Source organism: Erpetoichthys calabaricus, chromosome 18 (genome assembly GCF_900747795.2).
Source record: "Erpetoichthys calabaricus chromosome 18, fErpCal1.3, whole genome shotgun sequence".
NCBI lineage: Eukaryota > Metazoa > Chordata > Cladistia > Polypteriformes > Polypteridae > Erpetoichthys > Erpetoichthys calabaricus.
The window spans coordinates 649,311-771,206 of record NC_041411.2 but is presented as its reverse complement, the minus strand read 5'-3'; the positions used below and the strand labels follow the sequence as shown (position 1 = coordinate 771,206).

Genomic DNA, 121,896 nt, shown 5'->3' with positions numbered 1-121,896 from the left:
GGCAGAGGCTGCTTGCAAAACTGATCAGGTATGTGGGAAAAATCCATCCACCCCACCTAGGAAATTTCCATGGTGTGGGGAATTCTGTAAAAGTGTTCGTAACCATTCCCTGAAGCAGTGATGGTTGGAGCTGTAATACTGGTGTCCGTCTTCTCCAGCTGTTGGACATTTCTTCTGCATATGGAGCACTATACAAAGCTACAATAGCTCACCAAATTAAACCTTAACTAGGAGATGAAAAGGTCAATTAACAGAAGGAAAAAAAAATTCTTAAACCAATATATAAGCAAAATGGTTGGGGCAGCAACTGCTTAGATTTCAGAGCAATCTATTACAAGACCTGGCAAGTTTACATTTTTTAAAATTGTCTTAATATGCAAAAGGGCTGGTACCAGAATACAGATGCACTCTACCCACCATTCGGGGCAGTGCACGATAAAGAGACACCAAGTACAGACAAGAGGTGCCATCTCGCTTCTGTGATGGTGGGCTGCTTTTCCACCTCATGCCAATAGCATGGGGTGGGCAAGGGGTCAAGTCAGTTGAAGAGATGGAAGCATTTAAGGCAGCTTAAACTAAAGCCGAGACCAGTTTGTAACAGCAGTAGACTGCTTGGACAGATACTTTATTAATCCCAAGGGGAAATTCACATACTGCAGCAGCATACTAAAGAAAATAAAGAGCGATAACAGTGCAGGTATACAGACGGACACTAACTCTGAATAATGGTAACAGGTGTGCTGACCTAGAAAGAGCTAGGAGTGCAGCTGGATGAGAAGCTTGACTGAACTGCCAATACTGATGCTCTGTGGAAGAGGACAGAGCCGACTATACTTCACGAGAAGGCTAGCCTCCTTCTACAAGATGCTGCAGATGTTCTATCACACAGTTGTGCTGATCATCCTTTGCTACACAGATGAAGAGGAGTTTGAGGAGAATGGTCTAGGCCTGAACAGCTGTTGAGAAACATGACCAATACAAACCAACAGTCACACTTCACATTGTACAAAACCCTGAAATAGCACAAGTTAATAAACCCTCAAGATAGCTTTGGAAAGAAGGTTAAGTGACACTGACAGGCTTGAGCCAGGCACATCAGCTCGAGAACTGAGCCTTCTGGCACCAGCAGCACAACATCATCAGTAGCACCAATGGAGAGCCATTTCAATCAGCGGGGCACCAGCACTAGTCAGGACAAAGGCTTGCATCTTCCCCATATTACAAAACTCCGACAGATTACTGTAACATGAGATAACACTTCAAGAGTGGTCACCATTATGAACAGCCAAAAAACATTCATAAATTACATAAAATAAAAATCATTTGCAGGAATCAACTCTCTGCACTAGATAGTCACAAGAATCTGAAGGGGGTCTGCCTGGTTAGTCAGTCTCCATAATCTGTGCACTTTCAACATGAATTACACGAAACCGACGACCTCACACAATTCAAACACTTGGGGTTACACAGAAGGTAACAAGACAGACCGTCTGGACAGTTTTAGTAAACCTCGAACGAGATATTAGATACAAAGACTGATACATACAGTTAGTAAAAAAAATAAAGTAGTGCAAGCGGCATAGCCAAGGCAACGAGGACTTGGCAGAAATCTCGAGTTCAACAGACCGCCACCAGTTTATAAAAAAATAAAGCATTTCTACTTGTTTAGCACCGAATAAAAAAAAAGTTACAGGATTTGTTTACAGATGACAATATACCGTCTGTCCATAAACTGTTAACTGGCCGTTGGCATTTTTGGAGGGGGTGGGAGCCACACGCCCCCAGTCGTGGAGACCTGCGCCCCCTTCGAGACTTTTCTAGTAAAAGAGACGCGCGCTCCCCGCGGTGCTCCTTTCCGTATTTGCGGCGGCCTCCTCATCGCCTTGTGCGTTGGCGCCTCCCGACAGGCGCTAAGAAGAATTCGACCGCACCAAGATGGCGAATCTTGAGACCAGTGCATTCTGGGCCGGTGGAGGACGGCATTTCTCCACATACGGAGAGAAATAAGGAATTTCACAGTAAGTCCTTTAAGGCACGAGAAAAAGGAATCCCAAGAAAAATCCAAAAAACTGCCTTAATTGGCATTTACAATTAATAGTCAGGTTTATCAACATCACAGTTCAATTATATAAAAACCAAGTCCGTAAAACTCCAAATCGCACTTCAGGCAAAGGAGGCTCACCAGCAATAAATGTGCACAGCCCAAAGTGTCGATTCACGGTGTCCGGCAGGCATCGTTAAAATCAGCCCAGCGTTCTTTTGAATCCATTCGTTTAAGGCGAAGGAGTACCGGGGGACTTTTCGTTACCGATACTCCACGTTTCATCATTGCGCTCCAAAATGCAAGGAGTGGACGGTTCAATTCATCCAGCGTTGTCTTTTTCGTCTGCCTCCGGAGTCCTCCTTAAGCAAAACTGCGAATTCAATTCAAACATTAATATATTTATAAATAAAAAAACAAAACCTTGAACCGAAGTTTAAAGAGCTCACCTCTACAAATAACACGTGGCGCAGGCAGGCGCCCAACCAGCGGGGTCTGCGGAGCGCTCGGTCTCTCTGATCCCATCGTCTCTTAACTCCTGCCGGCCTCCTCTTTTGTCCCATTCCTGAGCTCATCCATTAATCCCACCTGATTGCAGGTTGATCGGCATCGTCCATTACAACCTCATTACCTAGCGGTCTGAAGAAACAGAACGCACTATTAATTAGTAGGGAACAGAAAAAGTGAAAATGTAATTAGTAAATAATATTTGTAATTCAAAAAGTTAAACAAAATCATTACATTTCAATTTTACCTTGAAACCTAAGAGGTGATTAAGCTATTGTATAGAGTGCAGGGCAAAGCTATTTGTAAGTGGCCAGACCCCCCAACACTTATGAAATCATCAATTGTCCATCATTTGAATTGAACCCCCAAAACTTACATCGAACGTGAATGAATTGAGCCAAGCCCCCATCCTCACCTCTGGTCCACAAAAAATGACTTAATGCTTGTCTACCTTTTTATTTCCTTAATGACTTAATGCTTAGCCCCCCCCCCCCCACACACACACACACACACATTACCTGGCTTTGCCGCTGCCAGAGTGTATGTATGACAATAAAACTCTTGATTGATTGATAGATTGATATGCCGACACTTAGCAATCAGAGGATCTCTGAATACAGGAGTGGAGGGTCTAACATCCAACCACAGCCATCCCATATCCCACATTCCACAGCAACGACAGTTAGAAATAACCACTTTATTCACTTGTCCGGACAGCATTGGGGCAGCACAAGACAAGAAGCAGAGCCAGACCCCTCCGACACACACATGTGCTTACCAAAGACCCTAACCAGCATAATTAGGGGCTTAACTGGAAACAAAAACTGAATTGGCCGTACTCCCTTTATCCTCCTACATACTGTTACGGATGGACTGGCATCCTGGGTTTGACAGACCCTGTTCTCTTGTCTGGATTGAGAGGCCAAGATAATGACTGGTCTGGGAGAGAGGCAGGGTATTCCCTATCTCAGCCAGTAGACATCATGGAAGAAACAGATGGACTGGCATCTCAGCAGTTGTGGACTGATATCCCTTACCTAGCCGGGATAATAGAAGAGCTGTATAATGGGTGGAATTTACTTTCCCAGTCATGAGGCCACAAAAAGAGAAGAGCAATGACAGACAGCCTGCCATCTGCATGTCATTCCCCTGTACACTGGGTGGCAGCATCACTCTTGGTGAATACCATTTGGATGCCTACAGGTCAGCATAGGGGTTCTGCTGCCATGCCATGGCTGCCAGCAAGGGGAGCTTCTGGAAGGAGCATCCCCTACCCCAAGGTGACTGTACCCAACCAGGAGGTGCTTCCTGGAGACTGTGGTTCAGCACTCCTGAGCTGGGTTTAAAAGAGAACCCTCCATATCACCCGAGGAGTCAGAATCGGGTGTGGAGTAGAGATAAAGCTCACCAGGTAGAAATGGAGAAGATGAAGGAAAAGAAAGAAGTACATAATATTGTGGAAGAAATGTGTGACAAAGGAGCCTTTGTTTCATTAAAGGAGTGATTTGAACCCAGGATTGCTGCCTTTGTAGTTGTGTGTAGTTGTGGGAAGTGTTGCAGTTGTACCCTCTAGTGGCCACAGTATGTAATGTGTGAGACACATCGCCAGTCTTTCTTCACTCAATTAGTGTTCCCCCTTGCAAGTTGGAAGAGGCACAGATATACAGAAGCACTTGTAGAGAACAGAAGGTGATCTCATTAGAAGTGCAGAAGCTCAAGAAGAAAACAGCAACAGGAGGTGGGATTTAAACCAGCAACACATCATCCTTGAAGTGGCAGCAGTGATGAAAATGCCCTGACCTCAGAGTCCTTTAATGGTGCTCCCTTCAGCGGTGTAAATACTAGAAGTGCTGTAGCTGCTGCATTTCTTCAATGTTTCCAAAGTGCCAAGAGATAGCAAGCATTAAGAATAGCACAGGTCCGTCAGGTCCCATCACTTCATACATTTTATTAAGAAGACATCACAGAAGATGCCATCACACACACACTCCTTGTTGTTTCAGGCCCCTCTAATTTTGAGACATTTCTTTGTGTTAACGCATTCCTGCCTTGTGCCCTATGCTAGCTGGGATAGACTCTAGCACCATCCTTAGACAGAGCCACTTGCAAAGATCTCCATTCTGTGCCCTGTAAGCGTCTTATAGATGTTCATTCACAGCTCCCTGAACAGAGGGAGATGCATGTGTGGTTCATAACAGTATAGACGTCGCACTTTATTATTTCAAAAGCCATAATAAAAGCCTGCGTGATGTTCTATTGCGCACCTTCTGTCATCAGTCCTCCTTTCTTGTACTACATTGGCAAAGCAGAATTCCCGATGTATATTATCAGATAGCACCTTCATGCAGACCACATTGGGACCTTCAGTCAAGGGACTCCAAAACTAGTGGGTACCCCCCAACAAACCAGGTGGACCAACGTTTATCCTGTCATGAAAACTAAGGGGCTCTGCCACTAGACACACGGGCCAACATGGAGGAAGGTGGCTATCAGCCTCTGTCAACAGATGATCGTGAGCTGTCCTGCAGAGACACAAGGTCCTTATTGATTGAGGCAAGTAAAGCATGAAAATGTGCACTGCCACCTTTCAGACCCAGCACAAGGGTTCAAAACCCAAGCCTGGTCATCCGTGTGGACGTTGTATGTTCTTCTGTTGTCTACATAGGCTTTCCTTCCGCATCCTCAAACATACGCAGCTTAGCTTATTTGGCCCTTAAGTGATCTTGTGTGATAGTGGGTACATACATAGGTGGTCTCGGCAGGCAGTCAATCCGGGTCTTTATTCCTGCCTTGTGCCCAGTGCTGTGGCTTACCCTGGAATTGAATTAAGCAGGTTACAGAATGGGCACTGTGGTGGCACAGTGGAATCTCATCTCAGGTGCACTCTGCATGGAGTTTGCATGTTCTCTCCTTGCGTGTGTGGGTTTCCTCCAGGTTCTCCAATTCCATCCCATAGTCCAAAGACCTGAATTGGCCCTTAGTGTGTGCATGTGTGGGTGTGTGTTCACCCTGTGATGGACCCACGGACTCTCTGCAGATTTTTCCTACCCCACACCCAGTGCTTGCTGTGGTGGGCGCCACCCTTCCTGCAGTCCTATTCAGGATGAAGTGGTTTTGGACGATGGATGAAAGTTTAGAGAATGCTGTGTTACGGAAAACATTAAATATAACCTTCCATTGACTTAACATTGATCTTATTCAAGGTTGCTAGCACCAATCGCAAGGCAGGAACAAAACTTGGACAGGATACCAGTCTGTTACTGGGCACCCTTACAATGGGACACTTTTTAGAGACACAGGGACAAGTAGAGAGCTTCAAGTACATGAATGTTTCGCAAAATGAAACACCTTTAGGCAGATCTGTAAAACATTCAAATGAAACTTCACGATTAACCTGTACATTTAGGCTTTAAAATCCATCCATCCCTCCATGTTCCAGGGTCACACGAAGGAGGCTTTTATATGTTGACGTATTAAATTCGTTAATTGGACATTTTATCTGAATGTTACACTCTTAATTAAATGCTTCATAGTTTAAAAGCAATGTGCTCGCAGTCCGTCATCTTCTCACGGCTGTGTGTTTGAAGTCAATAGCGCGGACTCCTGAGGACACGCCCATCTCGCTAACCGCGTTTGGATGAATCAGAGCGTTTCTTAACAGGGGCGGTCTTATGTAAATAAAGATTTTTTTCCCGTCTTAAAACTCCGTCGGTAGGCGGGTACATTGACGTATCTGTCACGGAAAGCATTATTTACATAGAGCCAATCACAAACTGACGTGGGCGGGCCTTCCAACGCCGCTCCACGAATGCTCAATTCCGTCTGCTTCATAGGGCGGTGGCGCTGGTTCTGCGCTGTCGGGGATGTCACTTGAACTCGGCTTAGTTCAATTTAGGGTATCGGGGGGGTGGCCGCATAGGGCGCAAGGCAGAATGCAACCCTGGATGGAACGCGCTTATACACCCAGCCACACACGAGCCAATGAAATCTACCAACGAGAAACTTTTGAAATGCCCGTTTAAAGAAATGAATCGGTCTGACGTCTTCCCCAAAAACTGTTTAGTTCTGGAGTAAAGCACATCTAAGCTGTGCCTCCGAGGTGTGCCCATCCATCTTACTTTCTACAGTAATGAAAATGACAGTGCAATTTAAACATAAGCGCTAAAAAAGCGCGGGTCCAAATGGCGTGCCACACATCCTTTTACGTCACTCTCAGCGTGCGGCCGACGCCTCGATCGTCTGGCGAGGGGTGGGGCAAACACGCCGGTGACGATTCACGTCCGCACCCAATGGGAAGACGTCACTCGGGTGCTCTCATTGGCGCGCAACCTCCCGAATGTCCCGAAGCGGACCAATAGAACCGAAGGAAGGGCGGCTGGGCGAAGCTTGTTGGCACGGCTGGCTGACGTCAGCGCAAGCGCAGAGGCTGCTGACGGAGAGAAGATGGTGGTCATTAAGGAATAGTGAGTGAGCGTTCGCTTGTTTTTGCGTTCTTTCATCGCGTGTTTGTGTCTGGGACAGCTGGGACTGTCGTATGTTATGGACGCACGTGGTCGGTTTGCGGTGTCGTTCGTTTGTTTCACTGGTGGTTTCCTTCCAGACGAGACACGCTGTTGCTCACCGGCTTCGGGGCCTGCGCTTTGGTACCGGCTCCGCTGAGAGTAGCCGGAGCTCCCGCGCACCCCGGGGCCGCCAGTCGTGCAAACAGTTGAGGCAGACGGGCAAGGCCGTGGAAATGTCAGGAGTTGAGAGTCTCGTCAGGGATTAAGTTTTTCTTTTCGACATAGTGGGCGGAATTAATCTGCTCAAATTTTGGGAATGGCCGTGGGCTCGACTTCCCGTTCGAGGGACGGCAGGAGCTGGAGGACTGGGTTGGCGCTTCTGGCCACTCACCTGTACGACACCTGTGGCTTTGTGCACCCGGTTCGGCGTTGACCTGGTCGAGTCAGCCATTTCTGCCTTGTCGTAATTATGGAAATAAAGTTTGGGCCTCAACTTAAATAGTTTGGGGGAAAAACGTCGCCCTGGAATGGAGTCCCTCGGAAAGGCGTTTGGCTTCGAGCTGAGCTGACGCATTGCCATGGTGACCACGTGTATTGTCATTTCTAATTATAAGTCGGCCTTTTTGGGTCCACACATGGCCGAGAGTTTGAAAACCACCGTAGGCGTTGGGAGCGTTTGGTTTTGTGATGTACCTCCGTTGGAAGGTTCGACAGCGCTAATTAAAGGCGAAGGGTTTACTATGGAGGTCCTAATATTAGAAAACGTGAAATTTCTGGGGCATACTGTGTGCCAACTGTTTGTCTGACTTAAGTACCAGTTCGGCATTATCTTGGCCTCGGAAAGACTTGACATAAAATTAAAGTCTTGTAAAACTTTATTTCGCCAAATACTTTGTTCTAGTCTTTACCTGTTTATAAAATTGCTCAATATTCTCGGTAGGCAGCGCCAGAGTTAGTGGCGTCACACCCTTCCTCATTTTAGATATAATTCCTTTTCAGGTGGTATTATTCCTGCTTAGTTAATTAAAGTTTGTGATGTAGAGATGTCTATAGTGTTTGTAAATTGAGTGATAGTGAATTGCAGATTTGCCAGTGCTTCATTGTACAGAAATGTAACATGTTAGCTTTGGAGCCATTTATAACAACCCAACACAGCATCACATACAGAAAAGATCTACAATAGAAGCTGTTTCAGAATAGTGCAGTTATAAGGCAGATGTGTGAAAAATGGAAGTTTGTGTGTATGGTGTGTCCTGCCATGCAATATATGAAATAACGCTCAGGTAGGTGAGGTGGATAGGCTAAATCACAGGTTTTCCATGTGTAATACTCACGGAAATGAACTGTTTAGGTGTCTGTTAGTTTCAAATTGACATCAAGTGTTTACCAGAGGCAAGTTTTTGGAGCAAATGATGAGATGAGTACATGGTACTCCTTCTGTTGTGGTTTATAACACTTGAGGTCTGCAACATGGAAAAACACAACCACTTATTTTCTCAGCAGACCTCACAACAGCATGTCATTTATTTTTGGAGTGGACCTTTGCTGAACTAAACTAGGCAAGAATGGATTATGGGATCACACTTTTTATTATGGCTTTGTAGAACTATACTATGATGGACTGGGAGCTATTTAATTGGCATAAAAGTACTTTTGCCATATTTTAATGTCTCGGCTGAAAGCTTTTTTGTTTTTTGGAAAGGTGTGTCCAAAAATTTGAAGGGTTCCACCAAAATGATGCTAGAATTACTAATTTCTACAGGAACACAACTGCTGTTTGCAAAAGTCTATTACTATTTCCACTGTTTTGGTGGTATTGAGTACCATGATATTGGTAGCAGACCCAGACAGAAGACGAGTCGTCTCCATTCTGTATGCGGTTTCAGTTCAGTTAGTAGTTAGTCCAGTGATGATGGTGACATTGGCAATCTGAATGATTTTTACTGAAGTAACGGTAACATTATACAATGTTATTGACTGTTATACCTGCCTTGCACTGGTATACAGGGATGGAGGGGGGGGGTACACAATCTTCAGGGGCACCTGTGCTGTTGTAACCTCTCAGGTTATCTGTATATATTGTAATCCTGATATTAAAGGATACAATTTTCTTTAGTCTGTAGTGTTATTTTCCAGTAGTGGTTTTGAAGCATGCCACTCCACGTCACACATTATCTATGTGCTTGTTAGACATTTTGGTGGATTGTGAACTGTTTAATCATCATGATAGTTATGTGGAGTGTGTAACAGTCCAGCGTGCCACTTACTGTATCCCTGAGCAGACATCTAGCTAGATAGATGGATAGATACTTTATTACTTTATTAATCCCAATGGGAAATTCACATTCTCCAGCAGCAGCATACTGATACAATAAATAATATTAAATTAAAGAAAGATAATAATGCAGGTGAAAAACAGACAATAACTATGTATAATGTTAAATGTTAACGTTTACCCCCCCGGGTGGAATTAAAGAGTCTCGCATAGTTTGGGGGAGGAACGATCTCCTCAATCTGTGGTGGAGCAGGATGGTGACAGCAGTCTGTCGCTGAAGCTGCTCTTCTGCCTGGAGATGATCCTGTTCAGTGGATGCAGTGGATTCTCCATAATTGATAGGAGCCTGCTGAGCTCAGCTTACTTTCTGCTTGTTCTGTTGTGTCTTTGTGTCTTATTGTGTGTGCACACTGGTATAAGCTGTTCGTAAATTTGCACCTAATACAAAATAACTGCTCTTGAAGAGGATAAATAACATTAACAGTAAGACCAGAGCATTGCTTTGGAATGAAGCGTGTAGTTTAGGCCTTTTGAGATGGCAGTGCCAGCCTCTACATGCCCATGCTTAAGCTCTAAAGTGTTTAAAGGAATATTCTTATCTTATGCCGTAATAGAATCCAGTGGTTGAGGATTGCTGCACTGTGGCAAACAATATGAAAAACTTTTGTGGGGAAAAAAGAAAAAATGCATTTCTCTTTTTACATAGGGATTGTGTCGCTTATCCAGTTGTATGCTTAATGTCCAAACACATGACATTTTTTTTGCTCAAACATTGTTAAACACATACCCCTATAAAATCAGCGCATATCATAGACAGGAACGCATTCCCTGCACTTCTGAAGTGAAGACAGGACTCGTGACCAGTATATGAGGGGAGAGGCAGTTCTTCTTTATCCACATAACCTTTTTTTTTATTTCTGCATGAAATTAAATATTTCTCTATCCCATCACTACATGGGATAATGTAAATATTTTTGGGTGAAGTAGCCTTTTAAATACTGGGAACTCGCAATAGTATCAGAACTTCACAACTCAAAGGGCTGTAAAGGCCTGTCATATGTAGGAGACTTCGGGTTGTTACGTTCTTTCAACACCTTCCTTTATGTAGAAATGTGTGTGTATTCCAGATAAACCGAGTTGTGGCGTGACCTGGACAAGCAGCTCTTTCATCTGAGCGTACTCGCTTTGGCCACACCTTTCCTGAAGGGCACAAGTTGATTGTTTTTTTGTCAAGTAGTTGAAGCTCTGATAGAATGGCTCATTCTGACTCCTGTTCCCACTTTTCCATCATGTTGAGGCCTGTAAAGTAACTTGACTGGACATTCCAGCCCCTCTGCCTTTCCTTCTGGGTAACTGCTGAGTGGGCCATTCCACAGCTTTTTTAGACTGGGCAAGAGCAGCATAATATGATGTTTCAGGACCTGGAACCAGATCCTCTTGTGACCCCAAGTAACTTATTTAACCCACTCATGCTCCAGTGTCAAGACTACTGTCTGTTGGTTATATAACGTGTCTTCGGCTGAGCCTTCTCGTGTGCTGCACTATGCAAGTTATTCATTGATGGTCTGGCTTGTGCTTCGAAGGGCAGTGGCAGCTGCTGTCTTTTATTGCGTATCATTCAGAGGCTCATTAGCTTCTATGTCTGCCTGTGGACTCTTTGTGCTGCTGCAATAGGCATTTTGTTTAAGTGTCCAACTTGTGTGTCCCACCCTGTTACAGACCTGCACTCTGATGAGCTTCTAGTTCTCTTGAAGTGAGAAATAGTCCACCATCTGCAGATCAGCACTTTGTATTGTTACATTGATAATTTCCGCCATAGCCTTAAATTCATGTTGTCATCCATCTTTTAGTTTTTGAGCTCTCTTATTCAGGTTGAGGGTCATGGGGAACGGGAATCCTGGGAGCTGAATGAGAAAGTAGACCACCAATGGGCACACTCCCACTTTTGGGGTCTGCTTACTGTAACACGTATGAAAAACTGAGGTAACTAGAGATAAAGCATCATGGGGCCTTGCATCACTTTTAAGGACCTTGTGGGGTTTCAAACCCAGTGTTTTACGATGGTGAGGCCAAGATGCTCCTTTTAAATGGGCAAAGTGTCCAATTGTACTTATTTAAGTTCTGAAATGCAGTAGGAGAACTGTGTTAACTCAGCGAGAGTTACTAATGTTTAGGTTTAAATGAAAGCTTGTCCGCTGTAGTTTTTATTGGTTGCCAGTTACAGTTAAAGTGGCCTCAACAGTGACAAACTGTACATGAAAATGGGACACAGAAAGGAGTCCTGCCAGGTGGCACTCTCTGTTTCAAGTTACTGAATCCTTAAACTTCTCAAACCTTTTCTTTTTGAGGAGGAGTTTCCAACTTCAGTCTTGAGGCATCTCCATGTCTGTAGGTTTGTGTGCTGTTTTCCTTTCAAGTGTGCAGTTACCTGTGCTACCAATATTTCTAAGAAATACCTAATATTTGTTTTCTGTGCCATTGGTTTACATTTATACCTTTTATTTTGTTTGTAATTTAAATGTTGTTTTATAGTGCTTGCTCTCTTAATTTTATACAGAATAGGCAGTACAGACACGGTTACTAACAATGAATGCTAAAGCCGATGTCGCATTATGTGACTTCTGTTTGTGGGGTATGTCTTATTTGCCAACCACAGTCACTGATCTTGTCGACAGACTGGCAGTTTAAAGCACTGAACATTGCTGTCCATATCTGCTTTGACCAACTGAGTGCTGACTTTCCTGCACAGCTGTGCTTGCCCAGTTTGTAACGGCTCATAACATGGTGCCTGATGCAGTTGGCACTGCTGAAAGGACTAATGGGTATGGCGAGTTCCGCTCCAGTCTCAGCCTTTTTTTTCCATTAAGTTTTAAAATGTAAAACAAGACACCAGAAAGACTAACCCTTTCTTCTGTTTGCAAGGTTCAAGAGTTGTGTTTTTCTTGTTTGCTGCAATGTACTTTGGGGTGAACATTTATTAGTTGTCGGTACTCACACACTGAGCCCAACCTAATGGCTGAAGACCAAGTTGAACCTGTTTGTTCTCGGAGGAAGTCATAGACTAATTGGATTGAGTTACTGGGTATGTCAGACTAGACACGAGACCTTCACAGGAGCGCATCGATGACTGCCTTCGACTCACTAAAATTTATTAAATGAAGGCTATGATGGGAAATTGCTGGAAAAGCAGCGTAACATGACACAGCCTGAGAGGAGAGCGCAACTTCATGGTGATTTTGACTTGTCTGCTCATTTAAGGAATACTTCACCCAAAGAACGTTGTTTTTTAAATCTGTTACTTAAACCATGTTATTAATATAGTAAAGGTCACGAAAAGTTTTTAATGCAGTGTTTTTGTGGAGAGAACAAAGTTGCTGATATGGAGACAATGATGAAGAACAGCCAACGGGATCATAATGTCTGTGGAAAGGAAAAAAAAATCCTTTCACTTGTAAGGCAACTTCTCAGACACATGTATAGTATTTTGGTTGAAGTATTGTTAAATTAACCATTCCTGCAGAATCTTCTGAAGAACATCTGGGGAGCACGCTTACAGCAAGTGCGAAGCAGCCTTTGAGTTTAAGACCCATCTCCCCCTCATTCATCGGTCAGTTGTCCTGTTCAGCCACAGCTCATTCATTGGCCGACATGGCATTTGACATCGAAAGAGTGAGTAGCAAGTTGAAGAGTGTGCCTCGTTTTGTGCAAATCCGTGGTGCCTCAAGAAGCAGAAAGTTAGTTTCACGGTTTACCTTGAAAAATCCTAGAAATAAGATGATGTGGTGGCTTAATGACCAATGAATGAATGGAAGAGGAGGAGGCGGTGGGTGTTCGGTTCCAGACATCACTGTCGCTCTCGCGCACTCCCCAGCCATTTGTGGGAAGTGGTTCATTTATCAAGGTTTTAGCTAATGTACATGTGTTGGAGGCGATGTCTGACGTAAGGGTGTTATACCTCACGAGTAAATGCCGATTTGTTTTTCTTAGATGTTTTGGTATTGCTTGCTCTTTTATAAGAGCCTGTTTTATAAAGAACTTTATTACCTCCACTTCCCCAGAAAACACGATTAACAATTTTTCTAAGCTTTTGCTTCAGACAAGTTGAGGGTATGAAGCAGGTAAATAAAATGATTGTTTTGGTGTTCCTTTTAGAAACTCTTCCAAAAAGAGATGAGGCAGTGAAGATGGCTCTTTTGTCACCACTGTACTTTAGCTTTCATTGTGGTCAGCATTTGGATTTGTTTAAGGGAGCAAACTCGATGCAAGAGAATACATTTTAAAAGAAAACCATAGTAGGGTGTGGTAGTGTTAGTTAGTTATTATGGATGCAATGAGAAGTCAAGCAAGAGGACACCTTTTATTGGCAAACTGAACCGATTACAGTATGCATGCTTTGGAGTCAAGTGTGGCCCCTTCTTCAAATTACAACCGGTCTGATGGGGGTGTGTGTGTGCACGCTCCGTTACCTTTGACCTGAATGTTGTAATCCGTTCAGTTACCCAATTAAAGGTGTCATCTTGCTTGACTTCCCATTGCAAAAGAAAACGGCTAAGGCAACCTAAGCATTAAAAGTTTTCACAAAGAGATACCAGCATCTGAGAGTTTCTTTGAATAAGGGCTACAAAAGGTCAGTAAACTAATCGATTCGATCATTTAAATTATGTACTGATTGTGACATTGGGTGGAACAAAACCTGCATTCTCAGGGGCTGTCAAGCTCGGGAATCTTAACTTGCTCCCTGCTTACAGTCCTGAAGGTATAATGCCTGCTATTCAAGGCGTCTCCTGGCAATGACAGTAGTAAGACTCTGCTGCTTCAGGTGAATGAGTCCACCATTAAGGTTAGGGGTGTTTGTAAAATGGAGCAGTGCAGCGGTAAGTGGTGGTGGTGAACATGGAGTTAATTTCTTGAGCGGCACTCTCGATTTTCTAGTCTGTCTACATCTCCACCCTCGCCTGTGGTGGCTAGCAGGCTCACCCTTCGCAGCAGGGCGTGTTGCTAGACATTTAAGAAGGAGCGCGCCTGCTGCAGGTTCAGGTTGAGAGCAGTCGTCTGGCTTTCATTGTACTGGCAGAATCTGAATGGGCACAAAAAGCAGCCTTGTGGCGGGAAGACGTCTCACAGCCCACCTGAGAATTCCCCTGCAGGAGTTGGAGACTCCCTGCTAACAGGGTAGTCTAGCTCAGGGGTGGGCAGATTCAGTCCTGGAGGGCCGCAGTGGCTGCAGGTTTTTGCTCCAACCCAATTGCTTAATAAGAAGCTTTTATTGCTCAAGTAACACTTCAGCTTCACTTTAGTCGTCTTGCTCGTTAAGATTTTGAACCCTTATTGCTTATTTTAGTCTTAAACAGCTGTATTCATGGTTTTTAATTGCTCCTAATTAGCAATAACATGCAAATGACAAAAGAGACCAGCATTTCTCCATTTAGCTTGTTTTCATTTACACCTGTGTGTATTTATCACACACTATTTGGTTTAATTCAATACTTGGAAGGAAAGTGAAGAGAAAAATGTGAAGCACTGAGAATTACTCATCTGTTTTAGACTTCAAATCATTTGGATGATATCCTTAGAAAGGAAAATAATCTAGGATATGAGAATGACCTGACATGGCAGAGTTAAAGCACTAGCAAGCCGTGCAATTAAATAATTGACAAGGATTGTTTTTTAATTAAGCAACTGGGTTGGAACAAAAACCTGCAACCACTGCGGCCCTCCAGGACTGAATCTGCCCACCCATGGTCTAGCTCAGGGGTAGGCAATGTCGGTCCTGGAGTGCCACAGTATGTGCAGGTTTTTGTTCCAACCCAGTTCCTTAACGAGAACTCAATTATTGCTGATGAAGCACATATTGCTTAAGTGACATTTTTAATGCTTCATTTTAGTGGTCTCGCTTGTTAAGGTTCTCCAACCTTAATTGCTTATTTCAATCTTAAACTGCTGTATTCAGTGTTTTAATTGCTCCTTATTAGCAATAAGATGTAAAACAGGGGTAGGCAATGTCGGTCCTGGTGAGCTGCAGTGGCTACAGGTTTTCATTCCAACCCAATTGCTTAATTAGAAACCAATCATTGCCAATCTCAGACCTTATTTAATTTTATGGCTTGTTAGTCTGTGCAATGTAAGGCTTTTATATCGTAGATTTTTTTCCTTTCCAAGGATATCATCCAAATGATTTGAAGCCTAAAACAGATCATTTTCAGTCTGTCACATTTTTCTATTAAGTGTTTTATTAAATCAAACCGTGCATGATGAACACACACAGATGTAATTGGAAAAAAGCTAGCTGGAGAACTGCTGGCTGCTTTGTCTTTTACATCTTATTGCTAATAAGGCGCAATTAAAACACTGAATGCAGCAGTTTAAGATTGAAATAAGCAATTAAGGTTGGAGAACCTTAACAAGCGAGACCACTAAAATGAAGCATTAAAATGTCACTTAAGCAATATGTGCTTCATCAGCAATAATTGAGTTCTCGTTAAGGAACTGGGTTGGAACAAAAACCTGCACATACTGTGGCACTCCAGGACCGACATTGCCTACCCTTGGTCTAGCTGGCCAAGCTAATGCAGCCTAAAAATTGATAAATGTGCACTAGAAGCTAGTGGAGCTACATTCATGCTGTTTGGGAAGTAGAATTGGGAAGCTAGTTGTGCACTGTTGCCAAATGTAGATTTTGATTTTGTAATTTTTTGCATTTTTACAGTGTCTTGCAGGTTTCTTTTATGTTTCAAAGTGGTTGATGCGAGTGTTTCATCAGCTTGGCTTGTCTCTTGAGATACTAAGGTGCAAACCCCATCACTAGCTCAAGTCCACTGCCTTACCTTGATTCATACACTACCATTCAAAAGTTAGGGGTCACTCAGAAAGTTGGACATTTGTGGTAGAAACGATGCCTTTTATTATCAAGGTATCTTTTAAATTGATCTAAAAATGAGTGTTTTTTAAATTTATTATTCATATGGCTCCAAAGCCCCATTCTCAGCAGCAATTCCTTCAGTGTCCTAAAGGTCACCTCTCTTAAGTCATCCTTAACTATTTATGTGTTCATGCTAATTGGTTATTAGAGAAACGGCTTGAATTGCATCAGCACTGCTGGGAGTTGCTATTCTGTTCACTTTTGTTGCAAGGTACTGGTACTCTTAAAAAATCAGTTCAGGGTTCAGAAATAGCCAAATTGCAACTGCCTTCTCAAGAAACTTGCCAGTGTGTTTTTTTCTCTGCAGATTGAAGGAAATTCTATGTGAGACATTGCCAAGAAACTTGTTTGAGACCACCATAATAGGATTCAACAAGGCTGTTGCCCTGATTCATAAAACACTCTGCAGTTGCAGTGAAGAATATTTAGTTATCAAGATGTTGGGGTACACTATGCTAGTTGCCATGGCGCTGCCCCTATTAGCCCCATGCAATTGGGTAACCCACGTGTCTTTACTGATGGCGATGATGTATAGATGTGCACACAGGCATGAGACTTTTACAAACAATAGCGTTCGCTAAAAGATTGTACTATCTGGATGAGTTAAGAACTGATTATGCCATATGTTTCTTCTAATGTCCCCATATCCAAATTTCATGTATTTCCATGTGTATGTGTGAAATCAATTTTTATGTCAGTTCTATGGTTCTATTTGTGTTCTCTACATTGTGGAAATCTTTTTTTTTGTATATATATATATATATATATATCCATTAACTTATGTTTTAAACTTTTCCTATGCACTGCTGTCTTCTGTTCATGACATATATAACACACACGGACTTAGAAAGACAAACAGTATTAAGTATTGCAAGCGTCCTGCAGTGTCACTTACACCAGTAGATTCTGAGACAGTTGCTGTTGTGATCCTCTGGTCATACTGTGAACTTCATGAGGGTTTCCTGTGTGTTGCTCAATGATCCATTTTCCGTCTCCTGTTGGTGTTTGACTACTGTCACTTGTCCGGGTGATATTTGCATGTAAGAAGTAGACGTGACGTTAAATAGTACCTCATTTCAACCTCGGGTTTGAATCATTGACACAGCTCTCAAATGCATAATTCAAGCAATGTGTAGTTGCATAGAAATAGTGAATTAATCGGTATTTTTTGTTTTTGTTTTGTTTTTCAGCCGTGTGGTTCTGCCTTGCTCCGTAGAAGAGGTGAGTTGCTCTCTCTGGTCAATGTACTGTCCTGTTCTAAACTGACGTTTTTTTGTGCTCTTAGTTCTTTGGACTGATTCCTTTTTCCAGGCAAGTCGCATTTGTACTCCACTTTTTTTTTTTTTAAGCAGAAGTTTCTGAGGTTCACATCTCACCTTCATAAGCACTGTATCCACCACATGTACAGCAGTAAGGCAGATAGGAGAAGAATGATGTATTTACAGGTGCTCAATATATACTGTAACAAACAAATACACATCCGAATTTCATAAGAGAATTAACAACTTGCCTAACTGGTGACTGTGAGGCATTATAAAGGCCTATTGCCGTAAGTGATCAATACCAATAGTGTTTCTTGACTCACTTCTGCTGAATAATTAATTGTTCAAAGTCCTCAGTGCTATAGTCGAATGTGGAGTAAAAGAGGAAGTTTTCAAAGGGTTGACTGGGTAGGCTTGTTGTATTGCTTACCCCTGCACTTCATTTTGGGCTCTTTGAACGTTGTGTATATGCACAGAAGAAAAATAATTTACTGGTTGCTAGTTTTGGATAAACTCCATGGCAGGAAGTGTTACCATCCATCCATCCATTTTCCAACCCGCTGAATCCGAACACAGGGTCACGGGGGTCTGCTGGAGCCAATCCCAGCCAACGCAGGGCACAAAGCAGGAACCAATCCCGGGCAGGGTGCCAACCCACCGCAGGACAAACACACTCACACACCAAGCACACACTAGGGCCAATTTAGAATTGCCAATCCACCTAACCTGCATGTCTATGGACTGTAGGAGGAAACTGGAGCGCCCGGAGGAAACCCATGCAGACACGGGGAGAACATGCAAACTCTATGCTGGGAGGACCCGGGAAGCGAACCCAGGTCTCCTAACTGCGAGGCAGAAGCGCTATCACTGCGCCACCGTCCTGCCCGGAAGTGTTACCAGCTTTTCAAAAAATTTTCTGCTCATGCATGCATGTATAGTGGGGTGAATTTCTACATTTTAAGTGTTTTCATTTGTTATTAATGAACACAATAGTATGGACAGAGGTCATTCTTCTTTAACAGTGCAGTTTTGTAAATGAAAGTAACCTTCATTTCTAAGCTGTAGAAAGTGTTAGTATAACTAAATGTAAAGCTCAAATAACAGATTCAAATCAAATTCATGAATTAGCTGGGATGAAAGAATTTAACCTGTTTAAGATAGGGTCCTGGCTGTCCCAGAGACACGGTGTCCTTGTGTTATGTTTCTACAGATGTGTCCTTATCGTAGTACCACTGGTTGTGTTTTATTTGTTTTGATTAATCCATTGAAATGAATCATCAATAGAAATGGAGTTCCTCAGTGCGACAGTAATTACCAGTACATTAAAAAAATGCAACAAACCAATTCATTGAACCATTTAGACATGTTTTTAGAAAAGAAAGCTGAAATAGCAGGCATTTACTCTGCTTGGTCTTTTGTATTCCCTTCAGAGATAGTTTTTAATTGTTTTTTGGCTTATTTGTATTTTATTTTAACCAGTACCAAGTTGGCCAGTTATATTCAGTAGCTGAGGCAAGTAAAAATGAAACTGGTGGCGGAGAAGGCATTGAAGTTTTGAAGAATGAACCCTATGAGAAAGAAGGTGAAAAAGGACAATACACGCACAAGATTTACCATTTAAAAAGGTGAGTGCTGTTTGTGTGTATTATCTTATTTGGAACCCTGTTTTAATTAATTTTATATTTTTATCTGGTTCTTTTCCTGTTGGTTTGTCACAGGACACTGACTTGAAAGTCCGGGTGTGCAGTAATACAAAAAATTAAAGGTCATGGTCTGTAGACGAAAGGAAAATAAGCGTTGGCTGACATTGTAGAACATAAAGGTTGGAGGGGGGTGGAGTGGGAAACCTGCCGGACACTCTGATATAACACCAGGAGAGATGAAGTATCCAGTGAATTATGTAAGAGTCACATGAATTATTTATGCCATGTGCCCGGTGAAGCCGTTTGATTCCACACGGTCGGTAGTCCTAGGTGACTTATTTAAACTGATGGTGCAGCACCTTCCTCCAATTAGGTTGGTTCAAGTCCTCCGATGACATTGTAAGCAAATCTGAAAGTGATGATTCTGTCAGTTTCTCTGCTTCCTCATTACAGTCTAGTCATATTGAGTTTATTATGGGCCCAGTTACCATGCGTCTTTGTGCAGGCTGAACGTTGTCTCCATGGCTCCGACTAAACTGTATTCTCCTATTTGACTTTTGTGGCAACATTATGTGATGCTTCTGTCCAAGGCAGCACCTTGCATGCCTTGTCACAATGATCAATACTTATTGATATTATTTATTTACTTCACTGTTGAGTCATTTTACATAAGATCAATTAGGCATTCGTGCCAATGTTGACAAGACACACTTCAGCTTTGAGGGTCACCTATCATATTCATCTTCACTACGTAAAACAGACCTTTAGCTGTTATAAACTCTTGTTGTGTCTGTTAAAATGAAGATTGAAATTAAGATACATTAGCAGCTTTCAAGTAATATGATCTCTTAATATCTACTATTAAAATATTCATGAAATGTACATTCACTTTCTCAAAGACACTTTAATTAACTGAAGTTGTATTATTCTCCAAAGCAGTTTCATGGCTATCTCTCAGGTTTGTTTTCTTCATATTCTTGTTTTTATGATTCTTTGAAACAATAATGGGTGGATTACAATTGTCTATAATGACACCTTTTATTGGCGAACTAAAAAGATTACAATATGCAAGCTTTCGAGGCAACTCTGGCCCCTTCTTCAGCCAAGATGTTTCAAGTTGCATATTGAAATCTTTCTAGTTAACCCATAAAAGGTGTCATTTTGCTTAACTTCTCACCACATCCGTAATGGCTAACACAGTGCAACACCCTAGTACTACAGTTGTCTATAGTGAAATTTTGTGCAATAAATAGTATTTACATGTTGAAATATATTGCACAAAGCTTGCTATTTCTGCTAAATGGGCAGGTGAAGTAGATATTCTATTACACTTTAATTAACCAGCTTCTTTTGATGGTAGGCACCCTTTTTTGTGCCCATTAAGTATCTAAAATGAGGTTGTCATTTCATAAAATGTCTTTGCTATTATTGCATTTTTGAGGTTCTCACTAAGTTAGCAAGTACATAAAACACAAGTAAGACAGGCAGTGCTTGCCTAGCAGAAGCAAAACCTGAAGGTTTTAGGGGTTAAAAGTCCTGCATGTAGTGGACAAGAAATGTAGAACAGACAAGCAGAATGTTAGTTTAGGTGGTTATCCTGTGAAATGTGCTATGAAACTGCACTTGAGTGATGGGCTACAATCAAACAAAATTTCAACCTCTTGTTTTTGTAGAGAAATTACATATTGAAGATTTAAACTCCCCAGAACCCTGCAGTGACCAGTTCTGGACAGTGGCAAACAAGAAGGAAAATGTCCATAGCATGGGGGGGGTGGGGGTCACGTAACTCATGTCGCATAAATCCACATATCAGTTATTCATTCTTGTGATCACAATGTCCAAACTGTGCATTTTTTGCTAAAATCTTAAGTTACTTTCTGAAAACTCTGCATTGAATTACCACAGAAAAGCTGAATTCCCAAAGTACTGTGCGTTTTGAATTGAAGATCTTCCTCCGTCTCTCTCTCATTCACTGCTCAAGAATCCTGTCTTCAGCTCAAAGGTGCAACATCATGAGAAATTGCATTTTTTTTTCTGTTGACTTTCATTGCAGAGTTTTAAAACTATCCATTAATATTTTAGAAAAAGATGGGCACATTTTGTACATCAGAAGAGTGGCTAGCGGGCAAGAGTTTGGATTATGCAACATGAGTTGTGGTTTTACTGTTTTCAACTGACATTTTTCACATTGTTTGCTGCTATCCAGAGCAGGGTTGTGTGGAGTTAGAATCTTCAATATGCCATTTGTCCACAACACATGAGATTAAAAACTACATGGGCTAGGTAACATAGCCATTTTTTGTTTGGAGCATTCCATTAAGATGAACACATGGTCACTTTGTGGCTGTGGAAGTTCTCAAAAGCATCACTGAATGTCGTCCAGTAAAACCTTAAAACATGGGTGAAAGTGGGTGTATGTTGAAGACTGAAATTGAAGTGTTGCTTCATACAAAGGGCTGTGAGAATGTACAACAGACTCTGATGGCGTGTTTGTGATATGGCTGACCTTGTTGGAGTAATGCCTTAACCTTGAACTTATCACCAACAGTATATCATTGAAATTATATTCTCTAATGAGTTGAGCTCGTCAACTTCGGGAATCTGGATAAAGTGGCTTGACATGCTGAAGTGTTGTTTTCTGTTCTTGCAGTAAAGTCCCTGGCTTTATCAGGATGATTGCACCTGAGGGTTCCCTAGTGTTCCATGAAAAGGCCTGGAATGCGTATCCATATTGTAGAACAAGTATGTATTTTATTTATATAATTTATTTTTTTTAACTCCTAAAAGTTTTAAAGATTGTTGAAGCTTAGTTATAGGAAGGGAAATTTTAAATTGGGGAAATATCAGAAACATTATCTGAGTGCACTTGTATAACCAGCAGTTCAGTTACTGTGAAATTGTCCAAATAAGGTTAATGGTGTGCCAAATATTTCTGCGCTCTGTGGAGTTTTGTATTAAACTTTAAGCAAACAAGTATACTCCTGTCTGGAATTGGTTGGCAGATGTCCTGTCTGATAAATAATCTGTGGCACCCATTGTTTGTTAATTTTAATGATTTTAATTTTTAACAAGTAACTTTTGTTTTTTCTTGAGTTTGTCAGAGGTAAACTTCTGTTCACATATGCTTTAAAGTGCACTTCGCTATCTGCTCAATCTGTATCTAATTTTTTATTTTCCCCCCCCCTGTGTTCTTCCCCCAACTCTGTGTTATCCTTGCTGCCTTGACTGTAGTCGTAACGGTGAGTATCCTGAACTTCATTTGAAATTTTACTTTATTCTTACTTACATTGTTGTGACTGTCACTTTTTATATAACTTAAATATAATGTGAAATTCCGTATCTGGGATAGTATTCAGTGTCGGCACTGCTGTAATCAGAACAATTAACATTTTCTTATTTGGATGATGCCTTTGTCCTAGACAACCCACAACATTTATGATACAGTTGGTTACATTTCTGTTGGTTTTCTCAGGGTCACACTGCCAGTACTGAGATTTGAGCCCACATCCTCAGGGTTTGAAGTACAAAGTCTTAACCACAACATCACACTGCGTGCTTTGTATACTGCTTTGTTGGTGTACTTGAGCCATTTTTGGCCAAAATCTTGGGGTGGGGGGAAATGCACTTTGAGTGGGGGTTGATAGTTGGTGGCAAGCTGCAGTTACACCTTCTACAATAAGATTTTCAGTAGTGATTGTCATGGAAGGTGCTGTTTAAAATGAGATTCCCAGCAATCTAAAGGTACTTTGTGAAACTGATCAATTGGAATAATGTGCTGTCACCAAGACCATGGAAGATTCTTTTCACAATGAAATAGTCTTCCCCCATCTTTGTTTCATTGCCTCCTTATCCAGTGTGGGCTGGTGTACCAAAGTATTCCAGTAAAGGGTCTGTTTATATGCACATCTCAATTCAGCAAATTTTCCGTGGTTATCTCCCAAGCTTCTGGGGCTTCTTTATACAAGTCTTAATTCTGGTGGCTTATGTGAGACCAAACGTCATCACATAGAGTGATGCGTGTTGAAAGTTTTAATTCAGTAACTCAAATTTTTCTCCCATGTATTTACAAATGTATGTAGTTAACCATATATGTGATTTATGAAGGAGCACGTGCAGAGTCTGGTGTCACAATCTGAACATTGATTTACCCGTTAACAAAACATGAAAAACTGCCTGAAACTTGCTGAGTCAGCCTAAGTAGATTGCACACTTGTCAGTTAATTAAGAGAAACGCCAGCCTTGCACGTGTACAGTCGTCCTCCAATCCATCTTGCAAAATTGCAGAGATCAATTGAGCAGTTCTTCCAGGAAAGAAGCCACTAATAAGAGTGTGTTAACACACAGTGCCAACGGTACAGAAATTGTTTCTTGGTTAATTTTAGAGTCTTGGAAGACTTGTCTTTCTGTGAAAACACGCAGACAGGATGTGTTACTGAATTAAGGTCTGATGAGATGGGCCACAGTCATTTCGTACTTGGAAATTTTTAAATTTATAAAGCAGTTGCATAGGGTGTGTGTCCTTGCACACACAACTGCATTAAGGTGAGTAGCCAGTTAAAGCATAAACCTGGTGCCTTAAAAACCCCCATCTACATGCTCAAGCCGCCTTAGGCAAAATGCTCCAATGTCATAAAAATGCACTTCAAAGATAAAATATATCTGAAAACAAGCTTGTGGCCTGTGTCTCCTGAGACGGTGCTGCTGAGGTTAGCACTGTACAGTCAGCTCATCAACATACATTTACCGATTTATGAAATATTGACAGATTATTTCAAACAGTAGGAGGAGTAATGTGATCGCCTGAGCGGTTGCCTCAGGAAATTTATCTTTGTGGGCACTTGTATGATTTTCTACACGTGGCTGGTGAAAGCGTGTGCAAAGTAAATACATTTGTAGGCTAGTAGAGTGCATCAGACATGCACAGAATATGAAATTGTTAACTGCAGCATAGTTAAGGGTGTACGTGGCCAAATAACTGGGTTACTCGCAGAGAAATCTACATCCTTTAAAATGGTTTCTTTATCCAGAATAAGGGTGTATTTGAAACAAGGTTTCTGTCTATCTGGGATATGTAAATTATATTAAATATGTAAAGCACATATAAATGCTCTGATATTTAGGGATGAGAGAGAGATTTTTAAGTTCTCAGAAGTTAGATGATAATATGCAAAGTAAGGGTATTTTTGTTCATGTAATTTATCTGTTCAGTCTTTAAAATTTGTATCGGTTCATATTCATGGAAGCTATGCCTAACCTGGCAGATTAGGACCCAAGTTTGAAATTGGCCCCAATGGAGTGCAGGTCCATTGTAGGACACACTCTTGCTTGACCTAAACTTGCATGGTGCCACTTAATCCAACATTCCTAACCTTGTGGTGTGGAAGGAAAACCCAGAGACTTTACACAGCCTGTATGTGAACCCAGGGTTTAAAGGTAACATGTTAGGGTTAGTCTTGCCCTATCTCTATAATTCACTAAGCAGCCGACAGGGCACGCAAGACAACCATGGGATACGCACGACATAGCTACGCCCGCCAACTCACAGAGCCCCGTCCACCAACTCTAAGACCATGGAGTATGACGACAACTTGCAGAGCAACGCCCACCAACTCTAAGACCATGGGACGAGAACGCCTGCTGGCCCGCCTGACTGTTACCAGCATTCACCGCAATGTACTGGAGTGTAAAACTATCGCAGCTGCTAAGCTTTCAGCCACGTGAGATTGAGCAATAACAGGTCTGTGATGCCCTTCGATGTCCGGGGCTGCACGCACGCTACACTGAATGGATCAACATGTGTCTAATTGGCTCCGAGAGGCGTGGGTAAGCCGTTGAACCCCATTCATGATGGGGACCGGGGCTTGCAATTGTTCCCCATGAACGAGGAATTCCCAGTAAGTGCGGGTCATAAGATCGCACTGATTAAGTCCCTGCCCTTTGTACACACCACCCGTCGCTACTACTGATTGGATGGTTTAGTGAGGTCCTTGGATCGACCCTGCCGTGGTCGCTCGCGGCCTCTGGCGGAGCGCCGAGAAGACGATCGAACTTGACTATCTAGATGAAGTAAAAGTTGTAATTCCGTAGGTGAACTTCCGGAAGGATCATTACTGGTTGTGCTGACCTGTCATTGGACGGTTAGGACCCGAAACTTCTCGGGCCGCTTCCCCGCCCTCTCTCCGGAGGGGGCGGAAAGGGCGTCCTTCCCCTCTCCCTCCCTTTCCGCCGTCTGCGCCCGACTGACGTCCAGCCCCGTCCCTCGCTCTGGGAGGTGGGGGTGTGGCGGCAGTCCTCCAGTTTTCAGTCATGGACAATTGTATGTTGCTCTCTCCAGAGTTCCATCTTTTCATTCATTTACAGTCGTATCCTCCAACCCACCCCGTTTGGACAACTGTGTCTTTCAGGAAGTGTTCACCCATCAATACATAATTATGCGGCGTGTGCTACGCCGCGGGTTGGCTAGTGTTGTATATTACGTTAGTAATGAGTTGATTGATTCAGACTGTTTAGGGTAATTTTTAATGAAACTGTCATTATTCTTACTTTTGACCTGCTGTGTGTTATACTAGTGTTTCTTGTCCACTATAGTAAGCTACCTTAATTTCATATAGTTTCTATTTCTTTGTTTTTGTAATTCCTGGTTTTGCCTTAACAAGGCACTTGGAGGAGAATGTTTGGTTTATTTTATGATAACATTGGATTTCTATCAGTCAGCCTACTGAGATCTTATTCCGAATTGGTTGTTGGAGAGAACAACAAGGCATTAAATGTCTCCACTTGGTTTATTTCTTGCACATGTAAAATTTGTTTATTAAGGGAGAGAACTTTGTTTAATTTTATTTACATTTTTTTTCATTTTCCCATGCCTGCATAAAATGTACAGCACATCTTTGTCAGATTTCAAGTCAGTATTTTGCCACTTAGGGACATAATTACATTTAAACTCTCTTCTGTGTTGTTTTTTCCCCCAACAGAATGAATATATGAAAGATGACTTCTTCATAAAAATTGAAACATGGCACAAGCCAGATATGGGTACATTAGAGAATGTAAGTGTTTTTTCCTTCCTGGTTCAGTTGTTAATTTTGCTTTGGTTGAACAATACTGCCTTTTTACACCTGTGTCAAAGTACAGGACACATAAATTATAATCTGACATTAGGTGTCTTTCATAATACTGTCATCCTCTAAGTTATTTCTAAATAAAGCCTGCAAATTTTAAGGCATCAAGTTTTGTCCTCTCTTCCTGTCTGGCACAAAGTTCTAAGAGCTGGTGTGACAGGAGGAGTGGAGTAAATGAAGCACTTCCTGCTCAACAAATCAAATATTACCAAAAAAAAAATAATGGACGACAATGATCATGTGCAGCCTGACCCAATCTGCTGTTTGTAATCGGCATCTTCCTTCTCCTGGCCTTTAGCATCTGCCTCAGGGATTTCCATTGTGTGGTGCTGTTAACCTGAAATAAGCCTTCACTAAATAATTAAACATGGAGTTAGCTCATGTTGACACCACAAGGATTATTATATTGGATTATTGTGTGTGTGTTCCTTGCCTAGTCCTCATGCCTTTTGTTTTATGTCCACTCTCTCCTACTCTTTATACTTTTATAGGAAGTGAACCTCATGAATGGGTAAGATGAAGTGAAATGTTTTGGACACCTGGTTAGCCTGTTATGGGAAGTGAAACCAAAAACTTTTTGGTTACTTAGATGTTTCTAAAGCAAAATATAGACTTTAAAATCCAAATTAGTTTTGGTTTACTTTTAATTACAACTTTATTTTAGCACTTGGACCTATTTTTAGTTTGTTGACCACCATTTTTAACGATGTTGTAGTGTTAGAATTTGATTAAATGTTCTTGGTGTTGAACCGTCAGGTTAGTATTGGGTACAAAGGACAGACAGTGTCTGTTGGGATGCCAACTCAGCCGAGCAGTTTAACAACAAATTGACAAAAACAGACTCTTGATAGCAAAATAAACAGGCACTCCATTGGCGCAAACCTAAAATAAAGATTCACAAGTTGTACCCTCCTGACAGCTCTCTGCTATGGGTCTGTCTTTGGAACTTAGTCCTGCAGTATGATTTGTTTGACATTGAAACACCTTGTTCTGGTAACTGCTGCCTTTGTGTTTTGAACTGGAAGGGGCACAGTCACTTTCACTCAAGGGGGGAGAGATGAGGCTGTTAGAAACAGCGCCCCCTCTCATCCAGGAGTGTTACATACCTGCTCTGGGGAAAATAAGGTGATCCACAGACACGCATTTGTGACTCTAACCACGTGGGTTTGGTGGTTTTGTAACTTTTACTATTGAATGGACTCTGGATAAAATGAAGGTATTGTAGGAAATGTGTTGAAAGTCTCTAGAAGGAGGTGCACTAGATGATTTCAGTCATAATCCGTGTTACAAGCACTTCTGCTTCAATTCAATGTTAAAGCTATAAATGCAAATATGTGAAAAAATTAACAGTTGAACATCCTTTATGATCTTCTTTCAGACCCCTTTTTCTTTGTGTCTTCAGGTTCATGAATTGGATCCTGTTACATGGAAGTCCGTTGAGGTGGTACCCATTGACATTGCAGACAGGAGTCAAGTAGATCCAGGTGTAAGTACTTTAAAAGTGGTCATATTTGTGTACTGCAGCCAGGCCTGAAAGTTCCTCACATGTATGAGTAGTGTTTAAGATTAAAGATCTTCTTTGTGTCTTCATAATGATGGTAAAATAGTAAATGACCTACTCAATAATGATATGCTCATTTAATTAAACATTAGTATGAAATATTGGGTTCAGGCATTTCTTTAAAGTGATATTAATTTATTTATATGTTCACACCCATGAATCTTTCTTTGTTAATATTTCCCCTCGTTTTTGCTGCTGTATTGCTCTTTTTTTTTTAACTGAACATGCCTATGGCTGATGGTTACATTGGCTAAACAGTTAATATGTGCCTGAACCATAGTATACTTAGGCTAAATCCACACTATGGACACCTACCTTTTGAGCTTAAGAGTTTTTTTTCCAAGTTGGCACAGTGTCATGAGAAGGACATTGAAGGTTGTAAAGTTGCTACTTTCAATGCTTGAGCTGTGTGCCAACACAATTTCAGCAGTGTAATATCTTCCAGTACCTTTTTAATATGGCAACAAGAAGTCGGGGGCACTGTTGTCTTGAGTTGTTCATATGTTAGAGAGGTCTTGTGTTTGAATTCCCATTGACCAATCAGAAAATAAATCCCATGTTTAGGCTTTCACAAATATGGGTGCAGAATGTTTTTGAATTCATGGCAAGGAGAATAAAGCTGGCTGATTTGAGGTATGAAACTGTACATTAAATGGTATTCTGAGAAATGAACTGTCCAGAATATGATAAGTCTTCTGAGAAATGTCATGATTGGTTGTAAGATGAAGAAATACTGAAGCATAGTTGCTAGTAGCTACAAATTCCAGAGAGTGCTGCCTTTTTGTGCTTTTAACAGATTAGCATAAGTAACGTCGTCTACTGGTCATAAGAAAAAAAAACTAATCAAGTGAAGACTGACAACGAGTTTAGCTACTTTTATTGTACTGTTAAGTTGCCGTCAAGTCATGCGACAGACATGTACAAGAGTGTTCAAAAGACTTTAACCGTTGTGAGTAGAAATCGTAGTCGATGCTTGCTTCATGAGAGTTATATGTGAAGGGGCATCTGAACTCACAATGTGTATGCCTGCCCTTAGGGCACTGTAATTTTGCAGATTTCCTTTATTTGAATCTCTATAATAAATGAAATGGACGTACATAATCTGTTCCAGTAAATAGTGTTTTTTAAGAGAAGTACTCCTTCCTGTAAGTGGTACAAGTGATAGAAGTGTTTTATTTCAGCTTTGAATGCCAGCTGATGTAGAGGAGAGCATAAAGAAGGTCGTTTTGAACATTGCATCCTACCTGACTGAAACCCTGCTAGTAATAATAGCATAAGGGAAGCTTTGTTTTCTGTGATGTGCGCTACTCTGTTCCATTCAGATGGTCTTCACTGAACAATGACTCGGGATGCATGCACAACATTACAAATGCAAAAGGAGTATAAGCATGCATATCCATATAACATCATCTTCTGCAGGTACACACACATAAATCAGTAGCAATATTGGCATTCTAGACTTAGACTTAGATTGCTATAGGAAATTCTAGAAACTGAAGCTTCAGTTAGTATGAAAGTTAGTATGGATAATGCTGTGCTTTTTGCAGGGCTGCATTCATCTGCAACCATCTACAAGTGTCCTCTTAAATTGCTTTGATGACAATTTACACACTGAGTGACGTTCATAGTATTAATAGGTTTGTTTGAAGCTAGTATTTACTCCACATGCTCAAATTATTTTTGGAAAAACTTACAAGCTTTTATTCCTCATTTTAAAGAAATTGAAACTTAGCTTTGCCCTGACAATTCAGCGTTTAACCTTAAATAACTGCCTCATGGGCGGCACGGTGGCGCAGTGGGTAGCGCTGCTGCCTCGCAGTTGGGAGATCTGGGGACCTGGGTTCGCTTCCCGGGTCCTCCCTGTGTGGAGTTTGCATGTTCTCCCCGTGTCTGTGTGGGTTTCCTCCGGGCGCTCCGGTTTCCTCCCACAGTCCAAAGACATGCAGGTTAGGTGGATTGGCAATTCTAAATTGGCCCTAGTGTGTGCTTGTTGTGTGGGTGTGTTTGTGTGTGTCCTGCGGTGGGTTGGAAACCAGCCCAGGATTGGTTCCTGCCTTGTGCCCTGTGTTGGCTGGGATTGGCTCCAGCAGACCCCCCGTGACCCTGTGTTCAAATTCAGCGTGTTGGAAAATGGATGGATGGATAACTGCCTCATTTCTTCTTTTAGTGTGTTTTGTATTGCATTTTAACCGAGCGCTTTGAATTTTTTTCTATGCTTATGACATTGTGTGACTGTTTGGAAAGCTTGGCAGCTCTTTGGAGAGGTCCGTGCAATGCTGCTACTCAAAGGCCTCCATGCACCTTGCAAAACCAAGTGTTACCAGTTGGTTATCTTTTTGTGCAGTCTGTGTGTGTGCTTGTGTTTCTATCCCACTGGGATTACCCTACACCCCATAAAGGACATTTGTTTTAGCGTAATTGGTGATGTAATTTGGTGGATGTGCAATTGAGTTGACTATGCAGTGGACTTATGCCACATTGGGGGTTGGCTCCTGCATTCTGTCAGATACTTTTAGTATAGGGTGGTTTGGATTGTGTTTTACAGGTAGTAGCTATTTAAATAAATTCTGTGTCTGTATATAACAGTACTGCCCTTAATTACAAAGCCACCACACAGACCAAAGGAATTAAAATGTTGTTCCTGTTGCAGCACCCGAGTATTAACATGCACCTTGACAGCACAGACTAGACTTACAAGAGTGGATCTTCTCATCACATCTACAGGGAGCTCACATAGGCTTTTTGTGTCTCCTTTTTTGACCTGTAAATTGAGCACATTTGCATTTTTGTCAGCAATCCATCTAATTGGATCAATTTAACCTAGAGCTTGAACAGCATTTCATTTTTGAGCTTCCCGAGTTCTGCCGTGACTTAGTGCTCAGCTCTTTAACGTATTTAGAATAATAATGCTGCCAACACTCTCTTCTTTGAGAACTGATCAGGCTAGCTGTCTCAGATTTTTAAAACCTTTGTATCATATCTGTAGAGCCAAGCTACTCTTTTTGTTTTTAACTTTTCAGCATAGTATGTGTAAAGAAACAGGTTAACTGCAAAGCTGGTGGGTTTTTTTTTTTTTTTTTTTTATATTGGTCATTTTGCACCACCACCTGGTAACTTTAGTGTACTGCGGGTTTTGATGTATTTTGAAAATATAATTCTAATGCAGAGGTGGCAGTATTGCTCTTCTACTAAAGCCTTTGTGTTTCGGCTTACTACTCCATAGCCCAGATGCTGCTGCTTTAATTAAAGTATTTAAGTTCTGTGAATTTTTGCCTTTACCTACTATATTACCTCTAAGCTGTAAAAATGTGATTGTTTTAAGAGCCTGAAATTAAACAGCCATCAGTCTGTAGTTGTACATGGTTTAAATAAATGCCAGTTATTGTTGCTGACCTCATTTTGTGAAACAAGGTGGAAGTCATTTTTAGATGGATAACGTGGCCTACTAAGAATACTTTAATTTCGGTGCATTTTCAGTAAAGTAAAACTTCAGCTTTACTGAAGGATGTGAAATAATAAATTCCATTGTTAGAAAATGTTTGCTTAGGCACATTCTTTACTTTCCTATATGCAGTATACTGTGCATAAATTCAGCAGTCGTATGTGCCTTCCTGTTAATTGTCTTTTAGAAAAGTGTGACTTAAAACCGCTTACTGTATCATAGTTTAGCAGGCTGCTGCAGATCTGGTTAATCTTTACACTGTCATCTGTGTGAACTGCAGAAATGCAATACTTCAGCAGGAATACATTTCGGTATTAGGTATTGGTGTTCCTGTCACGTCCCAAAGATGGTAAGTACGTTAGGTTAATTGGCGGTTACAGGTTGGCAGCATACGTGTGTGTGTGCACGAGTGCTCCTTGGGGCGCACTGGCATCCTTGCCTTGCATCAAAAGGTGCTGGGACTTGTTATACATTGCAAGAAAATACGGAACAGGATTCAGTGGGCCTGAGAGTGTTGCACTGTGTTTGGTTAGGTTTTGCTGTATGTCTGTTTCAGGAATGATTTGTATTGCAGATTATTGGTTTGGCTTAAAATCTGCATTTTGATTTATTTTTGTTCTTTCAAATCCTTACTGCCTTAATGGAATTTTGAATTTGGTGGAAGAGGGTCTGTGTTCATTTTCGTGTATGATGGCATCCAGACTAGGTGAACATTGAAGTCCAAGTGATAATTATAGCCTTGCTTTACCCATCACAACTGGCTTATTGGCTTGTTCTGTTATCTTTACTAGTAATTTGTTTTGATGCAACATATTAAAGTGTTTTGCCTTTCTGCCCAACATGTTGCCAGTCCTCTCCAGTTAATTCCTCTAAAATAACATCAAGTTGAATTTTGAAGGTCCCTTGAGTCCTACTGTCTACTGCAGTACTGCATGTGACGCCTCACCAGTGTATTTTTAAGCTTAAGCATAATCTCCTTGGACTTGTACTCACCGGATCATGGCATTATATACCTTCACATCTTATTAGCTTTCTTAATGGCTTCTGTCCACTCTCTAGATATGTACACTCACCTGTCCACTATTCCTCCCAGGTCCTCCTCATGAGGTACACTTTCACTTTTCAGATATACCATTGTATATTCAGATCAAACATTACTTCCTACATGTAATTTTCATTAGCCACAAATCTGTCCAAGTTCCTCTGTAATGAACGTATTCTTCAGTCTTTTTAATTTGTGCCATTGTATTTTGTATTTCTATTAAAACAGTAAGGTGTGGAGGTCTGAAATTTGCCTGGAAAAGAAAACCAGATATTATCAAATATTTACATTGCACAGAAATATAAAGTGTAAAAACTAAACACCAAAGAATGTGATCTTTATTATTTGGAATGTTAAGGATCTGAACTGTTTTTTCATATTAATTGAAAATGGGTATAGGCTATATAGTGATGATTCCTATGTAATATTAAACCCCAAACTATTCTGGAATAAGTGATGGATCAAAAAAGAATTTCATTGTGATTCTTGCAGTAAAACCATGTGATTAGGAATATTGACTCGTAAAAATAATCCCCTTTCTTGCCTGTAAGGCATTTTCTGACTCCAAAGGGCATAGTATTACAGTAGTGTGAACACTGAGTGAAGCCTGGCCAGTTCTGACTTGAAATGTGCTTTACTGGGAAGATGTGGAATTTCTAGGTGATTGTTTCATTAGTCTGGAGTATGTGTTATCACAAGCTAATAATAATACCTAGCAATTTTAACTGTGTATTAAGCTCTGCTTTAAAGTGCTCATCATCCGTCACAAGCACACAGAACATTTCTTGGCAGATGTTAAACTGCCTGACCTGTGGAAAGGTTCTCCAACAAAGTTCCAGAATGTACTTGTTTGTTCTCTTCTGTGCTTTATAGTTGCTCATTAAATCGATTTACCTTTTCATTGAGAAAAATGTACTGTCCTCTGTCAGATGTTGCAGATATGACCCCATTGCTTTTTCTGACACTGCTTCAATTATCCAAGAACTTAGAATTTCAAGCCCTGCTAATTCCATTTCAGAAATGGTGATTTAATGCGTAATTGTCACCAGTGGAAGTTTATAATAAATTAATCTAAATGGATCAATCCCTTTGTTGAATTAGCACTCCTATAAAGGTATCAGCCAGAGCTCTCTAGGAGACTGTTAAAGCATATCTGATGGTGCAAATCATTTCTCGGGGGTTTCACATTGAAATAAATTATAAACCAGATGGGCAAACAGAATGAATCAATCATCTCCAAAACAGATGATGGATAGAAAAGATTCACTATCACTGAGCTAAAAAATAAAGACCAGCTTTGCAAACAGAATTGGGGGAGGCATTTATAATTTTGAGCTTGTCATTTTTATTTTAAATATTCAGAAAAGGCTAATAAGACCATAACCCACCAACATCACACCCTGTTACACTACACTGCCTGCCAAAGCTCTGCATAAGGCAATTGAATGCTAGGATATCAATGTCAGTTACACCCTTAAGTCCCCCCCACCCCACACCCCCAGCTCTCATTTGTACAATATTTAGTACAAGGAATACAGTTGTTGGGACTTTTAGAGATCTGCTTATTGGCATCAGATTTTCGTCTTCCAAATAACTGTCGAGTTTTAATTCCATTCAAGATCTCTCGAGTAATCTGGCCAGCTTTTCTTCAAATGTCTGCTGTAGACGTTACTTAAATCTGCCAACAGTCACAATCTACATACTGTAGTATCTTTTTGTTTTTAATAGTGAGAGGATCTCTAAATCGTTCAGATTTTCAGAGTGTGTGTGGCTTCAGCTCTGAGATTACACTTGACCAGTTGTATGTTGCACATGCTGCTCTTGTCTTAAAATGGAAGATCCCAATTATTGTTAAAGTGGATATGCACCTGTTTATGGACTTGGATGTTTGGGAATGAGCCCAGCTCAGAAGTATTTGGAAGTTCTCGGACAATCTTGGGTTTACAGTAATCCCCAAACCTCTGTGCTTGATTGCGTTGCCACTTGGGAAGTGAACAATCTCTGTGATTCACACCACTTTTTATCTTGCTCACCTGGAAGAATCCAAATGTACTTACTATAGCAAAATGAACACAATGGGAGGATGTGCTGGTTTCCTTCAAGCTAACATGAAATTCACTTCATGTGGAACTGTCCAAAATGTATTCAGAGGCTTGTCTCTTTGAGGTTGCTGAACTATTGCTAACCCTTTAGATATTTCAGTACCTGTGACTTCTTATGACGTTTGTTTGTTTGTTTTTGGTGAATGGAAAGGTGATGGGCATGTTATGATTTCATTTTAATAGTATATTACTACATGTTGTATAGGTTTGTAATTTATTCCATGTTAAAACCAAAGTAAATGTACATGACTTTCAGTAGCTGCATTTATTGATTTATTTGTTCTCGGGAGGTCTTGGCATAGCCCGGTGCTGCAACTGGTACAGTAGAAATGTGTTTTCTAGGCACACTTTTATTACTATATTTTTTTTCTGTTGCTTGTGCATGAAAGGATAGAATGTTGGTTTCTGATCTACATGATTGATATATCCCTTGTGGTGTTGCAGTTTACCACAGTGCAAGGCTTGGTGACTTCCACATTTATTGTGACACAAACATTGACAGATGCTGCATTGTGAGCAGTGCTAAGCAGGCTAATGTCTCTTTTGCTTTTCTTCTTGATTGCAGTTATTTTGCCTATTTGCCAAACACTCTATTGCAGCTTTCTGTGACTAAAGTCACCAAGCATATCACAGTGGCTCAGTTGTCCATTGTGGCATGCATCAGCTTCATTATCTGTGTCGACACATAATGACCAGTTCGCATTGTCATGACTGTCGCTTGATTCAAATAATGCTTCATTTTCAGCTTGTTCTAAAACTGGCTTTACAGCTTCTCATTTACATGACATTTTGTATTGGTTGAAGGCTCCAGCTAGCAAAATGCATAGAAATATTAGATTTTTCTGCAGCATGTTAGTTTATCCAGTAGATGGCAGCAAATTACTGTGTTGTGTTATTCGGGTTTAACACTGTAAAGTGGATCGTTACTTAGAGTGGGTCATTACTTGTCACTCTGAAGTCTGACTCGGGCTTAACCCTAATTTTATAGAATTCTGCCGAAGATGCAAATACATACTCCATTTCTGCTTACCTTTTGTCATATTTGTTGTATTCTGATACAGAGGCCTGCTGTAGTCACAAGTGCAGAAGAGAAAGGGTGTGCGTTGCATATAATTTGAATGTTGCCAATGGTAGGGCTTCATGGACAGGCACAGGGGTAATGTATTTATAAGAGTGTAATCCCTAAAGCAAAGTTAGTTGGCTTACACCTAAAACTTTGAAATTTATTTATTTACGTATTTACTGTATATAATTTCCAGATAAGCAGTTTTATTTGCTGGGAGGCAATGTTTACAGATGGGTATTCATTGCACTTTATGCATATAATGCATGGAAGCAAAATTCAAGATATTAGAATAATCTGCATGAGAACAGGCCATTCACTCCAACAAAGCCCACCAGTCCTATCCTACTTAACTCCATCAAAATAACATCGAGTTGAGTCTTGAAAGTCCCTGAAGTCCTGCTATCTAGCACTCTACGTGGTCATTTATTCCATGTTCCTGTGGTTCTCTGTGTGAAGAAAAACGTCCTCATATTTGTGTGAAATTAACCCTTAAGTTTCCAACTTGTCTCTGTGTTCTTGATGAACTCATTTTAAGGTCATAGTCTTGATCCACTGGACTAATTCCCTTCTTAATTTTAAAGACTTTAGTCATGTTCCCCTTCATCTCCCTCTGCTTAAACTGAAAAGGCTCAGTTCTTTTAATCTTTCCACATATTTCATCCTCTGCAGTCCTGAGATCAGTCTAGCTGCTCTCCTCTGGAGCTTTTCTAGAGCTGTAGCCTGGAGACCAACACTGCACACAGGACTCCAGCTGAGGCCTCACCAGTGTGTTATAAAGTTTGAGCAGAACCTCCTGTGACTTGTACTGCACACGTCAAGGTGCTATATAACCACACCTTCTGTTAGCCTTCTTAGTGGCTTTTGAACATTGTCAGGCAATAGTGTTGAGTCCTCTATGACTCCTAAATCCTTCTTATAAGGCATACTTTCGATTTCAGACCTTGCATTGTGTATTCAAAATCATTATGGAAGTAATAAATGTGCCCTTTGTCAAGGTTCAGTTTGAAGTGAATTCTCAATGGTGTCTTTGGAATTGAATCACCAAAGAAGCTTGCATGATATCAATTAGTGAAGGCCCAAAAACAGTGACGCCCCCAACATTTAGGTATGATTAGACAAGCGAGTGTAAAAGATGGCATGTCTTCTTTTTTTAATCAGATCAGTTTATAATATTTAATGACCTGCTTGTATAGTTATTTTCTCTGAAGTGGCTATATGATAGGAACATTAAGGAGAACTTTTTTTTCTTCTTCTTTGTAAGAAGACTAAGCTGCAACATTGCCATGCTCATTTCTCCTGATTGTGAGCTATGTATTTATCTTTATTTGACTGATTCACACACGTTTGAGTACTGTAGTTTACACAAGCAGATGCAAAACAGTGTAACACTTTTGTGCCACATTAAGAAATTTAGGAAGGGAATCTCTTATTTGTATGCAATTAACAGCTTAATAAGTTTTACATATTTCTATGTTTGACATTTTTTCATGAGTTAAGGAGTTTGACAAGTAAACCATCCATTTAAGACACTTGACTAAAAAAAATCTATTTAATTAACACTAACAGTTTAAGCTTGTCTAAAATGTGCTGTTGTATTTTACTAGCCCAGAGAAGTTGAAAACAGATATTGTTATCTGCAGCATATGGCTGTACTGCACAATTTGTAATTCCCACTAATTAAAGTTCTTGCAACACATTCACACATTAAAGTATATAATTGAGAAAATTGATTCACTTGCAGATTAAAGCAGATGGTAGTCAAAAGAAAGGAAAAAAGCCGTGTTAGCTATCTCCTTCACTAGCAGGCACTTCCACTCAGACAAGGTGCACAGAGCTGTACACACACACGAGATTATTTATGAACGTGTTAGGTTTGAAACCCGAATGAGGAGATGGCCCTCTGTTTAGGCTTATACTGTCTGCCGAGTGTTGGCAAGTCTGACAGCTCTGATAACTCCAGACATGTGGAATTCCTCTGTGCCGAGACTTGTCAGGTGAGGATGGAGAAATAAGGTATGAAAATGTTTTTAAAAAAGTCTGCTAGGAGCTGACCTTGCTGAATCTTTGAGTCTCGGAGGAAATTTTGTTTTGGGCAGAATGTTGAGGGCCGTGTTCACAGCACCATCTAGACTAAGGAGTGGTATTGCAAGTGGTTATCTTTTATTGGTCTTTGAGCATTCAGAGGAGCTGTTTTAATAATGTTCAGGCAGGTATATATATATATATATATATATATATATATATATATATATATATATGTGTATGTAATACACACACACACACAGAGACACACACATTTCCTGTTGGTGGAAGAATTGAATTATTTTATAGGCAAACTCTAACGTGGCCATTAATTTTGAGTGGAGCAGTACGTGGTGGTTGTTCATGTAGGCCATGAGTTTTCTCCTAGTCTCTTGATGATTTTCCAAAAGTGTACTCCAGTTTTACTCCTTCATCCCCAAGATGTGCCCATGTTTGGCAGCTCTCCATTGGCTCTTTGTAAGTCTAAATGTGGTATTCAGTGAGCAGTGCCATGGACTGCTGCCCCATTCAGGTCTATTACTAGTCTTGCAGCTATTGCTGCTAAGGTAGTTGCCAGCTGCCTGCCATCTTAATTTGATTAAGCAGCTTTTAAATGAATGAATGCATTTACATATTGTGTATTTTATGAATCTAGGGGTGCTCAAGTGCTGAGCCTGAACCGTGGCAAGATATAGGGACAAAAGTACGAACAAGAAGGGGGATAACAATAGAAGGAATCATTACACCAGGGAGAGGGTATGACAACACTACCCAATTTTCCTATCCCATTTCTCAAACAAATCACTATTGTTTACAAATCTGGGTCTCCTTCCTGCCACTCTTTGAGCTGGGGTTGAGGATTTCCCCTTTTTCCAAGCTCATTGATCCACTGTATTTAAAGGGCTTTTACTCCTGAGCCTACCATTGTTTGCAGTCAACCTGTGGTAAGTACTTTCTGGTTCTCTGGTGAACATCTACACTGTTGGTTGTTGTATGGTGATGACACCCCACAGTGGCAGCAGGTGCTTCTGCACGTCCCCCCTCCCCACACGCTGTCAGTCTTTACCAGACTCCTTGTTTGGTCACAGTATGTTGTCCTCCAGTGCTTTAGTGAGCAGTTAACAGTATTGATGGATTTATTTTAACTTGTGTCTGGGTCTTGGAAAACTCATGAGTAGATTTGTAGCGCCATCTGCTGGTGCTAACAGATGTTGCTATCCCCAGTTCCTTCACTCTTTATGCATTTGATTCTTGGATATCAAGTAGACTTTCAGCTATTGCTTCACATAAGCACAGTATTTGTGATGAGCTTGATAGTGCTGTTATATAAAATCATGTAGACCAGTGGTTTTCAAATTGGGGGCTGTAGCAGTCCTGTGAGGTTCATTTTCTTCAACAATGGCATCAGAATTTTTTTTTTTTTTTTTTTAAAATAAACCTAACAGAAAATATGCTACAACTGTTGCATGAAAGTAGTCATTTTTCTGTGTAGCTATAAACCAGTGGTGCAGTTTTTGACTGGTGTGGTACACAAGGAAACACAAAAGTAGAATGAGTGGACCTTAAAAATGAGCATTTCAATTTGCTGTGGCCGAACCTTTGTCTCGATGCTAGGCTATGTGTCATTTCCATCTTCCCGTCTCTCAGTGCTTCTGCAGCGACTCTCCACTCCCCATTGACCCGACTTCATTTTCCTATCGTTTCCACCATTTATGCCAGTGGTGTCTGAGGTAACTAGTCGCTCCCCACTTCTTTGAGCTCATCCATGCTAGGGAACGACCAGCCCAGACCAATGGATTTTTATTAAAGAAAGCATAACAACAGGTGAGTGCTACCTTTCTCACCCTGACACAAGCCATCTATCTGCAAATCTTTGTCAAGCATACAGTCTTAAGTTTTTGTAGATTTGTTTGCTGTATGATCAGTTATTTACAAGAGATTTAGAAATTGGCAGACTAGTGCAGAAGAATGTACATTGAGGAGGAAAAACTGTGATTAATAATAAAACATATTTCTAATGTTTCTTTTTAAGGTTATTACAATTGGACAGTCTTGTCCTTCCTTAAAGGAAAAAAAACAGGAATGTGGTGAAGGTGATAGCAGAAGTGTGAAGCTATGAAGAAGGGTTAGCCTTTACTTTGACCTGGATCCATTAGTGAGCTACTTTTCTTCAGCTTTTGATTTGGATCTAAACATAATTGTAAACATTTTGTAAATATAACATTTTGGGATTTTTTAAATTCCATATTAAATCAACTTTTTTATTTATTTTTTTACAGTAAAAGTAATTCTTTAAAAAAGCATTTAACATACTTGAACAATTAAAAATCCAGACTTACACAACAAACTATCAATTATCCTTTGTTGAAATTCCCAAAACCAAATATTAGGTAGGCGAGATTAAACAAATCACCTCTACTTGTGCATAGTAAGAATTCTACAGTTAACTCTAGGAGGTGGTAAACTGCGAAGAGTGGTTGAGAACCCTTGAGATATCACGTGGTGTTTGATAACAAATGTCAGTGGCCTGCAGTAGATTTATGAGGTCTGCTATTATCCAAAATCTTGCCATATGACTACTGTTAGTAGAAAGCAAAATCTAAGATCACACTCGGCTTTGCGACATTGATTATATATCAGTGGGGGCTAGGACCAGGTGGTACAGCAAACAAAATACCATTTGAAATTTTTTTTTAATAGCATGTTTTTTAGAGTTCTGTGAATTATCATATTTCAGGGTTTTTTTCTTTTGCCTGTGGCTACTTTTCTCAAGACTCATTTTGACACGATGAGTCGCTACTTGTTGCACGGTTAAAATCCTTCAGAGAGGCTTTGTGAGGAGGTTGCATGATTGACTTCAACTCTGTCTGGTTTCATTATATTGGTTTTTATAAACTTTAGAAAATCCTTTTCTTTGTAGTGATAGGTGAGTTTTAAAGAAGTGCAGCTGAAGTGCAAGTGTTTTTAGAAGTGTTCTCTTTGTCTTGGTGGTTTTGTATATATTATACAACTCTCTTCACTTTTTTATAAAGCGGTAAAGGAGCAGACATGAAGGCTTGGCGCGGAACTAAGCAGTAGTCTGCCATTTATTTAGGTGAGAAGAGTATGGGTCCTTCAAGTGAGGGCATTGTTATCCTTCTAGGCATGAGCATATTGAGTAAGTTCATGTGGTGGCCAAAGCTTTAATGCTTTGTTTGAAATGTGAGGTGGGCAGTTGATAACGATTTGCTTCATTTGTACTTTGTGATATTAGTGAGATATCTATGTGCAGTTTAACTACTGTAAAAAAAACCCATAATGGACACCAGCCAGATATATCCGTTTGTTTCTATACTAAAAATAGATTTATATTTAACACTCTGGTGTAAAGGGGTACAGCCTCAGTATTTTAAATTGTCTTGGTAGAGTGGTCAAAACATACCCACAAGCTGCCAAACACCCATCATATCTCGGAAACAACTTCTCTGTTAGGAAAGTTATTTTTTTTTGTTTTTTTTTAAAGTAATGAATCACTCGGGGTCCTGTTCCTGCTCACTTTTGATGCCATTCTGTTACAGCTTCATTTGGCTAGCAGGGCCTGTCTGATCCGTTCAGTGTCTTTCCATTAGACCGACTGCATTTTTGGCAACCATTTATATTAATTTCTCGGCAGCCCAGGGTCAAATGATGGAATGTCTTTGAAATATTTTGAGAAAATTAAGATATTATTTGTGCCATTTGATTTATCAAGGACATTCTCTTAAAGCCATTTTTAGCGGTAGGTGTAATCCTTTGTTTTGTATCACTGCCTTTCCACCATGACACTGTGAAGCCCAGGCGTGTACAGCTGCTCTAACCAGGGCACAGGTTTTAGTCCACACAGCACAGTTTATTTATAGTCCACCACACAGTCCCTTTTTGCCACCAGTCCTTCTACCTCCTCTTCTTCTCAGGTTTTGTCCTCGTCCTCCCGGCTCAGGCCTTTGAGTGATGGTAACTTTCTCCTTTTATAGGGCACCCAGCAGGAGTTCAGGAGCACTTCCGGATGTGGCGGAAGTGCTGCCAAATAGGGCCCTGCAAAAGTCCAGTCCCCCCTGGCAGTGGCCACAGGCCCCATGAGGACTGATTTAGATCATTTATATTAGGTAGAATGCCCAGTGGGGCTTGGGGGTCCTGTGGCCTTGGAACCCCTGCAGATTTAGTTTTTCTGCAGTCTTCTGGAGTGTTTGTTTTTTCTGTCCTCCCTGGCCATCTGACCTTCCTTTTATTCTTTAATTAGTATTTTCCCAATCTTATTTTTATATATTTTTTTCTTTTCATCTTGTAAAGCACTTTGAGCTACATCATTTGTATGAAACATGCTTTAGAAATTATTATATAATTACATTACACACACACAAAATCTATATGTATTTTTTTTTGCTTCCGAGCCCTGACTGATGCATGTATATACGTCTCTCTAAACTAATATTTTGTGCTCACACCGGTTTTTTCTTTATTTTTTTCAATTTTTGGTATGCCCACTACACTGTGTAGTCTTGTATTTTGCATCCCACAGTCGGCATAACACTAAATTAGGTAAGCAGGTAATCAAAATGGGTGTCTGATAAAGGCCCAACAATACAAGAAACCTTCACTTTTTTTTTTCCCCTGGCAACCTTTCTGCCTATGGCGCACTAGACGTACTTATACAGTAAATTATATGAGGCTGTCCATCAGTGTCTTGGGTAATCACCTGCATCATATATTGCATTTGGAAAGCTGTTTCATCCACTCTTTCAACTGCACAAATTCACTTGATTAGAATTGAGTGATTGATCAGCAAAGTAGACCGAATGATTGTCATTTGTTCCTGGATTACGCGAAAGTATCCAGATGGCAGTATTGTTTTGTTTAATTGTAACTTCATTCACACAATAGAAAATGGAGACACATTTCCCATGTCATCAAGCAGACCAGGTACGGTGTGATTGCCACATCTAATGAGATGGTGTGCTGTATACAAGCAGTTTGTCTTGACCCGTGTGAAATATTTGGGAGAACACACAGGACCTCATATGCAGTTTAGGTCTCCATTTTGTAGTACAGGACATGTCATCACATGGAGTCCCTGGAAAAATTTGTTTCTAGGACATGCTTGGTATGAGCAATGAGGAAAAATTCAAGGTTCTTTGTTTTCAGCTTTAACAAAGATGTGTCTTGGGGTTTAACGTTATGAATGGATCGGGCATGGTGGATCCCAAGTGTTAAAATTTAAACTGCATTTATCCATGAGAATGTTGGACCACAGAGAGAAGCTTGTTAAGTAGAAATGATGTCAAGATATGCTCAATATACGTAGCTTCTCTCAAACCACACACTGCAAATGGAACAAGGAGGATGTACCATCAAGTTTTGACTTGATATTTTGATCATGATGAGCTGTTTTAGAAATGAAAGGCTTTTCCTTGTCAGAGTAATTCCATATTTTGTTATATTAGTAATTTCTTTCATTTTAAAAGTTATCAGGTAACAATTACGTTTTGTCGAACCGTTAAGTAGTGGTGTGTGAGTCGATGATGAGTAAGTCATGTTTCCTTTTTAATAATAGTGCTTTCTAAGATGGTGAGTGAAAAGAACATTTTAAAAAAAAAAATATCTTTGAAAACTAACACTACCTACTGACATTCCTTTATTATCTTAATTTCCTCTTAGCTCGTGTGCTTTTTTTTTTTTTTTCCCTAATGGAAAATGCCTCAATTAGAATTCCACTGGCATTAATAGCTCAAAATCAATCTGTCCGCATTCATGCCAGCTTTAAGTAATACTTTACCCCAATTTTTTTTTTCTTTAATACTCGTGCTATGTTTGTAGTAATGGCTGGTAGAAATCTTTAATCATTTTTTCCTGATAACCTGGGCATCAATGGTGAAACCCAGCATGAACAGGCACAAACTAAGTTAAAACAGGTATCCGGTATTACGTTCACAATGTCCCACAAATGTGAATGTTGGCTAAAATTGTTAAACCATTTCTGTAAAATGTTGTCATACTCAGAACATGTGTTCAAGTGAGATGGAGCCCTTGAATTGAAGGCTTGTCGCTGCCTCATTGGCCAGTCCTACACAGTAACAGCTCATTTATTAGCTTCCATGTCTCCTCACATGATATTAAATTTACATAGTGTGGTCTTAGAGAGGAGTACCTTTTGAAGATTAAAGATCTTATCAGATAAGGAGTACCCCAAGTGTTTGTGCTATTCTGAGGCTCTTCAACAAGCAGAAGGTCTGTTCATCTTTGCCCATGTACAGAATTCCCTGTACTGTAATATTGTAGTGTTGGCTTGATGACCAGCGAATGAGGGGAGAGGTGGGGATTCAATTCAAAAGCCTGATGTCAATTGTGCACACTTCTCCATCATGCATATGAGCAATTTCTGGAGGTGGTTTATTTAACACTCTTGTAACCATATACAATATTGTGCATTCTCAGCCTGCAACTGGATAGCTGACATGCAGGCTGTGCAACACAAGTAATCTGAGGGTTTGTTTTTCTGGTGGATGTTTTTATATTGTTTGCTGTTTTTTAGACTGGCTCTTTTGAAGTCTGTTGTATAAAGCATTTGTGATCTGATCTTCATGATGAAAACATGCAATTAAAAACTTTTGTCAGCCATAACCATGAATAGTGCAGGGTAAGTAACCAATTCAAGGGAAAAAAATTTTTTTGGGCAGAGTATTTCTTCAGTAGTCTTATTCATGCTTGTGGGAGACGTCTGTCAGAGCCTGTCTCAGCAATGTGGGCTACAATGTAAGAACAAACCCAGAATGATTCTGAAGACATATGTGCTTACTCTGAGTCGCCCATTTTTATATCTATTATAAAAAAAAATCCTTGCCTTGAAAGCAAAAGCAAGGCTACGATACGAGATCTTCTCAGAAGACATTTAAAAGACCTGCGAGACCAAAGAGACTTGCCACGGTGTGTTTCGCGGGGACCGTAAACATGAGACATTGTGCCAAGAGATTGACCCAGGACCGTCTTGCGATGACGTAGAACATGAGATTCTTGCAAGACACGCACTACTTACAATCTTTCAAATAAGACAACGGGGCAGCAAAACATTGTCTTGTGATGGATTTGAGCGCATACAGATCCGGGGTCTTGGCGCATATAAAGCGTATATGGACAATACGTTATAAATGAAACGACGAATAAGCGAAGAAGAAAGCAGCGCGGAGAAAAGAGACTCAAGTGCTGGAAAGAAAAAAGAAAAAATAATCTAGGTGCAAATTCAGAAAATAAGGCAAGTAATTATCAGCCCATAACAAGTGGAATTGAAACAAAGCACGTCCAGCCGGGCACAGAATTAAAAGACAGAGTAAAAGACAAAGTAGAACTTCATAAAGACGTTCACAAACATTGGCGCTATACACATGCAGAGCAGATTATGAAAGCAGTGCAATTCAAAAGGCTCCCCAAAAAAAAAAAAACGTATGCGCGATTGAAATGAGGAGAAAGTTAAAGAATATGAAAGTAGGAAAATTAGATAGTATAAAAAAAAAAAGTAAAGATCGCAGTAGCTCAAACAAACAGAAATTAATACTCAAAAAAGGGAAAATAATCACCATGGACCAGGTGTCATTGGAAAAAAAAGCAGGACAAAGTGAGGTCAGAAATAAGACAGAGTAGAAAACAAAGTAAAACGTCATAAAGAGGTTACAAAACAAAGGGGCCAAACACATGCAGAGCAGGTTAGAGATAATTCAGGATAGGTTTCTCTGTTTGGAATTTCAGCACAGACAAAGCGATCTTCATTATCAGCAGTTCATTTTGTTTTGAAAAGTAACCAGTAAATGCATGTGAGGTAAACCCCGTTTTTGAAATTCTGACTTAAACTTCAAAGCCTTACAGTATTTACATACTTCTGACATATCACCTATGTCCATATATTTGATCTCTATTCGCCTTTTAGTTATTTCTCAGAGTAATTTCTTCTTTTGCGATAATGCGATTTTTTTTTTTTTTTTTTTTTTTTTTTTTTTTTTTTTTTTTTTTTTTGTGACAATGTCGTTTTTTTTTCTGCTTTCATATTCTGTATCTTACTCTGCATGTGTTTCACGCCTACGTTGTTTTGAGGTCTTTTGAATTCTAGTTTTCATTATCTCTGACCTGACAAAGTCATTAAACACATGTCTCACTGACCTCATTTAAAAGATTCAGCATATTTGGACTCAAAAGATTCCAAATATTGTTTTTACAGAAGTTCTGAAATAAAAGTGAAACTAATGAAATAGCAAAATCTTAAGTGTGTCCGGAAAACCAAACACGTGGGTTGGCAAGTGAAGCGAGCAGGGGGCAAAGCCCCCTAGTGTTCTTTAAAAAAAAAAAGATTCAGACTTTTTTTTTTTTTTTTTTTTACTTGTGTGAAATCTGTAGAGTAGTTGATGTAAAAAATAAACAAATTATTGCCAGCAAAGATGACCGTTGTTGCACGACCCTTTGCCTCGCTTAGAGTGATGGTACTCCTTGATGGAAGTGGTTGTACTTGAGCATGTGATTTATTATTTGGTTAAACTGACCAACAAACTAAGCAACTGTAGGTAGATGAAATGGTGCGACTATTGCAGATAAATGAGCTGCAGTGGTGTCATGTGCCCCATTGGACTCGTGACGGTGAGTGTTGAGTGTGCACTCGTTTCAGGTGCCTCCTTACAACTTGAAAGAGTTTATAGACTTAAAACGATCTGTTCTTGTGGTTGTCTCTCTGTTAAAAGGATTTGTAATGAAGTTCGTATGTGGAGATCCTTACTTCCTCTGTAAAGGGAATAAGTAATATATACAGAATGTTTAGTTCATATCCATTTTTTTTTTTTTATAAATTTCCAAATTGAAGTGGGTTTTTTTTTTGTGTGTGTGTTAAATGAGTTCCAGTGGTCAGATGTAATAGTTTAGCATGATTTTTGTACACGGAGATCTCCCCTTGGGACGGGCAGTATTTATTGTGCTTGAGTCGATGTTCACATAATTAACATCAGAGGCCTCTGTTTGTGCTGGGCTCATTTGCTTTCAAATTATTTCCAAACAGAGATTATTGAAATCAGGTTGAGCATGGCATGCAAGCTACTTTATACATTAACTCTCAAGTGCTTTATGAGTCGGGTGCCCAGCCAAAAGCCTTGCACTCCTCTTAAGTGTCACTCTCACAGGCGGGTGGCTGATATGCCAGTGTTTAACACTGGAAGTGATTTGCCTGCGGGAGGTAAACCACCTCTTGCGTATTTAGCCTCAGATCACCGAGAAAGCCAGTGTGCCAAAGGAAACTCCTGACTGGTTTCCCTACTCCAGTGCCTTTAAACTTTCATGTTTCTGAAGGTCAGTCTTTGCCTCTTATATTTCTTGTTTTTATGGCATGCTATAGCAAAACGGATTTCAAGCACATATTAAAATTTCCTGGATTTCGAAAGAGGAACTGAAGTTTGTCAAGTGTTGAACCTGGCTGATAGGCCTGACCTTTGGCTTTAGAAATGGTGCCATGTCTTTGAGTTTCCATATTGAAATGTTAAACCATTGTATTACATGAACTGCCGGTACAAGGTGCACAGAGAAGAGCACTGGTTTGGGACCGATAAACAGCTGATTCTCTCAGTTGTCAACTCTTTGCCACTAAATAGGATGTCTTTAGGTCTTCTGTATTTATGAACTGAATGGAGCAGAGTAGAAGTTGCCATCCTTCATTTCAATGTCTTAATGGTCAACCCATTAAAAACTGGGCTGCTTGTTGTGCGCTCAGGTTTCTTGGCAACCAATAACCCCCCGATTCTCTAAAGAATCGGAAATGCAAGAATGGCAATTACATCTCTTCAAAGATTGGGGGGAACAGAAAGTAAGATCATGGAGGGTGGGAGCGTCCTGGGAAGGCTTTCATTTAATGAAATAAATATATTTGTAGTAAAGCTGTTTCTTTTTGGAGCCATGACTCGTTTGGTTTTGGTGTTTCAGAAGCGCGTTATAGGCGCCTTCATTCATTGTTTTTATCCATGCAGTCTTGTTTTTGTTTTTCTATGGGTATGTTGTTAGCTAGAAGTCGTTTGCTGTTAGGAATCATAATTGAACCCCCTGACCGCAGGCACTGTGGAGTAGCTGACTGCTGGCACTGTCGGTAGTCACCACTACCTCAAGTTTAAATACATACGCATATATAGATAGACGCCGCATTCACTGTGTTTCCCAGTAGACACGATACGTCAGCCTTATTGTGAGTGGCAAAAGTGCCATTTAAACTAATACAGTTAGACGTGGAAACCGGGTTTTCTGATGAAAAAATAACGTTTAAAACAGTATCGTTTAAATGTAATTATTAATATCCATTTATACACTAATAATGGCAATTATTAAATAATAATAATTATAATTATTATTTAACCATTCTTCCCATATAAGTAACATTTTTGGGACTGCCTTCACACTCCTCTCGCTCACTCAGATCTTGTAATTTGAGAGTATTCAGTCTGGCAATATGGTGCAGCCTTAGTTTGTGGAAGACAGACACAACTAAAGACATGAGCATAAAATGATGGTCGTCAGTTTCAAACTGTTTCCTCAATGTGCTCCTTGAGAAAAAACACATCATCAAGTTTGAGAAATGTTAAAAGCTAACAACAATCTACATAGTGACTAAATACGTTTAGCCAAAACGTTGTTTGGAGGCTCACTTGAGCAGATAAATGCATAGCTTTGCTAGCTCAGCCTGGCTTAGCTAAAGTAAAGATTATAAAATGGGATTTTCTAACGGCCAAATATAACCAAAACAATTGTTCATCCTTACCTATGAAATGTAATCCCCCGGGATCTGGTTTGGAGCGTACAGCGGTTTGTACAATCCCAAGCAGCACATTATTCATTACTTCACTCCACAGCAGTGCCACTCACAATATGGCGGCGACGTTGACGTACGATTCTGCTAGTCATGAGGCGTCTAGTTATTCTATGTCAATGTTTACATATGTCACCATGGCAGCTTGTTGGCGTACACGCTTTACGTCAAGTTTAGTTTACAGGTTGTGTTGTTTGGGCGCCACTTACTGACTTTGGGAAGCCACTGGGGTTGACTGTTGGGCGCTGTGTGAGTGCGCTTTTGGCACGGGCTGCATCTGGCGTCCGTGTGTATATACAACCTTCGTAAACATTACTAAACGAAGGTTTTCTATGCAGTGGTGTGCGCGTTCGGGCTGCGGTTGTATTGTGACCTGAAGTTTAGTTTACAGGTTGTGTTGTGTTGTTTGGGCACTACCTACGGAGTCTGGGAAGCCGCTGGGTTTGACTCTGGGGCACTGAGTCGCAGTGCGCGTGTGCTTCAATGCATCTGTCGTCCTGCGTCAGTCATCCTGCGTCCGTGCATATATACAACTGTGGTTTAGTAATATAAATTCCACAACTAATAATGCAACAAGAAACTGAAGGCGTTTTGCCCACCCTGGCATTAGATGAGGATACCCTTGGAGGCTGCACAGCCTTCTATCACCCGTTGTCAGTGCTGGTTGCATGTGACGGGAATGGCTTTGAAATAGATTTCACATCTGCCAGAATGTACAGATGCTATGAGTCTGCCTGACATCTTTCTGCCTGTATTGTAAGATTTCTAGAATGTTCAAGGGGCACAGTAAGTACTGCTCTTCCTGCCTGTCCATGCTCAGATTTAATACATCACAAATGTTAACAAGCATCTTGACTTTCAGAGTGGATGTTGCTTTAATAACTGGGAACAATCTGGAAGTGGGGTGTGTGTGTGTGTGTGTGTGTGTGTGTGCGCGCACGCACGCACGCCTCATTCCGTTTCATTCCATTCCACTCCACATGGTGCATGGGGCTGATGCGAACCTCTGCTTCCTGGCCTGTGCTGATTACACGTTTTGCCGAAGGCATTGCTTCTGGTCATAGCTGGGCTTTCTCCGACAATGAGCTTTTTAGCACAATTAGAGGGTGCACATTTCTTACACATGTAGGACCTAAACTTTCAGCTCATTTTTAGCCCACTTTTCAATCCTGGTGCTATAGGAAATATCCATCACTCTGAGTTGGCGAGGCTAAATGCAGACAACTATAAATGGCCACATTGTCAATTTTATTTCTCTTCTCAAACACAGGATATCTGCAAATCTTTTCCCCTATTAACCCATGAAAATGCAGTTTTGCTTCAGGCAGGTCATGATTTATTTAACAACTAGTACCCTTGAGTCAAAGTAAATGTTTTTTTTCTGATTTGCTTCTTGTTATTTTTTGAGAGGATAGTGTGATGTGCTTTATAAAAATTAACTTGTGTGAATTGAGGGAAGATGCCAGCGTGTTAAGAATTGAGGTCCTTGGACTGAAGCAGAAATGCGGATGAGGCTCTGACAGCAGGGTTGTTGCTGGTGCTGCAGACATTGAACTTGTGATGGAAGGCAGGAAGCTTCTATGAGCTGAACCACACTCCTGTGGCACTGGTTGCTGCTTAAGCAGGGATCTTGTTGGTTTTAAGCTGTTTGGGATTCCAGCACTTGAGGTGCGATGTATTGCTTTGTAGACCCTTTGCGTATGCTTTGAACCGTGTGGGCAGTGGCACAGATTAAGAGTAGGCTGCAGATACTCCTGTATATGACTACAGTTTAAGACCTGTGTGATGTTTCTAAAAGACAGCTGAAACCTGGCTCACTAACACAGTCTTGGCCAAAGAACTGATATGGATCAGAAAAGAGCTGGTGGCATACAAGATGTTTAAAATAAATAAATAAAAATAAATAAGTAAATAAAAAAATAGCAAAGCCAAGGCTTCCAATTGGGAGACTTTTGGGGGAAAAGTGTGGTACAAATCTGCACAAAACAGGAATTTGTTCTTTTGTGGGCCACAGCTTAAGTGAACTTAAGAACTGAAATGTGTTGTCTGTACTGAAGTCTTTAATAAATATATGCTTTTTTCCTTTTTAATAATTCTATAGTACACTTGTGGTTTCTGGATAATCATAACTGAAATAAAGGAGATTGTAATTAAAGAGTTGATCGTGTAAGAAAATGTTTTTATGTTGCATTATAATTGGACTGTATCAATCGGTAAACTTCATAAGACAGTGGGCCTCCATTCTAGTGCCGTCGGTTAATTGACTACATTAAATTAACCTACTAACCAGTTAGGTTGCCTATCTATCTGAGGGTTTTTCTGTACAGTATTTCTAGTTTTTAAACCAAAGGCTAATATTGGCAGACGGTGTGGTGTAGTGGCTAATTAAGGCTTTAACTTCAGACAGTGAGGTTTTGGGCTCAAATCCTACTTCTGTCACTTTGTAACTGTGAGCAAGTCAATCCACCTGCCAGTGATACAAGTGGAAAAAAGACAATGCATCTAAAATTGTTAAAGCAACACAGCCAAGTGCTAGGCCTAGAGGCCTAGGACTGCAGGGTGAGCCTTACAGGGCACGCGAGGTCACCATTCCCTTCATATCTCGGTCAGATCAGCTGGATATCCCCCCACACCCAGGTTTAGGTGCTATGCAGACACTTACCATGCCAAAGGTGTGTGAGTGTGTGTATGCCAGAGCTTGGCATGTGCAAAGGTGTTTGTTTACTACCCAGTCGTGCAGTTCTTCCAGTGCAGACCTGACAAGTCATCGCCGTGCCACAGTTGATTGAAGACCTGCTGTAGTTTTGCAGAATGGCACCGTAATTTGCATGCAAACTTAAAATTCACATCTGATGTGACTTGGTCTACTCAGTGATTGTTGTGTCGTCTTTCCTTTATTCAGTCTTGGGATTTTGTCACCATCTTATGATCCGGTGAGGCAGTTACCTCGTGCCGTATTATATGCAGCTTGCGTAATGTGACTCGCCGATAACTGACAAGCCGGGACGCTGAATGACTTGCCCATGTTGTCCTTTGCTGTTTAGAGGCCTGTTGATCTCCCCGGGTACGGGTGTTTAATTTCATTAGTCATTAACGTTACGTTTTGAAAGTTGCTTTGCACATTTTGGGGTAAGCAGAATGACTGTGCATCTGTTGTTAGAGCAGCCGCAGAATGCTATTTTGAGCGAGGAAGTGAATTGGCTGATTCTCTCTGCTTGTACTGGTTTTAGCAAAGAGCACAGTGTTTACCAAGGATTTGTGTTTTTTGGAATTCCTTGGCTTTCCCTAGAAAGAGGCAAGAGTTGTCTCTGTGCTCTGTACTGTGATATAATTTGAGGCTTCAGATAATAGACGCTTTGCATTCATCGTGTAGTGCTACAGAGAGAAGTGCGGTTTGGCGGTGGTTTTGGCAGGCCTAGGCTGTGCTTTTTCCCTTCTCATTGTCACAAATTAAAAGCATGTCGCCCTGTTAGCATCAGATTAGAGAAGAGCCTTAAAATTTCCCAAAAGCTGGGAGTGTTCACACAGCTTGAAATGTTTTTCATATCCCCATGCCAGCTTGCCCACCCCGTGGCTCCAAGTGAACCCCGAATGAGAATCGCATCACTGTTCTCAGAACAGGGTGAATACGCTGCATCCGATTTTATTCTTCTTCAGTGCAGGACAGACTGTAGGGAGACAGTAGTCCATCCAGGGCTGTTTTGCTGCCATTATTTTATTTCTAATTTAAAGTGAATAAGTATAATGCAGATAATGCAATTGAGGGCAAAGAACTGATTGCAGTCTTCATCCTGGGAAATAAAGCTAACAGGCATTTGGGATTTAAGGGTGCAGACATGTTAAGGGATTATGGCAGCACAGTAATGACACCTTTCGTGTAGCTCGCTCTAAAGCGGAATATCCACCGATTGGTAATTAATACACCATTTTTCTGAGACCTCTCTGGGAGGGTGAAGATTCATAGAGCTAGTTGATGTGTTTTGAACATCTCCCTGTCCTGGGGGATTGGCTGTCTTTAGGGACTTGTGCAGTTCAATCTGTTAAAGACTAAATCTTACATCTGGAAAGGAAAGATGAGCTGCCTCTCTGTACAGTCGGTTTGCTTGAGTGAGTGCTGCTCTTTCTTCTTCTTATGCATTCCAGACATGTTTTCTTTCACCGTGACCTGTGGAGTCCAGGTGGAGGGGGAAATGGTGAAGGGCTCTGCAGGGATGCCCCAGTGATGTGCTGCTCTTGTTAAGTGTATCCTTTGAATGTGGAGGATGTTTGAAATATAGCTCAGGCGGTAATTTCATTGTCCATTATTTCAGTTTGGGATTGGCCAGTGTTGGTCGTGTGTCAGGCTGTGTAGCGAGTGCCACCAGATGAAGACTCATCGTGTTTTGCCTTCCTTGCCGCTGATCTCAGATTAGCGCTCAGATGATGTGAACAACGTGCTGGAAATAAACACTAATAAGTACTGAAAGTGAGGAGAAGATTCTGCCTTCTCCAGACTCGAATGCTCCTGTCACTCTTGAAAAGAAGGCTGCCAGCAGCAGCAGCGATGTCATTTGCATCTTGCATGGCTCCTGTTGGGTGCACCATACGCCCCCCCACCCCTGCAGAAGTCTGGTTTTGTCTACATCCTTTTAAATACCCCCTATCTTTGTGCTCAGCGTGTTGAGTTCCAGTCCTGCGTGTGGCCTAGTGGTGTTGTCAGTAAATTGTGGGGCTCTGGGAGTGCACTTGTTCTCACACAGTCCTAAGATTTTGGTTATTTTGAAAGGTTTGGGTGCCATTTATTTTTCTGCATGCATGCCTGTTGTCTCACTTTTACATGCATCCACTCCAAATCTCCCTTGGGTACTGTCTGTATTCATTGTTGAGGTGCGTATCTGTAAAACGTCAGCTGGACTACTTTCCTCACTCTGGACCTTCACCAGATGGGACTTAGGGTCATGATACCGGCGTTCTGAATCCTGAGATACGAAAGGTGTATATGTGTATCTATATATAAAATATAAAAAATATACTCTTAATCAGAGTTCTTATTTAACAAGGAGAATGCACTCAGCTGTTCTTTACCAAGGGCTACCACTTAGCACCAAGAGTGGCGTGCCCTCGAAGCAGAGCGCAGACCCTGTGCTCACCGGCACTGCGGCTGTCTGATCCCACGCTGCTCCAGCAGAGATAATGAGATGAGAAGTCTACAGCTTGTGGCAAATATGATGAACGGAGAGCCGTGGACCCTCTAGACCAAAACCCCCCTCAGGCCCTTGACACAGACAGAATACTGGATTAACTAAGCTCATCTTATCCTTTGCTGCTGCTCTTTTGCAGTAAATCACCCCCAACCCACATTCCTTTCCTTTGGTTTAAAATAAATAAGGGGGGAATTTGGAGGTCGGCCTCTCTTTGGGGTGTGCAGTTAAAAAATGGGGCTTGCTCAATCGAATGTCCTGAGAGGGATTGTAATCCAGTTGAAACATGGCCTTACTGGGTTATCTGTACTGTGTGAATAGATCCTGTTCAAGTCTGATCTCTTATGCCAAAAAGTAAGACTGCACCATAGTGTCTGGCGTGTTGAGGTGCTTTCCATAAATCTCACGTCTTCAATTTTGAAGACCATCTATGAAAATGTGATGGGTACTCAAGTTCTTAGTCATGCATTTAGATAATCAAGTCATAGTTGCAGCTGAATACTGTGTGTCATGGCTAATGCAAATTTGCATTGTGTTCGACATTGTCAGGTGGAGCAAAAAAAGATTGTTGAATATGCAGAATGTAAGCTGTCTTAAATGCTGAGAATACATCCGTTTAGTGGACCTACTTGCCTAATCTCTAGGTCCATAGGTGTCAAACCCATGGGTACAATACTGTAGTTGGCCCTGGACAGATGTGCCTGTGTTAATAGCAGCTACACATAAAAATACCAATTTCAAGAATCTTACATGGGCTTCATGCATGTTTTGTTTTTAGAATTGCCCTGCAGAATTCAGAAATTTCAGGTTTGGCTGCTAGAGGGTCATTAGATTTGTCATTTGCTCTCAAAACTAATTTTTGTACAGCGCATATCTCATGAAAAGAAATCATTGTCATAAGTGTTGTGGATTTAAATTGGCATTTAAGTGACGGCATTGGAGAACGGCTCTAGGAGTTGGACGTCACTCGTGTGCTCTGGTCTGTCCCTGTTGAGCGCTGCTGTGCGGTAGACTTGAAGAGACAACGCCCTGTAGTATATATAATTCACGCTTCTGATGGCCTTGAGCATTTAGGGTGTACTGGAGAGTGGGTAGCAGCAGTTCTGGTGAGAGTCTTGGCCAGATTGAGTAGATTTTATTTACCGATTTATCTGTGTACTTTAATGTATGTTTGTATACACTGTGTGTATGTAGTATTTATAAAAATAATTCACACACAGTTGCCATGCAATTATAGGTCCACCAACATTGTAACGTAAATATCCTGCTCCACCAAAGAGCTCATTATGTGGCTACACTTAAAAAATACATATCAGTATAAGAAGTGGTTAGATTTTTAAGATAAGGTATTTAGACACACTCATCATGGTGCTGGAGTGTGACAGTGTACTACAGATTGATTAGCCCATTCACTTGACAATGGTGAACCTGTAAAATACACACATGGTGCATGTCTGTATATAGAAAATACAAAGTCGCATACAGACATGGAAAAGTCGAATTTCTGTAGGCGAAAACACTTTGGCCATTCTCCTGTGACCCCTCTCATTCAAAGTAACAGCACATCCACCAAAACTCAGATAAACCTCCTTTACAACAATGGTGTGAAGGAGGACACTTCTGAGGATGTGCCATGTAGGGTCCTGAAGTGGCTAAGTCAGGGGTGTGCAAAGCCATTCCTGGAGGGCCGCAGTGGCCGCGGGTTTTTATTCCAACCCAGTTGTTTAATTAGAAAACAATCCTTGCCAATAATTACATTTCATGGCTTTTTAGTGCTTTAACTCTGCTATGTCAAGTCATTCTCAAATCCTAGATTTTTTTTTCCATTCTAAAGATATCCAAATATTTTGAAGTGTAAAACGGATGGGTAATTCTCAATCCTTGACTTTTTTGTCTTCTCTTTCCTTCCAAGTATTTAATTAAACCAAATAGTGCATGATAAATACACACAGGCGTAAAGGGTAACAAGCAAAATGGATAACTGCTGGTTTCTTTTGTCATTTGCATCTTATTGCTAATAAGGAGCAATTAAAAACCAAGAATGCAGCTGTTTAAGACTTAAATAAGCAATAAGGGTTCAAAATCTTAACGAGGGAGATAACTAAAATGAAGCAGAAGTGTTTCTAGAGCAATTAGTGCTTCTTATTAAGCAATTGGGTTGGAACAAAAGCCTGCAGCCACTGCGGCCCTCCAGGAATGACTTTGCACATCCCTGGGCTAAGTTATAGTAGAAGACCAGCTTGGTTCCAGTCCTGTCAGTGGGGCCTGTAAGTGGACATTTGATCACCCAAATTGAACGACTAGAACAAAAATTATTGCTTGGTCAAGTGAATGGCCATGCTCACTGTGGCATGCTGAGTGTAGGGTATGAATTTGATCCAGGGTGGAGTTTTAAGAATGTAGGCACCGATGGGCATACATGATTGTTAGCATTCGTTTGACATACTTTGGCACTTTGTCCGTCACGTCTTTTCTTTTTTGTTTTATGTATGAAGTTTAATTCGTGTGACTGGCTGAGCACCAGGCAGCCATTTGGCATTGTGATGGTGATCTACACAGCAGCCCTTCAGTCTGTACATTGCATTCTTCCCAAGGTAGAGTGTCGGCGCTCAGTCTATAGGGGGTGTTCGCATGGTGGAGTTCTCTGCTCATTTTGCAGCAAGTGAGCTGAGAAACGCTTGTTAGAGTGCAGCCTCCAGCAATTGTGTGCAAGCTGGCACCGGACCTGCTTTTTTTATTTTTTTTTTTCCTTTTCTTTTCCAGTGTCCTCCACATAAATAAAATTTTAGCTCCGGGGCTGAACTTAATTTTACCAAAAATAAGGGGGGGGGGGGAGTAACATTTCTACAGCACACCTTGTCTCTTATTGGTACCTGCACAGCGGCACATTTGGCTGTGTGCTTTAACATAAAGGGAAGGTAATTACATGTTTTGAAAGCCAATGTCATAAACTGTTCGGTGGTCAACCCTTCTTAGCTTGGGGGTCTGCAAGCATTCCAACTAACGGTCTTTCCAATTCTGAAGCTACTTTGTTTGTTCCAATTATGATTTTTCAGTGTTCAGCAGCTTCAAACAGTTGTTTGTTTCACTTCTGAATAGAAATCACTTAGTCTTGAGTGATTAATATAAAAAAAAAAAATCTTGTTAATTGTTCAGTAAATTAAAGCATAATTACATTTGAATGAGGTGCCTAATTTTGTAAGTACAATTGGTGCCCGTCACCATGTTTGCATAAGGCAGGCTGGAAATGGGACTGAGTCTCAGATGGTCAGAGCTGTGAGGTCCGGGCATTGACCATGCATGAGGTAAAGAGGTTCACATTTGTGCAGCTGCATTATACATTGTGCTCAACTTGCTTCCATTAATTTAAAGCTGTTCTCACTCGGTCAACTTTGTTTACTTTGCAGGATTACAAAGAGGATGAAGACCCGGCATTATTTCATTCAGAGAAGACTGGCAGAGGACCCTTGGGGCCCAACTGGAAGGTATTGTGAACAAACCCTGCTGCCTTAATCTGAAAGCCTCTGCGCCTCACAGGCAGCAACTTGACAAGTCTTGAGGGACTTGAGAAGGCAGTGATGGGGAAAGGAGGCTGTGAATGGCAGAATTACAGCTTGAGGTCTGATGAAGACGGATTTCTCCATTTGGGCACTAATTTGCTTTAATAGAAAGTAAATGAGGGGACTCTAGATTGGTGCACACAATCATTCTTGTTCAGATCAGCGGCAGCTTTCTTAATACTGTGCTTACTTGCAAACAGGAATTGGAGTGAAGGTTTTTTTTTTCTGGGTTTTATGGGGAGAACAAATGAAATGATCTGAAGAAAGCCTGAGCTGGGTCTTGGAAACTCAACTTTTGTTTATTCATTTCCAGTCTCTATGTTTAAAATGTTGGAAAGTTGTACCACGTAATCACTGAGCATGAGATTTGAAATCCTTTCCTGATTAAATTGTTTATAAATTTCCTTTTTGCGAGGCAAATTAGAAAAGTTCTGTTAATCTGGAAGAATTTAGTCGAGTCACACAATGTTTGGTGTAGATGATTTTTCTGGAATAATTGGAAAGGAGGAAATTGGCACAAGCGCGTTAGCAACCGACAGAGAAGTGTGTGTTTTGTATTTTCTTCTTGTTGGCAGCCAGCCTCATGACCTGTGAATGCCTGCCTGCTCTTTTTGCCTGTCTGATCAGTTATGTAAAAGAGTCAGGCCTGAGCTAAGTCTCCTTTAGAGCTTCAGTACGCCCACAAATGACTTTGGCCTCTGGCCGCTCCCCAGAGTGCATTAGTGCCTGTTATGTCAGAGCTGCAGGTGGGGAGCTTTGTGTTCGCCATTTGCAATGACTTGTTTGCCATTTAAGTCATCATCGTTCCCTTCTTCGACGACTCCAACAAAGAAGGAAGTGTGCATGTGGTGCCGAGTAGCATCTGTCCGTCTTTACTGTGTTCACATGGCACAAGAGAGCAGTTTAGAAACTACCATGACTTGCGGCATCATAAACTTCTTCTCAAAACTCGTGCACACAGCATGTCCTTGGAGCTCTGAAACACTATATCACCTATAAGAAGGCACTCTGCTTCGTTGTTCGTTTTCAAATTATATGAAGGTTATAGATTTTAATTTTTTTTCTTTTGTGCATGGCATTTTTTCCACAAGTTTAGTTCTGCTAAGCTCCCCAGTTTGTACCCTGTGATGAGCCTTTTCACACCTTGTGGTCTTCTGCCCTTTGCTTTTCATTCTCCAGTGTGTCCACATAGGATGAAGTAGTCCATCGATTGTGGCCGGTCTGTCCATTTTGTTGGCCCTGTTTCCTCCTCGTTATTGCAACAAAGTTAAGGACTGCCTTGAGTTAATTTACGTTTGTCTTAATTATCTTTATGTAAGAACCACCATAACAAGAGGTTTGAAGTTGGAAGCCAAAAATGAGGCAAATGTCAATTTTATGCTGCATTGAAGTGCTTTGGACATATTCTGAATTACTGTTTTTAACGTCACCCCTCGTCACTTTTTTTTTTTTTTGATGAGCAATTGTGTTAGGAGTTTAATGAATAATACCCAGCTCAGGCTGAACAAAAAGTAATAAAGATGAGCTTTTTAGATCTTTTTTTTTTTTTTTTCTTCCCTGAAAGTTAAAAAGCAAAGAAAATGTAATAAATGGATGTCATCATTCCAAGAAAATGGCATTCATGGCTGAAGTGTTTTTATGTAATGAAATGAGGCGAGTGGGTCAGTGTTACATCGCACTTCGGTAATTAAGCTGTCTTGGAAATCTCCCACCGGGAGCTTCTACTTGTATCCTAATGAAACTTCCCACTAAGAAGCTCATAGCATGTCAAGGTAGACAACCTTTTTCTTTTAATTTATTTAGGGATTTTTCTTGCTGGGTAATAGCTTCTCCTGTTAAGGAAACCAGTAGACATATCAACTTGTGAATACATGGCCTTTGGAACAGTGTTGCAAAGGAGCACTACTAATCTGTTTGAAGCTGGCAGCTAAGTTGTGATTTTTACGTGCCCCGTCAGCCCAGGTTTTTCACATGCATCAGGATTCCATTAAGTGGTGCAGGACTATTGTCCTTTTTATTATTTTTTTGTTTAAGTGGTTAGCAGGAGTTCTGAACTGTTTTTGCAAAAGACTTTCACAGAAGTTCCTCAATAAATGTCTCTTCTAAAGACTTGACGAGTGCTACTGCCTGTTGAACTTCAGTTTGCCATTCTGCTTTCTGATTGGTTCAGTTATTGGGAGGTGAAGGTCTCATTTGACATGTTGACTATTTTTAATGAATAGCCTTTTATGACTTTTTGAACACTGTGGGATGAGTCATTGGGCTGTGGAAACTAGAGATCAGGGTGGCAGTTCTGGCTAGAAACAACCAGTTAGACTTTTGGTTGTGTGTTTTTTTTTTTTTTTTTTTTTTTTTTTTGGGTTTTCCTTGTTTTGCTGATGAGGTGTTTTAGTTGACAGTGCTTTAACCCCTGTTTCATAACTGGCTTCTCTCTTTTGTAATGTCCTATAATAGACCAATTAGGTGACAAGTAAATGGGTGAGTTTTGTTCCTTTGCACACCATCTCCATACCACTCAAGTTATCAATTCATACTCTGGCTGTCACATTGCTTGTGTGGAGTTTCTATATTCTAATAATGTATTTTTTACTTTTTTCTGTAATTTTCCAGAGTCTTGCTGGCTGTTTAAATTTAAATTGGTCCAATGTGGATGTGTGTTTGTGTGCCTGGTGCTGCACTTGTGGCCTATCCAGGAAGTAGGTTCCTAAATTTTGCCCAATCCCATCAATATAAGCAGTAGGTCCTAATGTCCTTAAAATTGGCTGAAAAAGAATAGATGGATATATATTTGGATGCTAGTAAAAAAAAAAAAAAAAAAAAATACTGAACAGAATAAAGAATTGAAGAGTTTTAATTTTAACTGTGCCTCTAGTGCAGATGAGTAGGGACATTATTTCTTACATATATGATCAATCTTTAGTTGACCAAAAAATCTAAATTTCTAAGCTGCTCTGGTCCTTAACTCCTGTCCTAGCCCAGTCCCGGATCTGCTGCCATTTAATTCCTTTAAGCTGTTTTGGTTTATATGGTGTGCAGCCATGCCTGCAGGTTTTTGGCCCAACCTGTTTCTCAGTCAGTCAGTGTTGCATCTAATTGACCTCATTGTTTATTTGGTGAACCTTTTTTCTTTTATTTTCCATTTAGGAAAGAATAGTGTCAGATTTACATTTACAGGGACATAGACATATTTTCCTGTATCATTAAATGCTTACTAATTCACTTTTCCTGTGGAGTATATTTTCGTAATGGTATCTATTTAGAAGTTCCGGCGCCGCCAAGAGTGGCAGCCTTTTCAGCAGCTCCGTGTATGACTGGATGTATACTTTTCTACTTTTATTTTTCTATTTTTATTTATTGATCACTTCTATCACTTTATTTTATGTGGATTTGTTCCCTGGACACACTTACTTTTACAATGTGGGCATGGATTTTTACACGCCGATTATTTTATTTATTTTTTTTTGTGAATTTCCCCTTGGGATTAATAAAGCATCTATCTGTCTGTCTATCTGAAAAAATGCAATTTAATGCTGAACAAAGCAAACACCCGTGTAAAAGACTCTACCCTTCAGTGTCACCCACTTATGTGCTTATTTGTTAACAACTCTCTAAAAACACAGAACATTAAACAAAATTAAAGAAAAAAAAAATTCTTACCTAACATGTAAATTCCTGCTTCATTCAGTGAAACATAACCCAGTTTGTCGTTTCTGGAAGGATATAAAATGCAGACAAACTGGGAATAAGTTTGCTTAATTAAGGCAGGAGTCCAATTAGGAGAAGAGGGTTGAGAGGGTAGACCCCCCCCCCGGAGTGAACTTGGGTACCACTGAGCTAGAGGTGGAGCTCATCTCTGTGTAAATGTGTTGTGTGCTAGAGACGCACTTGTCTAATATTGCAGGTTTTTAATCTTTTGTTCAGCAGGTGGAGAATGTATTTTTTTTTCTGATTTTGGTTATTTATATTTGATTTTTTTTTTTTTTTTAAACAAGCATTAAAAGTTACAGTGAAGATTTTTACTGTGTGTGTGTAAAATATTTATACATACTTTATGAAAGAATTCCTCTATCCAGACCCAGACATTCAGAGGATATCAGGTTACTTTGAATTGCTAAAATATTCTCCCTTTGAATAAAAAATGTCATCCTAAGTGTTTTGATGTTGAATCTGTTTAATGTAAAGTTCCCCTTTAGTGTAGATAACTTTCTATGTGCTGGAAATTTAAATTTTCTCATCGAAACATCAAATGATGTCCTTGTCAAGCAAAATGTTGAGAGCTGGCATTTTCTGCACTTGTGCTGAGCAGTTAATGATTAATTAATCCTCTTTCCGATTCCAGGGTTGCCTGGGCTCCTTTGCCATATTAACCATGAAATACAAAATAATCTTAGATTGCTGCTTGGGAGATTTAATTTTTTTCATTTTTACTAACTTGTTTCTTTTGGGAGCTTTTTTCTTGTAGAGAAATAGACTACTCCGAAATACTATTAAAGGAAAGAGAAAGAAGACATCTTAATTGAAAACGAAAATGCCAACCCAGAGCTACTTGCGTTTTCATTTCATTGTGCTTTGTTTGGCAGGTTAATGATTTTTATGATGTCCCGATGTTGTTTTTTTTTTTTGTTTTTTTTTGTAGGGACTATGGCTTTGTCCCACACACCCTTAGTGTGAGCTAATGCGTGGTGTAAGAGAGGTGTTTTTAGGTCTCTGTCCATAGTGCACACATACAATATATGGCCAAAAGTATGTTGACACCCCTCCAAATGATTGAATTCAGGGGTTTCATTGTTAACAGGTACATACAATCAATAATGCAGCCATGCAATTTATTTTAACAAACACATGACGCGGTCATAGGATGCCACTTTCTTCACAAGCCATTATGTGAAATATTTGTTCTGTCGCAGTCATCTAAGTGCCATTACTGTGAAATGCAATCTCTCAGGAGCATGGCCACCTTGTGCTGAAGTTCATAAAAATTCTCAGGCCTCTGTGGCATTGCTCCAAACTGCCTCTGAAAATAACATCAGCACAAGAGCTGCACATCAGGAGCTTTGTGAAGTGGCTTTCAATAGCCGAGCCTAAGCACCATGTGCACAGTGCCAAACGTCTGCTGGAGTGGTGTAAATGTGTTCTCTGTTGTGATGAATCAGGCCTCACTGTCATATAGTAAGGTGGACAAATCTGGCTTTGGTGAACGCCATCTTCTGGGATGCATACCGATTACTGTTAAGTTTGCTAGAGGAGGGATAGTGGTCTGGGGCAGTTTTTCAGGGTTTGGGCTAGGCCTCTTGGTTCCAGTGAATGGTCCTGTTAATGCAACAGCATACAAAGATATGTTAGACAATTGTGTGCTTCCAGCTTTGTGGGAACAGTTTGGGGAAGGACCTTCTCTGTTTCAGCATGTCTGAACTCCTGTGGTTATGTTGAGTGTTCTACATGAAGACCTCAAACCTATCGGACACCTTTGGGCTGATTTGGATTAGCGATTGCAAGACAGGTCTTCTGGTCTAGCATCAGTACCTGACCTGCCAAATGCTCTTTTGGCTCATAGGGCACAAATTTGCTCAGACACACTCTACTCATCTTTCCACTAGATTTGAGAATGTGATGTATTGCTGCGGTAGGGTAGTAGCCCACCTCCAAATTCATGCCAGTGAGTTTGCATTGGGGTGTTGGCAAGGTATCCATAAACATTTGGTCATATATAGTTTGGATTGAGCTTTGATTTGTCACCCCAGTCTTGGTCCCGGAAAAACAAGTTCTCTCTCTGTGCATCTCCTTGGTGGAAGTGGTAATGTTACAATTCACCACTTACTTTACCTTCCCACCAACATTTTGTGGCTTGTTGGAACCCCTTGGTCCACTTGTAATACATGTCCTTGACTTCCTTTTCAGAAAAGCAGTTCTCTGACTTCTGTATGTACGAAGTAATGTTTTATGTGTATAGTGCCTTTCCCATGCTAAAGGTACCATATAAATAATGTAAATAATTGAAAATGACAATTCCAGGGTTCTGTCCCTAAGCAGTCCACTATCTGTGGAGCATACCGTAGCATTTCTGCAAATCTTCTGGTAACTGAAGCAGGTTAGACTAAATGGTGCTTGAGACATTCCAACCCAGGTTAGCAAAAAATATGAAAGTGTTGGTTTGGCCATGTTGTCATTCCTTCCACTAGAGCTGAATCTCTTATTGATGCTTGAAGCTGAGCCTTGCTCTTTTGGATTGGCGCCTGCTCGCAGCACTTTCCAAGGTTGTGGATTGTCCATTAGCTGCAATTAACCTCACAAGAATCAGAGATGTCCAGGTCTAAAGGTGATTCTCTGAAGTGTGCTGCCAACATCACATTAAAATGGTTTGCACAAGGCCCTGTCTGCACATTGTGTATGTGTGCGTTTAACACCTCCGACTCACTGGTCCTGCTGTGACTGCGCCCGTGACAGTGTAGGAGTTGCTCTTGGCTTTAAGTGATCCATTGTGTGAAGTGTCTTGTTCCCAGTAGGAGATGCTAAGTGCTTTTCAGCTGTAACTGTTGTGTGTTACGTTAGGTGTAGCCCTGTGGTACAGTCTGATTCTTGGCTAACCATTCTGAGACATCAAGCCTTGTCTTTGTTATACACCTATGGGGAGGGAGAGATTAATTTCTGTCCTCTAACTTGGTGATACTTATACAGGTCGCAGTGAGTGTTTAAAAACTGATAGCCCGGTAACTTGGGTTTCAGTTACTGTTTCTGTACACAGCCTTGCATCAGGTAATTTGACAGAAATAAATTGAACATTTTTCATTGCTGAATGTTATCCTTCCACACGGCTAAGAAGGCCAAGTTCCATGCAGAATTTAATGGTTGCCATCAATATGTTTGCTGAGACATCTTGGGGTTTAATCAGTTAAGCTTTAGTAAAAGCAATTACCTTTTTATGGCTATTTTAAATCTTTTTTTCTCCCCTCTAGTTGCAGAGCCATTGATAACCTTAAGCCCTCCAGTTGCCGTACAGTGCCTGTACCATCTTGAAAAGCTTTCAAACCTTGTTTCAGTAATAACATTGAAGACGTTCTTGGCTGCTAGCTGGATTTAGTGTCATGTGTAAAATAATCCCTTGAACTGCAATACAAAGGAGGTTTGGAGTGATGGATACTACAGTGGATTAATTGGTTTTCTAAATATACGGCCTTTTTTTTCTATTTCAGTGCCAGACCTAGTCCAGACAGATGTGACTGTTTTTAGGGGGCAGAAAACAATTGGGCAGCCTGCGCTGGCTCTCCAGTGGACACCACAAAGTAGTAGTAAAGTTTGCTTATTTCCATAATAAGCCTGTGGATATGCAAAGCATTGCTTTTAGCGTGTTTGTCACAAAGTAAAGCTTGGGCACTCTGATGCAGCACTTTGACGTGATTTCTAAAGCAAGGTTTTTGCTCAAGCATGTTTACTTCGTTGTATCATTTGGATGTGGAGGAGTGCAGGTTGGTTTGCTTACTCTTGTACCGTGTGTTCTCTCAGTATGGCCAACTTGAAGCCAATTCAAAAAAAGACATCTTCAAGGTGAGGCTTGCAGCTTTGAGAGCGCCTGCAGTACTGAGGCGCTTGCACTTGGAGGCGGTGCTTCTCTGCTGTTAATGCCGCCAAGGTCCGAACGAAGTGTGCTGTGTTAGCCATCCCAGAGGACTGCATTGAACTGTTGTGGTCTGTTTTTGATACCTCTGGTCACTGCACTTGTTCAGAGTGTAGACTCGTATCTTCAGCTCTTGGGATGTCATTAGTAGCCATGCCCACAAGAGTAACTCGCTATGTTTTGTCCCTGAACATTCCGTTGTAAAAATCTCTTGTCTTTGCCTTTCTTACAAATGTGATTTTTAAAAGTGTGTGTTGCTGTGCTTAGCACAGCTGTCTTATAGATTAAAGGTCCTGGGTTGGAATCTCACGCTTGCTCATTCTCACCTTGACTAGATGCCTTTTCATCGTCCTGCAAAGTTAGGTTAAAATGGGATTATAAATTGGCCTGGATTGAGTACATTTGAATGTGTGCCCACGTGTGCCATGTAATGGTCCTGCTTCAGGATTGTTTTGAGCCATGTGCCAAGTGCATAAGGGAGGGGCTGTGGCCTTCTAACACCTTGAAATCGATTCAGTCGGTATGAGTATATTTGTATGCGTGCGAGATTTACTTTCACATTTTATTATCGCACTTGCTTGCCCAGTTCTAAATGTATGCAGCATGTCCGGTACAGACCCTACCACCCACCCCCCTCTATTGCTGCTTTACAATCATAAGCTGAATCTCTGTCCAGATTTGGCATGCTTTAACTGTAGGATTTGCCTTGTCTTTTTTAAAGCATGATACTTGTGCAAGCACTACACATAAGTCGAGTTTTATTTAAGATAACTTTAAACAAACAGAGCTGCAGATATATGAAAAGCTGAAGGCTTATTGCTTATCTGTGGGGCTTTGGCTTTAAGCCACCATCATCGTTTATCTGTTCCAGAAGCGTTTCAGGCACATTTCCTCTGGACTAGCTGTACTTCCACTAAGTTTAAGGGCTGCTTTTACATCCGACGTCATGCCGCTGATTGACAAATGCCCCGAGTCATTCTGTTAAAGAGATACTACCTTTGAGTATTTAGGAAAAAGGACAGGAAATATAGAGCAAGTTGAAAAGTGCTAGTCTTAAAGATCTGAAGCTATACGACTAGAGCTTTCAGTCAGTTGCGTTTCTTTTTTCCATGCTGTGTATATTTGTAAAATCGAGAGTTTAATTCCCTACAAACTTGACCGTAACAGCGACCCGGCATGGAAGTGGAGGCCAGGGAGCTGAGCCCATGAAGTAGCCACACTAAGTGCTATGCCTCCTACTGTCTTCCTGGTTATTTCCTCGTTATTTAACACTGCCTGACTTTTTGTTGAGTGTAAGTCCATCTATCTTTTCAAACCTGCTTATTGACTACAGGTTAGTTGGGATACTAAAGTTGGGAAACTAAAATATTAAGCAATAAAAGACATGCGAAGGCTGATAAATGTTTTGTGTGTTTTGGTATTGATAAGGATGTAAAATTAGTATTTGTCTCCTAGTTAAATTGCTATGTTACTAAACTTAAGTTTTCTCAGCTTTCCTGGTGTTAAAAGGTGGTGGTCCCTTGAATCAAGCTGCAGTCTTTAGTGTGGTGACCCACTACCATAATAAGCAATAGGAACTTGTGACCCAGTGGTTGAGAAACGCTGCGTTAAACCATCAAGAGCTTGTGCTCAGCATGTGCCCGTGTCATTTTGAAGTGGATGCTGCAGTGTCCATCAGCATTGGCACCTCATTTTTGGGGAGATGCCTGTTGTTCCACCAACTTTGGATCATCCAAGGACAGTCCATTCACTTAGGAATGTCTGACCAATTCAAGGTTAAAGAGATGGTCACTCAGAAATCTCAAACTCTGTGCGCTCCTTTTGAGAGAATTTATCCACGATTTGTATTATTGGATTATGTTTGTTTATAGAACTGCATTCCTGTGGGATTTTTCTTAAAGAATCCTAGGGATGCAGGGGTAGGGCATATCTTAAACTGAATCGGTTATGAAGAAGGAAAAGTGTATTGTGCAGCTGTTGGTTAAAACGTCTCTTACTATTTCATAGCACCCGATTTGTTTTTGGGCTAGGTTGGGAATTTTAAACAAAGCTCTTTAAACCACTCAATCAATTTGTATTACGTATTTGATCTTTTATAATTATCAAGCAAGTGTTCCTTAATCAAAGACATTTCTTAGAGGCACTAAGTAGCCAAAGTACCTTCCTTGCCTGGGTATGTATAAACGAGGGGGGAAAAGCTGTGTTTTGGAAGTTAAACTTCCTCAGTGGTGTGTTGAGGACAAAACCCTGCATGTACCTGTGGTCTTTGAGATCGCTCATTGATCGCTCCAGCGTTTTGTGCACGCTCAACATCCACCACTGTGCACTCCTGCTGCCTCACGGGGAATTGTAGTCCCCATGCTGGCGCTGCATTTTGGGCACACCTTGCATGACGACTGTGCCTTTTTGGGCTATATTGTGTCTTTGGTGTTATGTTTGTAAATCCGCGTAAAAATATCCAGAAGTTAAATGAGAGGATATATGAAACTGTTGTCAAAAAACCAAGAATGCAGAAAAATAGACAAAGAAGAAAAGTTTGTCCATTAACAGAATTGACCCCGGAGCTGGTGTTGGCACTTTTCACCTCAACACCCTGTCAAACAAGGCGATTGTATAAGGGCGTAATGGTCTCTGACGTCAAGGCATCTCCTAAAAGGAAATCTAGTTGGCATGGTGGCAGCAGGGCTAGCACTGAGAAATACTGTACATTCCTCATCTGATAATCTAGGTGCTTTGAGGAGGCTCAAGGGGCTTCTAGTTGTTAAATTGTCCCCAAGACATAAGCAACACTGAGCTCTTCTGAGTTACATTGGACGTAAATGCAAAACCTGTGCCCAAGCTTCAAAAAATCTGATCGCAGAACAATTTTAGTTGCTGTGAAATCCTCCTATCCCTAAGGGATTATCACTCAGAATGTAGACCATCCGTTTTTAAAAGTACTTTCAAATAATAGACCTGGCTTGAGATATTTTTCTGTAATCCAAAAGTGAAATGCAGCCAGCCTGGTTTTTCTAGATTTAGAATTAGAAACCTGAAGCCATGAGACTTGATGCTTCTTGTTGACTCCAGGACATTCTTCATATTTTCTGCCCTACATCTCAGATGTACTAAGTTTGTATGTGCTGTTTGGGTGGTGCAAAACTGAAAATTGTTGAAGTCGGAGCCCCTCTGCATAGCGATGTTTTTTAATATCTTTTTTTCTGCTTGCTTGTCACCCGTTCATAATACACTTCCGACGTCCATCTTGGCCTCACAGCTGTGTATTGTCTATTCCACTCCAATTACGTTTTAAACCCATGGTATCATCATGGTCCAATTTTGTGTTTAACACGTCAAGTGACTTCTTTCCTAGTTGACAGTAGCTTCTTCTTTTTCTTTGTGTGTAGTTAAAAGGTAAGGTAACTTAAGAACTTGCCTTTTCTGTTTCAACAGTTGATTTTAATTAGAGATATAACATTATTCATGCCAAGATTAATTGCAGTCCACTACATTGCATTGCATAAGCACATGCTGAATTTAATTTTTGGTGTGGTTTTATCACGTCATAATTAAAAAGAATATTTGCTTTTCATTGCACAGTTTTCATTTGATGATAATCGTGTCAAAACTGAATGTTTTAAATGACCAATCAAGAGTTAGGTAAGGGGTGCCAGCAGTTGGGGTAAGAGGTGTTTTAGTTATTGGCAAGCATACATTTCTTTAATGTGCTGTGTTTAACAGAAACAATGAATAGTGTTACTTAGGTCTCCCTGTTGTGTTGCCTAAATCATGTGTTCTGCTTGCTTTATCATATTGTTTGAATTTCCTTCTGATTAGTACAGACCAAGACATTTAGCAATAGCTGGTAGTGTTGTCATCATCTGCTGGTATTTACAGACTGTATATAGATGCCCCGGTTGATGATCAGCTAGATGGTAGACTGCAGCTCTTAGCTCTTGAATGCATTTTGGGGTTGTTACACTTGGAAATTAGGCTCTCTTTGCTTTCTTATGTTACTTTTGCAATTTGCAGCAGCCTGTTGTTGCAGAGGAAAATGAAACTGTCGTTTACATCTCCCACTTCCACCTGTTTAACGAGAGAGCAGATCCCCTGCCTTAGTGCTGGGTGACCACACTCGTGATTGGACCACCTCTTACTTCATTAATTGAATCCCCTTGCTCCACCTTTTTGGTGCTGATTTGGTTTACATTCAGTTTTGGCATGCTTGTCACGTGGTCTTGAATCGACATCTGATATACTTAGACCAAGGCTAAATGTGATATGTTTGCTTTTTAGTTCTGATGTGCGATCTATGGACATCAATTACGTTGTTCTTTTATATTACATTTTGAACTGACCTGAAAATTGTGTGTCAGTAGTGAACAGTAATCGATTAGTTTATGATTTTATTTATGGTCCAATAAGACCATGCCAAAATGAAATGCACCACGTGCATATGCCTTGTATTGCAATGCCATTAACAGTTTGAATTGCATTTAATTTTGACACAAATAATCATTGTTAAGGAAATGTAATGGAGACATGAATTTAATTATCATATACCTTAGGCCAGGAGTATTAAACTGTGATCCTGGAGGGCTGCAGTAGAGGTAGCTTTTCATTCTAGCCACTTTCTTAACTAGTGGCCTGCTATATGCTGATTGAATGGGCTTCATTTGGCTTAATATGCACTTTTTAAGACTCTGAGCTCTTAATTATTTCATTTTTGTTCGGCCCTAACTCACAGGCAAGTGATAATGAGCTGCAGAGTCAGTGGACAGATAACCAACTAACTTGAAGGGAGGGGGGCTCCAACTTGGTTCCTGAAGGGCTGTCATTTTCTCTCTGACCAGTTATTTAATTGCTGTTAATTAAACACGTTCTTTATCTGTATGGCTTCTTCATTCTCTTTGTTGTTTCTTGTGGGCATCATCATATGTTTTGTGGACCAGCGCAGATCAGTACTTAGAGCTTCACCCTTTTTTCTTTTCAAGTATTTTATTGAATTATTTTTTATGGTGGACACATGCAGATTGGATAAGGTTTGCTAGCCGTGTGTTGATTCACTTTACATCTCATTGTTTGGCTGCTTGTTAAAAGAAAAAGAAGCAATAAAGGGACCTGAGGCTTAAAAAGCAAGGCAGTCAAAATCAAGTGCTAGTAATGAGGTACCAATGAAGAAAGTGGCTGGAGCAAAAACCTGCATCCCCTGCCACCCTTAGCAGTTGTGACACCCTGCCTTAGAGGGACTGATCTGTGTGTGTAGCACATCGAGGTAGTTGTTATTACCACTTTATTTTCTCAAAATTGGAACCAAGGCTATGCACACAATGTACTGTGGCTGCAGACACGCACTTTTAACCTAAAAATTATTTTGTGAAATTACAATGGTAATGAAAGCATCTGGCTTAAGTTACTAATTGTTTAATAGACGGTAAGTATGATAGATTTAAACAGCAAATTTAATTAAATGCTAATTAAAACAATGGTGGCTAAAGATAGACAGCACTGAACTGGCTTTCATTACCGTGGTATCAGAGAGCAAACTAATATCTCCATATCCTGTGAAGTAAGGAGGTATGAAGGAGAGCAAAAGTGGAAGTGATAGCTGCGTGAAGCCACTGTCAGAAGCCCTCACGTCTGGTCCATCCATTTAATGTAACCCAGGGACAGAGCACCTCCAGAGGGACTGTCAGGGAAGCCTAATGTCTGCTGACATCTGCTGCTCACGTTGTAAGCACTGTAGTGTTGTCTTGTCTTGTGCTTGAGAATGCACCCATCAGTTTAGCACTTGTTTTGCCTCCCACAGATTCTCCCGGGTCACCTGCTAGTGTTAAGTCTTTATAATGGCTGCGCCGTGGCTAATGTGCTGAAGTGATGAAATGATCATTAACCTAACGCTTCATGTGAAGGTCATGTCGTATTCCTAGGAAGTGTTCTCGTGCTTGGGATTCTTTGATGTGTTGAGGCACCTTGGCATTAAGCTTTAAGTTAAAATCCCTAGTCTCAGCTTACCTCCCATATTAAAAGTCTCTGTTCTGTGAGAAGCCTAACTACCCACCAGAACTAAGTTTTGTGACTTTAGTAAATTCAATTCAAGGATCATCTTTCAAAATGTGTAACTGTTATGAGGGATACTGTAAAGGACCAAGTCTCTACTTGTCATGACTGCTCCACAAACCCCATTTTGCTCTTTGAAACCATTTTGGAGGCCCTGCATTATGATGCGTGTTACGCTGTAGAAAAGGTTTGCCTGTCCCATTACTTTAAGATGGCCACATCCACCTTCACCTGTTATTTAAAAAAAAAAAAAAAAAAATCACACCAGGGGTTAATTTTAATCCACAGACTGAGCACAGAAATGGGCAGACTAGAAATGAACTCAAGCAAGCAGTTCAATTAAAGGCAGAAATTAGTTTCTGAAGAAAAGCTTGCTGTCCCTCATCTGTAGTCTAGGGAGAGGTAGAGCTTCCATGCCTCAGTGCGGAGTATTTTAGGCAAAAAATAAGATTTCTGGTTGAGTAACAACAAGTTGAGTACTGGTGAGTTGTGGTCGCCCTCATGGTCTGAAGCACTTGATCTTTGACCATAATAATTTAAAAAGCCGTCTACGAGGAAAGTGAGCCAGCCGGATTAGCGCCTCTAAGACTTCTAATTGTGCGGCTCTGGATTGCTATACCTCGTCTGAAGTGCATGATGGCGGCTGTGCCGTGCTGTGTGAGCTTTCTCTTTGACACTGGGCAGCAGTTTTAAAGTTAGGCTGCCCTCTGTTCTTGGGCTGGAGTTGCCAAGTTCTGTAGTTGAGCACACCTACCGCCATTTCATAGAATTTAGTTAGGTTTATTATTTGGAGATTCTGATGTAATATATTTGGAAGAGCCAAGTACATCATACTGACAAAACAAATTATTTTCCAGAATATTTATTCATGCTTTCTGCAGACGCAGCTGTCATGATGGTTACTGTTTGCTGCTTCCTGGGTAGGATGAGGACCCTGAATGAAATGCACACATGGCACTGCTTCTCCAAAACCACATTAGTTGGTCATTTTCCCCCGGGCCTTTGGTCCCATTCAGCACACACTTTTGGTAAATGTTATGTATGTAAACTGTTTTGTAATTGTTATATTCCATTTTAGCCTCTTCACACTGACTGGATTGGCTTTTTAAGTGAAATTCCGTGTTGGGTGGCAAAAAAGTTGAAGTAAGATCTCAGTTGAATATTCCTGTTGTCCTCTGCTGTGTCTGCAGAAAGTTCAACCCACTTGCGCTTGTGTGATGTATAAAAAAAAAAATTAAAAGCACTTGCCTAGAACATTACTGCACATCTCCTGTCCCGAGTTGCCTTTGCAAGAATCTACATGTGTAATGACGGCAAAACTTGTGGTTTTTCGCTATGGCAGTTGGACTTGCTTAAAGGGAAAAACAACAAAAAAGTCCATTGATTCAGCACTCAAAACTTGTTTGTTTCCCATGGCAGTTTGAGCTACTTGTGGATTTTCAAACTTGGTTTCATTTGTCCATCAGAGCACTGCGTACTTCTTGAACAGACGTCTTCTGCTCTTATTTTTAGGTGCATATTTTACCAATATTAAGACCTCCATGGAAACTCAAATCATCCCACTGCTTTCTTTAAGTTTACAATTGTTAGTTTGTCTGTACTGACTTACTAAATGATTGTATAATACCAGGAGTCACCCCTACAGAGAAACGATTCTAACGCAGGTGGACAGGTTGATAGCCATGTAAGGGTTCAAGAAAGTGCAGACAATCTCGACACAACTGGAAAGAAGTAGAGTGCTTGATATTGTATGTAGACCAGGGCTGCTCCAGGAACAAGGAGAGCTTCAAGAAGTATGGGACAGTGTAACAGTTGATTGACATGTTGTATTCATTTTTAAATCCACTTGTTTTATATGAAGGAATATTTTGGAAAGCAAATATGCAAACAAATACATCCATCCATCCATTTCCCAACCCGCTGAATCCGAACACAGGGTCATGGGGGTCTGCTGGAGCCAATCCCAGCCAACACAGGGCACAAGGCAGGAAACAATCCCGGGCAGGGTGCCAACCCACCGCAGGACACACACAAACACACCCACACACCAAGCACACACCAGGGCCAATTTAGAATCGCCAATCCACCTAACCTGCATGTCTTTGGACTGTGGGAGGAAACTGGAGCGCCCAGAGGAAACCCACGCAGACATGGGGAGAACATGCAAACTCCACGCAGGGAGGACCTGGGAAGCGAAACCCAGGTCCCCAGATCTCCCAACTGCGAGGCAGCAGCGCTACCCACTGCGCCACCGTGCCGCCGCAAACAAATACAAGTACTGTGAAATGAGTATTAATTCTGTCACAACGTATACTTTTGTTGCTTATTTCTTTATGTATTAGTTTGTTTATTGACATACACGCAACATAAATATGAAATGAAAATGTGTCACTTTCACTTGTCCCATCGGAGAGCATAGGCTCTAGCGAGTACATTTTAATTGGTGACCGTCACGCACTCCATTTACAACCGAGGCTTCAGGTACAAATTCCTAACCATTAATTGTGAGTTTCTTCAATTAAAGTGCCCACATCGCACTGTAATTCAGGGTAACTTTTTCTTGGACTTCTTATCTGACATTCACAGTCCCAACTTGTAAGAGTGGACGATTCACTAGTCAAATAACAGTACTTGCTAAGAGCCCACCCTCTCAACTTTACCAAGTGAAAGTTTTCATTTCAGGACTTATTTAATGCTGCGTGTGGTATCACTGAAATAAATTTAAAAAAAAAAAATACAGAAATAATCAACAAAAAACAACAACAAACCTATCTCAAGACATGTAATTATAATATACTTGTGTTTCATGTTATTTGTTGTCTCATTTCACAGTACCCTTTTGGATTTGCGCTTTTATTTTGTCTGAATCATTTCTATTGTTTTTAAACTAGTGTACATTTTTAAAAATGAAGACATAATAATGAGTTTGACACAGTCTGCCTACACTGTGTCCACAACTTCCAGTGTGTGGATGTGGTTGGCTCCAGAGTATGTACTTGTGAAGATTAGAGTTGCATGGTGTACCATTACTGCAAAAATACTCAAGTTGGGGAGCCTTTACTGGTACAGCGCTTTGCATACCCACTACACAACCAAACAACTCGGGATCCTGGTTTGTAACCCCCCCAGGCAGACACACGGTCCAATCCCACCCTCCAGAAATGACCCTCTGCCGCAGCCAGGTGTTATGTGGGCAACCCCTTGGTCTGGTCCAGCCACTTGGGTCCCCAACAATGAGGATCTTACAAGCCGGATCACCCTCAAGGAAACGTGCCACATGGCCGTAGTGCCATAACTGACACTCCCTCACAATGCAGGTCATGTGCCTCATTCGGGACTCCATGAGAAACAGTGTCAAACCAACGGTACCCAAGGATTTTCCGGAAAGACACAGTACCAAAGGAGTCCAGTCTTCGTCTCAGGTCACTGGATAGTGTCCATGTCTCGCAACCATATAGTAAGACAGGAAGCACCAGGACTCTAAAGACTTGGACCTTCGTCTTTTTGCATAGATATCGGAAGCCCCACATACCCCTTTCCAACGACCTCATGACCCTCCCATGCTCTCTCAATCTGTCTGACTTCATAGGAAGAGTCACCAGAGACATGCATGTCACTGCCAAGGTAAGTAAACCTCTCGACGAGGATGACACTCTCTCTGCAAACACACACTGCTGATGGCCGTGCCCAAGAAGTCATTAAAGGCCTGGATCTTGGTTTTTATCCAGGACACTCGCAAGCCCAGTCTCTTGAGCGCCCCAATCGGAGCCTCCATTGACTCTGCGAAGATCACAGCATCGTCAGCAAAGTCGAGATCCATGAATCTCCCTTCACCAGCCGCTGGACCCCACGACTTTGCCCAACACCCAGTCCATACAAGCATTGAACAGAGTAGGAGCAGAACACATCCCTGACGAACCCCAGAATCAACTGGGAAAAACGGAGGTCCTGCCTCCACTCTGCACAGCACTCACAGTACCAGTGTACAGGCCAGCCATCCAGCAACCTCGAGGAGATCCCGTGAATCCTCAAGATGCAAAAATACTGAAACCCCAATTTTTAAATGGTACGTTTAGATAATTTTGTTACTGGATGTAAATGATAGTTTTGAAACACCTCGCACTTAGTCGTTTACTTCCACATTTTCCTCTATCTTCCAACTTCCCAGCGCTTTGCTAAAATGGATGTATTGCATGTAGCTCAATTCACAAAGGGAGAGACTCCAGCACCCCCAGTCATTCGGAAATATTTGTGTAAATGTGTTGGGAAGTGTTGAATGTGCCAGCACAGGGAGGCTACTGTAGGATAATGTTAACAGTACCAGTGCCGAGGTCTGAAAGTTGGTATCAATATTGATGTCCCAACTTTAGTACCGATCCAACACAAATTGAGATCTAGAGTACCGATCTGTCTCCATAGATATACACCCACACATGTATATACAGTACTGTCTATGTACTGTGTATCTCTTTCTCGTGTGTATGGGTATCTCTCTCTATATATACAGTAAATCTAAAAAATGTAGAAAAACTATCTGTGTATGTTACGTGTGTGTGTGTTTTATAATCCAATTTTTTTTTTTTTCCCCCCAATAATCATAAATGGTCATTGACACTGCTACAGTCCTGTGATGGAGAACAGAGTAAAGGAATACTCAGTCTGGGCCGCAGTCCGATTGCCTGAATAATCTGACAGAGAGCAGAAAAAAAGCAGCCCTTTTATGTTAAGAATGAAAACCTCCTTAAACACTGTTTGAACATATTAAAGAATGAAAGTGGAGGATCGATTTCCCTGTCGCACTTGTGTCTACTTCCTACTTGTACCCTCCAAAGTGTAAACCTTCTCCAGAAGTGTAAACAGATTTGGAGGATCACTCTGATCAGCAGGCATTTGGCAGAGAGCTGTAAACAAGAGTTAAAACCAGGCATGTAACCACAAATTGAGAGGCTGGCAAAGCTCACGTTCAGCCCAATCTCCTCGGCTGTCGTGCTAAAATTCCTTCCTTAACCCCTTCTTAAAGCAACTGCAGTCATGAGAAGATTAGGTTACATGGATTTCTGGGGCTGATGCACACGGATATTATATTCATCCATATCCCTTGAGGGGGCACCAGCTCAAGTAATTGACACCACACCCATTTGAACTCCAAAGCCACACCACCCCCCATTCTCCTATACAAAAAGCTGCCTTTGTTAAGGACCTTTGTGACCCCAGCGTGTCTGTTTATCCCAGGAGCTTTCAGGTTTCTTGTGTGTTAAAAGTCTCGAGCTTTGCAACTGGTGATGCTTAGGTGTTCATTTTTCCTCATTTCCTAGAAGAAGGCATTAGAATTAGCTGCTGTCATAGGTGTGTACCCAGTCTTGCTCAAAACTATTTGTGTTTAGTCTTTTCTTCCTATGTGGAACAAATAGTTGGGCACCTTTTTAGGGCAGTTGGGTTGTATTGCTTTTAACTGTAAGGTTTCAAAGTCCTACCCTTAAGTCTACCCATAAATGAGTGCTTCTTTAGCTTTAAGAACTTCGAACCGCTGGGGTTCAGACACTGGTGGAGTGCCAATCCAGCTGTATTTAGTGGTGGGGTAGCTTGTTCATATCCTGCGGATCAGGATGCACTTATGTGGTGAGAGTCAGGAGAAGTTTTACTGAATTGGATTGTTGTAACCTCAAAAACAGGTGAACTGTTCAGGGTTGATTTCTGCCCTACACCAAACATTTCTGGGATAGGCTATACCCTAATATTGGTTTAAGGAGGTTTGAAATGATCCATTAGCTAATTTCAACTTAAATCTTTTTTTTTTATTCATGTTGCACTTGGTGGCTATATGTAAATAAGAACAAGACCTTTAGAATGCAAAAAATGAAGAAATGAGTGAGCTTAGGAAAGAAGGGCATGCTGGGGAGCATACTGTACTATCTGATTGCCTCTTAGCTAATTAGCTAAAATTGCAGGTTTTCTGGTTCAGCCACATTACAGTCCCTGTCCCCCTCCACCTTTAAAAGGATGTTCTTTGAATTCTTTTCCTGTTTCCAAACCCTGAGCGCCGGTTTGTTACACTGGACGCAGATGTCCGAATGGTGTCATCTCCAGGGCACTTTGGTAGTTGGGGATCCTTTAGCCCTCTAGTAGCTGGTTGAACAGAGCTGGCCCCAGAGAGGTTTCATCAGTGCCCTGTGGGTGTGATTGCACGGATTCAGATTTTTGTATGCGGTTCATGTCTTCCTTTTATTATTTTACAGCCAGATGTGAACCTGCTCACCAATTTCAGGGCTCATGCCACTGAGAATAGAATACTGAATTCAAGACTCTTGGCATTAGTTGCTCAAAGGATACCAAGTGATTATGCAACATTGTGTGCTTCGTTTTAAGACCCATCTGCTTGGCAGAGCCCAGTATGTGGTTCCTCCATAAGATAGACTAGTTTACGGAAAACTTGACTTTTTACAGCTGTTAAGGGCTGTTCATTACTGAAATGAATTGTGTTCTCTGCCTTGTATGTGATGGCCTTTGACTTTTTATGACACGCAGAATTTTCTGTATATTTTGGGTGTGTGCATTGCATTTTGAGGAGTTGCTGAAGTTGCTTAGTCGCCGAATGCTTTGGAGCGGGTCAGAGTCGGTGAAGCAGGTGTGACCAAGGAGACCGCTATGGAGGCGGACATCAGGCAGTGCTGTTCCTATCATCGGTTGCCTCAGTACCAGACAATGGACACAATCTACTGAGCAGACCACATTCCTCCACTATGCTTGTCTGTAGAAATCTGCTTGGAATTGAATGTGTATAGATGGTCCTCTTCTTAAGAATGAAAAGTGGCCAGCTCTAATTAGTGGCAGATGAACTGTGGAGTCTGAGCAGAGTCCCCTCCATTTATACTGTAGGATGATCTCCTAAAACTCGGTTCATGGTATTTTTGCCACTGTCCATTTGTATATGGTGTACCATCAATGTAGAATGTCTAAAAAGTACTGCACCGGATGGTAGAATGCAGGCATACAGAAACTGACATTTACAAATCAGTTTTAGGTAGTAAATTACAAATGTGTAACAGGCTGCTGTCCCAATGGCTGCCCAGGGCCTGAATGTAGAATTAATCCCTGGCAGACCTATGCCAGCCTGCACTTCTTCGACTCGCATCTTCTCCCTCTGTTGCTGTTGTTGCCACTTTACACAGCACTGCCGTTTATCTCTGTGTTACTTTTTGCTGTCTCCTTAATATTTGCATTGCCTCTCATTTTGATGTCATGTGTAAATTTCTCAAGATTAGTCAGTGTGCATGTTCTACATCAGGACTGTCAAACGCCTCCCCTTGAAGGTGCTGTTTTGTTAAAGTGACACTCTTAGGGAGAGGAGTTTTTTCTTCTTCGTGCCTTTCATTGAACTGCATGCTTAATGAGGCCTCCACCTTCCTGGTTTACACGTGTCAGTTGAAGCAGTTTGTTTTATTTCTTTACCTTAAAATATTTCATGGTGTCCCAGATGCTCTTAAATAAGCCACTGTAGAGAGTGGAGATGGCTGCACTATTTAGGCTGATGGTCCTAAACTATCCATGAAATTCTACCCTTCATCGGAATGCTAAATGAGCCCCTCTGTGTCTGTATGCAAAACACTGGTCCACTAATTAAACAGAGCGGAACAGCTTATTTAACAAGTGCCGTGAATATTAGATGAAATTCAGATGTCTGTGCTAAAATAGAACTGGGCAAGACTGCAGCTTGTAAATCTATCCTTCCATCTACTCTGAGGAGTGTAGTTTAGAAAAGGGAATTTTATGTTGAAAGTAGAATTGACCTCAACCTAAAACAAAAGACAAGTGGAACAAAAGTGATAGACCGCAACCAGGCGGAAATGGCTTGTGACCCCATGGCTGATGATGAGGGGGAGTTGTTAGTCTATGGATGACCCTGCCCCGGGCCGAGAGCTGTCCTTTTCCTGGGTGCTCTGCTCCAGGTCTGTGTGTTCTCCCAGATGCCTGTGGCATCTAGTTTTAGACTTAATGCGTTGCGTGAAATGATATCAAAGATGTTTTAGATGTATGAGTAAACTTGAATGTGTGGATTTGTGAGGAGACTGGAGACGCTGTACACAGGGATCGTTTCACGTTGAAATGTTGCCTAAATCAAAAGCCTGCCATTTCTCTGAGACTGCTTTTTCCCGCTCAGCTATTTTCTGGGTTTTGTGCAATTAAATCTGTGCAGCTTTCCAAGCCATTGTGGTCAGGAAACTGCACCACATCAGAGCTGATCCTATTCTTTGTTTCCTGAGGCTTTGACTGAAATAGTCGTCTTCAGGATTGACAGCCAGACGTTGTGTGAATTACTAAAAAAAAAAAAAAAAAAAAAAAAAAAAAACCACATATGGATCTTCAGTTGCTTATTCATACCGCTTTTTGCTTTCTCTCTGTGTCACCGGTTAACAGCAGTCCCGTTTATCGGTTTATTTTGACAGTAGGTTTGCTGTCTAAAGTGTCTTTTAGCTGCTCCCAACTTGTAGAGCTTAATGTCACCTTCCTGTTTCTTTCTGCTTTCTCGTTTTATTGCTTGTGGGGTATCAATTCTCGTCAGGCCATGATGCCTTTGTCGCAGCTCCTGGCTGAGTCCCACTTTACCTTGTGCACACCTCAGTACTCTAACTGGAGGTTTGGGTGACAAGGGAGACAAATTTGCATCAAGAAAAGTCTCTTTAGCTTTATGAAAGAAAGCAACCACTTGGTGCCATCTCTGTGCCAGTCTTCTGCTGCTTTCTACAACCCTCACCCACCAAACTCGGCAGCATCAAAATCCTGAATCCTGATGCATTTGCGGTGTCAAAAGTTGTAAGGCCAAAAAAATAAACTTGGTGGAGGACAAAACTTATCTGGAAACCGCACTATATATTAAATCTACATTGAAAATGGCCATGTTTCTCTTTTGAAATATAATAAGCCTGAAGTGTTCTGTGACTTGATTTGTTTAAACGTTTGCATTGACTGAGAACAGGAGGCAGGCAGATGGATTTTTGAATGGAGTTGCCCGAGATAAGATCTCAGCATTTTTAACAGGACTGGTATTGAGTCTCATGGTCACACTTGTATCGAGGTGGAGTTTGTGGATCAGTAGCAGGTCAGTACCCCAGGCTTCTTAAAGTAATTCTGATCTTTGGTATGGTGGGCCTCCTATCTGAAATGGCCTTCCCAAACCGTCCCTTATATGATCCCAAATCAGGAACAGACCGGAGAAGGCCTGCCTTGGATGAGAAGTGTACTTGTGACTTGCAGAAGCTTGTTTTCTAATTTTTTTTTTGTTGCACAGTTTTAATTCTCCCCTCTGCTGTTTCCTCCTGACCTTTAGCATACTCTGCGTGTAAGCGGTTGACTCATTTGTGTTACTGTTCTGCTCTGGGCTATCTGTGCAGTGCTGTGCTCCTATTTATTATGAATGAATTGGTCTCGATTTTAGTAGCTAGGGTCCGGCTCTGTAAAAGACTGACCATTTTTGAGATGCCCCACCCACCCCCCCAAATTATTTGCAGTCCAGTGCTTGCCTTTTGCCTTTCTGGCTTTGCTTGGCAGGATCCTGCACTTGAAACATTTCTACAAATGATCAAACAAACAGGTTAAAATGCATACAGCGGAAACTGACACCGACTGCGGTAATTCTGTCTCTACTTGGATCTTAGCAAAGATACAAAGGGCAGATCAGATCTATGGGTAGGGTGTGCTTGGTTGCCTGGTAATGCAACCAAATATACAGTCAAATATTCTATACTTTCCCTTGGGCCCCCTTTCACATATTTCAGGGTAACCCGATCTCCATTGTTAAATGAAAACACGATTAGACCTTTTGAATTCCATTTAAAATAAGAAACATGAAAGCCAAGGAAAACAATCAGATCAGCTAACTAAAGGCTGACCTTTTGAAGTTAGTAAGCCACAGGCCTGTGCAAAACAATTTGGAAGAAAAAGAAAGAGGGGAGAAAAATGTTTTTTTGAGCAAAGCTTGTGGCACAGAGGATTGCTACATGCCGCAGTCTTTGAGAAATGTTACTTCTTTGAATGCGTAGCCACACACACGCTGGCAGTGCTCAGTGGGCCTTTTTGGAATAAAATCTTGCATGTCCTAAGTGGTGGAATTAATTGAGGAACTAAGGTTTTGTGCTCAACTTCTCTTGGTTTTCCCCAAGTCTTTCCTGCGCAAACTGGGTAAGTTACTGCCCATCTTCAAATGTGCGAAGGTTAAACAAGTAGGTTGCCTATCGGGCTACGATGCTGTTTGCCTGTCTCTGCCTATGTGCCCCGTGATGTGTGGGGAGTGCTTTGTTTCACATATTTACATAAGAAATTTGCAAAACAGACCATTCAGTCCATTCAACCCATCTGTTTAGCTAATAGCTAAGCTGTCCCAAATCAGCTTGGTAATTGAGTGAGGTTTGTGTCGCGTGCCAGGCTACCTTTCAAAGCCATCTACATTGACTCTTTTTGGCTGCCGCTTTTATTCAAGCAAACTTATAAACATTTGAGATAAAATTGGTAAGCCTAAAGAAACATCACCTGCCTGTGCTCCAGTTGGTTAAGTGACCTGCTCTTGTGTCAGTAGTAGGATTTGAACTGTACAGCCTCAGCTGTTGAAGTTCAAACCCATTAACTAGTACACCACGCTGACTTCTCTGGAAAATAACCAATTTGAAATGACACTAGTTTACCATTAATCCCTGCATAACACCACCTTTTTAGTGTCCTGTCTCTGTTACTAGTGGTGTTTTGTAGTGCCAAGCAGTAGGGCACAAACCTTGGTAAAATGACAAGAAAAAAGAATGCACAGGGAAATGCTCCATTAATGTCACCTGCCTGACGGTCACGCTGCCACTCCCAGTCACATTGCTTTGCTGTCCTGCTGTCAGGTACTGTAGCTAAAAAGGTAGCCAAGAACTAGACACCCTCCTTGTTTGGCGCTCCTTGGATTGTTTAGCCCAAGAGCGATACAAGTGCCCCAATTAAAAAAAAAATCAACACGGCTAATGTGGCAAGCGAGCAGGACATTCTTTGAGCATAGAGAGACAGGAAGATGAGGAGGTTTTTCCATCTCTTGCAGGTGTTGTCTTACCGCTCAAGGCAGCTGTCACTTAAGAGCGGGTCATTGTGAGAGTGTTGTCTGCAGTTACATGCTGTAAAGAGATCTTTCAAGAGTGTATCGTGTCTAAGAATGCTCTTGAGGTGGAAAAAGCTGTGCTGCTTATTCACGCCATCTTGTGTCTTCCAAGAGAGAATTAAGTGATGTTCCTGCAGTACTTGTCAAGTATCTACCAACCTGATTCTTATCCATGAAGGCATGGAGAGGCCGTTAGAAAGATGATCTTTCAAGACGGATCATTTGGGAGAGTCATTTGTATTGTCCAAGTGAAAAGAAATAATCAGTCGTGGACGTGTGATGTCTCTGTAATTAAAATTAACCATAGCTGGCCGCAGAATGCCACTGGCTGTCTTTGACACGATGCACATTTGCTTTGCGTGATGGGCTTATTGTTTTCTTGAAATTCTGTCACACCTTAGTTCATTTTCCACTACATTAGCTTTGGGTGTGTTTGATTTTTATTTTTTTTTTTTCCTCCACAAAACTATGCACGCCAATTTGTTCTGCACACTTGTCTGCTCATTCTTGTCAGTCCCTGCTGTCTGATGAGGGTCACTGTGTAATTTGGTCATTTGGAATAAGGAGGTAGACTGGAGCCTTGGTAATTAGGAAGATGAAGAAAATGATTAGGCCCATGGGTGAATGTGATGTTTTTTTTTTTTTATTATTAATATGCCGAAATTTCTAAAATCCTGTTTTCACTTTGTCATTCAAGGGTATAGTGTTGCTTGCTGAAGGGAAAAAAATTAATTTAAATAACATTAGCATAAGGCTGCAACATAAAATCTGTAAAAACTGAATGGGTCTGAACACTTTGTGAGGGGCCCTGTATATGGAATTGCACATAATGTGGAAACTTCGAAGACCAAGAGGCGCTGAATGTGGGTTTCAGTCCCCGTGCCATAGTTTAAGGGTTGTTCACTCAGCTGTGGAAGCCAAGCGTCCCTGAATCTTTCCTCCCGAGCCTGGCATGCTGCCCTTTTAAGTGACCAGCGACACAGGACGTGATCTTGTACCTAGGTATGATTGGGACTGCATATACAGACTTTGATGTGCAGGTTTGGCCTTTTAACAAATATGCTCCCGTAGGTACGTTGGCCCAAGCACTAGTTTGGAACTGGTTTCGGCATGTGTTTCTGTTTTTGCTAGTCACTCATGAATGTTTCCAAAATTCCAGACTTTGTGTGCAGCTTCACAATTATGTGTGGCCTCAGCATGATTACATATTTGTTTCATTTAAAGGCAGCCGTTTCTGAGATTCTTTATATCAGACATACTGTGCTTGGCCTTTTTTGGTAAAGACGAGTGATGTCAATTCTAGACTGCTGTGCAGTAAACACGTTTATCCAGCAGGCAGGAGCAGCTCTTCCCAAAGTCCACAGAGCCCAGTTATATGCCCAACCTGCATAACCTTAACTGCCTTCTGAAGTCTGTCTATGGGAGTTCAAAATGAGCCTGGGCTGAATGCCTTACTTATCCTGGTTTGCACTTTATGCAGCCTGCACTAATAACTTAATTTGTTTATGTTACACAATGTGCTTGGCCAGCAGCCACACCTTTTTATGCAGATTATGTTGTATTTGAAACAGTCCATGCTCTTTTTGAAAGAACGTCTGACCTAGCAACACACCTGCCCTACTCCACCCCATATAGTAAAGCAAATCAACCATTTTTGTTTGACATAGAACAGATCAGGCACAGCAGCACACAAAAGTATATTTAAAATTCTGGTGTAACACCAGAGTAATGTAACATTTGTCATTAAGTGTTTTTGGGAAGATAGATATCAGAACATTTAAGCTGTTCTAGCTCAAGCTAAAAACTAAAGTTGACAGTAGTGTGTATGTGTGTGTGACAGCCCATACTCTTCATGCACTGAAGTGTGGGGGCAAATGTGCTAAAACAAACTGCTTAGACCACAGTAGGCTGAGCAGCAGAGGTGTTCACTGGCTCTACAAGAAAGCTGTTCATGGCAGGTTGAGAGGAAAGCATGAAGAATGACTTGTCAGTGTGTAAGATTGACATGGTTGGTTGGAACTTCCAGAGCAGGCCTACCACGGTCCTCTTTGTGAAGAACATGCCTTATGATTCCATTGTAAGGTAAAGCCCTGACTTAAGGAGCTTTAATAAATGGCCATATTTTTGAACACAAGAAATATGACAAATGAGAAGAGGTTATTCAGTCCACTTGATGCTCATGGTTTAGCTTAATAGCAAAACTGTCCCAATATCTCCTCCAGAACCACCTTAAAGGTTCTCAAAGGTTCTACTTCAGCTCCATGTCTTGGTAGTTTCCTTTAGGTTCCCACAGCTTTTCGTTAAATGCTTTTTGGCCTGTCCTTAATGCACTTCTTCTTAATTTCCATTAGTGTCCTTGAGTATGTGATTCACAGTTAATCTCAAAGAGTTCTGTCAAAGCCTTTGAGGATTTTGGAGACATGAATTAGGTCCACACAGTCTTCTCTGCTCAGACTCCTCTTGTCCTAATTTTGGCTGCTCCTGTTAGGGATGACACAGCGGATCATCATCTTCCATATCTTCCTGTCCTCGTCATCTTGTTCTGTTACACCCATCACCTGCATGTCCTCTCTCACCACATCCATAAACCTTCTTAGGCCTTCCTCTTGCCTAGCAGCTCTATTTTGCTTTCTCCTCCCAGTATACCCAGCATCTCTCCTCCGCATATGTCCAAACCAGCGCCATCTTGCCTCTCTGACTTTGTCTCCCAACCATCCAACCTGAGGTGACCCTCCAATGTACTCTTTTCTAATCCTGTCCATCCTTGTTAGTCTAAACAGATTTAATTCTGAGTCTCTCACAGTTTGACATGCACTTAAGTCCCATGATGCACTTGGTTGGTCTTCTGTGTGCTGCTGTGTATTTCTTGTAGCATGGTGGGCTGAACTGCACACAATACTGCAGATGTACTCTCAGTAGTGTGTGTTACAGTGACCTAATCAAGGACTTTGTTAAATGGTGCGACTCAAACCACCTACACCTGAACACCAGCAAAACCAAGGAGCTGGTGGTTGATTTTAGGAGGCCCAGACCCCTCCTGGACCCCGTGATCATCAGAGGTGACTGTGTGCAGATGGTGCAGACCTATAAATACCTGGGAGTGCAGCTGGATGATAAATTAGACTGGACTGCCAATACTGATGCTCTGTGTAAGAAAGGACAGAGCCGACTATACTTCCTTAGAAGGTTGGCGTCCTTCAGCATATGCAATAAGATGCTGCAGATGTTCTATCAGATGGTTGTGGCGAGTGCCCTCTTCTACGCGGTGGTGTGCTGGGGAGGCAGCATTAAGAAGGACGCCTCACGCCTGGACAACCTGGTGAGGAAGGCAGGCTCTATTGTTGGCATGGAGCTGGACAGTTTGACATCTGTGGCAGAGCGACGGGCGCTAAGCAGGCTCCTATCAATTATGGAGAATCCACTGCATCCACTGAACAGGATCATCTCCAGACAGAGGAGCAGCTTCAGCGACAGACTGCTGTCACTGTCCTGCTCCACTGACAGACTGAGGAGATTGTTCCTCCCCTAAACTATGCAACTCTTCAATTCCACCCCGGGGGGTAAACATTAACATTATACAAAGTTATTGTCTGTTATACCTGCATTTTTATTACTCTTTAATATTGTTTTTTTGTATCAGTATTCTGCTCCTGGAGTATGTGAATTTCCCCTTGGGATTAATAAAGTATCTATCTCTATCTCTCTATCTTCCGTCCCTTGATTAACATTTAATGATATCACGTAACTTTTTATTTGAGAAATATTTGGACAAATTGGTAAATTGTCAATGTTGATACACTCTGTGGTCACTTTATTAGGTCCGTTTAATACCAGACAGCACACCGTTTATTCTTTACATTGGTCTGAATTGTTTGAGGCACAGACTCAAGGAAGTAGTGGAAATGACCCTTAGGGACTTCGGTCCATGCCGAGACTATAGCATCACACACCTCTGCAAACCTCCCGTCTCGCATCATTCCAAAGTTACCCTGGTAGATTGAGACCTGGAGAGTGCAGGCACTGAGGTCGGTGTCACATTCAGCTTCATGTGGTGTTTGCTTTGTAACATGACATTATTCATTTGAAAAAAGGTACGATGGCAGCCATAAAGGGATGCACAGGGTCAGCTGTAGTTGTTAGGTACACTGTGACAATCGGATGATGCTCAGTTATTGAAAAGAGGACTACTGTGTGCCGTCGAACATTCCAAAACTAATAAATTGCCACCTATAACCAGGGCCATTAGCACAAAGAATTGATCCATGCTACTAATATTGTTCTGACTCAACCCTCTGCATGTCACAGCAAAAATCAAGATTAGTTGGACCAGGTGACTCTTCTATATACTTCAGTTGTTCAGTTTTGGTAGTGGTTCGCTGTCTGCAGCCTTTCTGAGATTTGTCGGAGCCAGTGTTGCTCTTCAGGGTCCAACATGTTGTGTATCTGTAGATCCTGATCTCTGCACACCATTGTTACTTGAGTATTTTGTGACCTTGAATGTGTGTGGCCCTTGTTCTCTATTTCTCATTAGTAAGTTGTTGTGGTCTAAAGTGCTGAATACCTTTGGATGTTTTTAGTTCATCACTCCAAACTGCAGTGTGTCCAAATTTATGGAGGATTCGAGTGATTCAGCTATCCCAAGCCTATGATTAGCTGTTCAGAAGAGAAGCCTTTTTGCATGAACCAGCAGGTGTCCCTAGTAAAGTGGCCAGCAACTGTATAAAATTATTCCTGTCAGATCATTTGTGTATGTAATAATAATAATCATTACATTTACAGCATACTTTGGGAAGTGTGTGTAGTTTAAAGAAGTGAGGCCTTAATGGTTGACTCAGCACAACAGTTTTTGGATGGTATTGGAAAGGCCAAAACAACGATAGCTGCATCCTTGTGTTTTTACCTTTGAATTCAGTTAATCTACCAATTGTGGTACCTGTGGCTGTTGATTTTACCTGTCATAGGAGGTAAAACGCACATTCAGTAGGCTTGAAAAGTCTTTTAACGCTTCATGCAGTGAATAAAATAGGCTGAAGCATTACATTAGCCGAGATGCTCAGTAGGGTGGACCTGCAGTGTGGGTCTTTTCTGATAGTGTGTCGCTCTCTGCGTGGATACAGAGCACTTGTCAGTGTTTCGAAGTGATGGCTGTAGATAAACCCACCATGCCACAAGTCACCTTGCATACATTGCCCTGAGATCTGTCTTCATTTGTCCATACCGCTAAGCCTTTGCTCTGGGTAACATGTTGCTTTAATTCCTGTGAGGATGATGAAGTATTACTTGTCAGGACGTTTCTGTCAGCTGCAGAGCTCAATAAGTCAGCTGAATTGGGCCTACGATGAGCATTGCTGCAACACTCTCAGACACGCTCCCACTCAGAGGCAGGACTGGCTGAAAGAATATTATGAGTGAGCATATTTGGTCCACTGGATGCAATGACATGTTCAATTGGGGGTTAGGAAGTGGACCAACAGGAGGCTGTGAAAGAGTGACAGGTGAGTGAAGCAAATCAGACAGGTGCCTTTCTTCCCTTCCTTTTAGCAGAGCATGATGGTAATGTTCCTCTATATTGCCTTGGGTCTATTGAAAATAAATAAAAACCAAATGCTGTTGGTTCAGATGAAATATGTAAACTGATTGGTCTCCAGTCGGCGTGGCCCCCAGTGGTCAGGGCATTGAGCTTGTAAGGCTGCCAAAGTGAGCACAGCCTCACTCAGAGTTGATAAATATACAGCAAGTCTTATTAGTTGCCCAAAATACAGTACCTTTCAAGTTTCACATTTTCATGTTAGTGAAAACATATCTGCAAAGTGGTCTAAATTAATATGAAATACAGGGTGGGCCATAAAGATCTCCCACATTTTGAAGGGGTATAAAAAAATGAGCGAAGCAGTCTAAAAAAAATTGTATTTTTGAAAAGTACATAAACAGCTTTGTTGTAATGCGTTTTAAAAATTCTATCAGATAAATGGTGGCTGTTGTTGGCAATACATTGCTGAAGACATTCCTGGAAGTTCTCCATCACTCTCCGGGTGTTCTCAGGTGGAATGCCATTGATTTCCTGTCTGATCCTTTCTTTCAAATCCTCAAGAGATCGAGGACGAAGTTTGAAAACCTTTTCCTTTAGGTATCCCCAAAGGAAAAAGTCACATGGGCTTAAATCTGGTGACTGCACCAGCCACCCCACATCTCCCCTTAAAGAGATCAAATGCCCAGGGAACATTTCCCCTCAATGCTCTGAGCGAGCGTCATGCTGTGTGAGCTGTGGCTCTGTCCTGTTGAAGCCATACATGTTCTGTCCTAGGTCTGCCAGGTGATTTTCTTTTCAGTGTGGACCTAGTTGCCAGAAGGTTAGAAATCCATAGTCATTTTCTGTTCTGGTACAGATGCATTTTGACCAAGTGTGAAGTGTCTTATGATCAACCATTCTGCGATAGCGAAGCAGAGAGTGTTTATTCTCATAATACGCTTGAACAACAAAGCCCACGAAGTTCACTGGTCCAACTCATGATGGGTACTGAAAATGGTAGAGCCTATCCTACCTCTCGACCCCCACTACAGCCTAAACAGTTCTTCCTTAATGTGGGAGATCTTTATGCCCCACCCTGTATAAAACACAAAATATGTGACTTGTTTGCATGCTTGTAGTAATTTTTTAAAATGCATTTTTAGATATTATTGATTTCTTTTGCTCTGCACCTCTTTGGTATAACATTGTTTATTGAAAAGTGCTATGGAAATTGACATTGAAAATAACTGATCACATAATGTATTCACCACCTCAGCATTACAGCCCAAAATCACCACAGGTGCAGCCAACTTGTTTTAGAAGTCCCATCATTAATTCAGTGGAGGTCTGGGGTTTCAGTTGATTATATCTGGAGGGGCCCATTTGTGGTGAGTCAGTATGGTGACCTAACCAACAAAGTGAAGACAAAGAGGCACAAGCAGAACTTGGTAAGAAGGACAAGTCAGGCCATGGAGATGAGAAAATGGACTAGTCATTGAATCAGCCGCTTTAATCAGTCATGAAGAAATGGAAAGAGTATGACAGTGCTGTAAATCTGCTAGAGTAGGCCATCCACAAACACTGGATGAGACAAGTGAGGCAGACCAACAAGAGATCTAAGAACTTTGGATAATTGTAATGCTTGACTTTGGAGAGGCTGTCTCCGAGCGCTTCACCAGTCACAGAGTGGCAAATAGAAAAAAAAATGCAGAGGACAACATGACTGGAAGGTCCGCGAGATCAAAATTGAGCCTTTGGACCATCATGCTACACTGCACGTTATCAAAAATGCACTATCCCATACTATGAAGCTTGGCAGTGACAGACAGCATTCTGGGGTTGTTGTGGGGTTGCTTCTTTACAGCAAGCTGTTAAAGTTCTGTGAGGGGGAAATCTGCTGCACGCAGTAAGAAACCTGCACCTTGGGAGAAGACACAGAGCCCACTGCAATGGCTTCAGATGAACAAAGCGATGTGTTCTGGAGAGGCCGAGTCAGAGTCCAGATCTCAATCCAGTAGAGAATTTGTGGCTCTTGTTCACTCGGGACCACCATGACACCTGACGGTGCCCAAAAAGAATGGGCAGAAACAGTAGAGTTGATGGAGAGGGAGACCTGAGCACAGAGTCAAGGCTGTCATGGCTGCCATGAAGGAGGTGCAATCGGTGACGTTGTGTGTTATATTTGTCATTACTTTAGACCACTTTGCAGAGATCTGTTTTTACTTTCTCATTAAGGGGTATTTTGCTGCTGCTCAATATTTAAAATAAAAAGAAATTGAAATCCACTATGATTCAGTAATGCATAACAATAAAATGTAAGGGGGTGAATATTTTTCTTTGTTTTGCACTGTGTTTATGGTTGGAGCCTCCTCTAATGGTTTTGTTTGAAGGAAGAGAAGCGTATGGAATGTGATGCCTGCCCATTTGTCTTTGACAGTGTCATTTGTAGCCGCCTTCAGGTGGATACCCCAGTAGACATTCAGGAATAAGATGAAGCTACATTACCTTGTGATTAAACTAAAAGTTTTCAGTCATGTTTCGGACAGTTTGCCCAAGTGATCAGTTTTTACAGTTCACCTTGGATTAGACAATCGCATTCACTTAAAGAGCATGTCTGTGGGTGACAGCCATTCAGAAGAGTTAGGCGCTCTTATGGACTATGACCTGTTGTAAATGTTAGTACCTGAATTGAGTCCCCATGAGCTGCTATACTGGAGTAACATGGCTTTTTCTGAGAGCCGGGGCAGTGGTCTTTAAACACAGAATGTTCATGGTTTTGGTACAAGTACAGTATATATAGTTTTTTTGGTTTTTTTTTTTTTTTGTGTTAACCCCTGCCCCACCCCCCACCTGCATGTCTTCCAGGGCACCTATAAGGTTCAGTATGACTGTTTTGTTTTTCTCAAAGGTGACTTCCTTGGTGCCACCTAAAATGCTGTGCCGTTTAATTATGAACTCTTGATTGTTTAGCAGAGTTTGGTGGTGCTCACGGGGTACTTCTGAACCTAATGGGTTTGTTGCCATCTGTTCATTGTTTGGCTGACGAGGATTTCCCCACAAGTATTTAAAAACTTGTATGACCATAGCTGAGGTAGTCACTAAAATGGCGTTTTCATAGGCCATGATTAACATTCCCATGTAGCTTCAGTATCTGCACCCTTAAGATATTTTGATTATTTTTATGCAGCTAGTTTTTAATTGTGAAATCCTCTGACAAGTCAGTCGCTTTTACTGCTAATTGCCTAACACTCTCAATATTCATTGGTACTTGTGCTCAACAAGAAAATCTGAGGATGATTTGTTTTCCCTGATGGTTTGAGAAAGGGACCATCAAGTGGACGTGACAGATTCCCCCAGCCTTAATCTGTGACTGGAGATGCCAACGGTTAGCTTTAGAGGTTGCCCGTGTTCTTTTCACTGCTCTGCTAGCCCATCCTGTGCAGTAGCCTTTTCAGAGTTAGGAGCAAACTTATTGTTCTCCCCCTTTGTTCCTTTGTCACAGCTAACGTTCGTCCCAGTGTCCCCAGGCCAGACACTCTCTCCCCCCCCCCATACCCCAGAAATTTTATCTGTAAGAATTTAATTTTCCGAGCAAGTGAAACATCTTGTCTGAAAGCAGCAGCAGTCGCAAATTAAGACTCTGGATAAACCTAAATTGACTGGCAACAAGCCCTCGTAAAGCTAGCCACCCAGAAAGCAGACAGACACTAGGCAGACGGGGGCAGCTTTGGAGGAGGAAATCTCACCCGTAACTGTCTCTTCTCATCTGTGCTTCACAGCCCTGTTAGGATTCACTGCGGCCATAAAACACAGGCAGCCGCTCAATAGAACAATCGCTGTAGGGGAAAAGATCACACAGACAACTTTACTTGGCGTCTTCTAGACAGTACCTCTAAGGCCTCCAGAGGTCATGTCAGTTGTTTTTATTTGTAGAAGAAAAGATGCAGCTCCTTTTCCTCAAGGTGGAAGCTTAGTGTTGAGCTGACAGCATCAATTGAAGTCTGTGCTGAATAAGTTAACAGGCGTACACTTGGAAACGCTGCCCTCCTTTCCTTTGCCTTCTCCTGGCACAATTCATTAAGGCTCTTGTTTTTGATTTCGCAGAAGAGAAAGCAAGAGGAAATAAATAATTGTTGGGGGTGCTCATTCTTTGTTCGTTTTCAGAAGTGATGGCGGACAGCCACTCGACCCAAGCCATTTAGTTATGGTGCAAGTCTCCTGTGCAAATGCCTTGTAGACATGCTCTTCTCCAGTTCCCAGCACTTGGATGTTTGATTGTCACCTCTCTTTCTTTAAATCAGGACATACTTTTGAGTCGTTTCTTGGATATGTGATGTGCTCTTTTGTTCTGTACCTGAGAAACCAGAGGCCTGCTCCCTAAGTGAAGGACCATTCTTTGAGTGTCATTAATGGTGATCTAGGGCTAAGTGAATGTACCACTGTACAGCATGTCCTTCTGTGGTGGTACAAAACCATACTGACCAAATGCGGTAACATCTGTAAGAACACTTTGTGAGTTAGTTTCATGCTAAGTCCTATAAGACTACAAGTGGATTAGTTCAACTGCATCAATGCAGCCATGTGTTTATCTTCCGTGGCTTGTGGGAATTCCTCTTGTGTTCACAGTATTCCTATGCACAAGCTCAACAAGTGAGCACAGGATCAGAATACTCCTGACCCAAATAACAACCTCCTTTTACAACATCCCTCGGCTGAAGTGCCTGCACAGGCTTTCGGTCTAACACTGCATTATCTTCAAAATCCTGCCACAGGTTGTTTAATTTGACACCCCAGGGTGCCATTTTGTGCTGGTAACACCCTATAAATTTAATTTCCGCCTTGTTTGGCAGCAAACCACAATAATGAGGACTGTACACTTGTAGGTCAGTTTCTTCCCTGACCTAATCTTTAATACGCCACTGACTCCCATCATTACCACACCGCACACAATGATTACAGCCTTAATGGATTAGTCTATTAATACACTCGGTGAAGACCGCAGAACAGGGCAGATAGTCTTGTGCCATTCACCTTATGGGCCACCAGAGACTTTTTGCTATATTCCAGTATCATTTGTGATAAACTAATATTTTGAAACGTTAACACACAGAGAAAGCAATAACGTCAAGAAGATTGATCATTGGGCCCTTGTAAGATTCAGGCTGTGAATTTGTCAGGAGTGCTGACCATTCAACTTTTCACTCCAGTTTGATGTTCTCATTTGATTATGATGATGTTGCCGGAATGGTGCTTTATGAACTTAAGGATGTTTAAGCAGTAGTTGATTACCACATTAGGAACAGTTCTCTTAAGCTTAAAGCTTCCTCTTGATAAAACTGTAACTTGTCTTCATACCTTGGTGTGGATTTTGTTTTAAAAGTTTAGATGAATGGGAATCATTAGAAGGTCTTCACATTTGCAGGCTCAGTATAACTCGAGGGAGGGAGCTTTTTGGATTTTTAAATTGTGTCTAGCAGGTTACTGTCACCTCTGGGAGTCGGGGCACATTGGTGTCATTCAAAGACATCTAGGAAAGCTCCTATTGTAAGTTCTTAATTACCTGCTTGTGAGAGAAAACCCTTGAAGTGTGTGAAATTGAACTTGGTAGAAGTGGTGCCCTTTTTTATCACCTGGATAAGGAGTGCCATCTCTCCAAAACGTCAGAATGGGCTGTTGAGTTAAAGAGAATTGTATTTCACACGTGACCAGATCAGTGTCCTCACTGTTTTCTTTTCCCGTTTTTGTTTTGTACCTTCCCCCAGCATGACCTACCATCTATGGGGGAGGAGCAAAGGCTTTAGATTCGTCAGATATTTTGATCTCCAGTTTTCAATGGTCTCGATAATGGCTGTGTGTTGTTGTGTGTCACAGTTTCTTGAGGATAGTCTATACCTAAAATAACTGGTTGGAAACTCGAAACTTAAGCTTGTTATGCGATGAAGATGTGCTTTTAGGCAAATCGTGCAAGAGAAAGTGGCTAAAATGAATTTTTGATATTTTGAGAATTATAGCAAGTACGCTAATTCTGCAATTAATTGTGAATTCTTCTTGTCAATTGCTATCGTAATGACTTATTTTATGATCAGAAAGATCAGAGCATCGGGGTGTTAAGTAATTACTGAAATGTTATAGAATAGTTTGGGTAACTTGGTTCCTAGGGCGCAAAGCCTACTGACACTCATGCCCGAATTATTTATTTATTTTTACACAGAAGGAGCTGGCCAGCAGACAGGACTGCCCTAGGATGTGTGCATATAAGCTGGTGACTGTAAAATTCAAGTGGTGGGGCTTGCAAAACAAAATAGAGAACTTCATCCATAAGGTAAGATTAGTGTTTTTGTTTGATTTTTAATTTCTTTTTTTGGGCCAGGTTTCATTCCTTAATATCTGCAGCCCTTAATTTGCCTGTTCAACTGCTCCAGTCGATGGGAGGTTTCTTCGGATGGGGACAATTGTATAGTCCTGTTGAATGATGGCACCCATTCACAGAGAGTAAGATGTGACTGCTCTGCCAAAGCCGTCAGAAATCTGCAAATTACACCTTGTGCGGCTTCTCTCATCAGTGAAGTGTAAATCAACAGTTTGACAAATGACAGTTCTCAGCCCGAGCTATAATTAATCATCTGCACATGGAGCAATTGAACATATTATAAAACAGAACAAAAACAGCCATTTTGTGTCCCGCACACCACCTTGTGGTCTTTTTGTCTCCATAGACGAATATTAAAAACCTTCTGTGAAATGTAGCAATTTGCACAAGCAGTCATGTCATTCTGAGGATAAGTTAAATGCACCCACATTTGAAAACTGGCTGCACTTTCCTGCATTATCCACTGTGACTGAGCTTGTACTCAACAAAGAGTTGGTTTGCATAAAATGTCGCTCATACCTGTAACAATGGCTGTCATTTAACAGGACATGGGGCGCTGCCTTCCACTTGAGGTGAACTTTTATAGTGGAGTATGGTCCTTGTATGGAGACAGCCGTTCAGACAGGGTCAGCTTGAAGAATTCTGTGTTTTCACATCCTTATTGCTGATTCTGTTCAGGTGCTGTTTGGTTTTTAAACACACAAGAAAAGATCACCCCCCCCACCATAAAGAAGTCATTATGGGCTGTGTCCTGAAGAGCACGCTCTCTTTTTTTTGTGTGATTTGAGTGTTTTTATGATTTAATTTTGTCCCCGTGTTGGTTATGATGGGTTGCTGTTGCTCATGTCAATGTTTTAAATGGATGTTCTCCTTACAGCATCACTGCTTTGACAGTGGGTGTACAGCTCTGCGCCACGAGTGAGAGGCAAATGCACACTCATGTTGTCTTCTGTGTTTTCAGCAAGAGAAGAGGATTTTCACTAACTTCCATCGCCAGCTCTTCTGTTGGGTTGACAGATGGGTTGAACTGACAATGGAGGACATTCGGAGAATGGAGGATGAGACGCAAAGGGAGCTTGAAGAGGTAAGCATGAATGTATTTAAGATTTCTTAAGGTTGGTGGGGAGCCACTTTGCTTTCTGTGTAGAATTGTCAAGTGTGGTAGTTTTTACTCCCAGGTGTGCAATTTACTTGTTTCCGACTAATTGTCACTTATTTCTTCACTTGATAAATACGAGTCCAAAGAAACTTGGGAAGCTTAGCACTTTGACTAGAGCTTTATTGGATGGCCCCAGGTGCCAGTCAGCTCCCTCGTTGTTTTTAGTGTATGTACACTGGTATGCCTGCCTGAGATCTAATGCAGAGGGGTGCCAATATAGCAGACAGAACACATTATGAAATCTTCTTCTTTGGCATTCTCATTACAGATCTCGTTTCTTGTCCCGTTTGTCACTTTCTTTTTAATTTCTTCTCAATTGAAATCCCACTGCACGGATTTGATCGTGAACATGATCATTTTTGCAGGGCTTGACTCAGTTTTTTTGTCGGACAGATGGGAATCCTTAAGTGGAGGTCCTTCAAAGAGGAAGGCTTGCCTTTGTGAAATGCTCTTTTTATTGCTAAAATATGGTTGTCGTCTTGTTCCATACTTTGCTTTGATTATGCAGCTTTGATTCCCATCTTGAAAGACTTGCTTTGATCTTATAGATATTTCAAATGTATAGAATCAAATTGGTTTGGAGTCAGTGGCGTGATGTAGACTGCTTTGGGAGATACCTGCTGGCGACGTCACCTTAAATCTATTTGACTTGCCTCTGGTTTAGATTTTTGTGTACAAGTATGAAAGAATCGCGCCTTTGGGCAAGTAAATAAAAGAAATGGCTGAATGTGTTGCTGTGCCACAAGAGGATACAAATCTGTTTTCTTCGGGAAACAAGTGTGTGTTTTTTTGTTTTTTAAACCAAAATGCTAAGCTTTACCGATCAGAACTGGGGTATGCCCAGGGGAGTGAACTGCAGTGTAGCTCATGCTGGCGACTGCTGCTCTTCTTTCCCATCCAAGTATTTCTGGTGCCACACTGTTTATTACAAACAAGTACCTGAACACCTGGGAGCTTCTAGCCATAGCTGGTGAGATTTGTGCAGAAAGGGGAGCAGCACTGGGACTGTGTAACACAAAGTTCAATCCCCCAAGCAAGTTGTGCTGTTGGAAAATTCACCTCAACATAAAATAGGGAGAATGTTTGTTGTTAGGACTTAAATAATGCCTTATCATTATTTATACTCTTAATAAATTGTAGTGGTTAGTCCTTCAGTGTCCTAAGAATGGATTGATTGAATATTAAAACTGTCACAGCTTTCTGAATTATTAGATGTTGACCAAGGCAAGTGAGGAAAGTAAGACCCAGGATGCCTTTTCTGCTAAAGCCTTAACAGATAAACACTAAGTGCTTCTTGCCAGATGAGCTTCATCTTTGCCGCCGTTAGAGAGGCACGATCACTCCTCCTTGGTCGGTTATGGTGCTGTCCTTTGACATTGGAGCTTAATTAAGCTCTTGGACATATGACTATAAAGTGGAAGCTGAATTTTCCAACATCATACTCGCCAATGAGTAAGTTCTGCCTCATGTTTCATAAAGACAGACAGCAGTTACTTCTCTGCGTTGCCCAGGGGTTGGATCACTTTGAGCAGTCTTGCATTGCTGTTCCCTTCTACCAGCAGTATGTGTGTGCAGACAGAGTAGCAGTCTGGTTCTGTGTGCTTTCAGCAGCTCATCCGCTCTGCTGCTTTTGGGATACTTCCCCAGGCATACAGTTAGGTGTCTCCTCTGTCTGCCTCAAGTGTAAGAAAAGCAGCGCAGTCATCTTGTTTTTGCCATACTGATGTCTGCAATGCTTTTTCTTTTTTTTTCTTTTTTTTGCTGTGGATGTACTAACATTTGAAGAGCTGATCCCGGAACTGCTCTTGTTTACTGCCCACACTAACCATAGCCCCCAACCCCACCTGTATCCCTACTCCTACCTGACAGTCTATTTTTACATTTAGATGCGTAAGAAGGGCACTGTTCGAGGCACAACGGCGGCGGATGATTAGCAAAGTCCTCTGTAGGTTCAGAGGCAGACTATGTAAGTTCAAACTAAAAGGAGGTGTTTTGGAACAGAAAGCTTTGGTGATGAGCCTCTCAGCTTTAACACTCACTTATTTGTATTGCTTTAAAATGCATGTGGGTTGCTTCCAGTTTTTCTCCTCGGATCTCATTTCAATTCTGAATAACTCATTAAGAGGGCATTACAGTAAGAAGGAATGTTAGAACAAATTATGTTGCTAACACACCACAGAGAGAGAACTTTGTCCTAAGGATGAAATGTAGCTTTTTACAGAGGCCCCATAAATATAACAAATAAGAGCCACTACCACCCTCAAGTACACACCAGAAATACTGAAAAGAAATGAATCTTCTCATTTGGCTAAAGATAAAAAGGTCCGTAACAGTAAAGCATTATAAAAGCAAGCGTAGGTATGAAGGAACCCCAGTAGCGTTTCTTCACACACTTCTGTTGACTGAAAGTCCTTCATGCTAGTGTGTCAGAGTTGTTCATAATGACCACCAGTTTCAAGAGAACGACCGGAAGGGTGCGTTTAGTCATGCCCCCTGTAAACACTCCAATCCCACGTTCATCATGCTGCACTTATTTGGCAGAGCTGTGGTTCTGCTGCCATCTTGGCCACTTGAGCACATGCTGGCACTGTGATCTTGACATCTAATGCACAGACTGGCTGCTATCTTACAGATGTCAAGATGACATGCTTATGACTTTCTGGGTTCACTGCACCATAGGATACATTGAGCAGCACAGCAGCCAAAAATGTTTCGAATTCCAGCTCCTCCATCTCTGCTCAGTGGCAGGTATCCATGTTGGCCTTTATCAGCACACCCTGGTGGTACCTTGTTTGATGACTGCTTGCCTTTCCTTGCTCGTTGGTATGCTGATTTTTATTATTTATGACCCTCTTCCAGATCTAGTTTCAACATGAGCAACCCACTTGGCTGTCCTGAGTCACTGGTCACCCAATTAATTTCTCTCCAGACCTTCAAGCCCTCTTCTATTAGGTGGATGTGTTTGACCCAGGTGACTTTTGGTTTAGTGTTCATGGTCACCCTCTTTGACACTGCTGGCTGCTTCACAATTTTGGTAGCTTTACTATGGTGCGTCTGACTTGTTTCTTATCCACACAAGTCTATGAAGTCAAAGAAATGAGAGGTTGCCACTTTGAATGGCTGCCATTAGTTGCTGTTAATTGTCCTTTTTCATTACTTCTTTTTAATAACATTTATTTATGTGGCAAATTTTCATACAAATGATGCAGCTCAAAGTGCTTTACAAGATGAAAAAAGAAAAAATATAAAAATTAGGCAATACGAATTAAAGAATAAAATAAGGTTCAATGGCCAGAAAAGTTAGAAAAAAACTCCAGAGGGGTGGAGAAAAAAAAAATCTGCAGGGGTTTCAAGGCCACAAGACCACCAAGCCCCTTATTGGACATTCTACTTAAAATAAATGATCTCAATCAGTCCTCATGGTTTTCAGGCTTCATGTTAAAGAATTAGACGACTATGTCCATGTGGACCTCTGGCCTTCAATCCGTCAATGTAGGGACTGCACGGTGCTTTGATCGGTGCACGCGCAGCTTGTTACTGGCTAAGTTAGTGCTCTCGGCAGGCAGGGTTTGCCTAAATTTCCTGTGGCCAGTGCTTGGCACTGTATGTAAAAGCATTAAGGTGGGTCCAAGCCTTTGCTTATTATGTTACCAACATTTGACATTCACCAGCTTCTACAACTGAAGTGCTGCCATTCACCATGCCAGCTTGGCTATTTAAGGGAATGGCTATCCAGGCCTAAATTAGCTGACTCTAAAATGGGTGGCTGTGCCTGCCTGGTCATTTTTGGAGGTTTTCAGACCCCTACAGAGGGCAGCATATGATCGATCTCCTGTCTCTCAATCCCCACATAAAGTCAATCCATCATATCAACTTTTTTTTTACCCACTCCTATAGCACATTTTATACTAAGGTGCATTATACATTTCTGGGCCCTAAACTCCAAATAAAAAGGTCTGAACATATCAATGGCAAGGAAAGTTGTAAAAACCTAACATCCATAGGCAAACACTGCATAACTAATGAACAAAATGAATTGTCTATAATATTTTACACAAGTTTAAAATAATTCAATAAAGGTAATGCAATACGAAAAAAGAAAAGATGCCAAAGACCCACAGGAATGTAGATTTCATTATGAATTTTGAAGATTTATTTGTAGGCCTGACTAAAATGTGTTCAGCCTGAATCTCTCAATAGGGCTCATGGTAAGTGAATGCTTTGTTGCTGGCTATGTCTTTAATTCTAGGGACTACAAGATATGCTGCCCTTTGTGATTATAGCAGGTAGAAGACACTGTACAAAATGAAGTCCCTCAAGTATTGAGGTCCAAACCATGTAAAACTTTGAGTAGCAGCATCTTACAATCAATAGGGAGTGCTGTCCATCTTATTATACCTTGGTGCCTCTCCAGCTTCTACTCAAACATGTACTGACCCATTTTCTAGACTGTCTGGATCACAAAGCTTGAGACTTGGCCATTGTGACAGAAGTCTTGTTTACTGCCCATCTAGTTTGGGGTCTAGCCATCCTTGAATATTTATTTGTTAACCTCTGTCTGGTGGAGGATGTCAGCTCTGCTGATGCCCATACAAACAGGAGAATGTATCGGCCTCACTTGAACAGAGAAGGTCCAGTTCTCATCTGGAGGATTGTTCCTTACTCCCAGTATGTGGTTAAGGCTGCTTTCGTACGCTCCCTTCATTCATGTCAAGCTCCTTGCTGTGCTGTCTCATCTTCCATCACTTTGTTGCCATATTAGCACAAAGCTTTCCACTTGTCTACCTGCTTTTTGTATCTGTTGAAAGTGAAGCAACTCCCAGGTGACAAATGAGTTAAGCATGACCCACTTTGCAAAAGGCTTAGTTTTATTTTTAAAGATGAATTCAAATTCAGGATATTAAAACGTATTAGCTGGATACCACCATGTTGAGCACCAGGTACTGCAACAGCAAGAGCCTTTTCACTCACTTGCTCGTGTCTCCATTGAAAACACTTCTGCAGAAATAGGTAGTGCTGCCTTTGTACTCGCTGTCTTGTAGAACGCTGAAGGACACAAGTGGCCACGTGACACCTGTCGGGCTCTCTCTGCTGATAACACTGTTTTGTCGCCGTCACTATTTTTATGCTTTCAGTTGTGCTGCTTAGAGGGTACGTTTCGATACGCAGGCCATCCTGTCACTCTTTAGATTTCCTCAACCTGTCCTGCCTTTTATGATTCTGCCTCGGTTTCCTCTTTGTATTCTTGCTGCAAGTCCTCTACCTCCCCGTGCATGCTTCTCCATGGCTCCTTTGCTGCTTTCTCATTGCTGTAGGTCCAGGCATGCATCTCTTCCTTGCTCTTTCTCCTGCTGGTATGGTGGCTGAACTTGTCATTTAAAGTGTGGGAGAAAGATTTCTTACATCTTGCAGGCTTCTGAAAATAAAATATCCCTTAGCACTGCAGACTGCTGCGGCAAGTTCCTGTCTCCTTTAAAGTAATGGCTTTGCAGGCTGCTGGCCTGTTCGCTCAGGGTGATGGCTGTCTGACATTGTGTGAGCTTTAGCGGCTCACTGATGGGTCTGACCTTTTTTTTTTTTTTTTCTCACCCCCCAAGCCCCCCTGCCCCGATTCAGTAGCATCTGCTAAAATTCAAATAAACAGTGTGTGTGCATGCCTGTGTGTGTGTGTACGCATACAGTGAGTGGTGAGAACAAAGCCCCTGAAGTGTCTCTTTAACTGTAAACTTTTTCTGCTTTATGTCCTCCACACAGCTTCGCAAACAAGGACAGGTGCGGGGAACAAGTGCTGCAAATGATGAATGAGGCAATAAAAGCGACCAGTCCTTTCTGATCTTTTCGGGGTTTGTTACAGCTGATCAGCAGTTCTCAACTTGACCTTGCCACGAATCCAGACACGAAGCACTCATTGGAAAAACCTGGGGCAACACTGTACACTAAAACAAATGCAATTCCCCTAATCAACAAATTATGTCAGGCTGTAAAAATCAAAAAGAGGTATTCATAAACGGACCTGTTCTGGACCAATTTTATTTTTTTTAATTTGTTTTATTGTTTCTTTTTGATAAAATTTTTTGCTGCGATATTTCACTTTTGTAAGCTGTTTGTAAAACCTTAGTTTTAAATGTCTGATTGTTGGGGGGTGGGGTCAGTGTGGTTCGCTAATTCATCACGCACGTCCCCCCCGCCTCCCCTCCCCAGTACACGCACACGATATCATGTTTGTCTGTTCGCCTGTTGCCTTTTTGTAAACCTTGAGGCAGCTCCGTGGATGTCATGCGTGTTTTAAGGGTCTCGAGCCTTCAACCTTTTCTATTAACCTGGTGAACAATTGACGGGCCATTCTGGTGCCGTAGAAATGGCTTTCCTTCCAGTGTTTCCCTCAGGGCTACAGTTTGTGTTCCTAAAAGGGCATTTTGAAGGGCAGAAAGAGAGAGAACCATTTTTGAAATACTCGCTTACCAACCCTTGGTTCTACTCAAATGGTGGATGTTGCGTCTGGGCACCTGGGTTTCCAAGATATTCACTTACTAATACTGCAGACTGGCTGACTACTTTCCACACTTATTCCAGATGGAGGGCCATGGCTTTGCTGCGCCAGGATCAGCAGAGCTTCATTCATTTCTGCAAAAATATAGAAATTAGTTTTTAATTTTTTTTCTTCTCACCAAATATTTTAACGCCACCTTTCTGCACCATGACTTTATCAAAGCAATAGAACTTGATGGCACAAGAAGTAGGCTGCTGCTGTTGTAAGCACCCACAGTGACTGTGGCCTGCCTTGACCGCCCCGCCATGCATGTCGGCTGCACAGGAGCGCGCCTTGGCACCTTTGCTTTTAGTTGTGGCAGATCTGGACACCGGTCCCTTTGGCCGGCTGCTGTCATGGCAGCAGTGAGGGAGATGAGGAATCCTAGTGATGCACCACATCAGTGCTGCCTGCTCCTTCTTCGATTTTTACTTTTTTAATGCATAGTGATGACATGGGGAGGGGGGGTGGTTGGCAAATGCACTGTTCAATCATGGTCTAAAAAAAGTGACTCGCAGGATCAAATCTTGTCAACCTTCTAAACATATGGGTACTTTTAAATGTCTATCTGATCGTTTTTGGAAATTCAGGTGGAACTACTGAATGTAAAATGTTGAAACAGTCTATTTTTTCTCTCCTCTAATGCAGTTGTACTGTAAGAGGATTAGGAAGTGGAACTAAAAATATCTAATAAATTTGAAGATAAAGTGCAATATTTCTGGTGTTCTCTCTCTCCTCCATTCTTGTTTCCAGATCAGTGTACAAATAGAAAACACTGTGGGGTGAGTCGAAGTACTTGGTGTAAAATCTGGTGAGCCTGAATATTAGAAGTGCTGTGACCCAGCCGGTGGAGGGGCCATTGTCGGTAATGAGCAGTCATTCCCATACCTCCACGCAGGTTTGCCAGTCCATGAAATGGCTATTTCTGCTTACCTTGGGATTTATAAGGAGAGGAGGAGTGCAAGATGGGGTCACGTCATGGTTGTCTTCTGGTGTGTCCTTTAGGCTGCCGACAAAATGAAGGTGAGGTAAGGGCATCTGAAATCATGCAGAGGGCACCGGCTCAGGTTCAGTTTGCCTATAACGTGTGTCAATATGGAGTACTACTTCTGTGACTTGCGTACCCAGGATCTGCTTCTTTGTGTTCTTCGCTTACTGATGATGCCCAGCTGGTGACAGGTTTATCTGAACACCTTTGACTTGCCTCCCCAGGTTGTTGGCATGCTGTCAGCAAGGCCTGACCCAAGTGTTTTCTGGTTCTTGAAGTAAATAAAAAGGCATACCTGGTTCGAGCGTGCCAGTCTGCAACATAGTGAGGCAGGTGGCAGTTGGCTGGTGAGAATGGCACCGCTTTTTTAGTTCCATTTGGAAGGGCACAGCGTGAAATGAGTTCTCTCCCAATGGCCACCACATGACGTACATCCCAGTGCAGACATATGGAGGAGTATCCGACTATTTTAATCAAGTGTATTGTGCCTATACATTGACGAGATGTGACTGCATCAATAAGTCCTGAAATGTCTTATTTCTTTATATATTCATGTATTAATTTCAATGATGATGTGTATCACGAAATTAACCTTGAACTTTAAACTGCTGCTTTACACCCACCAAAGTTGAGAAGGCAGTTTCTAGTGACTGCAGTGTTTTGATTGGTGCATAGTCTTCAGTCTGTAGGGTGGGCAAAGTGCTGTGGCATTAGTATGGGATATGAAGCCCCCTTATCTATATCTTCTTCCCCTCCTTCACTTCAGTGTTTCTGGAGAAGTGCCCACTTGGGTTCACATCTTTCCTGACCATAACAGAGGTCAGCTCCTGTTACTGCACAATTGCTCTAAACTTGAGCTGTTAGGAGCGGGGTCTGTCAGAATTGCTCAACCAATCACTGAGCCCCTCCTATCTTAATGAGTGAAAGTGACGCTTTAAATTTCAAAACCTATTTCAGGTCATTGAAAAAAATAAATGACTAATAAATTAAGAAATGGATATAGCAGGACATTGACTTTGGTACACATTTATGCGCACTTATGTATTTGTTGCTTAATTGTATTTTATTTGTATATTTCTTTAAAATATCCTGTATATCCCCCATTGACACACACACACTCACTCATTCTCTCTGTCAGAGCCTTGCTTCACACTGTGCCTTCCTCAAGCCTCCTTTGTTCCTTTGATCCCTAATGTGTTCTGACACTGGGTGCTAATCTTAGCCACAGGCGCGTGTGGCCTGGCGAGTCAGTAGTGGCCAGTGGAGGCAGAAGCGAGTGCCGTTTCATCGCCTGTGGCCATCACCACGCAGGCTGGCTTGGTGCTCCGACTCCTGCTTCTCATCTCTGTCGTCCACCCTGGTGCTTACAAAGCCATACGGAGCGTGTGTGATGTGAAACTTGAGGAGCTCACGTGGCAGGCCAGTAGCGGGTGCAAGTCGCGCTTTTAGGCATCACTGCCTAGAAATAGAATGACAAAAAAGGCCACCATGCCAGACGAGACGCTGGCCATAGGCAAACTCCCAGGGATCTCGGCGGTCAGGGTGGCTGTAGACACCAGCGAACACACATTTTAATTATAGACAGTCCCTTTTGGGCAGTTGCTTGTGATCCAGACTTGAGCAGACTGAAGAGAAAACAATGAGTGAAGGTTTGATCTTGTGACAGATATGACACATGAGACGAGCGAATCCGTGAATGTCTTCCATTTATAGACGAGCTTCATTTTTAGCCGGCGGATATTTATATTGACATGCCAAGCTGCACCTGTCACAAGCGGCCCAGAGATGGATGGCTGCAAGAAGCTGCTCCTCTAATTCACACAAGCCAAGCCGAGCCTCGTAGCGAGCAGGCATCCGGCAGCTAAGTCTCACACTCCCAGTCATTGCGGCACATCTCGCATCTGCCGTCACTTCCAGAGGCAGTGAAATGAATGCCCAGGCCATCGCTTGCAGCCCTGGCAACACATGGGCCACCCCGTCCCAAGATTTATTATTATCTGATGGATTGGATGTGAGCAGGAAAACGGGAGGGGGTAAAAAGTCCCTTTGAGTCCTTGAACTTGAAAGTGAAGGCCTAACTTACTGATTAGATGTAGTGCTGGATGTCGCTGTCTCCGGCATTTAGAAATATGGCGCAACCTGCCTGTGTGTAGGTGTATGTGGTGCCTCTCAGTGTCCATGAACGACTGTGGTCAGGGTTTTTTTTAATTTTTTTTTTATTTAACCCCCCCCCCCCACCATTACACTCACTGGCACTCCACAGTGACCAAATGCCTACACGAGGTACATTAACCCAGGTTGTATCCGCTTGGGCATGTGTGCTGTGTCACTAAGTCAAATACAAGAGTCTAATGGCCTGCAGAAGCCTTTGGACCTTTCCAGGTTTCTTTAACGTCACCTTATTTCAGTGTCTTTGGTAGCTGAATACTGGGTGCCTTGACTTAAAATGACAATCAAAGACTCCTACCAGGTGTCAGAATGGAGCACTTGGGTTGATTGTACCTTGATACATGTCTGTTCTCAAATTTAGTGCCTTTTGAGTCCTCGGCTAGGTCACAGTTCAAAGCAAAAAGCCTTAGCTGCAACTTAAGCTTAGATATTACTTGACACGTAGCAAGGCGTAATGATGGCAAGTGATGGAGAGGAGGTGCTGCTGATGCTTTAAGGGAGGTCTTCTCTCACTTGTGACCAGCAGCCAACTCAAGTCACATGTCTCTTTCCTGAATTCTGTGCCAGTGGCCTCTTGCTCAAGTCTGCTTTCCTCTGCTTGACAGATGGCTTAAAACCTTTTCACCTCTTGGTGACGATTGCACTTCTATTTTCTTAATGGGAGATGTTCCAACTCGGGGACAGCCCCACTCCACGGGGCAGGGGCTCTTAAATGGACCTGTGCCCTTTGTATGCTACTTGCCCATGCATACATACAGTCCTCCCTTTTCTTGTCATTATGCACCTCCTTAATTATTTTGTGCTCTCATCTTGGTGGGACTTCATGTGCCATGCTGGCCCTTTTATTCCAGCTGCACTCTCCCTGTTTTCTTCAGGCCCTATCCTCCTCGAGATAGAAAAAAAAAAAAAAAGAGTTGCAGGAAGAACTGGGCGGGATCCTGTCCTGAGGGCTGCTGAGACAACTGGCACAGGACCAAATGCCACTCACCCAGGGTTTGTGCTCAGTCCGTGTGTCATCTTATCTCAGCAGCTTCGCGTGAGAGCCGGAGCGGGCAGCGGCCACCACTTCCTGACGGCTTTCCATCTGCAGCGTGACTCACAAAGCAGGAAATGCTGAGCCGGAGCCACGCCTGCCCGTGCAGCAAACTGTTGGAGAAGCCAGCTCTTTGTACCCGCTGTGGCTGCCGGTCTGTCGGCTGGGAGTTAACTCGCTCTCTCTGGTGTCCTCCATGAACTGGGAGAGGGTCAGCTCCAAGGCGTGCCCACTGGATAGGATGTCCCGCCTGACACCCGGCGTCAGCATTAGGATGTGGGCTGCTAACCAGAGAGGAAACCAGGGAATTAACAAAAGGCATCGCCAGGAAAAGGTGGCAGAACTGGCATGGAGTAGTCAGTCTGACACAAATATGTCATTGTGAAGCTGGTAGGGTGGCTGACATGGGCAATACAGGACTTTCTGGAATACTACCCCCTACGGTTACTTCGTGAAAGAGTTAAAACTGTCTTTCTCTGGGGGTAGCCCTCTTGGGCACAGTAGGCACAAAATTAAAGTTGTAGGCTGTTTAATCTCTCATTTGTTTGTGCTTCTATTATTACATTCTGCGGTCTGAAAGCACTGATATATCATCCTTTCATGATGCAGGCCCCTGAATCCTCTACTCAGTGGTGCCCATGTGTTGGGGTAGCAGTCCCATGTAGTGGGTGTGATGGCCTGCCTATCCCCTTCATTCACACCCTGCTGTTGTGACAGTGTGTGTGTATATGCACTTACCCTGTTCTTGGTATTAGACACATGTTGTTGAGTGAAACCAATCGGCACGTTAAGCTTTATGATATTCACGCCAGAGCCATCAGGCGCTGCTGTCAGATTCAGCCGGTAAGTGGTGACGCATTCTTCTTCTTTCATTTCATGTGGGACATCTGAAAATATTTATTAGTGTGCCATGGTAACCATGTGCCATAGTACCGGCTGCACCTCAAGGCACCCTTTGGCACATTACCTCCTGCTGATGTCAGCACACTGTGACCATGGCGCTACATTTTCATTACCTTACGTTACCTGGTGGTTTAGGTCATGCTCACTCCCCCTTGTAAGAATTCCTACACCAAGATGAGGTGCTGTTTGTTTAGCCATGTGTAATTCCGTTCATAAATAACAACACAAGGTACCACCCCCGCCTTGGTGGACTCGCACTTCACATGTAACCTCAATCATTGCTAGGCCATTGCCTTGTCTGTCCTTCAATGGTCAGCTCCCTATACTGGTCAGCAAGCAGACTCTGCTTACACTGGAGCTCAATATACCTATCTCTGAATGGAGATATAGTAATGGGCACTGCCAACATTTGCCTGCTGGTTTTGGTTACTTGGGTGGTTAATTGACCATTTGGAATTCTCAGAAGAGCTTACTGACTGCTTTATATCTACCAGCATATTGGGGTGGTGTCATACTGTATCCTTCATTTCATAGGGCAGACTCACCACATGACACAGAGGAGTGGCTATGGGTGACACAGGCTACACCTGTAGGCCGAGAACATTGGCATTAATGTCCCTATGGTCTTTACTAACTGGTGGTCTTAAATGAGTCAGAGGCTAAACTCCTTGACTACTGGTAGCAGTAATATTACTAAAATCTTCTTCCAGTATAAGGCACCTTACACACATGGACCTCAAAACTGGTGGTGGTTTTTGGTAGCCAGGTACGCCCAGACATGTCATGTGGTAGTACATGGGTAATTGCAGCATGGGAGTAGGGGGGCAGGTAAGCGATGCTCTTGTGCCAGTTGGCTTCTAAATGTAGACCTCATATTCCTTCCATCCTTCTGCCTTGGAGCAGTAAATGTCATGTTACTTTCTAACGTGTTCAATCCAGATCAGGTGGTCTTTGGGGCTTGATTCCTATCCCATCTAGTATGGGGTGTAAGACCATTGCAGGACAGATACATATTTGGGCCAGTTTAGCATCACAAGTTCACCTAGCCTGCATGTCTTTGGACTGTGGGAGGAAACCCACGCAGCTACAAGGAGAACTTGTAAATATCCTGCAGGGAACACCTGGAACGCACACCTTGGTGTCTTTACTGTGAGACAGCAGTAAATGGCTCCCCATAAAAGGCGCTTTATGAATGCGGCCCTCTCCCTTTTGAGGCTTCTGCTGTCATGGGGTGAGGGGCTTTTTCCTCCGATTACCAGATTGAATTCAGCTTTGATGCTTCTGGCATTGCAGGGGCAACATTCAATCTGGGATTTCCCAGGGAGGACAGAGAGACACTTAAACATCAGCCCGCGCCGCCCATTCAGTAAAAGTGAAATCGGCGAACGGTCTGAGGCGTCCGCATTGTTCACGTCTGCGGGGAATTTATTATTCTTGCACAAAGGAGCCTTTGTCCCTGTGGCTTTGTCTGGCCGCGCATTCTCAATGAGCTGGAAACCAGATAGTCTGACGCTTGGTGAGGAGGACAAGGAGATAGAGCCAGCTCTGATGCCCCTTGCCTCCAACCTGACAACTCGATTGCCATAGGCTCTTTGAATCCTTTTTAACCCCACACTTTCTGCCCGGCATGACCTGTCATTTCTGACATCACTGGGGTTTGTCTTCCAAGGTGGCACTTGCGCATGTTGTGTTCCTGTCCTTCATGTACCCAATTGTGTTGAATTCAGTCATTCTCCCAAAATCACAGTTCATGTCCCATTGCTTGGTATTGTATAAAGTGAAGCATCTTGCTAATTCGCCAAGCAGCTACTATTGGTCTTTTTAGGGTGATGAAATGTGCCTGTCCCAGTAGTCACTAGAGTTTAGTACCAGCATGGAGGAATTCAGCCTATGCTGTGGCTTGCTGTACCTATCTGACATTTGGTGCTCTGTTTTAAGTGGAATAGCTCATTAAGGTGGGGCATCAGTACTTTAAACACCCCCCTTGGCTGTAACAAGTCATCACGTGACCATGAGGTTCAGTGGACGTGTGACACTTTGGGGCTGTTCTTTGCTCCTTCAGGCCAGACAAGCAGATTTCTGTATTACAGAATGGAGGTTCATTTGTGACAGCTTCTTTGGGGAAAATGGCACAGTAACTCCTTACATCGCTGTCTATTCTGGTGCCAGGTGCCATAGAATCTTGGAAATGGATTAACTGATAGATGTACAGTATTTGCTGTCCCAGTACCTCATCCAGAACCATTTTCAAGCTTGTCATGGTTTATGCTTCATCTCTGTGTCATGGTACTCTCTGTGTAAAGAAGAGCCTGCTGGCTTTAGTCCTAACTACACTTGAATCGTTCACCGCTAGGTGTCCATGAGTAACTGATTCAGTGTAAAGCTGAAAGAATTCTGCTGGATCAGCTCTTATACCTTTGAGGATTTTGAAGACTTGGATAAGGTCCCCCTGCAGTCTCTTGTGCTCAAGAATACAAGCTGTGTGTTTGTCTCCAGTCTGCTCTCCTTTTCATGTCATTCTTTGGGTCTGTGGTTTACGCTCAGGTCTCCCACAAAACAAAGGACCAGAAAGTGAATTTTACACAAAAAGGGACGAGCAGAACCAATGGCAGTGGATGGGAATAAAGGTCAAAATGCTAGGAAGTCAAATGAGCTGATTGCTACAACGCTATAAAACGTTAAAGTTGGAGTAAATTCAGCACTTCTGAATTAGTGTTGGTTAAATTGTGCCTTTAGGGATCAATGCGGTGTACCAGAGGAAAAACTGCACCACCATACTAACTACAGGGTGGGGCAGAAATAACTCCCACATTTCTAAAAATCACTGTGGGGTCCCCAAAGCAGGTAGAGGGGTGCGGTCCGTTCCATTAGGTAAGATACATAATAAAGTTTTCAGTCGTCACCATGCTGTGGTCGGGTAAGCATTGAGGCTTTGTAGTGGAGGCTTTTTTCAAAAATGATGAATCTGTATCTGTGACACAGAGGGCATTTCGCACGTGGTTCGGTTTATGTGCTAATGAAAGTGTTTCACACCGGAAAATGATTTTGCTGTGGGTTCAAAGAGTAAGGGCAACAGGATCTGCACTGTAGAGAAAACCACCCGGACGTCCCAAAAATGTGAGAACACCCAAAAACATCACTGCAGTGAGGGCTTCGATTGAGCTGTCTCCAGCGCGTTCAGTACGGAAACATGCCTCAGCTCTTCGGATTTCAGAAAGAACTGTGAGGCGAATTTTTTATACTGACCTTCATTGTGACATTTTGTGACTTTTTTCTGTGGGGGTACCTCAAGGCAGAGGTTTTCAAACGTCGTCCTCAGTCCTTGGACCAACTAAAGGAGGCCATTCAAGAAGAAATTGAAGGAATTTCGCCCGACATGCTAGTGAGAGTGATGGAAAACTTCCAAGAACGGCTCCAAATGTGTATCAGCCGTCAAGGCCACCATTTGGACGATATAATTTTTAAAACTTAAAGTAAAAAAACTTTTTTATATCTACATTTGGGAAATAAAACGTTTTTGGTGATACCTCATGCCATTTTTTTTCAATCCCCCTTTGAAATGTGGGAGTTATTTCTGCCCCACCCTGTACCTGCACCGCACTGCCTCATTGGACCATGTGACCGGCGGCCATATTGACATCACATACTCTTTGTGGTTGTGAAGCGTCCTCTTTTAATTGTCATTTTTTGTTTGTATCTCTCTCTCTATTTTTGATCATTTTATTCTGGCCTCTAATTTCAGGTTAACATTTTGGTTTTGGTCTTGTGGCTTATTAGAACAATTGTGACAACAACAGGCTGTTCAGCCTAACCACGCTCACTAGACCTATTCGCCCAAGTTGAGTTTTGAAGGTTCCTCACAGCCCAATTTTCCACCACACTTACTTCCTTCATGTGATTTGGTCTTAAGTCAGGGTGTTATATAGCCTAACATCACAGAACTCTGTACATGTAATAATAATACATTTTATTTATATAGTATCTTTCCATGCTCAAGGAGCTTCATGTGATAGTAATGAGAATATAAACCCCATGCAACCATCATGTTAGCCTTCTTGATGGCTTCTGCCCTGTCTGGATGTAGATGGTGACCAGTCTACCACGACTTGCATGTCCTTCTAATAAAGGCTGCTTTCAAGTTTTTATACCTCCTGTTAAGCATTTAAATGTCACATTTTTGGTCATTACTCGACGACTCCTTTTTATAAAACAGTATAACATTGGCTGGCGTCTCTGTGTATGTCAATCCAAGCTGCAGCTGATGTTCCACAAATGCTATTCAAGAGGTTCAGCTATTGCACCTCAGTCATGCTGTGCTTAGTTATTTGGTCACTTCTGATGACCGGATATGGATGTTGGTGGCTGTGTCTTGAGAGCGATTGTAGAGTAACCTCACTTCTACAGAGCATGGTGTTAAGGAAAGAGAGGAGGGGCGGGGCTTAAAAACTTCACACCTCACAAAGCAAAAGCCATTTAAGGGGATGAGCTTTGACCACGCCCCTGTGATGCTAATATAAGGGGCTCCACTGATGAACCCTGGAATTGTTAAAAAACCAACAACAACAAAAAAACTTTATTCTAAAACTTACATCAATTCCATTTTAATTGACTTTAGAATCCTCACCTTGAGATTCAATGCTCTCGTCCCAGTGCTTCTTCCATTCCTGATAATGGTTCCTGTACCCATCTTTTGTACCGTGTCTAGTCACCTATGTGTTTTTTTTGTTGTTGTTTTCTTCTATGATAGCACATCTTCTTCTCTTTAGTCACAATTTTAATTTCAGGAACACAAAGAAGTCAAAGGGAGTAACAGCTGCCGATTGTTAGGGGTGTGAAGCAACAACCACGTTGCTTTGGGTCAAAAACTCTTTGACTGATAATGCAGCATTGCAGGGGCGCCGTGAAGGTGCAAAATCCAGTTTTGGGACAGCAATTCAATGTAAGTTCACTAATTAGCAGTCTGCCCACAGGGAACAAACTCTCTTTATGAAATAGACTGTCAGTGTCAAAAAAATGTGATTGCCATTGCCTGTTGAGAATATGGCTTGGAGAAAGAAAATTGCCAGCAAGTCACATGCGCGATTGTTGAATGAATGTCAGAATTTCAAACGCGATCAACTCGGGGGACTGATTACCCAGACCGTAGGCTTACAGCTTACTTATACATACCGGCATACTCAGGAACTACACCCTACTCCTGTGCTACTGACCAAATCAAGGAATTTTTTTGAATCCCCCCTTGTATGTACGATCACACAGACACCCGCTTCAGCGCACTGGCTGAGCCTCTTGATTTTTACTGGGGTCACTGTTTACTTTTTCTGTTCAAATTAAATGGAGTAGTCTTGGTTTGTAATTTATGAAAGATCCACTGCTTCATTGGTAACTTCTAGATTGAAGCGGGCTTTCTGACACTAGCAAGCAGTGATCTCTGTGAATTTTCTGTCCAAGTCCTTCAGGCAGGATGGCCACCCTGTCTAAGGAGCCCCTTTTTGATTCAGATTGGGATGCAATTGGCCATAGTTACCTTGGTTGCAGACACGTTTTTATTTGGACCATTTTGAGTTTCTGTTGTTGCTGCTGAGGAGTTTATTCAGGGTGTGGTCCCCTGTCAGTTGCTCATCTGCCCTGAAATGGCACTAGGGGGAGCTTGAATTTGGGGCTGTTGGATTATAGAAGAGCGATTTTAGTCAATGTAGCTAAAGTGTCATAGGACGCAAGGCAGAAAGCGTCCTGCGGGGGTGCCAAGAGGCAGTTTAAATGTGAGTTGACCACACGAGGAGAATCAGGGCCATAGCACCTAGCGTGAAGCTCCACATTTGTGAACCACAGCACGTCCACGGAGCCACCACCAACTTTTGACAGGCCACTGACTGCATAGGCAGAGCTGGCATCATCTCTCAGAAACGAGACAAACAACGACTAAGTGTCAAAAATGTGCTCTTCCAGAATTGCACTGCATATTTAATATCGGTACGGCTGTAAAATCCACCTACAAAAGAGAATATTTACAAAGACAAAAGGAACAAAGGAGCAAAGAACAGCGGATACAGAAATAACTAATGCATTTATTCATAAATATCTGAAAAAACGAGGCGAAAGAAAGACATTGTTCAGAAAGCAGAGATAAGTGACAGGGAGTTTGGAGGAAAGTGCCTGCTTTCAACTTGTGTCTTTTTACACCATTGTGTTTGATCCTCGGTAAGATAGGTGAGGGGAAAGAAAAAAAGGAAAGGGAAAGAAAAGTTGGCAATCGTTTTCAGCTCCGCACGCCTGACAGGCGAGAAGAGCGCAGATGATTCACACTCGCTTCCCATCTCCGCTCAAGGCCGGCGATGTGGGAGAGTCCAAACCGTCGAGTTCATTTCTAATCCGTCACTCATGCACCCCTCTACGGCATCTTGTACTTCTTACTTCAGTTGCTCTAAATACTTTCTCCTCCATTCTGAGATATCGACGTGCCATATGTTTCTGGATGCTGGTCTCGCACCAAATGGCCCCTGGTGGAGCGAGTGATGGTGCAAGCTTTCTATAGATTTTCATCTTGAAAATTTTGCCTGGCCATTAAAGTTTTCCTGTTTAATTCCATATTCCGTAACTTGCTGCTCAGCCTCTACTTGTTCTCCAGTGAAGCTTTTCTTTGTGAATATGGGCTGCTAGGTATAGGTAGGTGGGCAAGTGAGACTGCAGGCAGGAGGCTGGGTGGTGAATGAGCCCCTCTGGGTCAAGTCGTCCAAATGATTGTCATGGTTATCTCTCATGACCCAGCACTTGGTGACAGCGTGGCTGACAGTTACGGTACGAGTAGGAAGACTGAGAACAAGGAGAAAATCTGAAGTCTGGAGAGCTGTAGGTCTGGGCAATGAAGGGAGTGAAAGACGTAAACCTTACGGTCTGGAATGAATAAAAGCCACCCAAGGTGAGCGAAAATAGATGGAAGGAAATCCATAGAATGATGTATAATCAATGTGGGTCAGAGGAGAAGAACAATATCACAAACAAAACCAAAACTCGGAGAGCAGAAAACAGAAGAAAAAGGGTTCAGGCTGACTAGAAATTCCTTTTTAAAACTATGGTAAGAATTTGCAGTGAAGATACTAAAAAATGAAGTGTGTCCGGCAGCTTTAAATATCTAGGACTTTATGTGCCTAGAACAGGCGCAGAAGCCGCACGCAAGATGACACGAATGTAAGAAAAACGACTAATTTGTGGTGCAAAGACTTAAACTAATGTGCTCAGGTGCTATTTCTACTCTGGGTCGTGACATTTAACTTCCCTGCTTCAACGCTCTTCCGTGAATATCAGGCCGGACTATTCAGAGAAACGCAACATTGCTGCAGATTTGTTACAATTACAGAGAAACTTCACTTGCTTTTTAAATAAAGTGCAAATTAAACACATCAGATGAATTTCATTTTGCTTCAAGTGTAATTTTATACGATTGACTAAGGCGAAAGGTCAGCGTCACACTACAACTCAAGAGAATTCAGGTAGCTTTGTGTTTTCTCAATTGTCTGACTGACTCATAGCTCCGAGTTCATAGGGCGTTCTCATACACTCGTATTCACTGTCTGTCTCATAGCATAGGAGTATAGGGGAAAAAAAAAACTACTAAATCTTAAATATTTAGGTCAAAATCTAAACATCAATATGGGAAGATCATGACAGCAAGTGTTCAGACAAGGAGGTGGATGGATCACCGCATGGAGGACAAGCAGTAGGATAGACGAAGTACAATGGACTGAAAGAAGGAAGATGCCAAGTGCCATTATTAAGGTAACTTTGCATATACTCTTTTGATTATCAGATTCTTCCCTTTATATTTCATAATGATTTTTATTAATGTTATTTGTTGTTGCTACTGTATTGCCATTTTTGTACCCCTGTGTATTCTGGATATTGCGTCCCGTTTTCAGTGGCATCCAAGCTTACAGACATTCTCAAAGATTTGCATGTGCAATTAGTTAAGAATCTTTTGGTCTTTGGAATTGTCCATAGGATATTTGAGTACAGTTTCTGGTTTCGATGCTCATTCTATTGATCATCTGGTTTTGACACTTGCTAATTTTATGTTTCACTTATATCTTCCGGGCCCTTTAACTTTCTCGTGTGGCCTACCAACATTACCTCCTTGTGGTAGAACAGTCAGCCATTCTGCCAGGATTTGCTTGAAAAGAAATGAAGGTGCGAAGGAGTGACTGTTCTGTCAAAAGGTGGAGAAATGGATCAGGAGAAGAGATGTGGTCAAAACTTTAGACCTGAGATCAAAAACACAACACATCAAAACCAAAGTCACTATGCTAAACTGCAGTCAAGGATAAAGTTCAGAAACTGGGAATCCTAAATTACTAGGAAACGGCACTGTAGATTTACAGTATCCGTAATCTTGGACAACCAGAACATGCATGACTCTGACCTTTATACCATTGTAGCATTAATGTTAAGCGCCTTGCACTTAGCAAACGTAAGCAACATTGTCCACAAAATGACAGCAAAAAAATTACAAATGCATTTAAGACACGTCACTTTAAGAAACCGACAACTGAAAAAATTTAAAAATGAACAAAATCAATTGGCAGTGGCAAAACTGAGTAGGCGTGTGACTTAAGAAACCTTCACAGTAGCCACTGCTCAGTAAACTTTAAACGAACAATGCCGTGGTAAAGTATTAGGCCCATTGTATGATTTTTCTTTTCGAGTTTTTTTTTTTGTGAATTTGATCAAATCTTCAGCTATTTAGTAAAGGGCTCCTCAAATGATCAAATAATACAACATATTGATGCTTGTTTCACTTATGTATTAAAGTAAGTTATGCAATAGCCCGTAATGCCCAGTGTGACAAAATAATAGCCCCCCAGACTCAATAAGCAGGTATTTCCAGCTGGTATTATTCATCACAGTACGGCCCAATCTCGTACCATGCATCTCATGCTTCAGCTCAGTGCCATTTGTGGATTGTCATGCATAAGCTGCTCATTTCAGTTCCTGGCACACCTTTTGATGTTTAGGCGTGTGTTTTTATGATGCCATTCTCTTTCTTCAAGCATGCTGATGTTGCCTCTATAGTTTCAGCTTATAGACAGATAACCTGACACTTCCAGGCTCATAAAATGATGTTGGGTCACCCTGGTTCTGCATCCCCAAAATTGTGTCTCAACAGTACCATGGGATGGATTTCTCCCTGTGCTTATCCCTGCAACATTTGCTTTCCTGTTTACATAACTGGACACAGTGCCAGCCAGTTTTGACCCATCAGTCCATATGTATTTGTCTCTGAACTACAGAGTGTATTGTAAGAGCAGAAAGACGCAGCCAGCACATTTCTGTTCTGCCCAATGGGAGAATGTGGCAGAGTTCAGGGCAAAGTGATCAGGAGAAGAGACGTGGTTGTGGAGGAAAAAAAAGGCAAGCCAAAAGATTAAAAGCACAAAGTCGCTAAACGTAACTGTAGTCAAAGTGTCAAGAGCGAAGAACAGAAACCAGCAAACAAAAAAAACTGAGGAGTGGTTTTGTTGAATCCGAAATCTTGGATAACTAGTTATCTGGACAGAGGAAATGTAAACAAAACTATCCATAAAAATTAATTGCCTATAAAAAACAAAATACCGTCACTCATGCATCTCCCCTCAGCATTGTGTTACTCTGAGGTGTGTTGGTCTAAATGCTCTCCAGTCTGCAATATCAACACGTCTGTGAACTGCAGCATTTGATTTCCTGCCGACATAACTGGGCACCTTGCCAGCCACTGTTGACCCATCTGTGCACAAGTCTTTGTCCCTGAACTGTGTCACTCTTGAGGTGTGTGGTTACATTCTTATGCGTGGCCAGTTGTTTCTACCTGGCTACTCTGCCATGGATCCTCCTCCTAGTAGTGGGCTCATGAGAGACCAGGAGGTCCCTAAATGTTTCATGCTCAATCTTGGACCAGCACCAACCAATCCTGAATTGCTGAAGTAATATTAAGAAAAAGGGTAGAAAATCTAATAGCTGGGCGAAGAGAAATGGAGGAAAGGCTTATGCACTGCCTTGAGACCAGAGAGGTCAAATTTCTGTGGGACTTGTATTTCACAAATGACCAACCAAATTTTAAAATGAAGATGGCCATCAAAAATAGGAATGCATGGGGGGGCTTGCAATGACCTCCTCAAATTGTCTTTTATCCACAACCTGAACCTGGGCAGCTCTCTGGACTATAATGCCAACAGTCAACTGACATCCAGCATAAGAAACTGACACCAGAAATTACGAGAAGACGGACTAGAAATCCAAGCTTGTGCAGAGTGATGGACCCTTTTAAAGATCTGGGTTCTGAAGGCCTAAGAGCAGTTTGGATGGTCATCTTAATCTTGGGAGGAGAGGGAACAGGGTGCTGGACTTTAGTGGATCTGGGGACTGCTTGGAGGAATGGAGAATGTGGATCATGATTGAGAGTATTCAGGTGGGAGTCAATGTGGAGACAAGCAGCATTCATCTCATGATGGTTTTACCTGTTATCTTACCAATCCCATGGTATCGGTCTTGTCTCACAATGGCGTGGCATGCAGATACAAAAGTTCAAGGCCATGGCTGTCAGTTACTTCAGATTACACACAAGGAGACTTTCTGTTTACGGCACCCATGCATCTTCCATTTCAAACCTGGAGGCTGAGCTTCTTCATAATCTCCCCAGGAGAGCGACACTTGTAGCCAGGTTCATCACAGAGTTTGTGCTGATATGCTTTGACAAACCAACCAAAGGCAACGTTTGATAAGGAGATACACGATCTGAGCTTAAACAGGCCTTGCATGTCTTTCTGACAGAGATGGAAAGCCCATCAGAGTCCGCTACAGGTGTCATTATTTATTCAGCAAAGGTAGAAGGTTTTGACAGCGCTGGAAAAAAAATGAACTTTTGTTTATGAAAAAGGCGCGTGTGCATCAATAGGGCCGGGATGAAAACACATGCCCTGTTAAGGCTGCCCTGAAGTTCTGGCCGCCTGCCATTAATAAACTGGCCTCTTGTACTTCCACCACGGAAAGCCTGTGGCGTAGTCCGTGTGCTGAGTCGCAGCCTTCTGGTTTGTGAAAGCTCAATTAGAAGGAGCTCATGAAATATTAAAAGTGATTGATCAGTCATCCCTACATGTTAGTCTGTCCTCTCTTCAGAAAGTTCATGGCCCCCCCTTGTCCTCATTTCTATACAACACAGAGAATTGGAGCTTTAGAGTAAAACATCTGGAACTTCAATGACTTGATTCTCGAGATGTCTGCAGTGGAATCTGTGTGTGCAGCCCAGTGCCCTCTGAACCAATAGCTGTTGACAGCTGGGAAATAGGTGTGGCCACAACTCATAAGTAGTCCTCATTTGCATGAATAATGATGGGACTTGGCAGCTATTATGACATGTGGCCCCACCCACCTAAGAGTGAGGAATGATGAGCTGCATCATGTAGTGAGAGCTGAAAGACGCAGCCTCAACATTTCTGTTCTACCATATGGGCAAAGGTGGCAGAGCTCAGAACAAAGATTTCAGGAGAAGAGACATGGTCAAAAAAACAAAGGGGCACACCGGGAGATCAAAAGCACAATGTCACTAAACGTAACCATAGTCTAAGTGTCAAGAGCAAGGAACAGGAGCCCTAATTCACAACGTAACTACAGAGAGGTTTTGTTAAATCCATAATCTTGGACAACCTCTCGTCCAGGCAAATAAAACTGCCACAAAATGCTGTCACAGAAAGGCATGGAAAATCTTCAAACAGAACTGAATGGCAATGTCAAAAATGGATTCTCCTCAGTAAAAAACCCGAAAGTCATTTAGCAAAATGGTGACAAACATGATGAAATACCTCAAATCCTCAAGATGTCCTATTCCTATATTGTTTTTGAAATCCAAATCTGAAGGTGTTATGGTTATTGTAGCAAACGCAGAAAAAAGAGAAGTGAAAAAATGTTTAAAAAGAGGAGAGGTACAAAATTGCCTTAGGATGGGCATGGGGTCAAAAAGCAAAAGAGATGAGAAAGACCAAGTGCCAAAATCCACAAAATGTAATCCAAAAATTGAAGGCAAAAGGTCCCTGGTTGAGATTGCCTTTCCCCATTTCTTCTATGAAAAATATTTGTAAAAATAAAATTTGGTGTTCAAATGCGCCACCATCTTAAATTGGGAAAAACGTAATGACATCAAACTTCATGACATCGTCCAAACAAGTAACTTCCAAGGGATGTCATTATTACAAACAGAATAGCAACACCCCAACGCAAACCCATCCAAAATGGCACTGTGGTAATCCTAACATAACACTTGTTCAAAATGCCAGAAAGATAAAGCAGAATAATGAGCATAATGCAGGAAACGCAACTGAAACAAACCCAGATCATGACAGAAGGCCTCCGAGGTGCCACTCCTGATTTATTTTTTCTTCTGTTTTTGTTGAGATTTACTTTTTTCTACATAAGGTTGTATCTTGACTATCCACCCGCATCCAGTGGTGCCCCCTTTGTGATCCCAGAAGAACTGATTTGAAGTGACAGCAGACACATACCCTCCCTAATAACTCCCCTCATGATTTCACAGCTCTTATGCTACACCCTAAGGATGTAAACTCCAGTCTGGGACCACCAGTGACTCCCTGGAGGAAAACATCTTGGAATGATCCTTGCCAATTGGGTTCAACTCGGTTTCAGTTCTGTGAGGATGGCATCACTTCATACGTGTCGATGTCTGATCATGTGATGTGCAACAGTGCCATTGCCAATGCCCCATTCAGAAAATGGGGCTGAGATGATGTCCCCAGAACAGCCCAAAATATATAGATGGGCATTACGACACAATCAGTTTGTACAAACTAATGACAATGAAGTGTAGTTTGTAGAATTTCGCAGACCTTCACGTTCCCCTTCTTTGTAAAGCACTCCTTTTGCTTCCCCGCTGTTGGCTGTAGTTTCCACTTTCCTTCACGCCTTTGGTGATGAGTTTGACTTTTTGCTGTATGTTGATGTACACGTCCCCTTTAGAGTGTCTCTCCTTTGCTCTGAGGTACTGCACACCTGCCACTTTTCACCTTTACACAGACATGTACAGTACCCCGCACTGTTGGCTTTTGCCCTTCCCCTAAAGTACTTCACTACTCCATGTTGATGATCACTTTTACTGTTGCTGTGAAACCCTGCACACCTTGGACATGTCTGACTTTTGTTTTTTCGTTTCTTGTATTTCCCCTTGGCCTCTAAAACATGAGGTTTCATTTTAGGGCTTTTAGATTTGATATGTTTGATACGTTCAACAGCAATGCCATGTTGTTCTTCTTATAGAGCCACCATTTTGAGTGATTTGTTGACGGTTGCTATGCTGTTGCCACGTAAGATCAACTGGAAATTTTCAGTGTATGACATCGCTGGGTCAAACATATTAAGGTCAAGCTGTGTACTTCTCTGCTTGTCCAAGATTGTGGATTCTCCCAAAAAGACCTTTGCAACCATTGAATTCCAAGATATGAACATTTTTTGCCCTGCTTTTCAACTGTGATTTACAGTTTGGCTCTGGCAATGTGCTGCTTTTTATGTTTTTGTTATTGCTATTGTTCTTTAAATATGTGTTCTGAGCACTCTCTGCTTACTGTCTGGCTTCTGACCCTTACTTAAATTGCTAACCGAGTGACATCTGTCCACTCAGAGTTGCTGCCACCACTTGCAGTCTGTGCTGGATGTTCACTTTTGCCTTCTCATTAATCCCCTGTTAATTTTCCCTTTACTTGTAAAGTACCTCTCACCCTGGGGGTCGACTCTATCCAGTTTTGTGCCCAATGTACTTCCACTGTTACTCTGGTTTTATGACATGAACCCCTCTTGTTCTCTCGAGACTGGTGTACCACCTAATGGTGTGTCTGCGCCCAGCCTGTCACGTTTTTCTACCGATGCAGTGTGGTGCCAGTCTTTTGACTCTCTCAGCAGACTCCTTTCTGTGTTTCCCAAGTTTCTTGCACATCCTTGTAGGCTACCATACCATTACGGTCAGCACTGTGGGCATCCCTGCATTTCCGTTTTATCCTGTCCAGTATCTCCTGAAAATAACAGACCGTGAACCAGCTGTGGTCTGTAGACACTTGTGTGTTTGGCACTGAGCAGCTTATACGATATCAAATGGTCGCAATTAAAAAGGGAAAGGTGTGCAAATGGGAGGCAAATTTAAAACATATGGCATACTAGGAAGGGAACTTCTAGTCATACAAAGTCCAATGCCGACCTAGAGAAAGCAAAATTCTTCTGTGAAAATTTTTTTTGAAGTGACAAAGCCAAAATGGAGCTCTTTGGGAATGCAGACCAGTGACATAATGAAGTTTAGAAAGAAAACACGAGCCAAGTGACCTCCAGTCACATATGGTGGAGGGTCCATAATGGTGTGAGGATACCCTGCTGCATCTGGACCAGCAGGCCTTGAATGTAATAACGCAACCATGAATTCCAACGAATGGCAGAGCATCTTAGAGCTGAATGTTCTACACAGTGTCAGAAAACAAAGTGTGGGTCAAAGCTCCGGGGTCGTCCAATGGGACATTCACAATGGTGACAAAAGCAAAAATGGACTGACCAGCAAGGAGTCCTGATCTTAATTCAATTGAAAATCTTTGGAAAGAGCTGGAATGTGCTATTGGGAAAAGGAATCTCACAGATGTTCAGGAGCTGAGGAGATAGGGGCAAGGAGCCTCAAGATGGTGATGAGAAGCACTTGGAGGCCGTCACCATGGGCATGTATGAAAGAAGCAGGCCTTGAATTCCAGCCAGATCACGCATTCATTCTCTACAGTGTTGAACAGACGCCTATTTTGTTTTGGTTTGTTTTTTGTTTTTTTTTAATAACTTTAGACATCTTTTGAAATTTTCTGATGATCAAATGTTGGTCCAAGAAGCCTGCATGATAGACCAAAAGTGCAGGAGTGCTCATAATGCCAACCCCAACTTGTAACTAAACTGTTCAAACTGGACAGGGCCACGTGGATGTCACTACTGTGCACATCTGCACTGCACTGGTTAGAATGGTGTGGCAGACCTGTCTCTCAAGGAGTGGGACACTGGCTCTTCTGGGAAGCTGTCCTACATAACATAATTGTCCCCCATAGTCTCTCTGTGTTTGAGTTGAAGACCGACACAAACCGTAATCATCCGTCTGTCTTGCCTCTTCTTGCTTTATAAGTTTTCTCTGTTTAATGTTGATTTGTGTTGGGCAGTGTGGTGGCGCAGTGGTTAGTGCTACTCCCTCAACTCCAGACACACCTGGGTTCAATCCCAGTTCAGAGACTGTGCGAGTTGCCAAGTCAGGTTAACCAGCCTTGAGCGACTGAGTCTAGTGATGGACTGCTGTCTTATCTATGGCCCATAAACCTGAGCTGGTTAATGAGTTTGAAA

The 121,896-nt window shown here is 41.8% G+C and overlaps 1 protein-coding gene and 1 long non-coding RNA gene across 2 annotated transcripts; one reads left to right on the top strand and one right to left on the bottom strand.

Annotated features, from left to right (window-relative positions):
• Window positions 1-912: 912 nt before the first annotated feature.
• Window positions 913-2,685, bottom strand: LOC114669060 (uncharacterized). Its single transcript, XR_003718956.2, has 2 exons — window positions 2,491-2,685; window positions 913-2,414 (listed from the first exon to the last, which is right to left on the bottom strand). It is a non-coding gene; the product is annotated as an uncharacterized LOC114669060 (long non-coding RNA).
• Window positions 2,686-6,919: 4,234 nt separating this feature from the next.
• On the top strand, window positions 6,920-102,132 carry pitpnb (phosphatidylinositol transfer protein, beta). Its single transcript, XM_028825177.2, has 12 exons — window positions 6,920-7,011; window positions 17,435-17,465; window positions 18,986-19,131; window positions 21,800-21,891; window positions 22,381-22,388; window positions 26,124-26,198; window positions 27,673-27,756; window positions 56,927-57,004; window positions 93,573-93,683; window positions 94,693-94,815; window positions 96,777-96,856; window positions 100,645-102,132. The coding sequence occupies exons 1-11, from the start codon at window positions 6,992-6,994 to the stop codon at window positions 96,822-96,824; spliced, it is 816 nt and encodes a 271-aa protein (XP_028681010.1). The 5' UTR covers window positions 6,920-6,991; the 3' UTR covers window positions 96,825-96,856; window positions 100,645-102,132.
• The last annotated feature ends 19,764 nt before the right edge of the window (window positions 102,133-121,896 follow it).

Coding starts and splice junctions, on each gene's coding strand:
- pitpnb (XM_028825177.2), top strand. CDS start 6,992: ATGGTGGTCATTAAGGAATA. Junction 19,132..21,799: donor AAGATTTACCATTTAAAAAG/GTGAGTGCTGTT, acceptor CTGTTCTTGCAG/TAAAGTCCCTGGCTTTATCA. Junction 93,684..94,692: donor TAGAGAACTTCATCCATAAG/GTAAGATTAGTG, acceptor CTGTGTTTTCAG/CAAGAGAAGAGGATTTTCAC.